At 42.4% G+C, this 136641-nt stretch overlaps 2 protein-coding genes across 15 annotated transcripts; both read left to right on the forward strand.

The window, feature by feature from the left end:
- The first annotated feature begins 14721 nt into the window (after positions 1 to 14721).
- On the forward strand, positions 14722 to 66112 carry CASP7 (caspase 7). Of its 13 annotated transcripts, none has more exons than XM_063782110.1 (8): positions 14741 to 14912; positions 32808 to 32917; positions 44393 to 44708; positions 56314 to 56450; positions 56934 to 57062; positions 60648 to 60823; positions 61507 to 61636; positions 64518 to 66112. In XM_063782110.1, the coding sequence occupies exons 3-8, from the start codon at positions 44602 to 44604 to the stop codon at positions 64745 to 64747; spliced, it is 909 nt and encodes a 302-aa protein (XP_063638180.1). In that variant the 5' UTR covers positions 14741 to 14912; positions 32808 to 32917; positions 44393 to 44601; the 3' UTR covers positions 64748 to 66112. The 13 variants fall into 13 exon arrangements, with proteins under 13 accessions (XP_016774869.2, XP_063638177.1, XP_063638180.1 ...); XM_016919373.4 differs by lacking the exons at positions 14741 to 14912; positions 44393 to 44708 and adding exons at positions 15193 to 15542; positions 27278 to 27384; XM_063782111.1 differs by lacking the exon at positions 14741 to 14912 and adding an exon at positions 15274 to 15974.
- A 41137-nt stretch (positions 66113 to 107249) lies between these two features.
- Positions 107250 to 121796, forward strand: PLEKHS1 (pleckstrin homology domain containing S1). 2 transcript variants are annotated; one of them, XM_054659911.1, is made up of 11 exons: positions 107250 to 107484; positions 107597 to 107703; positions 108334 to 108468; positions 109798 to 109873; positions 110762 to 110878; positions 112948 to 113067; positions 115201 to 115307; positions 115800 to 116009; positions 116740 to 116841; positions 118063 to 118198; positions 121546 to 121796. In XM_054659911.1, the coding sequence occupies exons 1-11, from the start codon at positions 107356 to 107358 to the stop codon at positions 121723 to 121725; spliced, it is 1419 nt and encodes a 472-aa protein (XP_054515886.1). In that variant the 5' UTR covers positions 107250 to 107355; the 3' UTR covers positions 121726 to 121796. The 2 variants fall into 2 exon arrangements, with proteins under 2 accessions (XP_054515886.1, XP_016774871.1); XM_016919382.4 differs by lacking the exon at positions 121546 to 121796 and adding an exon at positions 118349 to 118662 and having other exon boundaries at positions 115800 to 115967.
- Positions 121797 to 136641: the final 14845 nt, after the last annotated feature.

Here is a 136641-nt window from a genome sequence, read left to right on the forward strand (position 1 = left end):
GGGTGGAAGCTCCAATAATCACTGAAATGAGCTGTACCCCAGTCCGGAGGGCTGAGGAATCAGGAGGATTTCACTTAAAAAAGAAGCTTGCAACGTTCCTTCTCTGCCTAAGCTTGTGATTGCAATGTGTAGCCGTTACAACGGGTTGGTCACATTTGTGAACACAAGAATTACAAAATGCAAGATGCTAAACTGGATTTGTACCATCACTTCTGATTTATTAGACATCAGAAATTGCTAGGAGAAACAACCCCATAGAACTAGAAATGGGATAGTTTAAGGAACTAGAAGTAAACACTCATTTCTGGGGCAAGACAAACACAGACTTCACTGTGTAGTCGAGTCTTGGTTGGTTCACACCACCCTTCTCATGTTATGTATAGCCCCTCCTGCTCCTTGGCCTAAGCCCTCCCACTTGACGCAGGGATTACAGCAGGCCGTCCAAGCCAAGTCAGTGAGCACACCACATTCCTTTGGCCTTAGGAGTTGGTTCAGATAACATCAGTCTTAGCCTGGGTTCTCCAGAAAACAGAACCTGTGTCAAAGGCTTATATGCAAGGACTTTATTCCAAAGTATAATCCAGGGAGCAAGAGTTAGAAGGCAGGAAATGCAGGGCAGGGAACAGTTGGTATTAGGGTTGTTCTCAAGGGGGCCACCAGCTGGTATAAAGTGTATTGAATGGCTTGACCATCTTCCAAGGGGCCATATAAACAACCGCTACTCAGGAACATCTACCAGAGGAAGGAAGGGCCCTGTCTCCCATTGGTGAAAGGTTTGCCCCATTGGCCATTAATGTCCATGCTGTGTATGTACACAGGGAGTCCCATGGCATCTCGCACCTCAGTATCAACAGGAAAACACCAAGGGCAGCAGAAGGCCAAAGACACTGTCAGTTGTGCCCACATGAAGATGGCCAGAGCCCTCATAGAGACAGTGGCCACTACCGAGGCTGAGCCTGCTCAAGTAGGCAAAGGCCCTACGGAAGGTGAGGCTGAGTGAATCTAAAGCAGCCCTTCCAGGTGTCTGATGCACTGGGCTCTCAGCAGAGTCCTGGACTTGGGCTTGGTGGTGGTGAGCTGGAGCCTGATCTTGCAGAGCCTTGTGGAGCCTTGATCTGGGAACTTCGGCCCACACCACCCCACATTGCTCTGGCTTTTTTTAAGTCTTGACTCATAGGGAGCTTTTTGTTTCACATTAATGACTTTTATGTTCAGTATGTGGGCAAGTAGTTTCCTTTTGAAAGTTAAATGTAGTCCTCCTTATTTACCTCTTTTCAATTTCATCCTGTTGATGGTGGTCGCCTTGCTTTAGGCGGTTGAGGTCTTTTTGGACTTGGATTGAGTCATCCAGGATATGAGGTAATCCTTTCTAACTCTGCACCATTTCCAGGGCCCTCCAGGGCTGTGCATATGGACTGGTTTTGAAACTACAGAAAAATGATAAGAGATGTGAAATCAAGGGACAGCTGCTGACCCTTCATTCTGTCACTGTCACTCAGATTAGACGGAAGGTGTTCCTCCCATGCTGGGGGTTTGTTCCTGTTTTAATTTAGGTTGCCCCCCTCAGCAAGGACTTGGGCACAGGGAAGTTATTTGGGAGGTAGTCCCATGAGGCAGGAGTGAGGGTTTAAGGCAAATGAGCCAGGGAAAAGAGAAGAGTCAATAAAGAGCATATTCTAAACTAGATATTATACCACTGTGGGCAGCTGGAGCACAATCTTGCTGGAGACACTCTGAAGATTTGTGTAGAATGTGCCTCAGAATGGTCCCACTGAAGGATGGTGGCTGGGACACATCCACTCAACTCTCATCCCCCATTGGTTGAGGGCAACTGTCAGGGTCATTAACTCCCCTATACCTTTAGGGGAGACCTCTCTCCACAAGCTTAATGGACTTAGGCAGCTTGAAGAAAGCCCAGAGGCAGGGAAGTGGAGGGCCACTGCTGTGGGCGTGTAAGGAGGGCCTGGTGACATGCATGGAGATAACACTGGTGAGCGGAGGGGATGTGATACCAGGTACCCCCAGAGTGGGTCACTCAAGGAAACTGGCAGTGGACAGGGTAAGGGAAAGTACTTATATGAGATGCACCATGAACTCTCACTGTCCTGCTCTTCCAGGCCGATGGTGTCAACCCTGTTCCATCCGTCCACTCCTCTGCACTGTACAATGCTGCGTCGACACACTTGGGGTGGAGAATTCAGGAAGCAGGGCCTTGTCTTGAGCTCTCATGCTTTCTCAGGTCAGACCTGCCCTTGCCCACCACCCTCACCCCTAACCTTGGGGGCTTCCAAGTGCCCTGGGAGAAGTTATTGGGGGTATTCTCCTGGGGTAAAGTCCCAAGGGTCCTGGCTGATGAGGGGGTCAGCGACCTCAGACTGAAGTTCTTCTGTGGCAGTCATTAAGGCCTGAGCACTAGATGGTGGTGACCTTAATTAGGCAAGGAGCTCTTACCACCCTAGGGAAACCTAAATATTGGTGAGGTTACCTAATGCCCAAGCTTCATTCTGAGAGGTTGAGCAAGTGATTTGTTGGTTTATAGAAACTGTACTCTGTCCAGGAAAATTAGAGAAATTCTACATCTCCTCAAACTTAAATCTGGCTTGAAACCACCCTGGTTTAAAGTTATATATTAGTCAGGGTTCTTCAGAGGGACAGAACCAATAGGGGACATATACGTGTATATATATATGAGATTATTAGGGAGAATTGCTTCACACAATTACAAGGCAAAGTCCCATGATAGACCGCAAGTTGGGAAAAGGGAAAAGCTAGTAGTTTGGCTCAGTCCAAGTCTGAAAGCCCCAAAACCAGGGAAGCTGACAGTGCAGCCCTCAGTCTGAGCCCCTGGGAGGTCACTGGTACAAGTCCCAGAGTCCAAAGGCTGAAGAACCTGGAGTCTGATGTCCAAGGGCAGGAGGAGAAGAAGCCTAGTGTGCTGAAAAGCATGGGAAGAGAGAAAGAGGGAGAAGACTCAGTAGATAAGCTTATCCCCTTTCTTCCACCTGCTTTGTTCTAGCCAAGCTGGCAGCCTATTGGATGGTGCTGACCCACATTGAGGGTGGGTCTTCCTCTCTCAGACCATCAACTTAAATGTCAGTCTCCTCTGGCAGCACCCTCACAGACACATCCAGGAACAATGCTTCATCAGCCATCTAGGCATCCATCAATTCAATCAAGTTGACACCTAATATTAACCATCACAGTCATTGTTTGCTTTGAAGATGGGATTGTGTCATTTGGTGTAGGATAGGGACCCACAAACTTTTCTGTAAAAAGTCAGACTGTAAATATTTTAGGCTTTGCAGGCCATATACAGTCAATCTCTGTTGCATCATCTTTTTCTTATTCTTCTTTTTTTTACGACCCTTTAAAAATGTAAAAACCATTCTTAGCTTGTGAGCTGTACAAAAACAGACCACAGGTGACCTGCAGGCAGTAGTTTGCAATCACAGGGCATCAGGAGCAACCGTGTCTGATGCTCTTGGGGAGAGGGAGTGGAGAGGAAGGCAGAGGAAAGGATTATGAATCAGTTCAGCCCTATATGGCCTGGGCTTTGATTGCAGTAAAATCTTATTCAGGTGTGAATAATAATATTCAACTGCTGCAGTTACCTTTTCCTGGGCCAGGAGACAATGACACACCCTGTGGGTGGGGTGGAAGTTCCCCTCTGCATCAAGAAATGGATAGTCGGCCGGGCACAGTGGCTCATGCCTGTAATCTCAGCACTTTGGGAGGCCAAGGTGGGTGGATCACAAGGTCAGGAGATCAAGATCGAGACCATCCTGGCTGAAACAATGAAACCCTGTCTCTACTAAAAATACAAAAAATTAGCCGGGCGTGGTGGCAGGTGCCTGTAGTCCCAGCTACTCAGGAGGCTGAGGCAGAAGAATGGCGGGAACCCAGGAGGCAGACGTTGCAGTGAGCCGAGATCACGCCACTGCACTCCAGCCTGGGTGACAGAGCAAGACTCCATCTCCAAAAAAAAAAAAAAGAAAAAAAAAGAAAAAGAAATGGATAGTCACACTGCTGAAGGCAACAGAATCAGAAATGAGGCAGGCTTCAGTGGTATCCATCTGGGTCCACTCAGGAGAGAGAAACCATATAGTAAGCTGAATTAACACAGGCATCCCTCAGTATCCATGGGGGTATTGGTTCCAGGGCCCCTGAGGATACCAAAATCCATGCATGCTCAAGTTCCTTATATAAAATGGCATAGTATTTGTATATAACCTACATATAATCTCCCATATGCATTAAATCATCTCTAGATTACTTAAAGTACCTAATACAATGTAAATGCTATGTAAGTAGCTGTTACCCTGTATTTTTTTATTTATATCATTTGTATTATTGTATTGTTATTTTTTGCTTTTTTTTTTAAGTATATTTGATCTGCAGTTGGTTGAATCCTCAGATCCAGAACCTGGGGATATGGAGGCTCAACTGTATAACAAATTATAAACTGTAACAGTGAGTTGGAATATCAAGAGGTTGGCTAGTAAGAAGTAAAGAGAACTCTGAAAACTGTAGCAATAGCAGATATCCTTGCAAATAACATATGTGTTAGTTTGCTAGGGCTGCCATAACAAAGTGCCATAGGCTTGCTAGCTTAAACAACAGAAATTTATTTTCTCACAGTTCCAGGGGCTAGAAATCCAAGATCACGATATCAGCAGGGTTGATTTCTTCAGAGACCTCTCTCTGCTTGTAGATGGCCACTTCTCTCTGTATCCTCCCATGGTCTTCCCTCTGTATCTGTGTCCTTACTGCAACCAGTCAGACTGGTTGGGGGCTAAGTCTTCATGTGCATAGGGTGTAACTGAGTAACCAATGGGAAACCTCTAGAGGGTACTTTAGACCCCAGAAGATTTTGTAGCCAGTGCTCTTGAGCCACTTGCTCCAACCAGCTCCCACTCTGTGGAGTATACTTTCATTTCATAAATCTGTTCTTTTGTTGCTTCATTCTTTCATTCCTTTGTTTATGCATTTTGTCCAATTCTTTGTTCAAAACACCAAGACCCTGGACAATTCCTAGTCAAGACCCTCGACTGGTAACAGAGGCATTCTCTACAAAACCACCTGAAGCAGGTGCCAGGGGAAGCTGATGGCTGCTGTGTGTTCTGGCTACCAGCTACATTCCAAGAACCTGGTGCTGAGAAGCCATGTCCTCTGAAGGACCACACCAGACATGCCAGAACCAGGAAGCAAAACTCTTTCCATCTTATAATGAATCTCCAATGCCCTTTACCCACCAAGTACATGAGGCCACAGGCAAGGGAAAACTACTTAAAGGACCCAGTTCAATTTTCACAGAACAGACAAAAAGGGTGGATTTGAAGTTGTGAGGCAATCATTCAATAACATGTACAACATGAATTCCTTCTTCCAGGGAAGAAGGGAATTCCTCTTGGGCCCTGAGCTTCCTACTCTCTCCACCTGGCAAAAGCCTGCTGGGACCTCAGCAGGCCAGGGTTTGGGTTTGGCCTCTGGGTGGTGAGAATGGCATTTCTGTTAATCTTGCAATGTCCTTCATGGAGTCCTGTATAAAGTCATAGCCTGGCCTGAGCTATCCAGTGGAGAATTGGAGAAGCAATCACTGGTGGCACCCCTCAGGGGTGCTATGCCCAGCAGGGTGTGGATGGGGAATTCACCAGCAACCAGAGGGGAGGGGTGGAGGGAAGATTCGGAGGGGCTGGCCCAAGAGCACCTATGAGCCCCTTTGGAAACTATCCCAATAGGGGAAGCTGGGGGACTTTTCTGGAATAAGGGGGAAGGTTCATGCTATAATCATGTGAATATAGAAAGGAAACATAAAACAATGGCATGGTCCAAGGCTGGAGAGACAAAGGGGGTACATTTAGAAGAAAACATCATTTGGATCCAAAGTGTCAGTACAATTATTACAGAGGGAAAAGTTCACAATGGTTTCTTCCCTTCTGTATTTCCCTCTTGTTGATACTGTGATAATCCAGCCTTAGAGCAGTAACTTTGGAATTTCTTGTGCCAGCCCACAATAAGTATGAGGGGAACCCACCCCCAATATTTCAACATAGGTTCTTTCTATTTTCCCTAAGTGTCAGCTGGTCTGAGAAATAAAGAGAAAGAGTACAAAGAGGAATTTTACAGCTGGGCCGCCAGAGGTGACATCATATATCAGTAGGACCGTGATGCCCAACTGAGCCACAAAACCAGCAAGTTTTTATTAAGGATTTCAAAAGGGGAGGGGGTGTATGAACAGGGAGTAGGTCACATGCTTTAAGGGGCAAAAAGCAGAGCAAAAATCACATGCTTCTGAGGAAACAGGGCAAGGGCAAAATCAGAACTCCTGATAAGGGTGTATGTTCAGTGGTGTACGTATTGTCCTGATAAACATCTTAACAGAAAACAGGGTTTGAGAGCAGAGAACCGGTCTGACCTCAAATTTACCAAGGCTAGGGTTTCCCAATCCTAGTAGGCCTGAGGGTACTGCAGGAGACCAGGGCATATCTCAGTCCTTATCTCAACTGCATAGGACAGACACTCCCAGAGCAGCCATTTATGGACCTCCCTCCCCGCAAGGAATGCAATTCTTTTCCTAGGGTCTTAATATTAATATTCCTTGCTAGGAAAAGAATTTAGTGATATCTCTCCTACTTGCACATCCGTTTATAGGCTCTCTGCAAGAAGAAAAATATGGCTCTTTCTGTCTGATCCCGCAGGCAGTTACACCTTATGGTTGTCTTCCCTTGTTCCCTAAAATCACTGTTATTCTGTTCTTTTTCAAGGTGCACTGATTTCATATTGTTCAAACACACGTTTTACAATCAATTTGTACAGTTAACACAATCATCACAGTGGTCCTGAAGTGACGTATATCCTCAGTTTACGAAGATAACAGGATTAAGAGATTAAAATAAAGACAGGCATAAGAAATTATGAAAGTATTATTAGGGAAGTGATAAGTGTCCATGAAATCTTCACAATTTATGTTCCTCTGCCATGGCTCCAGCTGGTCCCTCCATTCGGGGTCCCTGACTTCCTGCAATGATAAGGAACTGAAAAAAGTTTCCTTTCAAACCACCTCTCCATTTGAGCCAGCTGTGAATTCTTGCATGCCAACACACTACATTTGCATGATATAATTTATGATACAGCATTCTTGTGGATGGAAAACTCATTTTTTAAAGGCAATTTGAGGTGGTGGAGCCAAGATGGCCGAATAGGAACAGCTCCAGTCTAGAGCTCCCAGCATGACTAATGCAGAAGACGGGTGATTTCTGCATTTCCAACTGAGGTACCGGGCTCATCTCATTGGGGAGTGTCGGAAAGTGGGTGCAGGACAGTGGATGCAGCTCACCCAGTGTGAGCCGAAGCAGGGCAAGGCATCACCTCACCCAGGAAGCGCAAGGGGTCAGGGAATTCCCTTTCCTAGTAAAAGAAAGGGGTGACAGACGGCACCTGGAAAATTGGGTCACTCCCACCCTAATACTGCACTTTTCCAACGGTCTTAGCTAACAGCACACCAGGAGATTATATCCTGCGCCTGGCTCAGAGGGTCCTACGCCCATGGAGCCTCGCTTATTGTTAGCACAGCAGTCTGAGATCAAACTGCAAGGTGGCAGTAAGGCTGGGGGAGGGGTGCCCGCCATTGCCCAGGCTTGCTTAAGTTAACAAAGCAGCCTGGAAGCTCGAACTGGGTGGAGCCCACCACAGCTCAAGGAGGCCTGCTTGCCTCTGTAGACTCCACCTCTGGGGGCAGGGAATAGCCAAATAAAACACAACAGAATCCCCTGCAGACTTACATGTCCCTGTCTGACAGCTTTGAAGAGAGTAGTGGTTCTTCCAGCACACAGCTGGAGATCTGAGAATGGACAGACTGCCTCCTCAAGTGGGTCCCTGACCCCCAAGTAGCCTAACTGGGAGGCACCCCCCAGTAGGGGCAGACTGACAACTCACACGGCCAGGTACTCCTCTGAGACAAAACTTCCAGAGGAACAATCAGGCAGCAACATTTGCTGCTCACCAATATCTGCTGTTCTGCAGCCTCTGCTGCTGATACCCAGGCAAACAGGGTCTGGAGTGGACCTCCAGCAAACTCCAACAGACATGCAGCTGAGGGTCCTGACTGTTAGAAGGAAAACTAACAAACAGAAAGGACATCCACACCAAAGCCCCATCTGTACGTCACCATCATCAAAGACCAAAGGTAGATAAAACCACAAAGATGGGGAAAAAACAGAACAAAAAAACTGGAAACTCTAAAAATCAGAGCACCTCTCCTCCTCCAAAGGAACGCAGCTCCTCACCAGCAACGGAACAAAGCTGGATGGAGAATGACTTTGACAAGTTGAGAGAAGAAGGCTTCAGATGATCAAACTACTCCAAGCTAAAGGAGGAAGTTCGAACCCAAGGCAAAGAAGTTAAAAACCTTGAAAAAAAATTCGACAAATGGCTAACTGGAATAAACAATGCAGAGAAGTCCTTAAAGGACCTGATGGAGCTGAAAACCACAGCACAAGAACTACGTGATGAATGCACAAACCTCAGGAGCCAATTCGATCAACTGGAGAAAGGGTATCAGTGATGGAAGATCAAATGAATGAAATGAAGTGAGAAGAGAAGTTTAGAGAAAAAAGAATAAAAAGAAACGAACAAAGCCTCCAAGAAATATGGGACTATGTGAAAAGACCAAATCTATGTCTGATTGGTGTACCTGAAAGTGACGGGGAGAATGGAACCAAGTTGGAAAACACTCTGCAGGATATTATCCAGGAGAACTTCCCCAATCTAGCAAGGCAGGCCAACATTCAAATTTGGGAAATACAGAGAACGCCACAAAGATACTCCTCAAGAAGAGCAACTCCAAGACACATAATTGTCAGATTCACCAAAGTTGAAATGAATGAAAAAATGTTAAGGGCAGCCAGAGAGAAAGGTCAGGTTACCCACAAAGGGAAGCCCATCAGACTAACAGCTGATCTCTCGGCAGAAACTCTGCAAGCCAGAAGAGAGTGGGGGCCAATATTCAACATTCTTAAAGAAAAGAATTTTCAACCCAGAATTTCATATCCAGCCAAACTAAGCTTCATAAGTGAAGGAGAAATAAAATCCTTTACAGACAAGCAAATGCTGAGAGATTTTGTCACCACCAGGCCTGCCCTAAAAGAGCTCCTGAAGGAAGCACTAAACATGGAAAGGAACAACCGGTACCAGCCACTGCAAAAACATGCCAAATTGTAAAGACCATCGAGGCTAGGAAGAAACTACATCAACTAACGAGCAAAATAACCAGCTAACATCATAATGGCAGGATCAAATTCACATATAACAATATTAACCTTAAATGTAAATGGGCTAAATGCTCCAATTAAAAGACACAGACTGGCAAATTGGACAAAGAGTCAAGACCCATCAGTGTGCTGTATTCAGGAAACCCATCTCACGTGCAGAGACACACATAGGCTCAAAATAAAGGGATGGAGGAAGATCTACCAAGCAAATGGAAAACAAAAAAAGGCAGGGGTTACAATCCTAGTCTCTGATAAAACAGACTTTAAACCAAGAAAGATTAAAAGAGACAAAGAAGGCCATTACATAATGGTAAAGGGATCAATTCAACAAGAGGAGCTAACTATCCTAAATATATATGCACCCAATATAGGAGCACCCAGATTCATAAAGCAAGTCCTTAGAGACCTACAAAGAGACTTAGACTCCCACACAATAATAATGGGAGACTTTAACACCCCACTGTCAATATTAGACAGATCAACGAGACAGAAAGTTAACAAGGATATCCAGGAATTGAACTCAGCTCTGCACCAAGCAGACCTAATAGATAGCTACAGAACTCTCCACCCCAAATCAACAGAATATACATTCTTCTCAGCACCACACCGCACTTATTCCAAAATTGACCACATAGTTGGAAGTAAAGCACTCCTCAGCAAATGTAAAAGAACAGAAATTACAACAAACTGTCTCTCAGACCACAGTGCAATCAAACTAGAATTCAGGATTAAGGAACTCACTCAAAACTGCTCAACTACATGGAAACTGAACAACCTGTGCCTGAACAACTACTGGGTACATAACGAAATGAAGGCAGAAATAAAGATGTTCTTTGAAACCAATGAGAACAAAGACACAACATACCAGAATCTCTGGGACACATTCAAAGCAGTGTGTAGAGGGAAATTTATAGCACTAAATGCCCACAAGAGAAAGCAGGGAAGATCCAAAATTGACACCCTAACATCACAATTAAAAGAACTAGAGAAGCAGGAGCAAACACATTCAAAAGCTAGCAGAAGGCAAGAAATAACTAAGATCAGAGCAGAACTGAAGGAAATAGAGACACAAAAAACCCTTCAAAAAATCAATGAATCCAGGAGCTGGTTTTTTGAAAAGATCGACAAAATTGATAGACCGCTAGCAAGACAAATAAAGAAGAAAAGAGAGAAGAATCAAATAGACACAATAAAAAATGATAATGGGGATATCACCACCGATCCCACAGAAATACAAACTACCATCAGAGAATACTATAAACACCTCTACGCAAATAAATTAGAAAATCCAGAAGAAATGGATAAATTCCTCAACACATACACCCTCCCAAGACTAAACCAGGAAGAAGTTGAATCTCTGAATAGACCAATAACAGGCTCTGAAATTGAGGCAATAATTAACAGCTTACCAACCAAAAAAAGTCCAGGACCAGATGGATTCACAGCCGAATTCTACCGGAGGTACAAGGAGGAGCTGGTACCATTCCTTGTAAAACTATTCCAATCAGTAGAAAAAGAGGGAATCCTCCCTAACTCATTTTATGAGGTCAGCATCATGCTGATACCAAAGCCTGGCAGAGACACACAAAAAAAGAGAATTTTAGACCAATATCTCTGATGAATATTGATGCAAAAATCCTCAATAAAATACTGGCAAACTGAATCCAGCATCACATCAAAAAGCTTATCCACCATGATCAAGTGGGCTTCATCCCTGGGATGCAAGGCTGGTTCAACATACGCAAATCAATAAACGTAATCCAGCATATAAACAGAACCAACGACAAAAACCGTGATTATTTCAATAGATGCAGAAAAGGCCTTTGACAAAATTCAACAACGCTTCATGCTAAAAACTCTCAATAAATTAGGTATTGATGGGACGTATCTCAAAATTATAAGAGCTATCTATGACAAACCCACAGCCAATATCATACTGAATGGGCAAAAACTGGAAGCATTCCCTTTGAAAACTGGCACAAGACAGGGATGCCCTCTCTCACCACTCCTATTCAACATAGTGTTGGAAGTTCTGGCCAGGGCAATCAGGCAGGAGAAGGAAATAAAGGGTATTCAATTAGGAAAAGAGGAAGTCAAATTGTCCCTGTTTGCAGATGACATGATTGTATATCTAGAAAACCCCATCGTCTCAGCCCAAAATCTCCTTAAGCTGATAGGCAATGTCAGCAAAGTCTCAGGATACAAAATCAATGTGCAAAAATCACAAGCATTCTTATACACCAATAACAGACAAACACAGAGCCAAACCATGAGTGAACTCCCATTCACAATTGCTTCAAAGAGAATAAAATACTTAGGAATCCAACTTACAAGGGACGTGGAGGACCTCTTCAAGGAGAACTGCCAACCACTGCTCAATCAAATAAAAGAGGATACAAACAAATGGAAGAACATTCCATGCTCATGGGTAGGAAGAATCAATATTGTGAAAATGGCCATACTGCCCAAGGTAATTTATAGATTCAATGCCATCCCCAGCAAGCTACCAATGACTTTCTTCACAGAATTGGAAAAAACTACTTTAAAGTTCATATGGAACCAAAAAAGAGCCTGCATTGCCAAGACAATCCTAAGCCAAAAGAACAAAGCTGAAGGCATCACGCTGCCTGACTTCAAACTATACTACAAGGCTACAGTAACCAAAACAGCATGGTACTGGTACCAAAACAGAGATATAGACCAATGGAACAGAACAGAGACCTCAGAAATAATGCCGCATATCTACAACCATCTGATCTTTGACAAACCTGACAAAAACAAGAAATGGGGAAACGATTCCCTATTTAATAAATGATGCTGGGAAAACTAGCTAGCCATATGTAGAAAGCTCAAGCTGGATCCCTTCCTTACACCTTATACAAAAATTAATTCAAGGTGGATAAAAGACTTAAATGTTAGACCTGAAACCATAAAAACCCTAGAAGAAAACCCAGGCAATACCATTCAGGACATAGGCATGGGCAAGGACTTCGTGTCTAAAACACCAAAAGAAATGGCAACAAAAGCCAAAATTGACAAATGGGATCTAATTAAACTAAAGAACTTCTGCACAGCAAAAGAAACTACCATCAGAGTGAACAGGCAACCTACAGAATGGGAGAAAATGTTTGCAATCTACTCATCTGACAAAGGCTAATATCCAGAATCTACAAAGAACTCAAACAAATTTACAAGAAAAAAACAACCCCATCAAAAAGTGGCTGAAGGATATGAACGGACACTTCTCAAAAGAAGACATTTATGCAGCCAAAAGACACATGAAAAAATGCTCATCATCACTGGCCATCAGAGAAATGCAAATCAAAACCACAATGAGATACCATCTCACACCAGTTAGAATGGCAATCATTAAAAAGTCAGGAAACAACAGGTGCTGGAGAGGATGTGGAGAAATAGGAACACTTTTACACTGGTGGTGGGACTGTAAACTAGTTCAACCATTGTGGAAGTCAGTGTGGCGATTCCTCAGGGATCTAGAACTAGAAATACCATTTGACCCAGCCATCCCATTACTGGGTATATACCCAAAGGATTATAAATCATGCTGCTATAAAGACACATGCACACGTATGTTTATTGCAGCACTATTCACAATAGCAAAGACTTGGAACCAAGCCAAATGTACAACAATGATAGACTGGATTAAGAAAATGTGGCACATATACACCATGGAATACTATGCAGCCGTAAAAAATGATGAGTTCATGTCCTTTGCAGGGACATGGATGAAGCTGGAAACCATCATTCTCAGCAAACTATCGCAAGGACAAAAAACCAAACACCGCATGTTCTCACTCATAGGTGGGAATTGAACAATGAGAACACATGGACAGAGGAAGGGGAACATCACACACCGGGGCCTGTTGTGGGGTGGGGGGAGGGGGGGGATAGCATTAGGAGATATACCTAATGTTAAATAACGAGTTAATGGGTGCAGCACACCAACATGGCACATGTATACATTTGTAACTAACCTGCACGTTGTGCTCATGTACCCTAAAACTTAAAGTATAATAAAAATTAAAATAAAATAAAGGCAATTTGATTCTACTTCTGCCACTAGCAAATCTGTGACGGGGGCAACTTCGCTAAGCCTCAGATTCTTTATAAAATGAACAGAGATTAGTTGTAAAAGCCTCTTTTAGCTCTAACACCGATTCACTACATTTCGGGAATAACCTGCAAGATCCTAGATTTACAAATTAGATAAATATAGGAACTTAATTGCTTTACTAATAGTATTCTTTGTTTCTCAGATGACTCACAATCGAATTTATTTTATTTTATTTTATTTTATTTTTTGAGACAGAGTCTCGCTCTGTCACCCAGGCTGGAGTGCAGTGGCGCGGTCTGGGCTCACTGCAAGCTCCGCCTCCTGGGTTCCCGCCATTCTCCTGCCTCAGCCTCCCGAGTAGCTGGGACTGCAGGCGCCCGCCACCACGCCTGGCTAATTTTTTGTATTTTCAGTAGGGACAGGGTTTCACCGTGTTAGCCAGGATGGTCTTGATTTTCTGACCTCGTGATACGCCCGCCTCGGCCTCCCAAAGTGCTGAGATTACAGAGGTAAGCCACCGCGCCTGGCCTCGAATTTCTTTACAGAACAAATTATCTTAGCGTCTAAATGGCTTACTTTACCTCCAACGTTTCGGGAACATTGGTATTAAAAAAAGACTAGGGCAGCCACATTAGAAATTGTGTCACTGCTGGTTAAAAATATTCAGGGATTCAGGATTTTCCCGTAAGTTAATCAATTATAATTATTCCCTTACACTTGCCAGGGGTCAGTCTTTTTTTTTCAAACCAAGGAAGCATCCTCACCTGGAGAGATTTGAGAGACAAATACTGAAGTCTCAGGCCCACGGGAAAGCAAGCAAACAAAAAGAGAAGATGGCGCTCTTGCCTGGTATCCGACCACTAAGCATGTACTCCATTCACGCAAGGATTTGGTGGTTCCTAAAAGTAAATACTGTGTCTCTGACATGAATAAAACTACAATTTCTTCTCAGATATTTTACACCTCAGTGTGATTGAGTTTAGTTGCTTCCCTGAGCCAGGGTGAAGAAAGACGTGTGTGTGTGTGTGTGTGTGTGTGTTGTGGGGTCAGGGTGAACTAGGTGCGTGTGTGTGTATGAATCCGTGTGTGTGGTGGGTTTCATGAACTAGAATCTGTGTGTTTGTGTGTGGGTGTGTTGTGGGGTCGGGGTGAACTTGAATCCGTGTGTGTGTGTTGTGGGGTCGGGGTAAACTGGAATGCGTGTGTGTGTGTGTTGTGGGGTCAGGGTGAACTGGAATCCGTGTGTCCGTGTGTGTGTGTGTGTGTGTGTGTGCGTATGCTGTGGGGTTGGGGTGAACTAGAATCCGTGGAAGTGCTCAGTCTGTCCCGTGTTTGACTGACTCCCGGCCGCATACCCAGTCCCTGACACACGGGGGCGCACAACAAACATTTCCCGAAAGATCCAGGAGCAGCATCTCCACCAGCAAGCTGGGCTGCTGGGTGGGTACTTCCTTCAAAGCTGAGGGAGCGTCCTACGCCCACGCGCGCAGGAGGGCGCCCCCGCAAAGCAACGTCTAGGAGACCACAGTGGATGCCACAGCGGGCCCGAAGCGGATCAGCCTTGTGGGGTACGCATGCACATGCAGGCGTGGAGTCCCCCGGGGGGAAGCCAGCAGTTCCAGCTGGGATCCAGGTTTCGCTAGGGGAGAGCCTCTGGCTATGGGAAAGGGGTCTCCGAGTTGATGCGAAGGCCCAGGTCGAGGTGTACACTGGGGGCGGGGAAGTGGAGGTGACCACACGAGCGCCCCATCACTGAGCGCCGCCGCGAAGTCTGCGCTCTTTGGATCACTTGGAGCGCGGCCAGTTTGGCAGATTTGATTTTTTTCCCGGAACAACCCGCGGCGGCTCGGCTGTTCCGGGAAACTGCAAACTTTGCTGTGCGCGTTCTCCCGCGCGCGGGCTCAACTTTGTAGAGCGAGGGGCCAACTTGGCAGAGCGCGCGGCCAGCTTTGCAGAGAGCGCCCTCCAGGGACTATGCGTGCGGGGGCACGGGTCGCTTTGGGCTCTTCCACCCCTGCCGAGCGCACTATCCCGAGCCAGGGGCGGCGCAAGCCCCGCCCTGCCCTTCCCAGGGCGGCTCCTCCCTCCGCGGCGCCGAGACTTTTAGTTTCGCTTTCGCTAAAGGGGCCCCAGACCCTTGCTGCGGAGCGACGGAGAGAGACTGTGCCAGCCCCAGCCGCCCTACCGCCGTGGGAACGGTAACTGCAGCCCCCACCTCGACCGGCGCCTCTCCAGCCCGCCGGCCGTGCGCGCCTTGCCTCCCTCCTTCCTGCCGGCTTCCTAGTTCCCCCCTGCGCCCCCAGCGTGGTCTAGGGGAGCCTGGTTGAGTGGGACTGAGTGGCCCCGACGGCCTGCGCTGAAACTTTGGGAAGAGGGCCCTTTCCGCTCTCTCCATCGCTTGCCTTGCTCAGCTTGTCCTCCCTTCCCTCCTAGCCGGGGGGCTGGGGGACACCTCGTACTATTCGAGATTTAGGAGAGGAGGGCTCGTGATCTGGCACAGCGGCTAACAGCGAGGGCACCTTTGCCTGCGTTCCGGTCCCCACCCCTTGCCTGCCGGCGGTGGGACCTGTTAAATGGGAACCACGGTGATCCCCGCTGACTGTTGGCGGGGATAGACAGAGTTGATTATGGTACGCGTTTCGCGGCAGTGGCTCTGTCAAGTCTGTGTACACTGGAGCTGAGCGTCCTTGCTGCAGGGCTCTTAGAGGGACCTTGAGGAGGTGGAAACCAGGCAGGAGACATTTAGACGTGTGGAGTGTTAGGCTCCAGGTGACAGCTTTGCGGTTTATGGAGCAGTAAAATTACTTGTGGGTGATTGTGGGTGTATCATTTCCAGATCTTTACTCTTGAACTTCTGGGCTCCTGGGCTAGTTGACGTGGCCCTCCCTGTTGTCTCAACTTACAGGCTATTTCCTCCTTTGGGTCTCACCGGCCTGACCTTCACCCTTGGTACCGCCATTGCCTAGATTCACAGTCCACCTTCTGCCACCTGTAAACTGTGTGGCTTTGGACAGGTTACTTAACGTCTCTGAAGAAGCTAAAGTTTCTGCAATAGCAAAGTAAAGGCCCTGGTCTAGCAGTGCCATGAGCCTTGGGTGACACAGCGGAGCGCTTGAGTGCCCAGCAGAGCCTCCCTTTCCCCCTCCCAGCTGCTAGAGGCAAGAGGGGGAGGTTTTCAGGTCTTCTCTGTGTGCCCTTTAGGAAGATTTTTATTTGGGCAAGAAGTGAGTCACAAATTGTATGATGTCACTTTTCAGGGGAAGCAGCTGCAGTCCATTTCCCCCTTCATGAAAGTAAAAAGTTCAGACAATAGCTGGGCAGTGACTTCTTACCCAGCTGTGTACCAGTTGCCCCAACATGTGGGCTCCTGTTCAACATGTTTAGAAATAATCACTACAGGAACTTTTTTTCAGTCTCTACAAAATCTTTTTAAAATATGGATGTGGTTTTTAAATATCAGCAAAGGTTGACAGTTGCATATTATCTTAGTCTCGTGGGCAGTGGTGATAATGGGAATATTTCTTGACTATTTAGATTGTGCCACCTAGCATTTTACATGCATTGTTTCATTCATCCTCCCAACCACCTGTGACATAGGTACTGTTGTTTTCCCATTTTACAGATGAGGAAACTGAGGCTTAGAGAGGTCGAGCACTTTTTCTGAGGTCCCATGGCTAATATGTGGAAGAACTGATTCAGCCCCAGATCTCAGGGTTCTCAACCACCCTCTTGGGTCTCCTTGGTTCTGCTGTTTGGACAGCAGTTTATTGAAGGGGCTGAAGGATTTGAAAATACATTTAAGTTAGGTTTATAAAGAAAAATGGATTTGGTGCCTGCCATGTACCTGACATTTTTCTATGATTAAAAAAATGATTAAGATGAGGTCTCAGTCTGCAAACAGTGACAATCTTGGTGGCTAATAGTAAGAATAAGAGTTACAGTGACTAACCAAGACTTACTATGTGCCTATCATTGTTAGTGCTTTGAGTGTCTCATGTATTAATTTATTTAAAGAGAAGTTAGACATATTTAACAGTGGGATAAGCAATCTCCCTCAAATGACTGCTCTTTGCAGCCTGGACCTTAAAAAGGGAACAGATATGAGAAAATAATGCCATGTGTACCCTCTCCGGACAGCTTGGCAGAACTGAGATAGGTCTGGATTTTCTTGGTGCACTGTGATGATGAAAGGAGGAAATAAGAGGTCAAAACCAGGTCTTGGTTTGACTGAAATGACGTGTCTGAGATCAGGCATCCCCACTTGGTTACCACCCTGGGCTATGATCGCTCTTTGGAGGTTCCAAAAATCAAGCCCAGTCTCATAGGAATAAGAAAATAACTAATTGTTTAGCTTTACAGATTTGAAAGAGCCAAGTCCCACCACTGCTGACATGGATTGTTAGAAGAGACACTTTCTGTCACTGCAGACAGTGTTCAGCATCAACCCAGAAGGATGCGGTAGGTTTCAGACAGAAGACCTAATGGCCTACTGTTTGGAGAGAAAGTTCCAGAAAGCGTCCCATCATTGAGCCACAGAAATCAGCCTGAATTTTACATCTCAGTAGCTAAGTCCAAAGCCCTCTCTTAGTGTCTGAGAAGGATGAGTTTAAGCTATACCCATCCTTTGGTGGAACATTTCAAATGTTTAATGAGTGCACAGTTCTCTCTGCCTGCGTCGCTCCCACCTACCCTCTCTGCTTCCCCCTTTTCAGTTCTCAGGTCAGACATTTCCTCCCCTGAGAAGTTTCCCTAATTTCTGTGAGGCTCTCGAGTTTCCCTGGTATGGCTACAGATTGTTCACCCTCAAGGCATACACCACAGTTGCATTTCAAACTAGACGCCATCCTTTTTTTCATGTCTGTTTCTCAACATGGCAGGACCAGGTCAATTTGCTCAAAAGTATATCCCTAATTCCTAACTTCTAGTAAATATCCATTGAATGAATGAAGAAGAGTCTCCAAAAGTCTCAGCAGTCCCAATAATATCAAAACAAAGGCTTGGCTTTCTTTGGAGCCATTTTGCTTAGGGTCTTCCCCTTTTTCAAAACCACTTTATTAAGGTATAGTTGAAATATAAAAAGCTAGGCATAGTTAATGCATGCATACCTACCAAGTTTGGAGATAAGCATAGATACACCCATGAAATCATCACCACCTCAACAAAGCTACCACCTCCTAAAGTTTCCTCCCACACCGTTTAATGCTATTATTACTATTATTTTTATTACTACTATTTTTTGAGGTGGAGTCTCAATGTGTCACCAGGCTGGAGTGCAGTGGCGCAATCTCGGCTAACTGCAACTTCTGCCTCCCGGGTTCAAGCGATTCCCCTGCCTCAGCCTCCCAAATAGCTGCGACTACAGGCGTGCGCCACCATGCCCAGCTAATTTTTGTATTTTTAGTAGAGATGGGGTTTCACCATGTTGGCCAGGATAGTCTCAATCTCTTGACCTTGTGATCCGCCTGCCTCAGCCTCCCAAAGTGCTGGGATCACAGGTGTGAGCCACCACGCCTGGCCAAAACTAGTATTTTTTGTGTGGCAAGAACATTCACCATAAGATCTACCCTTTTAGCAAATTGTAAGTATACCATATAGTATTGTTAGCTATGGGCACTATGCTATATAGGAGATCTCTAGAATTTATTCATCTTGCACAACTGAAACTGTGTACCCTTTGACTATCACTTCCCCATTTCTTCCTCGCTGCCCCCACCCCCAACCTCTGACAACCTCCATTCTATTCTCCACTTGTATGAGTTTGACTCTGTTAGATTCCATATAGATGTGAGATCATACAGTAATTGTCTTTCTGTGTCTGGCTTATCTCACTTAGCGTAATGCTCTCTAGGTCCATCCATCTTGTCACAGATGGCAGGATTTCCTTCTTTTTTTATGGCAGAATAATATTCCATTGTGTGTGTATACCACATATTCTTTATCTATTCATTCACTGATGGACATTTAGATTGTTTCCATAATGTTACAGTGAATGTGGGAGTGCAGGTATCTTTTTGAGATCCTGATTTCAGTTTCTCTAGATATATAGCCAGAAGTGAGATTATTGGATCATATGTGATTTCTAGTTTCAATTTTTTGAGAAACCTCTAGACAGTTTTCCATAATGGCTGTACCAATTTATATTCCCACCAACAGTATAGAAGAGTTCCCTTGTTTTCACATCCTTGCTAACACTTACCTTTATACACACACACATATATACATACACATACACATTATATATGCATATGTGTATGTGTATACACACACACACACACACATATAAAATAGCTATCCTAACAGTTGGGAGATGATATCTTATTGTGGTTTTGCTTTGCATTTCCCTGATGATTAGGAACATTGAGCACCTTTTCATATACCTGTTGCCCATTTGTATGTCTTTAGAGAAATGTCTATTTGGGTTCTTTGCCCATTTTTTTAATTAGTTTTTTTTTTTTTTTTTTTTTTTGCTATTCTGTTGTGTGAGTTCCTTGTGTATTTTGGATATTAACCCCTTTTCAGATATATGGTTTGTAAATATTTTCTCCCATTCCATAGGTTGCTTTTTCGTTTTTTGTATTGTTTCCTTGCTATGCAGAGCTTTTTAGTTTGGTGTAATCCCACTTGTTTATTTTTGCCTTTGTTGCCTGTGCATTAGCATCATATGCAAAAACTCATTGTCAAGACCAATGTCAAAGAGCTTTCTCCCTATGTTTTCTTCTAGCAGTTTTAAGGTCTCAGGTCTTATGTTGAAGTCTTTAATCCATTTTGAGTTGATTTTTTTGTATGGTGTGAAATAAGAGTCTAGTTTTATTCTTTTGCATGTGGATATCCAATTTTCCCAACACCATTTATTGAAGAGACTATCCTTTCCATATTGAATATTTTTGGCACCCTTGTCAAAAATTAGTTGACTGTAATGTGTGGGTTTATTTCCAGACTCTCTATTCTGTTCCGTTGCTCCATGTGTCTGCTTTATGCCAGTATCATACGGTTTTGATTACTATAGCTTTGTAATATAATTTGAAGTGAGGAAATGTGATGCCTCTAGCTTTGCTCTTGCTCAAGTTTGCTTTGGCTATTTAGGGTCTTTCGTAGCTACATATGAATTTTATAATTTTTTTATATGTCTGTGAAAATGCCATTGGAATTTAGATAGGGATTGCATTGAATCTGTTCAGTGATCAATTTGAGCAGCATGGACATTTTAACATATTAATTCTTACGATCTATGAACATGGAATATCTTTCCATTTATTTATGTCTAATTTCTTTCATCAGTGTTTTCTAGTTTTGTTGTTCTGGCTCAAAGAAGAGCAGTGTGTTGCTTAATTTCCACATATTTGTGAATTCTCTAATTTCTCTCCTGTTACTGATTTCTACTTTTATACCATTTGTGGTCAGAAAAGATACATGATATGACTTTAATCCTCCTAAATTAATTAAGACTTGTTTTGTAGCCTAGCATATGATCCATCTTGGAGAATGTTGTGTACACTTGAGAAGAATGTGTATTTTGCTGCTGTTGGATGAAATGTTGTATATATGTCTGTTAGGTCCATTTGGACTAGTGTTGTTCAAATCCACTGTTTCCTAATTGATTTTCCATTTGGATGAAATATCCATAGTTGCAAGTGAGGTTTTGAAGTCCCTTACTCTTATCTATTGCTATTTCTTTCTGTAGTTCTATTAATACTTGTTTTATATATTTAGGTGTGCTAATGTTGATGCATATATATTTACAGTTGTTATGTCTTTGGTAAATTGATATCTATAGTTACAATATAATGACCTTCTTTATCTCGAAAGTTTTTTACTTTAGTCTATTTTGTCTGATATAAGTATAGCCCCCCCTGCTCTCTTTTGGTTACCATTCATATGGATTATCTTTTTATATCCCTTCACTTTTAGCCTATGTGTGTCCTTAAATCTAAAGTGAGTCTCTTGTAAATATCATGTAGTTGGATCTTATTTTTTTACTCTATTTAGTCACTGTATGTATTTTGATTGGATAACTTAATCCATTTACATTTAAAGAAATTATTGATAGGTAAAGGGCTCACTGTTGCCATTTTGTGATTGTTTTCTGACTGTTTTATAGTTCATCTGTTTCTCTCTTCCTCTCTTGCTTCCCTCCCATGTGATTTGATCATTTTTTGTAGTGATATGCTTTGTTTCTTTTCTGTATATATTTTGCATATCTACTACAGGTTTTTGCTTTGTTATTACCATGAGGCTTACACAAAACATCTTATAACGTTCTATTCTAAGTTGATAACAACTTAGTCCATTTGGGATGCTATTACAAAATACCCTAAACTGGGTAGCTTATAAACAACAGAAATATATTTCTTGTAGTTCTGGAGGCTGGCATGTTGAAGATCAAAGTGCTAACAGCATCAGTGTATAGCGAAGTTTCATTTCCTTGTTCATTTATTATATCTTATCACATGGTAGATAGGGCAGGGCAGCTCTCTTTATATAAAAGTACTAATCCCATTTATGGAGCTTTACCCTTTTGACCTAATCATACCCCAAATGCCCCACCTCCTAATACCATGACATTGGTGAATAGAGTTCAATGTGTAAATTTTGGGGGGTACGTAAACATGCAGACCATAGCAACAACTTAACTTCACGCACATTCAAAAATTCTGCAGTTTTATTCTCTCCTTCCATGTTTTATGTTATTGATGTCACAGTTTACATTTCTTTATATTGTATATCTATTAACAACTATATAGCTATGGTTATTGAAGCTAGAGTTGTTTTTAATACTTTAGTCTTTTAACTTTAGTAGAGTTCAAAGTGATTTATGCACAACTAATACAGATGCTCCTCAACCTATGATGGGTTTACATCCCTATAAACCCAATGTAAGTTGAAAATATCATAAGCTAAAAATGCCTTTAATGCAACTAATCTATTGAATTTCAGAGCTTAGCCTAGCCTGTCTTAAACATGCTTATATCACATTAGCCTACAGCTGGGCATGAGAATCTAATACAAAGCTTATTTAATAATAAAGTGTTGAATATCTCATATAATTTATCAATACTGTACTAAAAGTAAAAACAGGATGGGTGTATGGTTACTTGAAGTATGGTTTCTACATGATGTGTTTTGCTTTTGCAGCATTGGAAAGACAAAAGATCTTAAGTAAAACCATTGTAAGTCAAAGACCACCTGTAAATTATTCGCATATTCTGGATTTGACTATACACTTACTTTTACCAGTGAGTTTAAAGAATGTCCTTTCATTTCAACCTGAAGTATTCCTTTTAGCATTTCTTGTAAGGCAGGTCTAGTAGTGATGGACACTGTCATTTTCATGTGTCTCAGAAAAGTATTTATCTTTTCTTCTGAAGGACAGCTTTGCTGGATATAATATTTGTGGTTGGCAGTTTCTTTCTTTTAGCACTTTGATTATATTATCCCACTCTTTCCAGGCCTGCAAGGTTTCTGGTGAGAAATCCACCAGATGGTCTTATGGACATTTCTTTGTATGTAATGAGGTGCTTTTCCGTGTGTGTGTGTGCATGTGTGTGTGTGTATGTACATGTACATACACACACATATATATCAATAGCTTTTGGAGTACAAGTAGATTTTGGTTACATGGATTAATTGTGTAGCGGTGAAGTCTGAGATTTTAGTGCACCTGTAACCCAAGTAGTGTACATTGCACCCAATATGTAGTTTTTAAAAATCCCACATCCTCCTCCCACTCTCCCCTCTTCTGAGTCTCCAGTATCCATTATACCAATCTGAATGCCTTTGCATGCTCATAGCTTAGCTTCCACTTACAAGTGAAAACACAGATATTTGGTTTTCCATTCCTGACTTACTTCACTTAGAATAATGGCCTCCAGCTCCATCCAAGTTACTACAAAGACATTATTGTAATGTCTCCATCTTCATTTCTTTCTTTCTTTCTTTCTTTCTTTCTTTCTTTTTGAGACAGAGTCCCGCTCTGTCACCCAGGCTGGAGTGCAGTGGCGCGATCTTGGCTCACTGCAACCTCCACCTCCCGGGTTCAAGCGATTCTCCTGCCTCAGCCTCCTGAGCTGGGACTACAGCCGTGTGCTACCATGCCTAGCTAATTTTTGTATTTTTAGTAGAGACAGGGTTTCACCATGTTGGCCAGGATGGTCTCAATCTCTTGACCTATGATCCACCCGCCTCAGCCTCCCAAAGTGCTGGGATTACGGGTGTGAGCCACTGTGCCTGGCCCTCCATCTTCATTTCTGATTTAGCTTATTTGAATGTTCTCTCTTCTTTTATTGGTAAATCTAGCTAATGGTTCCCTGAGTTTGTTTATCTTTTCAAGGAAGCAACTTTTTGTTTCATTGATCTTTTGCATTTTTTGTTTCAATTTCATTTATTCTGCCTTGATCTTTGTTATTTTCTTCTGCTAGCTTTGGGTTTGGTTTGTTCTTGCTTCTCTAGTTCCAGGAGGTGTGACTTTAGGTTGTCAATTTGTCATCTTTCAGACTTTTTGATGTAGATATTTAGCACCACAAACTTTCCTCTTAGCACTGCTTCTGTTGTATCCCAGAGGTTTTGATAACGTGTGTCACTGTTATCATTCGTTTTGAAGAATTTTCAAATTTCCATCTTGATTTCATTGTTAACCCAAAAATCAGTCAGGAGCAGACTGTTTAATTTCCTTGTTTTTATATAGTTTTGAGGGTTTCTTTTGGAGTCGATTTCTAGTTTGATTCTGGTGTAGTCTGAGAAGATACTTGATATGATTTTCATTTTTAAAAATTAATTGAGACTTATTTTGTGGCCTATCACATGGTCTGTCTTAGAGAATGTTCCATATGCTGATGAGAAGAATGTATATTCTGCAGTTCTTGGGTAGAATGTTCTATAATTATCCGTTAGGTCCATTTGTTCTGGAGTGTAGTTTAAATTCAGTGTTTCTGTGTTGACTTTCTGCCTCAGTGATCTGTCTAGTGCTGTCAGTGGAGTATTGAAGTTCTCCAATATCATTATGTTGCTGTCTATCTCTTGTCTTAGGTCTAGTGGTAATTGTTTTATGAATCTAGGAGCTTCAGAGTTATGTGCATATATATTTAGGGTTATAATATCTTCCTGTTGGGTCAATCCTTTTATCATACTTTCTTTGTCTTTTTGTTTGTAAACTGTTTTTCTTTAAAGTTTGTTTTATCTGATATAAGAGTAGCAACTTCTGCTTGCTTTCGGTTTCTATTTGTGTGGAGTATCTTTTTCCACCCCTTTACCTTGATTCTATAAGAATCCTTTGTATTAATTAGCTCAGCTTCTTGAAGACAGCAGACATTTGGTTTATGATTTTTTTTTTAATCCATTCTGCCAATCTGTATCTTTTAAGTGGAGCATTAGGCCATGTACATTCAACATTAATATTGAGGTGTGACCCAATCATCATGTTGATTGTTACCTGGATACTTTGTTTTTTTCATTGTGTTATTGTTTTATAAGCCCTGTGAGTTTTGTGTTTTTGAGAGGTTCTATTCTGTTGCATATTGACCTTTTATTTCAGCGTTTAGAATTCCTTTTAGCATTTCTTGTCGGGCTGATCTGGTACTGGCAAATTCCTTCAGCATGTGCTTGTCTGAGAAAGACTATATCCCCTTCATTTATGAAACTTAGTTTTGCTGTATACAACGTTTTTGGCTGAGAGTTATTCTGTTTAAGGAGGCTAAAAATAGGGCCCCAATCCTTTCTGGCTTATAAGGTTTCTGCTGAGAAGTCTACTGTTAGTCTGATAGCTTTTCCTTTGTAGGTTATCTGATACTTCTGTCTTACTGCTCTTAGAATTCTTTCCTTCATGTTGACATTAGTAATAGCCTGTTGACTGTATGCCTTGGAGATGTCCATTTTGCCGTGAATCTCCCCGAAGGGCTTTGACCTTCTTGTATTTGGATGTCTAAATCTCTGGCAAGGCTAGGGAAGTCTTCCTCAATTATTCCCTCAAATAAATTTTCCAAAATTTTTACTTTTTCTTCTCCCTCAGGAACACCAGTGATTCTTAGCTTTGGCCATTTTACATAATCTCATATTTCTTAGAGACTTTGTTCATTTCTTTTAGTTATTTTTTCTTTATTTTTGTCTGACTGGGTTTATTCAAAAGCCTTGTCTTCGAGCTCTGAAATTCTTTATTCTACTTGGTCTAGTCTGTTGTTAAAACTTTCCACTTGTTTTGTAACTCCCTAAATGTGTCTTTCATTTCTAGAAGTTCTGATTGTTTTTTTTTTCCTCTAAAGTATCTATCTCTTTAGAAAAATTTTCATTCATATCCTGAATTTTTAAAAAAAAACTTTCTTTATATTGGTTTTCACCTTTTTCTTGTATCTCCTTGGGTAACTTAATAATCAACCATTTGGATTCTTTATTTGGTATTTCCAAGATTTCATCTTAGTTTGGATCCATTGCTGGAAAGCTAATGTGATCTTTTGGGGGTGTTATAGAACCCTGTTTTGTCATATTGCCAGAATTATTTTTCTGGTTCCTTCTCATTTGGATAGACTGTTTCTTCTAATTATTTTTGAATTTATTTTTGATTCAACCGTTTCTTTCTAATTTCCTTTTTTCCACCTTATGGATGTGACTTCAATGATTATAGCTTATTGTAACCTAATTTGGCTCTGGGTGCTTTTGGCGGTGAAGACTGTATAAGTTCCTTGGTTATAGAGAGTCTTTGTATGATGGTTTTCTCAGATGTAGTAGCAATGTGCTTGGTGTGTGAGCAGGTTGACTGTCTCTTGTGGGGTTGGAATGGCAAAAGTCTCTGAAGCTCATCCCCAGTGGTGTGCACTTATTTATTTATTCATTTGTTCATTCATTCATTCATTCATTCCTCCAGTATTACTGGGTTGAACAGTTCAGGCTTCAAGTCAGTATGGGAGTTGTCCCTGGGTAAAAACTGGGTGTGCCTAAAACAGGTAGATAAATACAATACCTAATGGAGGGCAGAGGTACTAGCCTTGACGTAGGCGGCTGGAGAAGCTGTCAGTGAAAAACACTGAGGTCTTTTCAGGGGGAAGGAAGGGGCTACCCCAGCTCCCCTCCCAGGCCAGCAGGAGAAAAAACTGCCTCCCATTCACACTCCTGACCCAGTGTTCTGTCCATTCAAACCAGGCAGACACCACTTTCCAGCTGCAGAAATACTGATGTTCCATGTAGAAAGGGATTATAATTACCCCTCATGCAAGCCTGAACCTTGAGGGCACTTGTCCTATGAGGATGCAGTCACCCTGAAGTGTTCTAGAAAGGCTGTCTACAGATGCACCCATGCCACGCTCTTGTGGGAGAAGCCCAAGCTGTAGCTGCAGTGGTGGGTGAGGAGGAAAAGTCTCCTTCTCCAAGACCTGTCACAAGCACCAGGGCTGCCTGACTGTTGTAGTAGAGCCACAGGCTTTCCCTTCTGAGTTCAGCATTGCACCTGTGCCTCTGCTGAAAAAAACTTCCCACAAGCAGAAAGCTATGGGACTCAAGCTTTGCCATCTGGATTCTTTTGTCCCATGGGTTACTCCTTTGATGTGGTGCACTCCCCCTTCCCCTAGGAGTAGGAGCCCTGAGGGCCAGACTGTTGTGAATGCTGCTGCTTCTCTGGGTCTAGCCACCTAGTGGGGCTGCCACACTCCAGGAAAGTGCCGGGGAATGTCTGCAGGGGGTCCAGTGATGCGACCTGCCCTCAAATTTCCAGCAGTAGGTACCAGCATCTGTTCTGATGGGGGTGGCAGGGAAGTGACATAGACTCTGTGAGATTCCTTATAAATAGCCTTAGTGTGTTGGCTTTCTCACACACTAGCTATAGTAGGAATGAACTGGTCATGTGGACAGACTCAGGACCTACTGATTAGCTGGGGGTAATGCAGGCAGTGGTGACAGATGGGGTCATGCGTAAGTTTTCTCCTTCCTGGGTGCTATGTTATTCTGCCAGCAGATGCTGTAATGGACTGTGTTGGTTGGCCTCCAGGCAGGAAGTGGCACTTGGAAAAGAACACCAGCTGCGGTGGTAGCAGTGGGATTTGTGCTTCTTATGTTACCCAGGTGAGGTACTCTGGTGTCTCAGACAATGCGTGAGGCCATAGAGCTTCCCAAAGTTTCTGTCCTTTGTGTTAAGCTATGGAGTAGGGGGTAAAGGGGCAAAGCCAGGTGGGGGCTGGGTCACATAAGTACATGCTATGGCTCTCCATGTGTGGGCTCAAGCAGAGGCCCCAGTGGGGATAAGAGGGCAGTCCTCTTGCCGCAGGGGTAATGTTCCAGGGAGGAGCGCAACTGCCTGTGCTGCACAGAAAGTCCACACAGGGAGTGGGGAGTAGCAGGTGACAGTAAGCTCTGCCCAGTTCCCATGCACTTGGCAAGGTAGGTCTCACACCGGTAGTGTTCCACTAGTAGCAGCTAGCTAGGTTCCAGGCATTCTGCTCTCAGAACTCAAAACTGCCCCAGGCCATAAGCCTTCCCAGTTGAGACATACCATGGCTTTCAGGCCACGCCCCTTCTGGTCTGCCTGAGAAACAAAGGTACCCAGCTCTTGTGCTCGTGAGTATAACCCACTGCCCACTCACCCCTCCGTTCTGGCCAAGGGGGTTCATCGTCACTCGAGATTATATCACAAATGTCATTTGGGAACCTCTCTCAACCTATGACAGACTACTGAGTTAGCTGGAAGATGTCCACAAGGTCACCTGTGAGGTAGGACCTGGAATGACTTCCTTCTATCCCTGCTGGAGACCGAGAGCACATGCAATGCACATCCCAATGCTATTCCTTCTCATGTATTCCCCAGTGCTCACTAAATCAGCTTCAGTGCTGGGTAGGGTTAAGACCTTTCCCTGTGGCCTGGATTGCCAAGTTCTCCAGTGGGAATGTATGTCCCAGAGACAGTTTATCCCCCTCACACTCCAGGGACTTAGAATTTTCTACCTGGTTCACAGTATAGGCTGCAGCCCACCACTTCTTTCAAAGGCTCTATGGTTTCTTTCAGTTTTCCTATTAAGTTCCTGTGTTGCTTCTTGGAAAAAAATACACAGCATGAATCTCTACACATTATTTTATCTTCCCAAGTGAGAGAGGCATGCTAACAATGCCTCCAATCTGCCATCTTGGAAAAAAATCAGTTGCTTTTCTTTTGCTGCTTTCAAGATTTTCTCCTTATCTGTTTTGACTCTTACCAGTGATTGTAATGTGTCTCAGTGAAGACCTATTTATGCTCAATCTGTTTGGGGTTCTTTGGGCTTCATGAATCTAGATGTTCCTTTCCCTCTCCAGATTTGGGAAGTTTTCTGTCATAATTTCTTTAAATAAACTTTCTACCCTTTTCTCTTTGCTCCTTCTGAGACACCCATACTGCATATATTGGTTCACTTGATGGTGTCCAATAAGTTGCATAGGTTTCTTCACTCTTTTTCATTCCTTTTTCTTTTTGTTCCTCTGACTGATTAATTTCAAATGATCTGTTTTCAAGTTCACTGACTCTTTCTTCTGCTTGATCAAGTCTACTGTTGAAACTCTCAATTGAATTTTTTATTTCAGACATTGTATTCTTCAGCTCCATAATTTCTGTTTCGTTCATTTATTGGTTTTTATTTCTTTGTTGAACTTCTCATTTTGTTTATTTGTTGTTTTTCTGATTTCATTTATTTGTCTGTCTGCTCTCTTGTTCCTCACTGGGCTTTTTTAAGATGATTATTTTGGATTCTTTGTCAGGTAATTCATAGATCTCCATTTCTTTGGGATCAGCCACTGGAGCTTTATTTTGTTCCTTTGGTGGTATCATATTTCCTTGATTATTTGTGTTCTTTGAAGCCTCGCATTGTGTGTTCACACTTGAAGAAGCAGTCACCTCTTCCCGTCTTTATTGACTGGCTTTAGGAGAGAAAGACCTTTGCCAGTGAGCTTAGCTAGAGATTCTGGGGATCTCTCACACTTTTTCTCTAGATATACCTGCTCCACACCTCTTGTTCCCTCTTTGGGATTATATGTGTTCTCTCAGTCCTGCAAAGCCAGACCTTGTGCTAAAAGCCTCCTGTTTATTCCTTAGGGTAGTACCCTGAAATGTTCAAAGTTATATGTCTTCTGTCAATCCATCAAAGTTGAGCTGGCTGCTAATATCCCTACCTGCTGTTGAGATCCAAGCATTGTCTGTGGTTGTGTACAGACTGTTGTACACTGAGGTACATATCAGCTGGTTGAAGGGGTACATAGGCCAGTTGTCCTGCAGGGTTTATGGGAGGGACTTAGGGTAGCATCCATGAGCTGGGTAGCAGAATCTATAGCCAGCTTTTGATAACCATACACTATTTGCACTCCTGCTGCTGCTTCTCCTTGCTCCTGGCTGCCCCAGACGATTCAGCCATACTATTCCCCTCAGTGTTCTGGGTGGGATGAAACAGAAGTGGGTCTCCTAGACAACATCCTTTTGGGCTGGGAAAGCTGAGTGCTCACTTCACTCTCACTTCCCCCATGGGAGAATTGTGAGCTGGAGGGACCTCTCTTGGAACTGAGCTGTGCCACCTTAGGGGAGGGGTGATGTGGGTAAAGTGAGCTGCTCTTATTATACTCTTTGATGCATCCACTCTTCGATTTTTTGCTCCACCAGTGTGCTGAAACCTCTCAGTGGACTCCTGTGGCCTCACAAAAGTATTCTTGTCCATAGGTGTAGTTGCCAAAATCAGTATTTCTATATAAGAATGAAAACTGGAACCTCCTATTCCGCTATCACACTGACATTTCTTCTTTCTTTTAAAAATAGTGGTTATATTGTGTTGTCATCATATACCCTAGATTGAGCCTTTAAGATTAACTTTAGCAAAAGGGCCAACTTGATTAACACCACATATCAAAGTTAGTGTCTTTGTCTGGTGGATTTTTTTAAAACTTTGACTTACTAGTTTTGAAAATATGTGAGTGTGTATTGTGTTAATAACAGTCTATATTGGAAAGTAACTAAGTCTATGTAAAGGAGACAAGAGAGGCTATCAGGTATTTTCTGCATGTGTGGCCTTATGCTTATCTCCTCTGTGAGTTATCTCCATTTTTGAGAAACTTTGGGTTCTAATCTGAAAAATCTGCCTCCCAACCAGAAACACATTGGTGATGATGAAGGGAGGCCCATGATGTGTTGAGAAACAAGGTGACCATCTGACTTCCCATGGTCATTGTAGAGACCTGGCAGTAGGACTTTCCCTTCTTAGCTCCCTCCCCTCTTCCCAGTTCACCCTCAGATAAGCTGGAAGGTGACACCATAATGCCATTCGGAGTGCAAGGCCACTGGGTTGTCACTTTGCCTCCTTGGACACCTCCTTCTGAACTGCATTCCTTCTCCCCACCTCCAAAAGTTATTACTTGTGCTCAGCGGCACAAAATATTCTGTAAAGTAGATGCCTTCTTGTTTTCCAACTTAATGACAGCATCCCTGGGTGAGCCCTAACTGGAATACAGAACTGCACCTGACAACCGCGGCCTGCTCAGTGAAGTTGCTCAGGGATTATATCAGAGGCATTTGAACCAGAGCAACTCCATATTGAATAGGGGCTGGGTAAAATAAGACTGAGATCTACTGGGCTGCATTCCCAGGAGGTTAAGGCATTCTTAGTCACAGGATGAGGTAGGAGGTTAGCAGAAGATAGAGGTCATAAAGACCTTGTTGATAAAACAGGTTGCAGTAAAGAAGCCAGCCAAAACCCAGCAAAACCAAGATGGTGACAAGAGTGACCTCTGGTCACCCTCACTGCTCATTATACACTAATTATAAGCCATTAGCATGCTAAAAGACACTCCCCCCAGCACCATGACAGTTTGCAAATGCTATAGCAATGTCTGGAAGCTACGCTATATGGTCTAAAAAGGGGAACTTCCTTAGTTCCTGGAATTTCCCACCCCTTCCTTGGAAAACTTGTGAATAGTCCACCCCTTGTTTAGCATAGAATCAAGAAATAACTATGAGTATCCCTAGTCCAGCAGCCTAAGCTGCTGCTCTGCCTATGGAGTAGCCATTCTTTTATTCCTTTACCTTATTAATAAACTTGCTTTCACTTTACTCTATGGACTCACCCTTAATTCTTTCTTGCGCGAGGTCCAAACCCTCTTTTGGGGTCTGCATCAGGACCCTTTTCTAGTAACAGTTGGGACCAGGTAGAAATTGGAGTCTGAAGTTTCTCTTTATTCCTGAAAGTTGATCCCTGATCCCTTCATGGGGAGGAAAACGGGACTTGATTTAGGAGAAGTGATTCTAATACTGGCCAGGTGCAGTGGCTCACACCTGTAATCCCAGCACTTTGGGAGGCCAGAGTCTGAGACCAGCCTGGCCAACAGCCTGGCCCTGTCTCCACTAAAAATACCAAAAAAAATTAGCCAGACGTGGTGGTGGGCACCTGTAATCCCAGCTACTCGGGAGGCTGAGGCAGGAGAATCACTTGAACCTGGGAGGCGGAGGCTGCAGTGAGCGGAGATCACACCATTGCACTCCAGCCTGGGCAACAAGAGCAAAATTCCATCTCAAAGACAAAAAAAAAAAAATGATTCTAATACTGGCTCTGCCTTGGGCCAGCCACATCACCTTTAGCTAATTCTTTCCCCTTAGGGTGTGTGTTTCATCCAGCCTTCCATTCAGTTAAATATTTTAGTAAGCACCTTCTGTGTTCCAGCTACCTCTGCCATGATGAACTTATATTGTCTTATAGGAGCCAAACAGCAGAGTGCAAATAAACAAGCCACATACGAAGGCTATGCGGGAAATGAAGGCAGAGGGTGGGGGTGGAAAGGGCCAGGTAGTAAATATTTTTGGCTTTGTGGCCATCACTCAACTCTGCTCGTAGAGAGGAAACAGCCATAGGCAATACATAAATGAATGGACATGGCTGTTTTCTAGTACAACTCTATTTACTGAAACAAGTGTTGGGCCATAGTATGCTGATTCCCAGACTAGATCAGAAAGGGCCTTAAAATCCAAGGAGATGGCTTTAGATTTGTACTTCTAGTTAATGGGGATCTCTTGAAAATTCTCAAGCTGGAATGTAATTTGATGGAAATCTATTTTGTGTAGAACCGTGTAAAAGCATCTGACATAGAAAGAGAGCCTAATACCCCAGGTTGTCGCTGCTTTTGAATTGCGTATGAGCACTTTGTGACCTGCTAGGAATTTAGGGGGAAATTTTCATTGTTGTAAACCTTGACAGACCTTCCACTGTTTCTTGTATGCAGTGAACATACAACAAAATTGTGGTTACTGGATTAGAAGCTCCCTGAGGGCAAGGACTTTGTTTTCTTTGTTGCCATATATGTAGTCTCTGGGATGTAAGCATATTCACATATTTGAATGCATTAATGGGGCGGTAACCCTGAAGCTTAAATATGCAAAACTTCTCACCCCTAGGCGTAATGGAAAACTGTATCACCTAATGAGTGTCATTTAAAAATATCACAGTATCAGTGATGCCACTGACCTTGTGGCTTTTTTTGTCTCTTCCCAGATGGCAGATGATCAGGGCTGTATTGAAGAGCAGGGGGTTGAGGATTCAGCAAATGAAGATTCAGTGGATGCTAAGCCAGACCGGTCCTCGTTTGTACCGTCCCTCTTCAGGTAAGTTTGCTTAATCAGGGACCCTGGACCACGTCAGCCTGCCATGCCTCTGCCATCTCCACCCACCCATGGGGAGGGGGACATTCAGGGAAGGAGGTTCATGCTGAGCATGAGGTTTGCACAGGTTCTTGCTAGCTGTACGTAGCAACACTAGTGTCCTCACGTGCACCCTGTTGTCTGTGGGCCAAGCCCAGGAATGGACAAAAGCAACCACTGGGAGTCTCCTGCTCAGCGGCTGAGTGTCTGGTAGCAGTTCCTAGGTATCAGGGGCTGTTCTCATTAGAGGTGATTTGCAGGCACCTTCAGAACAGAGCCTGGGCTGCTGCTGCCAGGGGAACAAGTTTGACAACACAGAATCCAAGGGCTGAGGGACAGGAGGTTTTAGGGTGACTCACGCCCACCCTGTGTCTCCTGAGGCATTGCACTGATGGAAAGGAGATTGCATCCTGTTCATTAGTTCCTACCTTTCCATTTCTTGAGCTCACTTTTAAAATTCTAAATTTTGCATTTAATAATATAATAGCTTCATTGATTAAACTCTTGTATGCCTGCTTGGTATTATTGCATTTAGTCTACATAATTGCACATTTAGTTTTATTGTGATCACCATTTGTCAGGTAGGGAAACTGAGGTGCTGTGAGGTTGAATAGCTTGCCTTTTTGCTGATAGTTAGTAAATGGTAAAGCTAAGATGAGAAACTAAACAATGCCAGCACCACTCACTTAAAGATTCTGCTGTGTGCTTCCCATTTAAAAGTCGGGCTAGCTTGGTGCAGTGGCTTACACCTGTAATCTCAGCACTGTGAGAGGCCAAGGAGGGAGGATCGCTTGAGCCCAGGAGTTTGGGACCAGACTAGACAACACAGTGAGAGCCCCGTCTCTACAAAAAAAGATAAGAAAATTAGCTGGGTGTGGTGGCGCATGCTGGTAGTCTGGGTACTTGGGAAGCTGAGGCAGGAGGATCACTTGAGCCCAGGAGATCGAGGCTGCAGTGGGCCATGATTGCACCACTGCACTCCAGCCTGGGCAACAGAGTGAGACTCTGTCTCAAAAAAACAAGTTTGTTTTTTTTTTTAATAAAAAATAAAAGTAGGGCTGTAAGGACATGGAGGAACCCCAACCCTCCCTTAACCTTGATCATGGATGGACAGTGAGTGGAACTTCTTGAGAGACAGAAGGCAGCAGGAGTCAGACACATCACACTTCTTTGGATTCCCTAAGCCAAGTCCTACTGGGAAAGATAGAGAGAGGGATAAAGGCCGAGGTTAGGGAGTGCTCCCAGGCAGTACTCAGGAGGGGAAGAGCTGGTGGGGATGGGCAGCCAGGCTCCCAACACCCCAGAGCAGACCTTGGGCCATATCATCCAACATAGGACTTGGAAAAGTGGGAGAACCCCAACACTGTGGACCCAGATTCTGTTGTTTGCCAGATAGAGTCAAGAATATCCAATGAAATGACCAGAAAATACAGTTCTGACTCCTGGAACTTTCCAAAACCATGAGAAATCGGTGCAGGCCAACTTACTCCCCAAGGAAAGCCCCTTAGAGCAATGGTCTTCAAATGCCTTTGCTTATATGTGCTCAAAATAATATAAAGCTGTGTGTATATTTTAAGGTAACATACACATTTTTGTCAAGATAGTGGCAAAAAATGTAATAATATTTCACTCTTCCGAACCCTTTTTGAGTATCTGACTTCAGCAAGTTGTCTACAAGTGAAAGAAACGAGAATCATTTAATAATCATTTTGTAAGTCAGTTTAAGAACAGACTAATACACAGGACTCCAGCTCAGCAAAGCCTTTTGATGTACTTCCCAGAAATTATTAAAATAAATGGTGTGTTGTAAATACTGACATTTCAAAGTCGTTTCTTTAAATGTACCCAGTGGAATCTACATCCATAGTGATTTTATAACCACCTTTATCCATTAAAAGAATACATGAACAGCTCTCCTGTAACAGCTAGAACTTTTATATGTCTTTTTTCCCTTCAGACTTGGTTTTTTCATTCTCTTTTCCTCCACATTTTCTTCTGATGTAATAGATTTAGTTGCTTGAAAGTCTTATTGATCACACCACATCATATACCTATGTAACATATACACGTATGCATATGTGTATCCATATAAATTTTAAGACAGTTTTCTAGATATCATGAGTATTAAAAGAAAGTTCTCCTAGACTAAGTTACTGTTTCAGCTTTAATGAATTCACAATTGATCTGAAAAATAAATGTTAATATATCATTGATATTATTAAATTGTCATTCATCAAAATAATTATTAAATAGAAATTGCATTGAAGTTTCAACTTATAATGGAATGAAGGGGCTCTTAATAAGTTAGTTTCTAAAGAAATGGACAAATAATACTTATTGCTGGAATAAGAAAGAATTTGATATTACCTCTTTTTCCTATTTTTCATTTTTAGAGATAAGATGCACTGAGAAATCATGAATAAATACATGAGATGGTAGGAGTTTTGTTACAGTCATGTCACTTAATTCTTTGAATTCCTTCTGAGTTCTGGACCAAAAAATGACAACTTGATTAGGTCTTTCCTTAATTATGTTGGAAGAATTGGCAATTATCTAACTTACAAAAGGAATTATTATTCCGCCTTAAAGGTATTTAATTTTTTTAGTTTCTGGGAAGTACACCAAAAAACTTGTACCCAAACTTCTCAAACAGTTGTAAATTAAATTTGCTCTTCTTCTGTTTAGAGGCAGTCTGTTTAACTCAAAATGTTCCAGAAAAGATAATTAAGCATTAATAAACATTTGTCAGTATCCTTTTTTTGATAAAATGCTTTTAAACCATATGCTTTTTAAAATGTATTTTTGTCAAGACGTTGGAGCTGCTAATGCAGCTCATTCATGTATGAAAATTGTCTGCTCTATAATCTAATGGACAGAGCCAGTCCCTGTCAAACCAGTTAGCCATACCACACTTGTTTGCTGTCAGTAAAGGTCTGATACCATTTTTCAGTTCAATGAATATGTTATTAGGCATCCTTGTGACAGTCATCTTGTTTCTGAATTCTAAATTTTTATTCTTGGATAGATGAATGGATGGATGGGTAGAAGGGAAGAAGGATGAAAGGAAGAAAGAAAGGGTACCAAGCCCAGCCCCATGTTTACCTCCTGGAATCAGTGTTTGTTTTGTTCTCACAGGACTGATATGGTTTGGCTCTGTGTCCCCACCTAAATCTCGTCTTGAATTGTAATCACCATAATCCCTATGTGTTGAGGGAGAGACCCCGTGGGAGGTGACTGGATCATGGGGGTGGTTCCCCCATGCTGTTCTGGTGATAGTGAGTTCTCATGAGATCTGATGGTTTTATGTGTTTGACGGTTCCTCCTACACACACTCTGTCTCTCCTGCTGCCATGTAAGACATGTCTGCTCCCCCTTCCACCATGCTTCCCCAGCCATGTGGAACTGTGAGTCAATTAAACCTCTTTTCTTTATAAATTACCCAATCTCAGGTAGCATCTTCATAGCAGTTTGAGAACAGACCAATACATAGGACTCCAGCTCAATAATAAAAAATCTTTGGAAATAAGGGAACGAAAAAGGCAAAGACATTAAATAAGAACCATCATCACTTCCATTTCATTCTATTATATATATATTTTTTAACACATTTTTCAGTATATACAAGCATACTTTGTTTTACTGTGCTTTGCAGATACTGCTTTTCTTTTCTTTTCTTTTTTTTTTTTTTTTTTTTGAGACAGAGTCTCACTCTGTTGCCCAGGCTGGAGCGCAGTGGTGTGATCTTGGCTCACTGCAGCCTCCACCTCCCAGGTACAAGCGATTCTCCTGCCTCAGCCTCCCAAGTAGCCAGACTACAGGCGTATGCCACCACGCCTAGCTAATTTTTATATGTATTTTAGTAAAGACAGGATTTTGCCATGTTTCCCAGGCTGGTCTTGAACTCCTGACCTTAAGTGATCCACCCCCCGCTTGGCCTCCCAAAGTGCTGGGATTACAGGCATGAGCCACCACACCTGGCCCAGATATTGCATTTTTAATAAATGGAAGGTTTGTGGCAACCCTGCAAACCTATTGGCTCCATTTTTCCAACAGCATATGCTCACTTTGTATCTCTATGTTACATTTTGGTAATTCTCACAACATTTTAAGTTTTTTAATTAGTGTTATATCTGTTACTATGATCTGTGATCAGTAATCTTTTTTGTTGTCGTTGTTCAAATCCAGGATAATCTCTGTAAATGTGATGAGTGATCTTTGATGTTACTATTGTAATTGCTTTGGGGTGCCACAAAACACACCTGTATAAGACAGCCGACTTAAATGATAAATGTTAAGTGTGTTCTGACTGCTCCACCCACTGGCCATTCCTGTCTCTCTCCTTCTCCTTGGGCCTCCCTATTCCCTGAGGCAATATTGAAATTGGGCCAATTAATAACCCTACAATGGCCTCTAGGTGTCAATTGAAAGGAAGAGTGATATGTCTGTCACTTTAAATCAAAAGCTAGAAGTGATTCAACTTAGTGAAGGCATGTTGAAGCCAAGACAGGCTGAAAGCTAGGCCTCCTGTGCCAAACAGCCAAGTTGTGAATGCAAAGGAAAAGTTCTTGCAGGAAATTAAAAGTGCTATTCCAGTGAACACATGGATAATAACATTATTGCTAATTATTGCTGACTTGGAGAAAGTTTGAGTGGTCTGGATAGAAGATCAAACCAGCCCCAACTTTTTCTTAAGCTAAAGCCCAAGCCAGAGCAAGGCCCTAACTCTGCAGTTCTTTGAAGTCTGAGAGAGGTGAGAGAGGTGAGAAAGCTGGAAAAGAAAAGTTTGAAGCTAGCAATGGTTGATCCATGAGGTTTAAGGAAAGAAGCCTTCTCCATAAAATAGAAGTTCAACATGAAGCAGCAAGTGCTGATGTAGAAGCTACAGCAAATTATCCAGAAGATCTAGCTAAGATCATTGGTGAGAGTGGCTACACTGAACAACAGATTCTCAATGTAGACAAAGCAGCCTTCTACAGGAAGAAGATGCCATCTAAGATTGTCCTAGCTAGAGAAGAGAAGTCAATGCCTGGCTTCAGTGCTTTATAAGGATGCTTGACTCTCTTGTTAGGCAGACTGGTGACTTTAAGCCGAAGCCAATGCTCATTGACCAGTCTGAAAATCCTTAAGAATTATGCTAAATCTATACTCTTTCTGTGCCCTATAAATGGAAGAACAAAGCCTGGATGACACCTGTTTATAGCATGGTTTACTGGATATTTTAAGCACACTGTTGAGACCTACTGCTCATTAAAATAAGATTCCTTTCATTGACATTGCACCTGGTCACCCAGGAGCTCTGGTGAAGATGCAGAAGGAGATTAATGTTTTTATGCCTGCTAAAACATCCATTCTGCAGCTCATAGATCAAGGAGTAACTTCAACTTCCAAGTCTTATTGCTTAAGAAATAATGTCTTACTATTTGAGAAATATTATTTCAGAAATACATTTTATAAGGCTATAATTGCCATAAATAATGTTGGGAATAACATTATAGTTATAGTGTTACCGCTGATGGATCTGGGCAGTTAATTGAAAACCTTCTGGAAAGGATGCACCATTCTAGATGCCAGTAAGAATATTTGTGATTTATGGGAGGATGTCCGAACATTAATAGGAGTTTGGAAGAAGTTGATTCCAACCCTCATGGATGACTTTGATGGGTTCAAGACTTCCTTCAATGGAGGAAGTAACTGCAGATGTGCCAATCGTGGTGGAAATAGCAAGAGAACTAGAATTAGAAGTAGACCTGAAGATGTGGCTGAATTGCTGCAATCTTATGATAAAACTTGAACAGATAAGGAGTTTCTTCTTATGAATAAGCCAAGTAAGTGGTTTCTTGAGATGGAATCTACTGCTGGTGAATGTGCTGATACATTTTTGAAATATACATTTAGAATATTACATAAACTTAGTTGGTAAAGCAGCCACAGAGTTTGAGAGGATTGACATGAATTTTGTATGTGTTTTAACTCTTTTTTTGTTTGTTTTCTTTTAAACTTTTTCCTTTTTTTTTTTTTTTTAACGCACAGTTTTGTTGAGGGCTGACTTTCAATAGATCGCAGTGAGGATGCTGCTCTGCTACATACGAAACCCCAACCCAGAAGCAGGTCATCTTTGAATGGTTTAGTGCCAGGTTCGCCAGGAACATGCATTGCGTGACAGGCGAGGGGACAATCACCTTTCTGTTGACTTGAATTTTGAATGAAGTTGTACTGTGAATAAAATGCTATCAAACAGAATGGTATGCTACAGAGAAATTGTTCATAAAAGGAAGAATCATTTGATGCAGCGAACTTCATTGCTGTCTTATTTTAAGAAATTGTCACAGCCGCCCTAATTTTCGGCAACCACCACCAGATTAATCAGCAGGCATCAGTGGTGAGGCCAGACCCTCCACCAGCCCAACAATTACAACCCACTGAAGGCTCAAATGATTGTTAGCATTTTTTAGCAATAAAGTATGTTTTAATTAAGATATGTATTTTTTGGACATAATGCTGTTGCATATACTCAGACTGGAGTATAGTGTGAACATAACTTTTCTACCCATTGGGAAACCAAAAAAGTCAGGCGACTCCATTTATTGCAATATTTGCTTTCCTGTGGTGGTCTGAAACTGAGCCGACGGTATATCTGAGTTGTGCCTATATTTGAATTTGGAACAGCCCAGTGTGGTCCCACGTACCCCCATTACTAGTGACATACTTCCCCTTTATCAGACTCATGTATAAGTAAGAAGCCCCACCACAGTGCCTGATTCAAGGAGACTCACAGATACATCTTGTTTGTCTCTTTGTGGATGACCTGGAGGTTTCATCACCCTGTAAGTGAGGTTCAGGGTGGGTGAGAAAGTCTGCCCTTCTTTTACACAGTGGGAGATGGGAGAATGGGCAAGGGAAAAGTGGTATCTCTGACAGACCAGTTTTAGAAAAAAATACAAGTGGCAGTTGAGGACCTGGCCATTTATTCTTCCCTTAAGACTGTGCACCCCTGGGAAAGTTTTTGAGTACCTTGCTGGAAGACTTCTGCCTAAAAGACCTTTTATTTTGCAAAAATAGATGTGGTCTGTGGTATGTCCCCCCCACCCCTCAGCTTTAAGTTCTTTGGAAAGATAAATAAGCCTGGAGGGTCTACATTCTGGTCCACTCTACCTTTTTCATAGCATGACTGATGTTGATGTCATTAAAATAAACAGTAAGTATCCCGAGGTCCTCTCTGCAGTTTCAGGAGCACCATGTGACCCAATGACAGATTTGGGGTGCGATGCATGGGAGTGCCACTGGCTCCTCTGGATGTTCGTTGTAGCTGAAGGTGCTCCGCCCCCCCCCCCCCCCCCACACACACCCCTACAACCTTCCCTCCCATCCCATCCCACCCTATTCCAGCTCCCTTCTCTAAGGAGCTCAGAATCACTGTTAGGCAGTGGAGGAGGCAGTAGCATCTCTGACCTGACTCTAATCAAGGACCAGACTGCTCACCTGCCCTCCCCTGGAGACATGAAGGATCCTGGGTTGCAGAAAGAAATATCCCCTTCCCCAAAAAGCCAGGGTGGGACTCAGGTTTCAAATACTAACAGTTTCAAGCCCCTAGACTTGTCTTGGCCTTTTTTTGCCTCACAGCCACTAGATGGCAGGACAGCATCGTTTTATTTCCAGTCCATAGGCACTAAAAATCCAGCCTGTTCTTTAAAAAAATATTTAGTGATTTTGTAATTTTCTGATTATTGAAGAACATTTGGAAAACACAGAAAAGCACAAAAAAAATCCAAATATCTTAAAATTAGTAAAGCATTCAGGTTTTTAGTTATTTAGAGGAAATCACTGTGGGGCCAGTCCATATTCATTATGAACCACAGTTTATAGAACAGGGTCTAGGGTCCTCCTTGCACTTGAACAGGGTTCTGTCTTGATGTAAATATAACCCTATAGTCCTTGCCCTGGATATAAAGTCAAAGTTTTAACCAAATGCCTAGGCACAGCTACAGAAAATAATAACTAATTGCTGAATTGTAGGACATAGCCTTGGAGCTGTGGGAGGTTGAGGAGGGAAGGATAAGGAAGGACTGGAGGAGGAGCTGAAACTTGAGTTGTCAGGAAAAGCAGGGGGGGTATCAGGGGACCGGTGGAACCTCAGGGCCAGGGTGGAGATGATGGTCAGGCAAGGCCTCCGATGTGGCTTCTGCCTAGGAAAGTGGGCAAAATCTGCTGGACAGGGTGAGTTAGGTCTTAATAGCATAGGCCACAAGGAGCCATTGTAGGTCCAAGACCGAGCCCTGGCCAGCAGCCTAGAAGATGTTCTGTCCTAGGAACCTGAGAAATCAGAGGCTCCCTTCTGAGCTCTGCTCAAGGTCAGAATTCAAGAAAAGGAAAAAAAGGGGAAAACAGGTTTCCCACAGTCTCAGATTACCCCTGGGCCTCCGTGGAGTCTCGTGTGTCTCTGCTGAGGAGTTTGTTCACCCTTCTGGTTTCCCAGTGGAAGAGAGCAGGAGAAAAGATCTATTCTCAACATTTGCTAAACTCCCTATTTTCCAGGCACTGGCTCGGATCACACGGGTTTTACCCTCGGCATCATCTGTGTTTTCCAGCCTTTGCCCCCTGGAGGGTGGTTAATAAATGCCACTTGGTTATAATTCTCTCTCCTGGAGGCATCTTGGGCTTCTTCACCAGTGAGTGAAGATATGTAAACACATCCCTATAAAAAAATGTGTTATTTGTATAATTATAAGGAAGATTCAAGTGGCATGCTTTTTCATTTGGAGAGGGGTTAAAAAACTGTTTTAGAAGACGCAATGCTTTGGAATTAGAGACAAGAACAAAGAAGGCAGACCTTAATTCATTCCAAAGAATACGTTCCAAGTTAAGCAAAAATTGTGCCATGATGCCCATTGATTGAAAGGGGCCAGATCTGGGCCCACTAAAGAAAATATGAACATTGAAATTTATGCAGGGCATTTACTTTTCAATAAAGGGAGGATTCAAATTCAGCTTCCAGAAAATTGGATGCCTGTCTCCCAAATTTGTACATAGAGAATGATAAAGATTTAATGCTGTATTTGAAGCAGTGATGACACTATGTAAAATAATAGAAGTAGCAAAGTTGAGTCAGACAACCGGGGTTCAGATCCTGGCCCTTCCTCCCACTTACTATTTGAGGGACTATAGCAAGTCACATGACCTTCCTGTGCCTCAGCTTCCTTATCTGCATAATAGAGATATTGATCTCTGCCCACGGGATTGTTATGAGAATCAGAGTAACCGTCAGCTTCCTGAATTACCTGAATGTGCCTGCTGAGGAAGAAATCATAGAATCATGATTTTAACACTGGGAGAACTTACCTAATTCCCTTCATTATGATCAAGGAAAGGAAGACCAGAGAGGTGATACGTAGCCACCCAAGAGGACCAGGACCGAGACACAGGCCTAACTTGTCCAGTGCTTCCCCCCAGCGTCAGGTGGCACCCACGACTTTGGTGGCATCAGGCTGCTCATCCACATTAATCCACCCACAGAGTGCTTTTTTCCTTCCACCCAAGTGGGTCAGCAAATGTTCTTCATGTACACGGCTTCTTCTCTGCTTCACTTTGGCAGAGGGATGGTATAGGGACAGCTGTCCCAGCAGGGTGAGCAGTGGGCTTTCCAGTGGCGGAGGGATGGCATAGGGACAGCTGTCCCAGCAGGGCAAGCAGTGGGCTTTCCAGTGAAGAGGGCCAAGTGCACGTTTCAGGAGCAGCAAGCACAGGACACCAAAACGTGGGCAGAGGTCTAGAAACTGCAAAGCTGTAGCTTCTGCATGTGTGGGATACCTCCAGATGTTTTCAGTTATTGCTCTTCTAGAGGGGAAAAATTAAAGTGAAAAGGTAAGGTAAATCATCAGCTTTTCACAGTAATAGAAACCTAGAACACTATTAGCAGAGAAAAATTAAGCCTAGTAATAGAAAAGTACTATGAAAACATAACCAGTTGCTTCTCACATGAACATGTGGTCACAGACAGGAAATGTGAGTGTGGCATTGCATGTTTAACCCCTGAGCTGCTGGTTTTCTTTCTCTCAAGGATCTGTGATGATGAGAATTTTGTTTGTTTTGTTTTGAGACGGAGTCTCACTCTGTTGCCCAGGCTGGAGTGCAGTGGTGTGATCTCGCCTCCCTGCAACCTCCACCTCCCAGGTTCAAGCAATTCTCGTGCCTCAGCCTCCCGAGTAGCTGGGATTATAGGCACGTGCCACCACTCCTGGCTAATTTTTTTGTATTTTTAGTAGAGACAGGGTTTCACCATGTTGGCTAGACTGGTCTCAAACTCCTGACATCAGGTAATCTGCTTGCCTCAGCCTCCCAAAGTGCTGGGATTATGGGCATGAGCCAATGGTCAGTTTTAAGGGGAAAAAATAGGTGGAGTGATTAAGGACTGAAGTATGTTAGCTGTTCTAATGCTGGACCCTGCAGCCATAATACAGACCTGTTGTATCCTCCATTCAGTCTATTAGGCTATTTAAAGACAATTCAGCCTTTTATACCCCCTGGATGATTTGTTTTAAAGTCATTTGTCAATTTTTATTGTCAGGGACCCTACTGGTTTTGTTTTTTTGTTTTTGTTTTTTTTTAGGGGAAAGAGGGAAATGTGGAGGTTGGTATGTTTTGGGGAGGGGGATCTATTCTTCTCCTTAGCCTCTTTTAAACTGAGTTTGCTTCCCCATGTTTATATTTTTGCAACTGACTTTCAGAGAAAAAATGTATAGAGTGAATTTTCTCTCCTGTTCACAGACCTGAGGATGGCAGGTGATCGAGAGGCTTGTGCAGGGTAGCAGGTGTCATAACCTCATTGTATCAGCTTCACACCCTTTCTAGACTGTGGTCCTGAACCAAGAAATTGAGAGAAGTGTTGCTGAGCCGTTCACTTTATAAGTGTTGGGTTTTTATGTGTTCGCATTTTCCTTGTTGCATTTGGAGGGTTGAGATGGGGAAATACAGCAACTCCTGGATCGTTCACTTTATGCAAGATCATTGAAAAATGTTTGTATGCCTCATTTAAAAATGAAGGACTTTGGTATGCTTCCATGGTCTCCTATTATTTTTATTCACTTGAGTACCTTTAAAGGAAAAACATAACCTAATGAACTTGAACTCTTTAATTCACCACACACTCACTTCCTGTTTTTGTTGATTAACTTACATATAGTTTGACATGTTTTGCCGTCATGTGAGTGCTGTTTGCAGCCTGTTGTAGATTTGGCACTTCGGTGGGTTGACCATGTGTGATGCTCATCAACTTTAACTGTATGATGGTTTGTTCTGTTGATACTCTGTCTCTTGCTTAGCTATTCCCCTGTCGTTTCCAATTTTTCACTCTTAAAGTTTGTGCTCCTGGCTGCATGTTTATGGAAATTTTGTTTTCTTTTTTCCTTTGGACCCACGCTCACAGACAGTTGCTTTTTTCCACAGGAGCCATCCCAGGGTTGGGGGATGCTACAATGGGGAGCCGGGGCATTTCTGCCGGTCAGCAGAGAAGGGAGAGGCCAGTGTGACCTTCCCAGCCCGAGTTTGAATGGTCCTGTGGAAAACTCCAGCGTGCAGTTCACTGCTGATTCAGTCACAGGCCTTCAGGGCCAGGCGGCCTGTGCCAGTCTTCTATCCCCTGCTGAGCTCCGAGCATGTTGAGTTTTTATTATTACAGAGAAGAAGGAAACTCACTTCCTGTCGTCGCAGAGCACAGCCTAGTTCTGATGCAGAGGGGACTGTTTTCAGATGGAGACACTAGGTACTACTACCTGCACTCTTTCTTTTCTTCTCTGTCTTGCTCTGTGCCTTAATATGTTAGGACTGTGGGGATGCCCTCTGTTGAGATGTTGAGACCATGAATGAATCATCCCAAAAATATTTAGACAAAGTGGCTACGAAAACCAGAGCTCTAGTTCCGAATGAAACAGCTCTGGGGAAATGTGAGCCTGGTGGTGTGTTTGCTTTCATGCTGATGAATGTCTGCAGGCAGATAGAGCTACTGGGAATCCTATTCATGGTGATGCTTTAGAAAATTAATCGCAGTGGGCTTCTTGCATGCTTATATTCCTTTCCAAATATAGAAAGGCATAATTCACATTTTGAGTAGCCCAGGGGATCCATAAGAGGATAAAACCTGTATTTATCCACTCCAGTGATGGGGAAAATTACACTTGCACCCGGAGTGGATTGTAAAAATCCATTGTACTCTTTCTAAGGTTTTTCACTTCTTTGTAAAGTAGGCAGAATATTTTTATCCTATAATGTTTTCTGATACAAGTTGCTGTAGGCTCTTCAAGGAGGTCTTTTTATCTAAATAATCATGAGAGCTTGGTTATAATTTTTTGACTCTTGACTGTTGTAGTGAAAATGACTGAGTTGACCTCACACTGTGAAATTAGAAGTTGCAGGAAATGGCTCTCTACCTAAGAAGTTAGGACACTCTGGTTCCTTCCTGATAGTTGATGCTGGCATTATTTGTGTTCCTAGCAGAGATTTATGCTTATCTGAACACATCTGGAAATGAAGATAGTGGTACTTGCCCATATTGGCGAAGAAGCTCAGCATGAAGAGAGTTGGGATGGTTAGGAAGCACTGGGTTCAACCTGCTGTGTTAACTTTCCTTTGCATTTTAGTGTACACTTAAGTGCACTTAATAAGTCATTCTACCAAGATATTGTAGTGTGCTGTGATCTTGCTTGTCTGGCTCTAAGCATAGTGATTTAGTAGCCAGGTTTCCTTTTTTTAATCTGCAGTGAATTGTGGAACACAGAAGCTTTTAAGCGGATTTAGAACTTTCAATTCACTGCTCTGGTTTATCTTGGACTTTGCACTTAATGGCAGGTTCCAAAACAAGAATCCTATGTTTCTTCGCAAAGTAATCTTAGTAAAAGTCTTCCGAATATAAACAGGGCCAAAGTAAAGGTAGTTGCATCAGCAGTTAGCAAAGAGAGGAAAAAGAGGAGGATGGATAGAATGGGAAGTGACAAACTCTGGAGGAAAAACTACCCTGGCCAGTTTTATTTGCCTTGTCTTTCTTTGCCTCTCATCTGTACTTTGCAGAATCAGTGGGATAATGATTGTTAATTCAATTTGTAAAGCATAAGCCTATAAAAATATTCATACTTCTTCATGGTGACTTAAAAAATATCTGAAGTGGTTCCTCCACCGTTTGTGTCGTTCATCAGCTTCGGAAGAAAGACTCATACCCGTTGATCTGGACTTGAAAGAATCTCAGTGGCCTTTTCCTCCTGCCCCTCCTCTTGGCGGGGTACAGCAGTTCTCACATGCTTCAGCATCTTCTGCAGTGAGGTCCTAGGAACCTGGAGAAACAACAGCAGCCACTTTTAGAAAATCATGTCTTTGGGGATGATTGCCAGCTGAAGAAGTTTCTAATCTGGACCTTTGAAAGCATTTTATTTTCCTTCTTATTCCCTCCCTAGCTCCCACCCCTGGGAGAACCTGCTGGACTGAGCTATGGACTGTTGCCTTCTTTGTGCCATTGGCTAATTAATTAGCACAATCTCCTGGGAGCCCTTGAGGCCCTTTCTTCTGTCTAATAGCAGTTGTTTATCTGATATCTGCTCGACTCCAGCAGCTGATTTCCAAGCAGACAGTAACTCTTTTCTTCGCTGCTGGGACTGGGATCACAAAGCATGCCTCCTCTGACTGTGCTGAGAGTGAATTACTGCTCACACCTAGGCTGCCCTGGGGACTCTACACAGTTTGTTACAAAGGAAGGAGACTCTAAGGATGACACTGCCTGCTGGGGCATTTCCTGGAAGGATTTTTGTGGTGGCATTAAAGGAATTTCAGTTTAATGTTCAGCTCAGCTGTCATTGCTGGGAGACCTTGCAGGTTCCAAGGAGAGTTGTAAATTGCCCCCATGGCCCTAAACATACCCTCACTGCTGCAGAGGGGCACCTTCCAGAGGCCGTGCTTCCTGAGGTATGTCAGGTTCCATCTTCTGGCCAAGAGCCAAGGAGCCAAAAGGCTGTGCACAGCTGGAGAGGTGTTTGATACCGCAGAGCGAGCTGGTGTTCTCCGCCCCACACAGGAGTGTGAATCGGCACCACGCAGGAATGTGGGGCCAACATCTTCCATCAACTTCTCCGCTTCCACGGGCTGGGGAAGTAGGCGAGGGGCTTGAAACAAGATCAGAGACAGCAATGAAAGGTCAGAGCCAAGAGGACCTATGCAGTGGACAGACAGGCTTGTCATCGTGACCCTCAAGCTTCAGAGGGTCCGAGATGCCCAGACCCTCTGCTGCTGCCATTGATCTGCATGTTGCTTTTGTTCTGTGCTTAATGCTACTTATTGGAGATCGTCCCAGGAGAACGCCCACACCTGACCCGAGACTCATTCTGTAGGTCTAGAGCAAAGCATAGGAATCCGAATTTTAACAAAGTTGAGAAACTCTGGAATAGGAGACTTGGTGTTACACCTTGGAATGAATCCAGGCTCTATTCCTCTCTAGCTTTGTAATTTTGGGCAAGCTGATTTCATCCCTCTCTGTGAAATGGAGTTAATACCTCATAGAACTCTTGAAGATTAAATGAGATAATATATGTAAAGTGGTAAATGATCAAAAAATGATGTTTATTACAACTATTTATTATTGTTGTTATTGCTGACACAGGAGTAAGAAGTTTAAAAGGCTAGGCAGAGGGATAAAGTCACAGTGAAAAATAGAAAAACGGGGTGTCTAGGGAGCCCCCTCAATTAGCACAAAAAAGTATGAATCCAGTGATCTTCAAAATAAGCCAGATCTTGAAATCCATTTGTAGCAAGCAAGAGACTTTTAACTGTTAAATGGCAATTATTAGTTTAGTGTTTTAAATAACTTATTTGCATATAATAAAAAGTTACACAGAGTTCTTCCACTCTTGCCTACTGTCTGCTCCCAGCTCCCTGTAACACAGATAACCACGCTGAAAGATAGACATAATAATGAACCGGCGTCAGTGTCGGGAGTAAATACCCAAGATTCATTGTCTCACGGCCACGGAAAACTAAGACACAGACACACAAATACTGAGGTTCAGAGTGGAAGTTTAATAAGCAAAAGAAAGAGAAGAGCTCTCTCTACTGCAGAGAGAGGGGTCCAAGAGAAATGGATTGCTGGTTCCGCAGTGGAATGCAAGGAGTTTCATAGATGAGCTTGAGGAGGCAGTGGCTGATTTACATAGGGTGCAAAAGATTGGTTGAACCGGGTGTGTCATTTGCATAGGGCACCAAAAACTGTTTAGGGCTAGGTGTGTCATTTGCATAGGGCATGAAAAAGCTGGCCACCCCACACTCATCTTTTATTATGCAGCTGGTTCTCCACCTGGCCAGCGCCATGTTACCTGTTTCCTTACTGTACATGTGGTGGCAAAGAAAAGGGAAGAGTGGAGCCTCCATGTTAAACATACCTGGCCCTTAAGTAGCCCTTTTCTACTGGCATAGCTGCCGGTGTTCACCTGTGCAAGCTTCCAGCTTGCTTATCTATGTCTGCAGCTTGATTTTTCAGACTGCTCTTTGTTAAAAAAAAGAAATTATTTGGGGCCTGCTTTTTGTTAAAAGGGAAATTCTGTGGAGGACTCTTATACCCTTACTATCTGCCTAAATAATTTCTATCTCCTGTATCAATAACAGTAATAATCATGATGTTTATTTACCACTTACAACAGGACACACACTGTTCTAAATGCTTTGTGAAGATTAACTTGTTTACAGGCTCTGAGCAAATGCTGTTATTTTGTCCTTTTAACAAATGAGGAAGCACAAGCACAGAGAGATTAAGTAATTTGCCCACAGTCACACAGCTATGCAGTAGAATAGGGATTCAAATCCACGCAGCCCAGCCCCTGAATCCATGGATTTATCTACTGCACCATCCTTCAAGTGTCTCTTTATGCAGATACGAGCAAATCTAAACATATTTTCTTTTCTTCTGTTTTTTTTTCCCAAAAGGTAGCACACTGCTGCCATTGTTCTGAAATTTGGTTTTGTTCTGCACTTAACACGACTTATTGGAGATTGTCCCACATCAGAACATAAAGAGGTTCCTCATTCTTGTTTACTGTACTGTGTGATTTTGATTAAAGAACCCTCCCTTTATGATCCAACCTGGTTATTATGGGAGCGAGTGACTAATTGAATAAGCTTATGTCTGCCAGATAGCTCTTGTAATTGAAGTGTGCTATGAAGGTTCAACACTGGAAATGGGAGAGTCAGGGGAAATGAGGGAAGAAAACTTATTACTCCAAAAATGTTTCCAGGTAGTATTAGGTCTCCCACCTGAAAGAAATACTCAAGCAAGAGTTGTCCTGTGTTCCTGCAGAATCAGCAGGCAGGGGCTGCCCTAAATTAACTCCCTCTCAGAAATCTGTTCTCTTCCTATATGTGAGCTTTGAGCCTAATGAGGCTGTACCTAATGAGTGTCTCTGCAGCAGCCTTGCAACAAGAATTGGCAAAATGGAAGTGCGGGTACCAGTGTGCCTGCCCCTCCCTCACCTGCCCCTGACATGTCCTGCTGGTCACCAGGCAGGACGGCAGCTCTGTTTAGCTGATCACCTAAACAGAGGTGGCCCAGGGCCTCTGACTGTGGTGTTTCTTCAGCACAAAACGCTCTTCACTCATTCACAAAACACTGTTGAGCACCTGCTATGTGTCTGGCACTGTTGTAGAAGCTGGGGGAACTGCAGTGAAGTAGTCCAGGTCCTGCCCTCATAGAGTTTACACTCTAGCAGGAGAAAACATAGCTCTGTAATTTGAGGTCAGGTGATGAATTTAAAAATTAAAGCAGGGGCCAGTGTGGTGGCTTACGCCTGTAATCCCAGCACTTCGGGAGGCCGAGGTGGGCAGATTACCTGAGGTCAGGAGTTCGAGACCAACCTAGCCAACATGATGAAACCCCATCTCTACTAAAAAAATACAAAAAAAATTGCCCGGTTATGGTGGCGTGCACGTGTAATCCCAGCTACTCCTGAGGCTGAGGCAGGAGTGGGAAGGAAAAAGTGGATATAATAGGGGTAGTAACTCATGTAGGCCCTGTGGGCTGTGGTCAGGACCCTGGAGTTCCTTCCCAGCATATGGGAAAACCACTGGATGGCTCTGGGCAAGGAACTAATCTGACTGGATTTATATATATATATATATTTAAATACAGGGTCTCTGTTGCCGAGGCTGGAATGCAGTGGCGCGATCTCGGCTCACTGCAGCCTCTGCCTCCCAGGCTCAAGTGATCCTCCCACCTCAGCCTCCCAAGCAGCTGGGACTATAGGCGTGCACCACCACGCCTGGCTAAATTTATTTATTTATTTATTTATTTATTTGTTTGTTTGTTTGTTTGTATTTTTTGTGGAGACCAAGTTTCTCCCTGTCGAACTCCTGGACTCAAGTGATCTGCCCACACTGGCCTTGGAAAGTGTTGGGATTACAGGCACGAGCTACCGCACCTGGCCTTACCATTTTATTTAAAAGCTCACTTTGGAGAGAAGCCAGTTAGGAGGCAATGGTGGACAACAGGTCAGAAGATGATGTACCTTGAGCGTTCCAGGGCCTGAGGGAGCAAGCAGCATGATGCCCAATGAACTAGGGTTGTTGTGTGCAGAGACAAGAGACCCAGGGATAGTGGCCAGCTCCACCGGGTGGGAGCCATCGTGGGTGCCCTGGGTCCTGCCATGCCCTGTGATCCTCCGCAAGCAGGTCTGAACCGTGCAGGGGAGAGCTGCACCAGGACTGGGGCCGACAGGCCAGCAGGGACACCCTGAAGGCTTCGGAAACCCTGGAACAGAGTTTCACAGGGAGCCCTGGGAGGGCTTTAAGTGGTGATGGTGGAATCTGATTTTTTGTTGTTGTTGTTGTTGAGACAGTCTTGTTCTGTCACCCAGGCTGGAGTGCAATGGCATGATCTCGGCTTACTCAAACCTCCGCCTCCCGGGTTCAAGTGATTCTTCTGCCTCAGCCTCCTGAGTAGCTTGGGATTACAGGCACAAGCCACCACGCCCAGCTAATTTTTGTAGAGATGGGGTTTCACCACGTTGGCCAGGCTGGTCTTGAACTCCCTACCTCAGGTGATCTGCCCGCCTCAGCCTCCCAAAGTGCTGGGAATACAGACGTGAGCCACTGTGCCCAGCTTGATTTCTCTTTTTAAAGGAACGCTCAGGCTCACAGGAATCTTGGGTGAACGTTACCCACTCTCCTCTTCCATTCCCACATTTCTCTTATCCATTGGCTTTGTTCTGCCCAATCTTTGCCAGTCTGTCCTCTTGGCTCCTCAGGCCACATGGTAAAACATGGCGGCCACCAACTCTCATTTTAACCACCTTGACAGAATGACTCTTTTTCTTAATTTCAGTTCTCAAATTCCCAGGGAAGAGGGCTGATTGACCCAGCCTGGGGATCAGGTGCCCCCTGGACCAATCAGTGGTGGCTGCAAGGTCAAGGGGACAGGATGGCAAATCACTTTCTACCAATATGGTGGCTCTCACTGTAGCCTCAAAGGGAGAATGGGGATGAAAGGGATTTAATCCCCAGGGGAAAGAAGGTGCCTCAAAACATCACAGCTTAGGTGGAAGCCTAATCTCTTGGACTCTCATTCTTGCAGAATATATCTATAAGCAGTGGACTTTTAGTCCCTCTCCCCGCTTTTTTTCTGGTGCTTTCCTCCTGATGCCTTCTAGACAATCATTTGCACCTTTTCTTTGTCTGTCTCCAGTTACATGTTTTAATCATCGGGGTTTGCTTCCTCACAGTTAAGCTATGGATGGAGTTTTCCCAAGGCCAGCTCTTCTTAGGAGGATGAATTGAATTCATCCTCCTAAGAAGGGATTGAATTGATAGTCACTCACAAACACACATCTGTGGTCTGGGAAGATGTGGGTTGAACAAAAAGCTATTTTGGTTAGAAGGAAAAATTAATATTGACTGACTCAAATCCAGAAAGAGGAAGCAGATACCAAGTTCATTTTGAAAAATAAGAGTTCATTTTAGGGGCAGACTAGCTAAGCTCTTTTGCTTAGAAGGAGAAATTAATATTGGCGGACTCAAATCCAGAAGGAGGAAGCAGATATTAAGTTCATTTTGAGAAATAGGAGTTCAATTTAGGGGCAGGCTAGGTATCACCCTTTTGAGATATTTACCAGGAGTGAGGACCACATTTCATATTCAATTGTAAGGTACTTTTCATAACCATGGACAGTGTTTTCTTAAAGTGTTTCTCTTTCTTCCCCTGTTGTGTTCTTTTTATGTAACCAGTTAATTTTCCAAATTTTATTCTGATAGAACCAGAGTCCTTTTATTTTTTACATAACATATCTAATTCTGTTTTTCTCTTAAAGGATGCTTGCTAGTTTTGTTTTGCTCATCACTGAGGATGAGCTAATGACAGCTTTTAAAACATCCCAGCTTGTTTTTTACTTGGATATCATCATAGAGATCCATACCACAGAAGAAAAGAAGTAGGACTTTATCTCTGAAAGGATTTTAGTGCATAAACTGTGACTTCCAGCCTGCTAGACTTCATGCTAGTCTTAGGATCTTTGAATAGCCTTAAATTAGCTGCAGGACCCAGGAAGCTTGCTCTGAAATTCAGTTGACATGTTCAGAACCCTACTTTAGGCCAGACGCGGTAGCTCACACCTGTAATCCCAATACTTTGGGAGGGTGAGGCGGGTGGATCACCTGAGGTCAGGAGTTCAAGACCAGCCTTGGCAACATGGTGAAAACCTGTCTACTAAAAATACAAAAATTAGCCGGGCATGGTGGTGCACACCTGTAATCACAGCTACTCAGGAGGCCGAGGCATGAGAATCACTTGAACCTGGGAGGCGGAGGTTGCGGTGAGCCGAGATCGTGCCACTGCACTCCAGCCTGAGCGACAGAGAGAGACTCCATCTCAAAAATAGATAAATAAATAAAAACTCTACTTTACCTATTCAGTGTTCTTTTCTTTTATCCCATTCTGGCATTTTCTGAAGGGTTGCAGAGAGCACTGGTTGAAGCCTATCCTGAAGCTACCTTGGTAGAGGGGTTAATTGCACCAGGAGACCTAATTTCAGAAAGGTCACAGATTATATTCCACCCTCCACAAAAGTAACCTGGAAGATGAGTAAGTCCTGTCCTGAATTTTAGTATCAAAAACAGTGTTTGCTCAAAGAAAAAATAGTCTAGTAGAGAAACCACACCCTTTGGGGTCAGACCACCAGGAATCACATACCAACTCTGAACCTGAATTTTCTTATCTACACGAAGGCAGCATGGCTGTGAGAACATGCAGTTATTTTATAAAGCTCCTGGCCCATAGGTGGCAGGTATTAATAAGAAATAGCTACATAAATATACTTCTTCTGGACTTAGGTACTATTTTTGCATTGGTCACCTCTGCTTTTGAGGTCTCACTCAAGAAATCTTTGCCCAGACCTATGTCCTGGAGAGTTTCCCCAACATTTTCTTCTAGTATTTTCATAGTTTCAGGTCTTAGCTTTAAATCTTTCATCCATTTTGATTTAATTTTTGTATATGGCAAGAGTTAGGGGTCCAGTTTCATTCTTTTGCATATGGCTATCTAGTTTTCCCAGCACCATTTATTGAAGACATTGTCCTTACCCCAATGTATGCTCTTAGCCCCTTTGTTGAAAATGAGTTTACTGTAAATGCATAGATTCATTTCTGGATTTTCTCTTTTTTTTCCATTGGTCCATGTGTCTTGTTTTTATGCAAGTCCTATGCTGTTTTGGTTACTATAGCTTTGTAGTATAATCTGAAGTCAGGTAATGTGATTTCCCCAGTTTTGTTCCTTTTGCTCAGGATGGCTTTGGTTATTCTGGGTCTTTTGTGGTTTCATATAAATTTTAGAATTTTTTCTTCTATCTCTGAAGAACGTCATTGGTATTTTGATAGGGATTGCATGGAATCTGTAGATTGCTTTGAGCAGTATGGAGATTTTTAACAATTTTAATTCTTTGAATCCATGGCCAACTTGCTTGGATTTGGACTTGCTGTGCCCCCTCACAACCCTAAGCTAGTTACTTGCCCACCCCAAGCCTCCGCAGCTCATCCTTAAAGGGGGTTACGATGATATCTGCCTCCCTCTTTGAGTTGCTATCAGAATTCAGTGAGGACATGCAGATGAGAGTTTTAACAATATCTGGGCCCCTAGTAAGCACTGACAAATGTTAATTATTATTGTTACTTGTAAAATGGGCATGATTATCCCCCCTCTACCTACCTCTGAGGCACCTATCGAACACCAGAGATTTTGTGTGTTCGAAAGGCTGTGCACACATATTTTAAAAAGTACAGAGGACACTGTCAATAGCAGTCATTAACAGGGTGGCAATAAGGAAATCCTATTGCTGCCTGAATGGTGTGTCCTTGAACAGTGCAGAAACTCCCTTTGCTGATACATCTCCAAGGGGCAGGGGGTGGGGATACATCACAGGAAGTACCTGCTGCCACTGCACCTCCCATCTAATTTTGCGACAGTCATGAAATGCGTCACCTACTGCATGCAACTGACTGCGTCACATGAGAGGAAGTTGGTTTTCTGCAAAGGGTAACAACTCACGGATCAGGTCCCACGGGCGGGTGGACGCAGAGCTCCGACTAGCTGCAAGTCCAGCGCTCTTTTGTGCTGCTTCTTTGTGGAAGGAAATGTGAAGAAAACCCAGCGTCACCCTGTAAACCAGACAAAATACAAAACAGTGGAGAAGCCCAGAGAAGGCAAAACTGATTCCGGATATTTCTCTTTTAAAAGTAACATGGCATCATGGAAGAAATTTGGCCTTCCGCAAGTGCAGGATAAAGTCATGCTCAAGGGGAAGAACAGCAATGCAGCATCTGCGGCTTAGACACACAGAGTGCGTCTGTAATTTGGAGTAAGATAGAAGTGGGGGCGGAGAGGGGGAAGGCCATGCCCTTTCAGAGATTCTGAGAAACTCCAACCATAAAAGTCCATGACAACTCAAGGGCAGTACCCTTGACCCCATGTTTGTCAGGTAACAAGCTGGGTTTTGACTTTTATTTTGCTGCTTCTAACTCCGGCTGGGCGCCATGGGAGAAGGGCGGGCAGATCACTCTATTGAATACTCCAGGGGACAGTGTTGCAGACTGGGACCCGCCCATCACTAGCTGGGTGACCTGGGACAATCCCCGTCTCCCCATGGACCTCAGTTTCCGTATCTGTAAAATGAAGTGGATGCAATTCTATTCATTCATTTATATAACAAATATTTATTCAGCAACTTATATGCCGGGCATTGTTCTCCCTACTGGGGATTCAGTGATTTTCAGAACGGAGAAATGTCTCCCTCCTGGGGCTCACGTTGGCATAGATGGCTGGCAAGACAGCTTCCCACCCTCATTGGAAATGTGTCCCTCTGCCCGCTCCATGGTGCCTCATGCCCCACCACACTGCCTACCTGCTAGACTTTTGGCAAACTGGACCACCAGTTGTCTGGAGATTGGAAAGAGCCTACTTTTTTGTTGTAATCCTTCTGTTCCTTTTTCCCCCTTTTAATGTAAATGTTATTAAAACATAACATCCACATAGAAAGTGCACATACTGATAAATTTTCACCAACAGAAACACACATGTAACCAGCACCCACACCAAGAAACAAAATATGACTCACACTGAAGAAAGACCCCATGTCCCTCTGGTCTCTGATCTCCACCATAGGGAAAACCATCTCCAGATTTCTGATCCTAGGTATTAGTTTTGTTCTTTTTAACTTTGTCTTTGTATATACCCTTTTGTATGTCAGTTCTTTCACTCATTGTTATATTTGTGAGGTTTATTCACGTTGCTTCACATTGTGGTGGTTTGTTTATTCTCGTATAGTATTTCATTAGACGAACGTTCAACAATGTGTGCATTTGACTGTGAATGGACGTACATTTTCTGTTGGAGGCCATCGCTGAATGGTATTGCTGTGACGTGTGGACCTGTCTTAGTGAACGTGTTTGCTTTTCCCAGGGGAGTTGCTGTGGCATAGGTTATGTATACATTCCATTTCAGTACATTCTGCTGGTTTTCCACAATGGGTGTACAAAGTAGGTTCCCACCAGCAATGTTTGATAATCCAGGGAGCTGAACATTTTGCGTCTTCTATGCTGTAGCCATTCTGGTAAGTGTGTACTGGTATCACATGGTGATTTTAATTTGCATTTCTCTGGCATCTAATAAAATTTGCCAGGGGACCCTGTTCCACTTAAACATGACAATTAAACAGAGCCGTCTGTCCATGCCAGGTCTTTTCTTCAAGGATACTGCAGTTTTCTTAGGCATCCCCCGCTTTCACACTAGTAGTAAAATGAAGAGACGTTACTATACACACTTCTTCCACAGCCCCTGACTCTGGAACTTTATATTTCACCAGTAAGAAGAAGAAAAATGTCACCATGCGATCCATCAAGACCACCCGGGACCGAGTGCGTACATATCAGTACAACATGAATTTTGAAAAGCTGGGCAAATGCATCATAATAAACAACAAGAACTTTGATAAAGTGACAGGTGGGTGTGTGGGCATGGGCTCATCTTTCCGGTTCCCTATCATCTTCTCCTATTTGTATCAGACATTTATGGGAGAAATGCTGCACCTACTTACTGTGGCAGACAGCCCCTCTGAAGGCAAGGTTCCTGTATTCAGGGGAAAGGGTTATGCGGAAATCAAGAATGTTCGGTCTAAGGCCCCACCACGTGTATTAGCTGATGCGGGGCTTTGACCAAAGGGCTAAGAATCCAGGGGAACCTTGGCTTTGATGGGAGCTGAATGTTACCAGGAGGCTCACCTGTTGGCGCGCAGGCTGCACTGTTAGCCTCCCCTTTGAGTTTGCTTCAATTCATTTAAATTGTGGCCTTGGAAGGCATTGTATATACTTGGAGTGTTTCTGCTGCAGCTGGCACCAGTACATTTAGCGCCCGGCCCACTGGCGCCCGCATGTGGTATTCAGCCAGGGGATGCTCACCTGTGGATTCATTGCTTGATTCCCACAGGTATGGGTGTTCGAAACGGAACAGACAAAGATGCCGAGGCGCTCTTCAAGTGCTTCCGAAGCCTGGGTTTTGACGTGATTGTCTATAATGACTGCTCTTGTGCCAAGATGCAAGATCTGCTTAAAAAAGGTGAGTGCTGCCAGGAGTGGTGGCTCATGCCTGCAATCCCAGACCTTTGGGAGGCCAAGGTGGGAGGATCACTTGAACCCAGGAGTGCAAGACTAGCCTGGGCAAAATGGCAACACCCTATCTTGAAATTTTTTTTTTTTTTTTTTTTAAGTAGCCAGGCATGATGGCATGTGCCTGTAGTCCCAGCTACTTGAGAGGCTGAGGTGGAAGGATTGCTTGAGCCTAGGAGGTTAAGGGTGCAGTGAGCCATGATCACACCATTGCACTCCAGCCTGGGTGACAGAGTGAGGCCCTGTCACAAAAAAAGAAAAGTTGAGCCCTTACCACCCCTCCATCTGTCTTCTTCCTGTACCCAAGGGAGGCGATCCTCCCACCGTGGCCAGGCCCATCTCAGGAGGATGCCTGTGCAGGGCAGAGGAATTTCAGTGTGAGAAACCCCCCTCCCTCTTGACCAGTCCATACCTGTCCTGGAGTAGGCAGGTTTCCTTGAGGAGCCTTCAATCTCTTTGTAAAATGATGAAATCAGCTTAAAGTCCAGCAAAAGAAATAGATTATTTGTATACAGAATGGTCACAGTTTCAAAAGACTCATTCCTGGGAAGTAACAAATCTGTGTCATCCTTTCTAGAATGAAGTGTAAGTGTAAACTTTTCCCTTGTGGCAGATAGAGAATAATAATTCCATATACTTTAGAACTATGTTATTTTTTATGTAGCATGTTCACAAAATTATTTCATTAGATCTTTAACAGAAGCCCTGCAATGTTGGGCAACAGAATATTATGCTCATTTTATAAATATAGGGGTGGGCCACGTGTGGTGTCTCACACCTGTAATCCCGGCAGTTTGGGAGGCCAAGGCAGGAGGATTGCTTGAGGCCAGGAGTTCGAGACCAGCCTGGCCAACATGATGAAACCCCGTCTCTACTTAAAAATACAAAAATTAGCTAAGTGTGGCGACGCACACCTGTAATCACAGCTACTCGGGAGGCTGAGGCATGAGAATCACTTGAACCCGGGAACCCAGGAGGCAGAGGTTGCAGTGAGCCAAGATGGCACCACTGCACTGCAGCCTGGGTGACAGAGCAGGACTCTGTCTCAAAAAATAATAATAATAAAATAAAAAATAAAATAAAAGAAGGGGTGGAGCTTCAGAGAGGAGGAAAGATACACTGAAGGGTGCAGTTAGTAGGGGCAGAACCAAAACCCACGCTCTGGTCTTCTAACTCCAGGACAAATGCATTTCCTATTACACGACCCTCTCTAATGGATGCCACCTAAGGTATTCTGGCATTTAGGGCAAGTGTTTGGAAGTAACATCCTATCAATTCACTAGACACAGACCCACAGGAAGTAGATAGGAACAATCTAAATCACTGCTATTTTTCTTAACCTCACAGCTAAAACAAAAAAAGTCCCCACCATCTTTTTTTTTTTTTTTAAACTAGGCATTTTTCCTAATTTCCTCCAACTTTACTCTTACAAGCTGACCTTTTGTACCCTAGTAGGTTATGTCCTAGACCAGACTAGAAATCAGGAGTCTGAGATCTGGGTCTGGCCCAAGTTCTAACAGGCGACCCAGACAAGGCAACCACATCATCCTGATTTTTTTGCTTTCCTGAAAGGCAGATTATGATACCAGCTCCTGCTGTTTCTTGGGGATGGAGTGAGGAAGCTTGTGAGCCAAGAGGAATTTTGTGAGCGTGCTTCGAGAAGTATAATGGCCCAGATAGGCATATGAACTTGTCCCAATTGTAGTTTCTGTTTGGTTTTTGTTTGTTTGTTTTGTTTTGTTTGAGACGGAGTCTCACTCTGTCGCCCAGGCTGGAGTGCAGTGGTGCAATCTCGGCTCACTGCAACCTCCACCTCCCGGGTTCAAGCAATTCTCCTGCCTCAGCCTCCCAAGTAGCTGGCATTACAGATGCGTGCCACCATGCCTGGCTAATTTTTTTTTTTTTTTTTTTTAGTAGAGATGGGGTTTTACCATGCTGGCCAGGCTGGTCTCAAACTCATGACCTCATGATCTGCCTGCCTTGGCCTCCCAAAGTGCTGAGATTACAGGCGTGAGCCACTGCGCCCGGCCGTTTCTGTTCTTTTGAAAGGTGATTCATTCTGCCCAAGTCCAGAGCATGTCAGAATCAGAGAATTCTTGCTTATTGTCCTATCAAACTAGTAAAGCATTTATTTTTTCTGACTTTACATGCAGTCAGTTCCAGTGAAGACAAAACTCCCATTTTCTAACTGTCCTAATTTGTGTACTCTTAAAATAAGCTAAGAACTCCAACTTTCATCACCATCACCTTGTACCTCTACTGTCAAAACTAATACAAGAATCACTGGGGAGATAATGCAAAGTGTCTTGTTAATTCAAATGGGAGAGGCCACTCTTACTCTGCCTGGAACTGGTGAGGTAGCTGGACTTTGCAGTGTCCTGGGCTTGAAAAACGGCCCCAAGGCTCCAACGTGTTGTACCACCTTTGGGGAAGGTTATGAGACCTCTCCGAGATTCCATTTTTTTAAATCAGTGAAATAAAGATAAATGAGGCCTACTTCTAGTCTTGTAGGAATTAAAAATAACTCATGTAAAGTACCTAGATCAGTGTCTGCACATAGTATTTGCTCAAGAAATTCTAAATATTATTCCTCCCCCCTCATTAATCATAGAGAAGAAGAAAGGATATGTGTATTAGCTAGTTATAGGTTGGTGCAAAAGTAATTGCGGTTTTTGACATTAAAAGTAATGGTTAGTTAACCTATAGCTGGTTAGTTAGTATCATAGAACCTTTGGTGAGTTCTAGCCGGGCCAACTAGCTACATGGTTTATGATTCCTCTCCTCAGTATCCTAAATGGACAGCCAAGCTAGTATTTTTATTTATTTTTCTTTAATTTTGTTTAATTGTGGTAAAATATACATAACGTAAAATTACCATCATAACCATTTTTAAATGTATAGATCAGAATGACATTCTCATGGTTGTGTCACCATCACCACCATCCATCTCCAGGCTTTCTTTCATCTTCCGTAACTGAAACTTTATCTCCATTAAACACTAACTGGCTATTTCCCCTTCCCTCCAGCCCCTGGCAACCACCGTTCTATATTCTGTCTGTGATCTTGACTACTCAAGGTACCTCCTGAAAGTGGAATCATGCAATGCTTGCCCTTTAGTGACTGGCTTATTGCACTTAGTGTAATATTTTATTCTCTTTAACAAACACTTGCATGATGCTTATTATGTGGCGTGTTTTACAAATATTAACTCATTTAATGAGTTAATATTGATCTTCAATGTACAGATAAGGAAATCAAGGCACAAAATGGTTCAGTAACATTCCTGATGTCACAGAACTAGCCAACAGCAGGGCCACACACATCAGCCCCCATACACTGTACCTATCCCTCTCGCTTAACGTCTTAGATAAGTCTGATCCTTTGAAAGGAGCCCAGTCCCCAGCTCCTCCCCTCCCCTCCCTTGTAACCCTCTAATAGTCAGAGGCAGCTGCCAGGCTGCCTCTGGAAATGCTGCATCTGAGGCTCCCCAGAACTTAGACCTTAATTCTTCAATGTTCATATTATTTGCTTGCAGCTTCTGAAGAGGACCATACAAATGCCGCCTGCTTCGCCTGCATCCTCTTAAGCCATGGAGAAGAAAATGTAATTTACGGGAAAGATGGTGTCACACCAATAAAGGATTTGACAGCCCATTTTAGGGGGGATAGATGCAAAACCCTTTTAGAGAAACCCAAACTCTTCTTCATTCAGGTAATCTCTTTTCAATGCCAATACACTTGAAAATGGGAAAAGATTACAGAGTGACGGGGATGGCATCATTTTTACAAATCCAAATGCTGCTTCCATATTCAAATTAGGGTTTTATTTTTCTATCTCTGAATGGTTAGCATATGTGTTTCCACTGGATCACAAATTATGAAGGTTTCTTTTTTTTTTTTCTTTGAGATGGAATCTCGCTCTGTCACCCAGGCTGGAGTGCAGCGGCGTGATCTCGGAACACTGCAACCTCCACCTCCCAGGTTCAAGCAATACTCCTGCCTCAGCCTCCTGAGTAGCTGGGATTACAGGCACGCACCACCACGCCTGGCTAATTTTTGTATTTTTAGAAGAGAGGGGTTTCGCCGTGTTGGCCAGGCTGGTCTCAAACTCCTGGCGTCAAGTGATCCACCCACCTGAGGCTCCCAAAGTGCTGGGATTACAGGTGTGAGCCTCTACACCCAGCCACAAATTATGAAGGTTTCTTTAAGACATTGCAATACTTTTATTTGCTTTGCTTAGTAATTTGAAACACATTCATTCATTTATCTTTTCATCAAATTATCATTGAGCTCCTAAGTATGCCAGGCACAGTTCTAGGTATTAGGACACAGCAGTGAACAGCACGTACATTTCTGTTCCCAACTGCATAGAATGATGTCTGCTTTGATATTTAGGCTTGCCGAGGGACCGAGCTCGATGATGGCATCCAGGCCGACTCGGGGCCCATCAATGACACAGATGCTAATCCTCGATACAAGATCCCAGTGGAAGCTGACTTCCTCTTCGCCTATTCCACGGTTCCAGGTATCATGTCCGTTGTCTGCCAAGCATACTTCAGTCCATTCCATCATCAAAACACAGATTTGGGGACTGTATTCGTTTCCTCTTGCTGCAGTAATACATTACTACAAACACAGTGGCTTAAAATACACAAATGTATTATCTTGCAGTTCTGGAGGTCAGAATTCCAAAATAGGTTGGCAGGGCTACATTCCTTTTGGAGGCTCAAGGGAAAATCCATTTCCCAGCCTTTACGTGGCATGTTAGAACCACCTGCATTCCTTGGCTGTGGCCCCTTCCTTCATCTTCAAAGCCAGCAACTTTGCATCTCTCTGACTCTTCTGTCGTTTACCGTGCTGTCTTTCTGACCACAGCTGAGAAAGGACACCTGTGATTAGATGGGACCCACCTGGATGCTCCAGGATCATCTCCCCATGTCAATCCGATACCCTTAACCACATCTGCAAAATCCTTTCTTCCACATAAGGTTTCATGTTCATAGGTTCCAGGGTTAGGGCGTGGACATCTTTGGGCACCATTATTCTGCCTACCACAGAAATGCATTCACTTTTCTCTCCAGGAAAGCTGAATTCTCTCATTTGTTATTATTATTATTGTTTTAGTAGTTATAAGGACAAACATTTCTGTAGTACTTTGCAATATAGAGTGTCTTTCATGTGTTTTTTCTCATATACAGTAATACCGTAAGTATTTAGGAAAGGTGTTATTCCTGTCCTGATTTTACAGGTAAAATAAAAGAATTTTTAGTTTGGATGAATCTAAGTGATATGCCTAAGGTCAGGTAGAGATTTCAGTGCACAGTAGAGCTGTGAGTCAGCCAAGGTTCCTTTACACTGCAGCCTGTACACAGATACCAGAAAACGCCAGCAATGGGCAAGCCTACTCACTATTTACCAAGCACCACATTTGACTGAGTCTGTTCAATGAAAGTCCTTCCTTTGTTTTGGGTACAAACCAGCACTAAGTTAGAATTTTCCCAGCTGTAATAGTAGTTGTGTCAAGTATTTGGCACAAGGGTACTGGTTACAGTAAATAGGTTGATGTGTTTGGAAAACCAGCTCTGGCAGGATCTACAGATGGGATTTTGTGAGAGCGATAACTTCACAAGTTTTAAGGATGGCATAAGATAGAAAATAATTTGGTCTTTCTGCTCTTGAGAGGGAGGTGGTGTAATGGGGGCATATGTCTGTGTAAACAAACCCAGTGGTAGAGTTGTAGTTGCTCTGAGCAAGGAGGCAGTTGAGAAAAGCTATGTTAAAAAGGAGCTGCTGGGCCGGGCATGGTGGCTCACGCCTGTAATCCCAGCACTTTGGGAGGCCAGGGCGGGCGGGTCTCAAGGTCAGGAGATTGAGACCATCCTGGCTAACACAGTGAAACCCCGTCTCTACTAAAAATACAAAAAAAAAAAAAAAATAGCTGGGCATGGTGGTGGGCGCCTGTAATCCCAGCTACTCGGGAGGCTGAGGCAGGAGAATGGCATGAACTTGGGAGGCGGAGCTTGCAGTGAGCCAACATCGCACCACTGCACTCCAGCCTGGGCAACAGAGCAAGACTCCGTCTCAAAAAAAAAAAAAAAAAAAAAAAAAGGAGCTGCTATAACTGAGCCTAAAATTTCAAACAACATGGGTAAAAGAAGGATGGCTTGTCAGACGGAGTGCTGAGGGGCTGGATAGCCCAGTGCATTTGGTAAAACTCGGGGCTGGATCTCAGGGTATATCAGTCTTCTTGGGCTGCTATAGCAAAATACCTTAGACAAGGTGGCTTAAACAACAGACATTTATTTCTCTAGGTTATGGAGGCTGGGAAGTCCAAGATCAAGGTGCTGGCTAAGTTGCTTTCTGGTGAGGGCTCCCTTTCTAGCTCATAAATGGTCACCTTCTTGCTATAGCCTCATATGGCAGAGATTGAGAGCAAGACTGAGTGAGGTCTGTCGTGTCTCTTCTTATAAGGACACCAGTCCTCTTGGATCAGAGCCCTACCCTAGTGACCTCATTGGACCTTAATTACCTCCATAAAGACCCTGCCTCTAAACACAGTCACATTATGGGGTGCGGCTTCAATAAATGAATTTTGGGAAGACATAGTTCAGTCCATAGCAAGGGATATGACAGAGCATGGCCAGGGTCAAACCAGGACAGGTAGGCAAGTGGCCCTGTCATGGTGGAACCTGTGTGCTATGTCAAGCAGCCTGAACTTTACTCAGATAAAGTGGCACAAGGGAACGGTTTTAGGTTAGGGAGTTATAGGATGAGATTTGCCCTCCCAGGGCATCAGGCTCTCCTGGCCCTGCCCCTCAGACAATTGGGCATTCAGCTTTCTTGTGCCTCTAGATTTCTTCAGCAAGGTCCAACTCTACTCCTATGTATCCCAGCAGCAGGAACACATCTCAGAATTCCTTGAGGTTCTCTGCAAATTCCTTCTCTAGTAGGCTTGGATTAGGAAGTAGCACTGACCCCTAAAGGATAGTGAGGAGTTCCAGAGTTATGGAATAGACCTCCAGCATTTCCTTTGGAAGTCTGCACGTGCAGATCTGTCTCACACCCACGTATCTGATATTTATCAGGTGGGTACGTCCATCAAAACTGACACAAGAGAGTACCCTGGCAACATCCACCAATGCTGGCCCTTAGTGATGCTGTCTGTCATGGGATTTCCATGCTGAAATACTCAAAGCATTTTCTAGCATCTTCATGCCAGCCCTTAAATCTCAGATGTTTGCTCTCTGAGCACACCAGCATAATTCTCATTAATGACTTGTGTGCAGAGTAGAGTGAAATCGTTTCTGAAAAGCAGGTGTGAAAGTGCCATATACTCATTCTCATTGGTGAGTGGAGCAGCTGTCAGAATTAGCTGATTTGGTCGTCTCCTTTCTTTCCTGTTGAAGGCTATTACTCGTGGAGGAGCCCAGGAAGAGGCTCCTGGTTTGTGCAAGCCCTCTGCTCCATCCTGGAGGAGCATGGAAAAGACCTGGAAATCATGCAGATCCTCACCAGGGTGAATGACAGAGTTGCCAGGCACTTTGAGTCTCAGTCTGATGACCCACGCTTCCATGAGAAGAAGCAGATCCCCTGTGTGGTCTCCATGCTCACCAAGGAACTCTACTTCAGTCAATAGCCATATCAGGGGTACATTCTAGCTGAGACGCAATGGGTCACTCATTAATGAATCACATTTTTTTATGCTCTTGAAATATTCAGAAATTCTCCAGGATTTTAATTTCAGGAAAATGTATTGATTCAACAGGGAAGAAACTTTCTGGTGCTGTATTTTGTTCTCTGAATTTTCAGAGACTTTTTTAATAATGTTATTCATTTGGTGACTGTGTAACTTTCTCTTAAGATTAATTTTCTCTTTGTATGTCTGTTACCTTGTTATTAGACTTAATACATGCAACAGAAGTGACCTCTGGAGAAAGCTCATGGCTGTGTCCACTGCAATTGGTGGTAACAGTGGTAGAGTCATGTTTGCACTTGGCAAAAAGAATCCCAATGTTTGACAAAACACAGCCAAGGGGATATTTACTGCTCTTTATTGCAGAATGTGGGTATTGAGTGTGATTTGAATGATTTTTCATTGGCTTAGGGCAGATTTTCATGCAAAAGTTCTCATATGAGTTAGAGGAGAAAAAGCTTAATGATTCTGATATGTATCCATCAGGATCCAGTCTGGAAAACAGAAACCATTCTAGGTGTTTCAACAGAGGGAGTTTAATACAGGAAATTGACTTACATAGATGATAAAAGAGAAGCCAAACAGCAAGAAGCTGTTACCACACCCAGGGCTATGAGGATAATGGGAAGAGGTTTGGTTTCCTGTGTCCAGTAGTGGGATCATCCAGAGGAGCTGGAACCATGGTGGGGGCTGCCTAGTGGGAGTTAGGACCACCAATGGATTGTGGAAAATGGAGCCATGACAAGAACAAAGCCACTGACTGAGATGGAGTGAGCTGAGTCAGATAAGAGAATACCTTGGTCTCACCTATCCTGCCCTCACATCTTCCACCAGCACCTTACTGCCCAGGCCTACCTGGAAGCCACCTCACCAAGGACCTTGGAAGAGCAAGGGACAGTGAGGCAGGAGAAGAACAAGAAATGGATGTAAGCCTGGCCCATAATGTGAACATAAGTAATCACTAATGCTCAACAATTTATCCATTCAATCATTTATTCATTGGGTTGTCAGATAGTCTATGTATGTGTAAAACAATCTGTTTTGGCTTTATGTGCAAAATCTGTTATAGCTTTAAAATATATCTGGAACTTTTTAGATTATTCCAAGCCTTATTTTGAGTAAATATTTGTTACTTTTAGTTCTATAAGTGAGGAAGAGTTTATGGCAAAGATTTTTGGCACTTTGTTTTCAAGATGGTGTTATCTTTTGAATTCTTGATAAATGACTGTTTTTTTCTGCCTAATAGTAACTGGTTAAAAAACAAATGTTCATATTTATTGATTAAAAATGTGGTTGCTTAATTCCTAACCAGTCCAGTTTGCTTTCCTTTTGAAGTTATTTATGGCAATGGAGAAATGAGAAAAGAGAAAACAGGATAAGAATTGACCCTATTGGCTGGGCGCAGTGGCTCATGCCTGTAATCCCAGCGCTTTGGGAGGCCGAGGTGGGTGGATCATTTGAGGTCAGGAGTTCGAGACCAGCCTGGCCAACATGATGAAACCCCACTTCTACTAAAAATACAAAAAAATTAGCCAGGTGTGATGGTGGGCACCTGTAGTCCCAGCTGCTCAGGAGGCTGAGGCAGGATAATCGCTTGAACCCAGGAAGTGGAGGTTGCAGTGAGCCGAGATCGAGCCACTGCACTCCAGCCTAGGCAACAGAGTGAGACTCTGTCTCAAAAAAAAAAAAAAAGAAGATTTGACCCTATTGACTTGACCTCAACACATAATATATAATTTTTTTGAAGTTAGTACACTAGTAAGTAAATTATCACTTGGGAAGCCAGGACTCTTCACATAAAGGGTTAATCAATTTAGAAAGATGTTTGTGATGGGCTGCCATTTATTAATTTTGGCAATAAAATCAGATAACATAAAAGTATCTTCTTTCAAATAAGAAAACTAATTTTGGGTGCGTTTACTAGACTTGTCCTTGGTTTCCTGCCATCTAAAATATGCCAAATGTTCAAAATTGGAGATCATAACAAACATCTACACTACTATTCCCAGAATTCACAGGCTGTTCTTTGGAAAATAAGCTATCTAATAAAGGTCTCTATCACAGAAATCAAAGGGCCTAAGTGCATTGCAATTTGAAGTAAACACCATACAATCTACTTATTTGCCTTGTAACCTTCATTAAAGGGAAAGAAATGCTCCCAAGTGTCAGGATTAATTTTTCCTGAATTCTCTGGGAAGTTATACCTTACAGATAATGAATATTACCTTATATCCCTTAGACTTTTAATAAAGAGTCTTAGTCCTTGAATACTTCCATGGGCAGACACTTATTTATTGAGATCAGAAATCCGAGTTCAACTTGGGAATGTGTTCAGTGATACCACTTTCATTCTAAACTTTCCAGACTTTTTATATTCCGAAATTCTGAGGACAAGTTACCCTAAAGGAGAACTCGGTCCTGGTGAATATACATTCCCAATTCTCATCGTTGTTGAGAACCCCAGTTCCTCCTCACAGGAGTATCAGACAGGGCACTGCCCTTGTCCTATGGGAAGACAGTGCAGAGTACAGCATCCCCACTGGCTTTATGAGCTCAAAGCTGGATTTCTGTTTGGATTTTCATTTTCCTCAGGGTGCCATTAGGTTATTTAAATTTTTAGCTATTGGGTCAGGCACGGTGGCTCATGCCTGTAATCCTAGCACTTTGGGAGGCCAATGCGGGCAGATCACTTGAGGTCAGGAGTTTACAGGAGTTTAAGACCAGCCTGGCCAACATGGTGAAACCCCGTCTCTACTAAAAATACAAAAATTAGCCAGGCACCAGTGGTGGGCACCTGTAGTCCCAGCTACTCCGGAGGCTGAGACAGGAGAATGGCTTGAACCTGGGAGGCGGAGGTTGCAGTGAGCTGAGATCTTGTCACTGCACTCCAGCAACAAAGCAAGACTCCATCTCAAAAAATAAAAAAATAAACAAATGTATTTTTAAAATATATTAACTATTAATACATTCACAGACAGCTTTGGGCTCTGCCCTGGGCTTTTTCTCTGAGCAAATTTCCACAAGCTGTCATCAGCCCAATGTGTTTATGAACTGCTACAAATCGGTCTGAAAGTCCTGCGGTCACTGAATTTACATGATTTAAAACCTCGAGGAAACCAAGGCCTCTCTGTGAGAAAGAAAACAACATCCACCAAAATGTCCTAGACACTGGCTGACAAATCCCTTATTTTGCCCAGTCTTGCAGTGTGTCACCTGAAATCTTTTATTACCAGCTACTCTGGTGACCAAGGATTGATTGCCTTTGACTTCCTTAAAGCACACCATTTTTGCCAGCTTTTCATCTTTCAGGCCCTTTTCCAGAAAACATCTGGCCAGGTAAGAGGCTGTGTTGGTCATCAGTTTATAGCAAAAATTCTTCTGTGTTAATTAGCCACTGGAGAAATAGCAGCAGCCCAGGTATCCTAAAGAATTCTTCGAAGACATGCAGATCAGAAAGCTACTTTATACTGTTTGCTTGTAAATGTTTTAGTGTCTTGCAACATTGAGCGAGTGCCTGGACTGGCCACATCAGCATCCCCTGGGAGCTTGTCAGAAATACAGACTCTCAACCCCGCCCCAGACCTACTCAACGTGAATCTGCCATTTTAACCAGATTCCCAAGTGGTCCATGTGTACATTACAGTTTAGGAAGCTCTATTTTGAGGACAAGGACCACATGTATATATATATATATATATTTTTGGTCTCCCCTCTGCACTGAACATGGAGCTGATAGTACATGCCTACAAAGGATTAATAAAAATATTTTGGAGCTTTCATGGAAGACAGGTTTTCAAGCTCTCCTAACCTCTTTTAAAATTCCACGATACCCTTAAAGTACATAGTACACTTTTTACATTCTTTGCCCAGCTCCATGTTAAATAAGCCTTTGCTGAGTGGCATAAAAGGATTATTTATATGATCTCAAAGTGTCTGTGAATGTGAATTGCAGCCTTTAAAATGTTTTCATAAACATAATAGGATTAAAGGAGCCATTTCTTGAATGCTTTTTTTGGTGGCAGGACTGCTGAGCATTGAGGCTTCAGAGCTTTCTTTTCCACCTGTCCTATCCCTAGAGCCCAGTGGACACTGGGAGAATTATTATTTCTCCTTGACAGTGTGCCCTCAAGCCATAGGTCACCTTTTTGATAGACCTCAGGGCTTTGTTTTGGATCAGGTGGCAAATAATTCTTTTTGATTCATAAATCATTAACACAAACACACCAAGGACATATTTGGAAAGCCCAGCCACCACCACAGTACTGAGGTGGACATGGAAACTCCATTAACTTGTAGGTTCATGCATGAACGGCTCTCTAAAAGTACGCAACAAACATCAGAAAACACAAAAGTCAAATACGATGAGTTTGCTTCGGCATAACTGTTGGTTTTTATGGCACTATGAATATTTATGGCACTGCAGTTTTCTAACAAATATTTGTTGTAATCATTGAAAGCCAAACTGTCAAAGAATTTAAATTTGGAAGGCACATGGGGTTATGGCTGCAAATAAACGAGGCTGAGCATTTCTCGAGCTTTAAGTGTCTGACCCAAGTAAATAGTATAAGATTCGAGAAAGAGTTGGGAAAGAGGAAGGTGTACATGGTGAGATAGGTTTGGTCTCCATTGCTAGTTCTAGCTTCAGTTATTTTAAGTAGATCTCAATTAGTATAGCATCAAACGTTTTAGCAGAGGTGCTTTTAACCATTCATGTTTAAAAATTAGGCTCTGAGTCTGATCCAAGTTCTAATCCTAACTCTGTCATTTAACCATTTAATACTCACATAACCCACATAACCTTAGGCAGTCCTTCAGTTTCCTCATCTACATATGAAGATGGTAATGTGAAAATTAATGAGATAATGTACATGAAATGCTTAGAACAATGCCTGGCACAAAGTTGTAACCGAAAGAGGATCTGGCTGCTCACCACTTACAGAAAGAAGCCAAAATAGCAAGAACAAGGTGTGATCAAAGGAGAGTGAATTTTATTATCCAATGCCAACAAGGGGAAAAGGTCAGAATCCTTTCTGAAAATTGCCACCTTTTCAGTTTCTGGAGAGAGGGCAATGGTTTAAGAATAGAGGCTTGGAATACAGAGAGGGGGAGGGGCTCGGAGGTGCCAGGTGGCATGTTTCACTCCGATGGCTTATCTTAAATTATTGCTCCAACTGGCGAAGGGGCCAGCACCATCTTGGGCCCAACCAGGTTACAAATTAATTGCAGTCAATTGTGCAGTTAATGTCTCGCTAGGAGTGAACTCCGTCCTTGAAGTCATCTCCCGCTAGGGGGAGAGTTCCAGAGATGCCTCATCCATGTCAGGATTCGGCCCCTGAAGCTTCTAAGGAAATACATGACCAGATAAGTGAGCATGGTGTGAGCTTAACAAGAATCTAGGTAAATAACTGTGCATAGGCATGGGAGCATAAGGTGGAAAAGGAAAGGAAAAAAGTTCTTAAAACAGTTTGAAACTAAGCTGTTCAGTTACAAAGTAATCGACAAGTAGTAGATATCAAAGATGATGGTGATGAATGATGATGATGACGATGACATGAGGCTCATGGAGGGGCAAGAACGGAAGATGCCCCCCTGGATGCCTCACTTGCTCTTTCTGCCTCCACGTCTCTTCCTTGGTCATGCTCTTCAGTCTATGCTTTCAACCTGAGGTCTCCCAGAAGTGAAGGGATTAGATCAGCGACTGCTTTATTCAGCAAACATTCAGAGTCCTACTAGATGCCAGATGTCATATTAGGGACGGGGCTAGAAAGATGACCAAGAAAGGATGCTTATACCAAAGGAGGTGAACAAATCACTCTAGGGCTTAGTGGCTGTAACACAGTCATGTGTACATTACCCAGGAATACAGAGGGGGTGCATCCTGCCTGGGGATTCCAAGAGAGGTTCCAAAGGAACTGTTTTCATCATCTTCCATTCCAGCCTCCAAAAAAGGCTGAAGGGAAGGTGGTGGAGAGGAAATTAAGGTTAGCAGGTAGAAGATGGCCTGAGAATTCCTGGAAGATCGGTTTAGGAAGGAAATCACTATGTCCCACCGCATCCTCATTGCAAATCAATAGGTCTGGGGTGGAGACCAGGAATCTGCATGTTTAACCAACCTGCCTAGATATTCTGAGGCAGTTGGTCCTCAGACAACATGGATTATTCTGATACCAAAAGACTCCCTTGCAGATCTGCAGGAGTGGCAGCAGAGCCCAAATTAAACAGCTGGAAAAGATCACCCAGGGGCCAGCAGCGCATTGGCTGTTCGAAGACCTGGCTAGCCATCCTATCCTCAGATTGAATAGCAAAGGATTCAGGGCATAAATGAGTTCAGTACTGGAGCGTTCTTGTCCAGAAACTTCCAGAGGCTGCACAGGAATGCCAAGCCCTTGTTGGCGAGGCAGGTTTGAGGAAGACTGTGAAGTGTGAGGGAGGGGTGGATCAGCAGACAGCTTTCACTGAATGGGTCCAGGTGCACTGACTTCTCCAGCTGGTGTCAGCAGGCACACCTCTTTCTCTTCCTCTCGATTGCATCACTTAGGCAATCATTTCTAGACAAGATGGGCCACTCATGTATTCCCTCTCCTCCAGTGCCTCATAGGTGCCACAATGCAAAATGCTCCCCTTAACAACATTTTGAGGTTGACATTTTTAAAGGAACTTTTCTCTACAGCACCTTTTGTAATTAACTAGATTAATGTTAAGTAGGGAAGGAAACACAGAATTCTCAAGTGAATGTGGCTTTTAAAAATATATTAGGATATAGGACCCATTCTCAACCGCTTAGGAAAATCAGCTTTTGCAAATTATCTTTTCTGAAGCTTCCAGCTGCCTTAAGTGCTGACAGTTTTTAAGCACTGAGATGAAAGAGACAAATTCTTTTTCTTTTGTGTTACTAATTACAATTTTGCTTGGCATAATGTAGCCTGCTTTCCTCTTGAGACATTTGCCAGCATACATTAATTGCACAAATATTTACAGAGGGCTAAAGCACAGGAGAAGCTTATACCAAAAAAGATACTGAACACTTGGAAAAAAGCCTCTTTGACACATATTTGTGGCCAGCTACCCAGAATCATATAAACTATTTGCCCCTTAGCCTCAGCAAATGTGTTTAAAGAGCAAGTCCCTGGGTTGATTTAGTGTTGACTTTGCTGGCAATGACTGCTGAAATCTTTCTTCAAGAGCCTTGTGGTGACACTTTTTTTTTTTCAGGGTTAAAAATAAGGTTTCCAAGAATATGTATGCGTCTTATGGGTTGCTATATTGTCAACACTTTTTATCTCTCGAGCCACCCACATGGAATGGAAAAGGTTTATCCAATGATTGTTCCAAACCCCAGGAGTTGCAGAAAGCCAAATTGAGCAAGTCTGGAAAACTTGAATGGCTAAGCCACAAGGTCCTCAATACCATCTTCTTGTTTTCCTAGCATGCTAATTAAGAAAAAAAAGGCCCTGGTGTCAGATAGCCCCAGGTTCAAATCCCAACTTTGGCACTTCCAAGCTATATGACCTCGAGGAGTCTCTTAATCTCTCCAAACCTTTCTTCTTTCATCCTCAAATAGAATTAGTCCTATGTGAGTACCTAGGAAATAATACCTACCTCCACAGGTCTTGTGCCCACCTCACAGGGATGTTAGGTGGAGCCAGGGAAATAACACACAGAAATGGCTTTGCAAACTCCCCAAAAATCTAAAATCAAATAAGGAGACATTTCCTTTGTTGGGTGTTGTTATGAAAACTGAGACATCAAGCAAAAGTCAAGTAAATGTTGGGTTGTGTTTTTTAAACCAGCTTGATCTTATCAATAATTGAGGCCACAGAAAGGAGATTAGGATGAAGAAAAGAAAAAAGGACATGCAAATGATGCTGACATACAGAAGAGGTTCTTTCTGAGGATAACGGCTACCCATGCAGTAGAGAGGAAGAACGTCTTCCAAAAGCGGATGTAGTCAAGCTGCTGGAGATCATAGGCAGGAAAGAGAAGGGCATAAGACGCTGGCCTGAGCTTTAGAAGAGGACACATTTCATATGTAGAGTTGCCATATGAAATAGAAGATGCCCAGTTAAATTGGAATTTCAGCTAGAACAACCATTTTTTAATATATATATCCCAAAATATTGCACAAAATATACTAAAAACTTATTTGTTATCTAAAATTTCAATTTAAATGGGTGTCCGGTGTGGGTGGGTTTTTTGCTGTTTTTTGTTTTGAGGCAGTCTAGCTCTGCTGCCCAGGCTGAAGCGCTGTGGCACAATCTCGGCTCACTGCAACCTCCACCTCCCGGGTTCAAACGATTCTCCTGCCTCAGCCTGCCCGACTAGCTGAGATTACAGGCGTGCACCACCATGCCTGGCTAGGGTTATTTTTTGTTGTATTTCTTTGTTTGTTTTCCTAAGTTTGGCAGCCCTAGCCTAACTCTGTAGACCATTGCTCTAGCTCCATTGCCTCATCTTAACCCTGAATGCCCACCTCACAGTGATGTTGGGAGGAGCCAGGGAAATAACACACAAAAATGGCTTTGCAAACTCCCAAAAAAATCTAAAATCAAGTAAGGAGACATTTCCTTTGGTGGGTGTTCTTATGAAAACTGAGTCATCAAGCAAAAGGCAAGTCTTTGTGAATTTAGGAAGTACAGAAAATTTCAAGGAGTCTATGGAGTTTAGTTTTTGTTTTTTTGTTTTGTTTTGCTTTTGTTTTTGTTTTTGTTTTTGTTTTAGATAAAGTAGCCCAGCTCTGTAGCCCAGGCTGGAGTGCAATGGAGTGATTTTGGCTCACTGCAACCTCCACCTTCCGGATTCAAACGATTCTCCTGCCTCAGCCTCCCGAGTAGCTGGGATTACAGGCATGGGCCACCATGCCCGGCTAATTTTTGTAGTTTTAGTAGAGACGGGATTTCACCATGTTGGTCAGGCTGGTCTCGAACTCCTGACCTCAGGCGATCCACCAGCCTTGGCCTCCCAAAGTGCTGAGATTACAGGCATGAGTCACCATGTCCAACTAGTGGAGTTGATTCTTAAGAGGAGTTCTAAAGACTCTAATGAGAGGGACTAGATGTGATGACTGTCAACACCAGCAACACCTTAGAGTCACCTGGAGAGGTTTCCAATCTCAATGCCCAGGCAGCACCCCAGACCAACTAAATCAGGATCTCTCAGGCTGGCACCCGGGAAGCAGTGTTGTTAAACCTTTCCAGGCGATTCCCATTTGCAGCCAATCTTATCACCAGTGGTAGAATAGTCCCAAAAGGGTGAGTTGAACAGTTTAGAAACTTTAGAGCATAAGGAGAGTCCTAAGGGATAGCTACACCCTTTATGAGACTGGTTATAAGAGGGGGAAGAGGAAAGAAAAAACAAAACAAAAAGCAGGAGAGAATTTGCAAAAAATAGATATATTCTATCAGCTTTTTCAAAAATGTATGTTTTAAAACACTAAAATAAGTACCAAGGGCAAAAGAGCATGATCGTTTTAAAAACCAGGAAATTTGGGTATGTGCTAGAAATAGTTGATTAAGTAAGAATGCCAGGTAAGAATTTGCTATAATTAATCAACCAGCACTTAACAGTGTCCCACATACTCAACAGGGACAATGGTCCCTCTCATTTGAGAGCACAAAAAGATCCTTCAGTGATTGAAAGGGACTGTGTTGGAGGATTTGTACTTTCAATGAAATTACAGTTGGTTCACAATTTCTCTTCTAGCTTGACAGGACTTGTGGGAGCTGAAGACCAATTTCTCTTTCAGGCATAAAGATATAAGAGATGTGGGTGGCTCTGTAAAAATGCACAAATCCGTGTTCTAGGTAAACCACAGCTACGTGGGTAGTCACCACTTACCCTTAACTGTCCATGACATCCAAAAGGAAGTAATCATATGAATAACCATATGTGTGTGTGTGCGTGTGTTTCAATTAACAAATATTTATTGAACTATGTGCCAAGCACTGTTGTTGGCACTGAACAAAACAATCTTAGTCCTCGTAGGATTTATCTTTTAGTGGGGAAGACAGACAGTTCTAGAGAGAGTGACAGAGAGAGGAGTGTTATGAAGAAAGATAAAGTAGGAGAAGGAGCTCAGAAACGGTGACGTGGGAGAGAGGAGTCCATGTCAGACAGAGCGGCTGGGAAATGTCTCTTTGAGGAGAATACAGCTGGGCAGACACGGGAGTGGAGTGAGGGAGTGGACCACATGACTGTGTGTAAGAGCTTGGTTCTTGGTGGAGCAAGCAGTGAATGCAAAGGCCCTGGGGCAGCTACAACCTGGGCCTCTTTGAGAAGCATCAGAAAAGCCAGGGTTTGCTGGTGGGGATGTAAACTAGTACAGCTGCTATGGAAAACAGTGTGGAGATTCTTTAAAGAACTAAAAGTAGAACTACCATTTGATCCAGCAATCCCACTACTGGGTATCTACCCAGAGGAAAATAAGTTATTATTCGAAAAAGATACTTGTGCACACATGTTTATAGCAGCACAATTCACAACTGCAAAATCGTGGAACCAACCCAAATCCCCATCAATCAACAAGTGGATAAAGAAACTGTGATATATATATATATATATATATATGTGATGGAATACTACTCAGCTATAAAAAGGAATGAATTAACAGCATTTGCAGTGTCCTGGATGAGATTGGAGACTCTTATTCTAAGTGAAGTAACTCAGGAATGGAAAACCAAATATCATATGTTCTCACTGATATGTGGGAGCTAAGCTATGAGGACGCAAAGACACAAGAATGATACAGTGGACTTTGGGGACTAGGGGGGAAGAGTGGGAGGGGGATGAGGGATAAAAGACAACATACATGGTGCAGTGTGTACTGCTCAGCTGACGGATGCACCAGGATCTCACAAATCACCACTAATGAACTTATGTAACCAAATACCTCCTGTACCCCAATAACTTATGGAAAAATAAAATAATAATTTTTTAAAAGGCAGTATTGCAGAGCAGGGTGCTGGAAGCAGGGGCAAAAGGCAGGCAGGGCCAGATCAGTCAGGCTTTCAACTGTGGAAAGCACATTGGATTCCTTCTAATGAAACGGGAAACCACTGGAGGGATTGGAGCAGGGGAGTGACAGGATCTGATGTACAATTGTGAAAGACACTCTGGAGAATGGATTAGCAGGAGAATGAGTGGAGCAGGGAGCCAGGTGGGAGGCTGCTGCAGTCATGACCTAGGTGGAAATGATGGCAGGTGGAATGGGTCATGAGAAGGCATCCGATTTGGGCGTGGCCTTTTAAAAAAACCACTTTATTGAGGTATGATTGATATGCAAAAAGCTGTGCATATATAATATATACAACTCAGTGAGTTTGGGGATAAGTATACACCTACTGAGGAAGAGCCAGTAGGATTTGCTGACAAATTTGAGGTGGGAATGTGAGGAAAGGCTAGAAATCATTAGCTGGGTGTGGTGGCACAAGCCTGTAGTCCCAGCTACTTGTAAGGCTGAGGCATGAGAACCACTTGAACCCAGGAGGCGGAGGTTGCGGTGAGCCAAGCTCGAGCCACTGCACTCCAGCCTGGATGACAGAGCAAGACTCCATCTCAAAACAAAACAAAAACAGGCTGTAAATCCAGGATGACCTCAAGGCTTATGGCTTAAGCAGGTGGAAGACATGGGGCTGTTTCCTGAGATTGGGAACAGCTTTGATGCAAGAGGTAAGAATGACGAAAATCAAAGTTTGTTTTATGCAAGCTGTTTAAGATACCTGCTAGATATCTGTGGTAGACTCTTCCATTAACCCACCCAATATCCACTCTCTCTGTATTAGTTTCCAATTGCTACTGTAAGAGACTATCACAAATTTAGTGACTTAAAACAATACAAATTGATTCTCTTTGAGTTATTGAAGTCAGAAGTTTAAAATCAAGATGTCCGCATGGCTGGGTACAGTGGCTCACACCTGTAATCCCAGTATTTTGGGAGGCCAAAGCAGGAGGATAGCTTGAACTCAGGAGTTCAAGACCAGCCTGGGCAACATAGTGAAACCTTTTGTATTTCTAAAAAAAATACAAAAAGTAGCCAGGCATGGTGGCATGCACCTGTAGTCCCAGTTACTCGGGAGGCTCAGGTGGGAAGATGGCTTGAGCCCCAGAGGTTCAGGCTGCAGTGAGCCAAGATCATACCACAGCACTCCAGCCTGGACAATAGAGTGAGACCCTGTCTCAAAAAAAAAAAAAAAAAAAAAAGGCGGGGCACAGTGACTCATGCCTGTAATCCCAGCATTTTGGGGGGCCAAGGTGGGTGGATCGCCGGAGGTCAGAAGTTCAAGACCAGCCTGGCCAACATGATGAAACCCCGTCACTACTAAAAATACAAAAATTAGCTGGGCATGGTAGCGAGCACGTGTAATCCCAGCTACTCAGGAGGCTGAGGCATGAGAATTGCTTGACCTGGGAGGCAGAGGTTGCAGTGAGCCGAGATCACACCACTGCACTCCAGCCTGGGTGACAGAGCAAGACTTGTCTCAAAAAAAAAAAAAAAAAATCAAGATGTCCACAGAGCTGGTTCCTTCTGTAGGCTCTAGAAAAGAATACATTTTCCTTTCCTTTTCCAGTTTCTAGAACCTGCCCACATTCCTTGGCTCCTGGCTCCTTCTCCTACCTTCAGAGCCATCAGAGTAGCATTTCCCCCCACCCTCTGGCCTTCCCCCTCCCTCTTATAAGGACCCTTGTGATTATGCCGGGCCTGCCTTGAGGTTACAGGCATCCCCATTCTACCTGAACCAGTTTCATTTTCCCATCCCAAGATTCTAAGCTTCATTTGCAAAGTCTGTTTTGCCATGTAAGGCAACTGAGTTCAGAATAGCAATGTACTCAACTAAAATCATATTTTACACATCTATTCGCAAGTAGAGATGACAAGAGCACCTTCCCAAGAAGACTGTAGCAGATGCTGATGGTGGCTGCCCATATCTCCTCATACTAATCATGTCAGTGCACTGGCCTTTTCTCAACTGCCAGAATCCATGTGTTTTTGCCCCAAGGATTCCTCTGGTCCCTTGAGCCCACTTTGCTACATGTATGACAGGCTAGAAATGCCAATAAATTAATGTTCTCTGATGACTGGCACGGTTGGTATATAAATACCCCAGCTCCCTCCCCACTGGATAGAATAACACTGAGGCACGTGTTTTCCACCAGCTCCCAGAGTTTCCCAGTGCGATTCAACTCCTGTTACCCTCAGGGATAACATACCTGACATAAAAGCTTTCATCAGCTGGCTTCCCTTCTTGGTTGTAAAACAGGGAAAATAATATCCATACTGCCTGTCTGACAAGGTTTTTGTATGAGCAGAAGACGCTGTCCAAATGCTTGGTAAATGCTAAACTGTAGAATCAATTACAGTGGTGTTATTATGAAACTATGAGGTCTGTTAGGTACCTGAAGATCATCTGGTCAACCCCCATACCCTTAAGAAGAAGAAAGGGGACAGACTTGAGGTCTTCAGTGAGTTGAAGCAGAGCAGAAGCATAAACTCAGGGTCCTAATTCTTGGTCTCCTGGGCTTTAACTCCATCATGATGTTTATTATCAGATTCTCTCTTAAATGATTTTGATCTTCCTGAAACCTCTATTTACTCATATGAAACATGGAAAGAATTACCTGACACCCACATTGTCACTACATAAAGTATTTGGAGAGTCTTCAAACTCCGAGGGGAGCCCAGCCCCTCTCTTTACAGGTGGGACTCATGAACAAGTTCAGTTGTAAAGTACAGACACGAGGCCCTTCATTTATTGGACAAGCACTTATAATGTGTTTTCTCTATGTCAAACACTGCTCTAAGTTCTTTACAAGTATAAGTTCATTTAATTCTCATTACATCTCTATCAAGTATACTATCATTCTCATTTTATAGACAAGGAAACTGAGGCATAGAGAGGTTGAGTAGCTTCTCCAAATTACGGAACATAGCAATGGACCCAGGAAGTCTGACTCTATGCTAGTACATACTATGCTATATTGAATCACCTTCCTTTTTCTTATATTTTCTCTGCCTCCAAACTCCCTCCCCTCATCTTCACCCTTGGGCCAATTACCTAATGTCCAAATCATAATAGCTCTCAATCAAGATGTTTTACATTTCACAAAACAATTTAATGAAAACTGACTTAAACAGTTAGGACATTTTTAGTTTCCCATGAGAAAGTGCAGAGGAAGTATGGAATTCAAGCACAGTTTGGTCCAGAGTTTGCCAAGTCATCCTGACTGCTGCTCTGTATCTCTGTGACTTTCAGTTTTGCCCTTGTCCTGTGTCATCTTCATTGCAAGGCTAGCTTCCCTCAAGGAAGCAAAATGCTCTCCCATCCCCATGGCCCTGCCAAGAGAAAGAGAGGGATCCTTTGACCCAGTTTCCCTCTTAGGCTCCCTCTGCCTCTGAACCATGACTGGGCCGTTGCTGGGGTCAAGAGTGTGTCTGCTGTCCACGAGTTACATGGGTACCCAGGGCGATTGAGACGTGGAGGGGTGGGGGGCATTAAATGGAAACTGTTGGTCACACCAGCCTGTAGGACCCAGCCAAGACACCATCTTCTCCATGAGATCTCCCTCTGTCTCTTTCTCTTCCTGCTTTGGGAGAATGGCTCTCTTCTCTGAATCCCATGCTCTTGCTCTGCCTTGCCCTGACAGCCCTGGCCACTTAATATCCTCATATTATACTCCTTCTGGATTATCTCCACTTGCCCCTCCAGAGTCCCTCTCCACTCTCCTCCACCATTTGTTGCCGTGAGGGTCCTCAACAGATGGGCCATTTCTCTAGTTAACCTGCTCCAATCAGATTTTTGCTCCACACCACTCACCAAATGGTTCTCACCAAAGCCGCAATTGTCCTTACCCTACCAAATCCATCTCACCCTTCCTCTTGGCAGCATGTGAGGTGGCTGCCCCCCACCCACCCAAACCTTGTCTCTACTGCTAGACGCCACACACTCCTGGTTTTTCACATGCTCCTCTGAATGCTTCTTGTTAATCTCCTCTGCTGGCTTCTTCCCATCCTACCCCACCCCAGCCCCCCTGCTCCCTCCATGCTGTGCCATGGTCTGGACAAGTAACCATATATCTTGACTACAGCCACTACCCCTATAGTGTAGGTTTATCTCATGACTTCAGCTTTCATCAAAATTGGGTAACACTTCTCCCTCCTTTCATCCCTGCAAGCCTAGAGGAGGTGAAGTCTTCCCACTCTTGCTACACCACCATCCCACCACCATTTCTTGCTGCTCCTTTAACCCTGCCTCCACCTCTGCAGACAGACCCTGCAATAACTCTCTTCAATAAATCCTTTGAGCATGCTGTTTCCTGCTGGGACCCTGACTGACACATTATTTCTGTACAGATTTATCTGCCATATTAGTTTATAAGGTCCCTAAGAGCAAAGTCTATGTTTAATTCTTTTTTCAAAATTCCCAACTGTGCCTGTTATGCAAGTGGTACCAATAAATGCTGAAAGGAAATATTCTTTCTTATTAACTGCCTTCAACTTAAATAGAAGGTGAAAGGAATGAAAACGTTTTAAAAATATATACATCTCTTGGAACAATAAACGTTTAGAAGTTGAGTTCAGAAGAATAAAAAACTTTAGAAGAATAAAACACGATGCTAAGTGGGATGTGTGGTCTGATTTCATGGGCTTTACCTGATTCTTCAAATTCATGATTCATACAGAATCCATATGGAATATGTTCTTTCTTCTCCAGGTCCCAGAAATGAAATAGGGTTGCTTCTGTTATGATAGCAGTTGAAGTGCCAAAAAAAAAAAAAAAAAAAAAATTGGGCTGCTCCTAGATCCAGAGCAGCAGGGAAGCTCTATCACTGACCAACAGGAGTTCTAGAAAACATAGAGTTCCAGGGTTACACCACACCCTACAGATGTGATGGGCTGGTGGGAAAGAGGCCACTGCACAGGACCATCAATTTGGGGGTTTCCTTCCTACTCCACTTTTTCTTCAACTGCACTGCCACCCCTTCCTTACCAACACTGACCCTTTTGGCCCAGTGCCAAGCAAGTTGGAACTACTAAGATTCAGGGCCATAATGGGAAAGAAAGGAAAGAAAAAAGAGGAAGAACTCATCACCCCTCCCTCTGCCCCAGTGGTGGTCTCATTGGCTGACTCCCAGTCCGAAATCTTTGGGCCATCCTCTATCACCTGTATACATTCCCTAATCCCCAGAAACTGGACCCAGGTGTTCTCTTTAAATAAGGAAGATTCTGACTTCAATCTTCTGTGGATCTCGAAGTCCTCTTTTGGCATCTACATCTGCTTTTGCTCTAACAAATGAATCTAAATACAAAAATGGACACTGGTATGTGTGTGTATTGGGGGAAGCAGGTAGAGTTAATTACCTTTATTCCGTTTCTCATGTTTTTAAAATGTTTAGAGAACTTTAAAAGGACTTTGCTCCATCAACTGGACAACCATGTGGATGGCCAAACACTTTAGCCCCTCAGTTCCTTGACCTCCTCGTCACCAATGACCTTCTACGCTACATAGCTAAGCTACCTGCGCCTCGCAATTTCTCTATTTTAAGATCGATCAAACATATTCTCTCCAAGCACTACTTCCTATCCTTCAGTCAGCTTGTACCATCTGTCTTTGATGGCACATCTCACCAGGAATCACTACCCAGGATGCCCGTCCCCAAGAATCTCCTCCTATCTCCTTTATCTCTTTATCTCCTTAGTTATTTCCTCCTTATGACCCTCTGATTCCATGAGTCAACATTTTGAGCATTCTTCAGCAAGTATGCTAAACTCCCTTGCTGCCTTTTCCTTCTGTGGCATTTTCCTAGCAGAAATGCTAAGCTGAAATGAACCCCAGGCCCTGGCTCCCCCATGCCTGCTCCTGAACAGCTGAAGGCCACTGGAGGAAATCACACACCAGGAATCTTGCCAAATTTACGGTCACCAACCTCAATGGACCCACACTATTTCTAGCATTGAGAAATACTTGCAAAGTAAGAAAATACAGTATCTAAGGAAGGAACTCTGGGGACTCCAAAAAGTAAGGATTGCATGCTGGTAGAGAATGCAGCAAACAAAACAAAGAAATAGATCAGTATAGTGAGAACCAAGTGAGAGAGTAACTTGGAAGCAAAGAGAAGAGAAAATTTCAGCAAGGGTTGGCTCGCTGCCATTGCCTCTTCTGAGCAAAGTTCTTTGTGTCAGGCCTCTCCCTGGGTCAAAAGCCAGCCAATAGAGGGGCAGTCCTAGGGTAAGGTGCTCACCCTGATCCCATCAGTAGTTATTCTTGTGCAAAGTTCAACCCAGCTCATTTCCTTTTGCAGGCAGTTGAGAGAGTGGCAGTTTCAGCTGCTAATGGACACTGATCTCAGCAGACATATTGAAAGAACGAGGAAGGGTCCAGAATCTTGAGGTCTTGGAGAGGCTGAAGTGAAGAAATGTAAAGCATAGAAGGAAGGGAGATTGCAGTTGGAAAGTGGAGCACCACAGTCAAAGTTATCAAAGGTCATGCAAGAATGGGTAGTTCCAAGGTCCAGAGGGTAATCATAAGAATTGAACAGGGGAGGAGCCAAGATGGCCTAATAGGAACAGCTCCGGTCTACAGCTCCCAGCGTGAGCGACGCAGAAGACGGGTAATTTCTGCATTTCCATCTGAGGTACCGGGTTCATCTCACCAGGGGGTGCCAGACAGTGGGCGCAGGTCAGTGGGTGCGTGCACCGTGCGCGAGCTGAAGCAGGGCGAGGCATTGCCTCACTTGGGAAGCGCAAGGGGTCAGCGAGTTCCCTTTCTGAGTCAAAGAAAGGGGTGACGGACGGCACCTGGAAAATTGGGTCACTCCCACCCGAATACTGCGCTTTTCCGACGGGCTTAAAAAACGGCACACCACGAGATTATATCCCGCACCTGGCTCGGAGGGTCCTACGCCCACGGAGTCTCCCTGATTGCTAGCACAGCAGTCTGAGATCAAACTGCAAGGCGGCAGTGAGGCTGGGGGAGGGGCGCCCGCCATTGCCCAGGCTTGCTTAGGTAAACAAAGCAGCCGGGAAGCTCGAACTGGGTGGAGCCCACCACAGCTCAAGGAGGCCTGCCTGCCTCTGTAGGCTCCACCTCTGGGGGCAGGGCACAGACAAACAAAAAGACAGCAGTAACCTCTGCAGACTTAAATGTCCCTGTCTGACAGCTTTGAAGAGAGCAGTGGTTCTCCCAGCACGCAGCTGGAGATCTGAGAACGGGCAGAGTGCCTCCTCAAGTGGGTCCCTGACCCCTGACCCCCGGGCAGCCTAACTGGGAGGCAACCCCCAGCAGGGGCACACTGACACCTCACACGGCAGGGTATTCCAACAGACCTGCAGCTGAGGGTCCTCTCTGTTAGAAGGAAAACTAACAAACAGAAAGGACATCCACACCAAAAACCCATCTGTGCATCACCATCATCGAAGACCAAAAGTAGATAAAACCACAAAGATGGGGAAAAAACAGAACAGAAAAACTGGAAACTCTAAAAAGCAGAGCGCCTCTCCTCCTCCAAAGGAATGCAGTTCCTCACCAGCAACAGAACAAAGCTGGATGGAGAATGACTTTGACGAGCTGAGAGAAGAAGGCTTCAGATGATCAAATTACTCTGAGCTACAGGAGGACATTCAAACCAAAGGCAAAGAAGTTGAAAACTTTGAAAAAAAATTTAGAAGAATGTATAACTAGAATAACCAATACAGAGAAGTGCTTAAAGGAGCTGATGGAGCTGAAAACCAAGGCTCGAGAACTACGTGAAGAATGCAGAAGCCTCAGGAGCCGATGCGATCAACTGGAAGAAAGGGTATCAGCAATGGAAGATGAAATGAATGAAATGAAGTGAGAAGGGAAGTTTAGAGAATAAAGAATAAAAAGAAATGAGCAAAGCCTCCAAGAAATATGGGACTAAGTGAAGAGACCAAATCTACGTCTGATTGGTGTACCTGAAAGTGATGGGGAGAATGGAACCAAGTTGGAAAACACTCTGCAGGATATTATCCAGGAGAACTTCCCCAGTCTAGCAAGGCAGGCCAACGTTCAGATTCAGAAAATACAGAGAACGCCACAAAGATACTCCTCGAGAAGAGCAACTCCAAGACACATCATTGTCAGATTCACCAAAGTTGAAATGAAGGAAAAAATGTTAAGGGCGGCCAGAGAGAAAGGTCGGGTTACCCTCAAAGGGAAGCCCATCAGACTAACAGCGGATCTCTCGGCAGAAACCCTACAAGCCAGAAGAGAGTGGGGGCCAATATTCAACATTCTTAAAGAAAAGAATTTTCAACCCAGAATTTCATATCCACCAAACTAAGCTTCATAAGTGAAGGAGAAATAAAATCCTTTACAGACAAGCAAATGCTGAGAGATTTTGTCACCACCAGGCCTGCCTTACAAGAGCTCCTAAAGGAAGCACTAAACATGGAAAGGAACAACCGGTACCAGCCGCTGCAAAATCATGCCAAAATGTAAAGACCATCGAGACTACAAAGAAACTGCATCAACTAACGAGCAAAATAACCAGCTAACATCATAATGGCAGGATCAAATTCACACATAACAATATTAACTTTAAATGTAAATGGACTAAATGCTCCAATTAAAAGACACAGACTGGCAAACTGGATAAAGACTCAAGACCCATCAGCGTGCTGTATTCAGGAAACCCATCTCACGTGCAGAGACACACATAGGCTCAAAATAAAAGGATGGAGAAAGATCTACCAAGCCAATGGAAAACAAAAAAAGGCAGGGGTTGCAATCCTAGTCTCTGATAAAACAGACTTTAAACCAACAAAGATCAAAAGAGACAAAGAAGGCCATTACATAATGGTAAAGGGATCAATTCAACAAGAAGAGCTAACTATCCTAAATATATATGCACCCAATACAGGAGCACCAAGATTCATAAAGCAAGTCCTGAGTGACCTACAAAGAGACTTAGACTCCCACACATTAATAATGGGAGACTTTAACACCCCACTGTCAACATTAGACAGATCAACGAGACAGCAAGTCAACAAGGATACTCAGGAATTGAACTCAGCTCTGGACCAAGCGGACCTAATAGACATCTACAGAACTCTCCACCACAAATCAACATAATATACATTTTTTTCAGCACCACACCACACCTATTCCAAAATTGACCACATACTGGGAAGTAAAGCTCTCCTCAGCAAATGTAAAAGAACAGAAATTATAACAAACTATCTCTCAGACCACAGTGCAATCAAACTAGAACTCAGGATTAAGAATCTCACTCAAAACTGCTCAACTACATGGAAACTGAACAACCTGCTCCTGAATGACCACTGGGTACATAACGAAATGAAGGCAGAAATAAAGATGTTCTTTGAAACCAACGAGAACAAAGACACAACATACCAGAATCTCTGGGACACATTCAAAGCAGTGTGTAGAGGGAAATTTATAGCACTAAATGCCCACAAGAGAAAGCAGGAAAGATCCAAAATTGACACCCTAACATCACAATTAAAAGAACCAGAAAAGCAAGAGCAAACACATTCAAAAGCTAGCAGAAGGCAAGAAATAACTAAAATCAGAGCAGAACTGAAGGAAATAGAGACACAAAAAACCCTTCAAAAAATTAATGAATCCAGGAGCTGGTTTTTTGAAAGGATCAACAAAATTGATAGACCGCTAGCAAGACCAATAAAGAAAAAAAGAGAGAAGAATCAAATAGACGCAATAAAAAATGATAAAGGGGATATCACCACCGATCCCACAGAAATACAAACTACCATCAGAGAATACTACAAACACCTCTACGCAAATAAAATAGAAAATCTAGAAGAAATGGATAAATTCCTGGACACATACACTCTCCCAAGACTAAACCAGGAAGAAGTTGAATCTCTGAATAGACCAATAACAGGAGCTGAAATTGTGGCAATAATCAATAGCTTACCAACCAAAAAGAGTCCAGGACCAGATGGATTCACAGCCGAATTCTACCAGAGGTACAAGGAGGAGCTGGTACCATTCCTTCTGAAACTATTCCAATCAATAGAAAAAGAGGGAATCCTCCCTAACTCATTTTATGAGGCCAGCATCATTCTGATACCAAAGCCAGGAAGAGACACAACAAAAAAAGAGAATTTTAGACCAATATCCTTGATGAACATTGATGCAAAAATCCTCAATAAAATACTGGCAAACCGAATCCAGCAGCACATCAAAAAGCTTATCCACCATGATCAAGTGGGCTTCATCCCTGGGATGCAAGGCTGGTTCAATATACGCAAATCAATAAATGTAATCCAGCATATAAACAGAGCCAAAGACAAAAACCACATGATTATCTCAATAGATGCAGAAAAAGCCTTTGACAAAATTCAACAACCCTTCATGCTAAAAATTCTCAATAAATTAGGTATTGATGGGACGTATTTCAAAATAATAAGAGCTATCTATGACAAACCCACAGCCAATATCATACTGAATGGGCAAAAACTGGAAGCATTCCCTTTGAAAACTGGCACAAGACAGGGATGCCCTCTCTCACCACTCCTATTCAACATAGTGTTGGAAGTTCTGGCCAGGGCAATTAGGCAGGAGAAGGAAATAAAGGGTATTCAATTAGGAAAAGAGGAAGTCAAATTGTCCCTGTTTGCAGACGACATGATTGTATATCTAGAAAACCCCATTGTCTCAGCCCAAAATCTCCTTAAGCTGATAAGCAACTTCAGCAAACTCTCAGGATACAAAATCAACGTGCAAAAATCACAAGCATTCTTATACACCAACAACAGACAAACAGAGAGCCAAATCATGAGTGAACTCCCATTCACAATTGCTTCAAAGAGAATAAAATACCTAGGAATCCAACTTACAAGGGATGTGAAGGACCTCTTCAAGGAGAACTACAAACCACTGCTCAAGGAAATAAAAGAGGATACAAACAAATGGAAGAATATTCCGTGCTCATGGGTAGGAAGAATCAATATCGTGAAAATGGCCATACTGCCCAAGGTAATTTACAGATTCAATGCCATCCCCATCAAGCTACCAATGACTTTCTTCACAGAATTGGAAAAAACTACTTTAAAGTTCATATGGAACCAAAAAAGAGCCCGCATCACCAAGTCAATCCTAAGCCAAAAGAACAAAGCTGGAGGCATCACACTACCTGACTTCAAACTATACTACAAGGCTACAGTAACCAAAACAGCATGGTACTGGTACCAAAACAGAGATATAGATCAATGGAACAGAACAGAGCCCTCAGAAATAACACCGCATATCTACAACCATCTGATCTTTGACAAACCTGATAAAAACAACCAATGGGGAAAGGATTCCCTATTTAATAAATGGTGCTGGGAAAACTGGCTAGCCATATGTAGAAAGCTGAAACTGGATCCCTTCCTTACACCTTGTACAAAAATCAATTCAAGATGGATTAAAGACTTAAACGTTAGACCTAAAACCATAAAAACCCTGGAAGAAAACCTAGGCATTACCATTCAGGACATAGGCATGGGCAAGGACTTCATGTCTAAAACACCAAAAGCAATGGCAACAAAAGCCAAAATTGACAAATGGGATCTAATTAAACTAAAGAGCTTCTGCACAGCAAAAGAAACTACCATCAGAGTGAACAGGCAACCTACAAAATGGGAGAAAATTTTCACAACCTACTCATCTGACAAAGGGCTAACATCCAGAATCTACAATGAACTCAAACAAATTTACAAGAAAAAAACAAACAACCCCATCAAAAAGTGGGCGAAGGACATGAACAGACACTTCTCAAAAGAAGACATTTATGCAGCCAAAAAACACATGAAAAAATGCTCATCATCACTGGCCATCAGAGAAATGCAAATCAAAACCACAATGAGATACCATCTCACACCAGTTAAAATGGCAATCATTAAAAAGTCAGAAAACAACAGGTGCTGGAGAGGATGTGGAGAAATAGGAACACTTTTACACTGGTGGTGGAACTGTAAACTAGTTCAACCATTGTGGAAGTCAGTGTGGCGATTCCTCAGGGATCTAGAACTGGAAATACCATTTGACCCAGCCATCCCATTACTGGGTATATACCCAAAGGACTATAAATCATGCTGCTATAAAGACACATGCACACGTATGTTTATTGCGGCATTATTCACAATAGCAAAGACTTGGAACCAAGCCAAATGTCCAACAATGATAGACTGGATTAAGAAAATGTGGCACATATACACCATGGAATACTATGCAGCCATAAAAAATGATGAGTTCATGTCCTTTGTAGGGACATGGATGAAATTGGAAATCATCATTCTCAGTAAACTATCGCAAGAACAAAAAACCAAACACCGCATATTCTCACTCATAGGTGGGAATTGAACAATGAGATCACATGGACACAGGAAGGGGAATATTACACTCTGGTGACTGTTGTGGGGTGGGGGGAGGGGGGAGGGATAGCATCGGGAGATATACCTAATGCTAGATGACGAGTTAGTGGGTGCAGCGCACCAGCATGGCACATGTATACATATGTAACTAACCTGTACAATGTGCACATGTACCCTAAAACTTAAAGTATAATTAAAAAAACAAAACAAACAAAAATAATAATAATAATAAATAAATAAATAAAATTAAAAAAAGGAAGAATTGAACAATGAGAACCCTTGGACACAGGGTGGGGAACATCACACACCAGGGCCTGTCGTGGGGTGGGGGATGGGGGAAGGATAGCATTAGGAGATATACCTAATGTAAACGACGAGTTAACAGGTGCAGCACACCAACATGGCATATGTATACATATGTAACAAAACTGCACGTTGTGCACATGTACCCTAGAACTTAAAGTATAAAAAAATGAAATTAAATTTAAAAAGTGAGGTACAACAGTGAAGTAGGAGGGATTACCAATGGAGTATTAAAGTTAGTTTTCTCTGGATCTCCCTGGTCAAATTATGAGCTCTCAAAAAACACTAATCTTTCCATTTTTCTATTATCTATAACACCTGGCATATAGTAGGCACACCGTAAATAAATAAAGAATGGATAGGCATTTAAGCTAACTACTGGGGATACACTGGTCAGAAGAAACAGACACAGTACTAATGGATTATACAGTCTTGTGGAGGAAGAGACAGACATTAACCAAATAATCAGACAAATGCGTCTAAAATTACAAATGGCAAAATGTGTACTGAGGTTAACATTGCACCATGATAATGTGTCATAAAGAATCTGGCCTTGTCTAGGGGGAGAAGGAATCACTGAGAAGTGATGTTAGAGTGAGAGCTGAAGGATGTGTAGTAGTTAGCCAGTGGAAGAAACAGGAGAAGAGTGAGCCAGAGAGAGGGAGCAGCATGTACAAAGGCCAAGGTGCTTAGCGTGCAGAGACCAGGAGTAAGAGTTCTTGGAAACGATCTTGAGGGGAGGCAGGGGACGATGGAGGGAGAGAGGGATGATAATGTCTGTAACAGTCATGCTCCATCTTCTTGGCTAGCAGAACCCCAATTTTGTTCGGACAGCAAGGGAAATTATCATGATTGATACAAGCCAATGAAATCTCATTTCCTCTTGGCCAATGACTGGTCTTCTTGAGGTAACAGCTGGCCAATGCAATCAGATGTAAGAGAAAGTCTTATTCAGGCCTTGTAGGAGGAATTTTTCTCCCTGAAGTGAAAAGCACATAAGGAGAATGCTCATTTTCCCCCAACACTTCCCTGCTGCTTGAGATAGTGTGTTGTGGAAACATGATGCTTATGGCAGCCAACTTCTGACCATATGGAAAAGGCCAAGAAAATCAGAGACATAACCTTAGTTCTAACATCACTGAATCGTCAAAATAAGTCTGGAAATGCTTCACTCCAGACTTCTTGCATGATGTATGATAAATAAATTATAAGCCACTATTGTTGAGTTTTGGGGTTTTTTTTTTTTTAACAGCCAAAAGCAATCCTAACTATAGAGCAATTTCCAAAATCAGTCATGGAAGAGAACCATATAAAATTATACAAAATGCTTTATATCATCAGTTCCTTTCTCTTTACAAACATCAGATGATTCAGACTACTACCAAACAGATGATAGAAAATAGGTCTTGGTTTGATACCGTTTTTAATATAATCTAAAAGATACCTTTGTTATTACTTTGTTCTGTGTACAGCTTTCTCCTTGCTTTCCTTGAATTCTTTGTTCCAGAGAAGAGGTATAGTAAGGATGCTTTGAAGTGATGTCATTGATGTCACTCCTTTACCGGTGTCACTGACAAAGACACATTTACTATCCACATGGACAATGAGCATGCAGCATGGAGTGAAATGGCCTGCATGCTAATAAGCCCTTGACTTTGATTCAAAGGCATAATCATAATCAGAGATGAATGGGTACTTAGAGCTCTTTGGGGAAGGACAGTAATGGGATTATGAGGCCCAATATCTGGCAATCTATGCAATGTCACACAGTCAGAGTAGGCCGAGACCCGAGGCCAACTGATCTCAGCCCAGGACTCACATAGTGTAGCATATGAAAGAACACACACAGGCTTCGGAGTCAAGACAGACCAGTCTGATTTCTGTGGGTCACTTACTAGCTGCATGATCCTTAGCTAATTATTTAATCTCTCTAAATTTAAATTTCCTCCTTTAAAATTAGGATTAATAGATTTTATCCTGCAACAAGGTAGAATTAAATGAGATATTCTATGTAAAACAAAAATCCCCAATGAGTAGTAGGTATTGCCATGCCATATAAACTGTTCAGTTGTGTTTTGGTTAAGAGGCAGCAGAACTCAAGAGCATCTTCATGACAGGAAAGTGCAATTAACAAAGTCATGGAATAACTCATCTGATATTTCAGATGAACAGGCGATTGCTTTTTGTGACAGGTAATTGATACCTTGTTTACAAGTCATTGGAAACAACTTTTAAAAACCTATGCTTGTGTTTCATAGGTATGTTTGTTTTGCAAGTTTAGTATTTGGTGTCTGTGCCAGTTTCTGTTTGCTTTTCAGTTTATATTTCATGGGTTTATCTACAGTACAAATAGCTTTGTTAGGCTTCTTCCTCCAAAGAGTTTTGTAATACTATTGGAAAAATCATACAAAAAAGCCTAGAATAGGGTGGGTTGGATGGGTGGGTAGGTGGAGGGACAGACAGATGAACAGGTTGCTGATGGAAAGCCCATCTAACTGTTTCATCGGTATCCTTTCCAAAGGAACACAAGTCTTACAGTAATTTTCCCTCTTCCCCTTTTTGGTTAGGTCTCTATATTATAACAATGGGCTGTCTGGACTTTATAGTTCCCATGTAAGTGGAAATCAGCACAAGCTTTTTATGAACTACTTAGAGCTACAACTGGTATCTGATTAAAATTCTAATGTAAAGACATTAAGACTATCTCCAGAATTATCAAAAGTTAGCCCAAAAGAACATCCAGGAAATTGTTAGGTCTATCTCTGTCTTGTTATAAAGAAATACCTGAGATTTGATAATTTATAAAGAAAAGAGGTTTAATTGGCCCATGGTTCTGCAAGCTGTACAGGAAGCATAGTCCTGGCATCTCTCAGCTTCTGAGAAGACCTCAGGGGGCTTTCTTTTACTCATGGTGGAAGGTGAGGCGGGAGTAGCCATGTCACCTGGTGAGAGTGGGAGCAGTAGAGTTGGGGGAGATGCCACACACTTTTAAATAAAGACCTCAGTACAACTCACTATCTCAGACACAGAACCAAGCCATGAGGGATCCACCCCCAGGACCCAACACCTCCAGCCAGACTCCACCTCCATCACTGGGGATTACATCTCAACATGAGATTTGGAGAGGACATCCAAACTATATCAAATTTAAGAAACTGTTTTTCCTAAATCAAGCAAAACTGGTCCTGTGCAGGAAGCAAACAATATATCAATAATTTCTGTATGCCTGAAGTCCAGCTAGGTTTGCTAAATGAAGACACCAATAACATCTACCCTCCATAGGATGCAAAAGAGAAAAACAAAGAAATACCCTCTGTTGAATGCTAACTGTGGATAAAGCACTGTGCTAGATGCTTTTTATAAGTGAAATTTTACTTAACTTTAAAAAAAAATCCTGTGAAGTCAGTATTATCTGTTCCATTTTGCAGATGAGGAAACACTCAAAGAACTCCAGTTAACTTGCCAAGACCACACAATGGATCCATGGCAGAGCTGATTCCAGACCAGCTACCCTCGTGAGGATGAGGATTCAAATGATGTACTTTTACTTCTAAAGGCAGTAGAACAGGATAAAATTCATCATCACTTCTTCCTCTCCCCTAGAAATCTGTAATACACATGAAAATATACCTAAGACCCTTTGGTGGCTGGATACCACTCACCAGGTCTAAGAATGATGGTTTGCTCAATTGCCGTTGATGGCTGTGCAGGGGAACATGCCTAGCGCCACCCTGTTGATGACAACACTCTGTCATGGCTGAATGAGCAACTCTTCCTGGAAACCATTGGCATGTACAAGTGTATTAGAGAAGCCAGGCTTTTGTTTCCTCATCTGGTACAAAGGAACCCTTTCTACCCTTCCCAGGAAGACATTGGTTAAGATATGGCTGAGGGAGGCATAGGGATTTTTTTTCAATGGTAGTCACCACAGACGGTTGAGGGTAAATTGGCGTTGTTCTCAATAAGGGTTATTGTGACCATGGTCCAAAGTCTGGCAGGAATTTTTTTTTATTATTAATGTGTTTGCTTTCATTTTTGGTGCTAGGCAGCTGGGACACCAAGGAGAGTTCTGTGGCAAGCCACAAGTATGAAGGCCCAGAACTTCCCCTGAGGGCATAGCTTCCATTTCAATTTGGGGCAAGAATAAAATCTGCTCAAGGATATTAGTTTGGGAACTTCCTGGTGGTTCAGATTTCAAGCAGAGTTTGTGTTTAATCCTCACCCAGGCACCAAGGCTCAGAGTCAGCAGGAGTGAGTTCAGGAATCCTCGGGACAAGGCACTTTCCTGAGCACTGGACCAGTGACCTCTTGGCTTCCAGTAAGTACTGCTTGGTGTATCTGGTTTGGACTTCCAAGGCTGGGATGATCTAGAAGCTTTTTTGCAATTGAACAATTGCAAAATTGGAAATGGAAAATTTTGCAGATATGCAGTATTTCTGTTATGGGCACTTTCTTCATAAGCTTCCTAGGCTATACTATAGTCAGAGGGAAATAGGACTGACCTCTTGGTATACTGTATTCACCAAATCCAAAATAATGTTATAATAAATGGGTTAGGCAGTGACTGTGGGGAGATTCTCCTGAATGAGATCAAACAGCTGAATCAGAAAGGTTTTCTTTTTTGTTTGGGGGCAATGACAAGAAAAACAAGCAGAACTATGAAAAGACTTAATGCTACTTTCTTAGATAGGAGGAAAAGCAAAGTAGTTAAGGCCAGCTCTCAAGCTAGAATTCTGGTTCTGCTTCTTTTAATTACATGATCAAAGTCAAGTTGTTTAATCTCTCCAATAACCATTTCCTTGTCTGTAAATGGGCACTGTATCATTGTAAAAACAGTGCAAGCTTTAGAGTACGGTTATGAGGATAGGATGAGATTTTATATGTATATGTGAAATTATATGTATACATATACATAAAATCTTTCATATACATATTGCTTAGAAGTGCCTGGAATGTATTAAGTACTCAAAAAATGCTACCCATTATTAAACAACCATAGAATCATAGAATATCTGAGCTGGAAAGGACCTAACAACTAGCATTTATTGAGCTTCTATTATGTACTGAGGAGTGCTCATCAACAGGGTATCTCAAGTGATACTCCCAGCAATCTGATGAGGGTAGTAATAACCTTCATGTTACAGATGAAGAAATGGAGGTGTAGAGAAGTATTATAAAGTATCCAAGATCACATTCCTCTTAATTCATGGAGATGAAATTTAAACCCAGATGCCAGAGCTAACACTCTAAACCACCACACCCTACTGCCTTATCTGTCCTCTCATTTTATGGTGGGTGGGGAGATGAAGGAGGAATGGTTGCAGCACATGACTCTGGAGCCCTTTGCAGACACTGGAAGGACATAGATGTCCTCCAAAGCACACTTTGACATCCACAGGGCACAGGGAGGGCAAATGTTATTTGGGAGTGTCCATGAGCATGAATGTGGTGCTGTGTGGAGTTCTGCCAGGGGACCTAGGTCCAAGTCATCTCAGTCTTCTCTCAAATGCAGCTTTTCATTTGTAAAATGAGCTATCTCAGAATGAGGCCATTCTGAACACAAAAAAATAATGTATGCAAATGCATTTTATAAACTTTAAAGGCTTTAGAAATATTTTTAAAAATGATTTTTTGGCTTTTTGACAAACAGCAGCTCAAAAACAGCTTGCAGTAAACACTGCTTTAAAATATGTCACCCACAGCTAATCTGTCCTGCACAGTTCTCCGATTGGATTGTTGAGGGCCATCACTCATTAGGCTAACAGCTGCATAGGGGGCGTGGCCAAGTCCTATAAACATGGACGAAGGGAAAGGTGATGGGTTGAAAACCGCTTGTCCCCAGCTCTTCAGGCAGTGAAATCCTTGAAACTGGAAAGAACCTCATGGATTTGATACAAAATCTCAGGGATAATTTTTTAAATAGTATCCATGCATTTTGGGGAGTGGGCAAAGTTTTGAAGAGGTTACGTTCTCTTTCTCACACACAATTGCTCTTCCAGGAAACAACAGCCTTCAGCCTCAATAGCTTGGCATCTTTCCCAGGCATTATAGCTCATTGCACAGAGCTGTGTGCCCACTACAGCAGGCGAGGGCTAAGGGCACCAGTTCTTCAACATATGCCTTCAGATGCCCCAGAAAAGTTGTAATTTGTTCAAATGATCACTACTGTAATTATACAGGATACCTCAAGGGAGAAAATCTTTCCCTAGGGGCAGGGTAGGTATGATTCCAGGGTCCAGGAAAGCCATCCCACTGGTCTTCAAAGAGCTTCCAAATGCTCTGACAAACCACCAAAAGCATATCTTAGAACTTGTCTTAATCTTAGGATTTTCATCTCTGAACATATATATATATATATTTGTATTATATATTTTTTTTTATTTGAGATGGAGTCTTGCTCTATCACCCAGTTTGGAGTGCAGTAATGTGATCTCGGCTCACTACAACCTCTGCCTTCTGGGTTCATGTGATTCTTCTGCCTCAGCCTCCCAAGTAGCTGGGATTACAGGTGCCCGCCACCACGCTCGGCCAATTTTTGTATTTTTAGTAGAGATGGGGTTTTGCCATGTTGGCCAGGCTGGTCTGGAATTCCTGACCTCAAACAATCCGCCCACCTCAACCTCCCAAAGTACTGGGATTACAGGCGTGAGCCACTGCACCCAGCCTGAATATATGTATTTTTTCATCTCTGTATATGCATATACACACACGTAATTAAAGAATTGCTGTAAGTCATCTACATGTTAGGAAGGAAGAATGAGTTTATGTTGAAGAAAGGGAGAGGTCAGGAGGGTCAAGGGCCTCTGCTTCCTCCCCCATCTTACTTGGGGCTGCTTGGGCACCTCCCTTTTCAGGGCCTTCTATTTTGAGAGTCTTACTAACTTAAGGTAAAAGTTAGTCATACCAAATTTGTGGTTTCAAAGACCTCACTTGCCCTGCAGCCCTTCCCCTGAGGGAGTCCCTTCTCTGCATCCTGTGATGGTCATAGGATCGCCAGCAGCTGGCCAGGAAAGGATGCTGCCTCTCAGATTCAGTTTCTCCAGGTTATCCTCAGGAGTCTTGCTCTGTCGCCCAGGCTGGAGTGCAGTGGAGTGATCTTGGCTCACTGCAACCTCTGCCTCCCGGGTTCAAGCGACTCTCCTGCCTCAGCCTCCTGAGGGATTACAGGCGAGCGCTAGGATTACAGGTGCCCACCACCACACCCGGCTAATTTTTGTATTTTTAGTAGAGATGGGGTTTCACCATGTTGGTCAGGCTGGTCTCGAACTCCTGACCTCATGATCTACCCGCCTCAGCCTCCCAAAGTGCTGGGATTACAGGCATGAGCCACCGTGCCTGGCGGTCCTTGTTCTTAAGTTTCCCTGGAGAAAGCAAGCCCCTGGGTATGGAGAAAGGCTTATCTTGAGCTTCCTCTCAGCCAGTGATGCTTTCTCGGCTACGTTGGCTCCATGGCATCCTGCCCTTTGCCCTGTTCTTATCTATCCTTTGTGTTGCCATCCGCCAGCTCTCTTATCAAAGCAGTAAGAACAGAGAAAATCGCAGGAAGACAAGCTCCTTCAGTCTTCTCAACAACACCTCCGCAGAACCACCCACTGTGTGAGGACAAGCTGCTTAGATGTGTCCCCGTTACTGCAGCTACCGTCAGCCTCAGGGACAGGGAGGGAAATACTAAAGAAAGGATGGGAATGGGAGACTCATAACCCATCTCAGCAACATTCGTGAGCACAATCCTGATACTCAGTGACCAGCGGTGGCTGGTCAATGAAACACACGTAGAGTTGTTTGGGGACTAACACTAACCCTTCCTTTTGACAGGGGAGGACACACAGCCATCATGGAACCCAAACCTCAGAAGAGTCCAGGTACCCGAGGGGTATAATCACAGAAGAAGAAATCTTTTTATTGAAAATGCCCCACAGTTTCCTTCAAGCTAACCAGGATACAGAACTTGGTGGTTTTTGTGTATGTTGTTTTGTTTTGTTTTGTTTGAGACAGTCTTGCTCTGTTGCCTAGGCTGGAGTACAGTGGCACGATCTAAGCTCACTGCAACCTGCCAGCTCAAGTGACCCTCTAACCTCAGCCTCCCGAGTAGCTGGCACTACAGGCATATGCCACCATGCCTGCCTAATTTTCCTATTTTTAGTAGAGACGGGGTTTCTCCATGTTGGTCAGGCTGGTCTCAAACTCCCGGCCTAGGTGATTCCCCACCTCTCAGCCTCCCAAAGTGCTGAGATTACAGGCATAAGCCACCATGTCCAGCCCCAGAACCCAGGTGGGGATAATGGGTGGCATTCTGTGACAATGATTCTTGGTTTGGAGAATGTAGCAGGAACTGTTGGATTCAATTAATTATTGTGTAAGAGTTTACCTGTCTAGAAGTTTAGCATTTTCTGATTTTCATGAGCCAAATTTTCCATTCATTGCCCAAAGATGATGTTAATAGCAAACTATGGGCCAGCAAAGATTGGAGAACATTTTCTTAATTTTACATGAAACTCACACTTAGAGAAGTGCCTGCATTGTCACCAGGGCTTATTATGAGGGTAGCTCAATGTATGGTATCAAGTATCCTTGCTCTTATTCATACACTTCTTTGTAGATGAGTGGATAGAAAAGCTAAGTTTAGGATGAAGTCACTTAGAAGTTAAATTATCCAATTCAACTCAAAAATGTTTACAAAGCACCTATTACTAGTGAGTCTTTGTGCTTTATGTTGCAGGGGATATACAGATTAATAAATAAGAGTCATTGCCCTCAAAGAGTTTTAAAATGTTGTTGGTGGGAGGCTGAGGCAGGTGGATCACTTGAGATCAGGAGTTTGAGACCAGCTTGGCCAACATGGTGAAACCTCGTCTCTATTAAAAATACAAAAATTTGCTGGGCGTGGTGCGCCTGTAATCCCAGCTAATCAAGAGGCTGAGGCAGGAGAACTGCTTGAACCTGGGAGGCAGAGGTTGCAGAGAGCCGAGATCGCACCATTGCACTCCAGCCTGGGTAACAGAGCGAGACTCTGTCTCAAAAAAATAAAATAAATTCTTGTCAAGAACTTAAACACATGCAAGTCACTGTGCTGGGAAATTAAGATTAGGCTGTGATGGAAATCATGAAATAAGTACAAATGCTATGGAGTCTGAAGAAGAAAAAGCATGTAAGTAGTAATGAGAATCCAGAGAGGTTTTATAGGAAAGGCATTTGAGCTAGACCCTATAGGAGGAGTAGGGATTTTAAAGAAATCAGAAAAAAGAGCACATTCCAGCAGAAGGAATGGCATGACCAAAGCAATGAAATGGTATAGAAGCAGAATGTGTCAAAGCAGAATATACTTATAAGGTAGGAGAAGGGAAAATAGAGGATGAGGCTGCAGAAAGGTGTTGCCAAATTGTGCCAGACCTTGACCGCGTATGACAAGTAACTGTTGAAGCATTTTGAGCATGGAAGTTGCATGGTCAGATCCACATTTTAGATTGGTCTTTTTTTTTTTTTTTTTTTGAGACGGAGTCTCACTCTGTCGCCCAGGCTGGAGTGCAGTGGTGCGATCTCAACTCACTGCAACCTCTGCCTCCCAGGTTCAAGCAATTCTCTGCCTCAGCCTCCCGAGTAGCTAGGAGGTGCCTGCCACCATGCCTGGCTCATTTTTTTTTTTTGTATTTTTAGTAGATACAGGGTTTCACCATCGTGGCCAGGCTGGTCTTGAACGCCTGACCTCGTGATCCACCCGCCTTGGCCTCCCAAAGTGCTGGGATTACAGGCATGAGCACCGCACTGTTGGCTGATTGGCCATATTTTTAATAGCTTTATTGTAGTTTATCGTAATTGGCATACAATAAGCTATTATATATCTAAAGTGTACAATTTGATAGAAGTTTTGATATGAAACATATACAGGCACACCTCAGAGATATTTCAAGTTTGTTTCCATGCCAATACAACCAAGCAAATATCACAATAAAGCTAGTCACATGAATTTATTGGATTCCATAAAAGCTACGCATACACTATACTGTAGTCGAGTGTGTAATAGCATTATGTCTAAGTAAATAATTTGCATACCTTAATTAAAGATATTTTATTGCTAAGATTTGCTAACAATTATCTGAGCCTTCAGTGAGTCACAATCTTTTTGCTGGCAGAGGGTCTTGCCTCGATGTTGATGGCTGCTGAGTAATCAGGCAGGTTGTTGCTGAAGATGCGCTGGTTGTGGCAATTTCTTAAAATAAGACAACAATGAAGTTGACCACATCGATTGATTGTACTTTCATGAAAAATTTCTCTGTAGCAAGTGGTGCTGTTTGATAACATTTTATCCACAGTGGAACTTCTTTCAAAATTGAAATCAATCCTCTCAAACCCTGACACTGATTTATCAACTAAGTTTATGTAATATTTTAAATCCTTTATTGTGATTTCAAAAATAAACAGCATGTTCACCAGCTGTAGATTCCATCTCAAGAAAACACTTTCTTTTCATATCCCGTAAGAAGCAGCTCCTCATCTGTTGAAGTTTGATCATGAGATTGCAGCAATTCAGTCACATCTTCAGGGTTCACTTCTAATTCTAGTTCTCTTGTTATTTTCACCACATCTGCAGTGACTTCCTCCACTGAAGGAAGTTTTGAACCCCTCAAAGTCATCGAGGAGTATTGGAATCCACTTCCTCCAGACTCCTGTTGATGTTGATATTTTGACCTCCTTCTAGGAATCATGAATATTTTTATGACATCTAGAATGGTGAATCCTTTCCAGAAGGTTTTCAGTTAACTTTGCCCAGATCCATCAGAGGAATCACGATCTATAACAACTATAGCCTTATGAAATGTATTTCTTAAATAATAAGACTTAAAAGTTGAAATTACTCCTTGATCTAGGGGCTACAGAATAGATGTTGTGTTAGCAGGCATGTAAACAGCATTAGTCTCCTTGTACATCTCCATCAGAGCTCTTGGGTGACCAGGTGTATTGTCAATGATCAGTCATATTTTGAAAGGAATCCTTTTTTTTCTAAGTAGCAGGTCTCTGCAGTGGGCTTCTAGAAATATTCATTAAACCATGTTATAAACAGATATGCTGTCACCCAGGCTTTGTTGTTGCACTGATAGAGCACAAGTAGAGTAGATTTAGTATAATTCTTAAGGGCCTTAGGATTTTCTAGCTTTTAATTGAAAGTGAGAGACATGTAACTCACCTTTCACTTGACACTTGCCTTCACTTAGAGGCCATTGTAAAGTTATTAATTGGCCTAATTTCAATATTGTTGAGTCTCATTGAATAGGGAGGTCCAAGGAGAGGAGAGAGATGGGGGAATAGCCAGTCAGTGGAGCAATCAGAACACACACAACATTTTTGAAGTTCACCATCTTATATGGGCACCATTCATACTGTCCCAAAACAATTACTCAAAGATCACTCATTGCTGGTCACTCTAATAGATATAATGATGATGAAAATGTTTGAGATATTGCAAGAATTACCAAAATGTGACACAGAGACACTAAGTAAGCATATGCTCTTGAAAAAATGGTCCCAGTAGACTTGCTCAGTGCAGGGTTGCCATAAATCTTCAATTTGTAAATTTAAAAAAAGCAATATATGCAAAGCACAATAAAGTGAAGTGCAACAAAATGAGGTCTGCCTGTATTTGATATGTGTGACACCTGGGAAATCATCAAGATTTCCCAGTAAATCTGCACTTTGGAAGGCTGAGGTGGGCAGATCACTTGAGGTCAGGAGTTCGAGACCAGCCTGGCCAACATGGTGAAGCCCCATCTCTACTAAAAATACAAATATTAGCCAGGTGTGATGGCCGGCACCTGTAATCCCAGCTACTCAGGAGGCTGAGGCAAGGGAGTCACCTGAACTGGGAGGCAGAGGTTGCAGTGAGCCAAGATCAAACCACTGCACTCCAGCCTGGGTAATAGTAAACATACTCATCACTCTTGATGTTTTCTTGTGCCTGTTTGTAATCCTTTTCTGCACACCCAATCCCAGTCCCCATTGTTCTGTTTTCTCTCACTCTAAGTTTGTTTGTATTTATTAGAGTTTAACATAAATGGAATCATACAGCATACACCCTTTTGTCTGACTTTTTTCACTCAGCATAATTTTTTAAAAATATATCCCTGGTATTGAGTGCACCAATAGTGCAAAAATAGTTCATTTTTTTGATGAGTAGTATTCCATTATATGGATGTACTACAATTTGTTGATTCATTCACCTGTTGAATATCCAGGTTGCTTCCAGTCTTCGCCTATTATAAAGCTAATAAGAACATTTGTGCATTAATTTTTGTAAAATCATATATTTCTTTATTTTACCTAGAATCAAAATGGCTGGGTCATATGGTTGGAGTATGCTTACTTTTCATTCAAATTTGTTAGATTTTTTTTAAAGCTTTATTGAGGTATAATTGACATACAGTAGGCTGACATGTTTAAAGTCTACAATTTAATAAGTTTTGGCAAATGTACACAGCCATAAAATTATCACCTAAATCAAGATAATAAGCATATTCATCAACCTCACAAGTTTTCTTGGTCCCCTGCCTCCCACTCTTCCATGCAGTCATACTTCCCCAGACAACCCCTGATCTGCTTTCTATCCCTATGTGTTAGTTTGTATAGAACTTTATATAATCATGCAGTATGAACACTTTCTGTCTGACATCTTTTTCACTCAGCATAATTATCTTGAGATTTACCCATGTCGTTGCATCTGTCAATAGTTTGTTTCTTTTTATTCCCATATAGTACTCCATTGTATAGATGTATCACAATGTGTTAATCCTTTCACCTGTTGATGAACATCAGGGTTGCTTCCAGTCTTTGGCTATTACAAATAAAGCTGCTATCAACATTCATGACCAGCTTTTGTATTTGTATATTCCTTTACTTAAGAGTAGAATGGGCCAGGTGTGGTGGCTCACGCCTATAATCCCAGCACTTTGGGAGGCCAAGGCAGTAGGATTGCTTGAGCACATGAGTTCCAGACCAACCTGGGCTACATCTCAAAAAAAAAAGAAAAAAGTTATAGCCATCCTAGTGAGCATGAAGTGGTTTCTTATTTTAATTTTGATCTACATTTCCTTAATGACTAAATGTATTGCACAGCTTTTCTTGTGCTTATTGGCTATTTGCTTATTTTCTTTAGAAGAATGTCTGTTCAAGTTCTTTGTTCACTTTTTAGTTGAGTTGTTTGTCTTTTTGTGTTGCATTGTAAGAGTTCTTTATATATTCTGGATAGTAGGCCCTGGTCAGATATATGATTTTTGAATATTTTATCCCATTCTGTAGGTAGTCTTTTCACTTTCTTAATAATATCCTTTGATGCACAAAAGTTTTTAATTTTGATGAAGTCTAGTTTATCTTTTTTGTTTGTTGCTTGTGCTTTTGGTATCATATCTAAGAATACATTGTCAAATCCAAGATTATAAAAATTTACACCTATGTTTTCTACTAAAAGTTTTATGGTTTTAGCTCTCATGTTAAGGTCATTTATTTGAGTTAACTTCATTATTTGGGATGACATAGGGGTCCAAATTCATTCTTTTGCATGTGAATACTCAGTTGGCCCAGCACCATTTATTGAAAAGACTGTTCTCTCCCCATTGAATGGCCGTGACCACTAATGTATGGGTTTGTTTCTGGACTCTGAATTCTATTCCATTGGCCTATGTGTCTTATCTGTCCTTATACCAAAACGACACTCTTGATTATTGTAGCTTTGTAGTAAGTTTTGAAATTGGGAAGTGTGTGTACTCTTTGTTCTTCTTGAAGATTATTTTGGATATTCAGGGCCCCTTGGTATTTTTGATGATTTTGAGGATTAGCTTTTCTAGTTTTACAAGAAAAAAAATGCCATTGGGATTTTAATAGAGATTGCATTGAATTTATAGATTGCTTTAGGTAGTATTTATATCTTAACAGTATTAAGTCTTTCAATTCATAAATATGGAATGTTTTCCCATTAATTTATGTCTTCTTTAATTTATTTCAGCAATTTTTCTAGTTTGCAGTGTACCAGTCTTTTTATCTGCCTAGTTAAATGTATCCCTAGGTACTTTATTCTTTTGGATGCTATTGTAAATGGAACTGTTTTCATAATTTTATTTTTGGATTATTTATTGCTGGTTTATAGAAATATAGCTAATTTTTGTCTGTTGTTCTTGAATACTGCTGAATTTATTAGCTCTAGTAGTTTTTGGGGATTCTTTGGGATTTTTAACATATGAGATTATGTCACTTGCAAATAGAAATGATTTTATTTCATTCTTTTCCATTTGGATGTTTTATTTATTTTTACTTATTTTGGATGCATTTTTTAATGTTTTAAATAAGTTTGCTAAGAGTTTTCAATCAAGAAGAGTAATGCTAGCCTCATAGAATGAGTTGAGAAATATTCCCTTCTCTTCAATTTTTTTGGGAGGCTTTGTGTAGAATTGATTATTTCTTGCTTACATGTTTGATCAAAGAGAACAGTACAGCCACTTGGGCCTATATGAAGAATTTTAAACTACAACTCCAATTTCTTTAATAACTATAGGAGGCTATTCAGGTTATCTATTTCTTCTTCAGTGACCTTTGTTGGTGTAGTTCAAGGAATTTTTCAGTTTACCTAAGTTGCCAAATTTATTGGAATAAAGTTGTCTATAATATTTCTTTATTATCCTTTTAATATCAGTAGACTCTGTAGATATGTCCCCTCTCTCCTCCTAATATTGGCAAATTGTGTTTTCTCTCCAGTTTTTCTGGTCTATCTGCCTAGGTAGAGGTTTGTTAACTTAATCTTTTTAATGGATTAACTTTGGTTTCATTGGTTGTCTCTGTTGTTTTTCTGTGTTCTCTTTCATTGAATTCCACTTTTATCTTTATCATCTCCCTTCCTCTATTGACTTTAGATTTGTTCCTTTTTTTTTTCAGTTTAGTTTCCTGAAACGTTTCAGGTGGAAGCTGAGGTAATTAATTTGAGACTTTTGTTCTTTTCAAACATGGCCATTTCTAACATAGCCATTAAAAAATTTTTCCCTAAGTACTGCTTTAGTGGCATCCACAAATTCTGATACCTTGTGTTTTAATTTTCATCCAGTTCAAAAAACTTTCTAATTTATTTTTGGGATTTTTTAAATTTAGAGATTATTTATTTCAGGATCTTTTAAGAGGTCTGTTATTGATTTATAATTTGATTTCATAGTGCTCTGAAAACGTGATTTATATGATTTGAATGCTTTTTAATTTATTGAGACTTGTTTTATGGCCCAGAATACATCTATATTAATAAATGTTGCATGTGCCCTTGAGAAGAATGTATACTCTATTGTCATTGAGTGGAATGTTCTATAAATATCAATCAGTTAAAGTTGGTTGGTAGTGTTGTTCAAGCCTACTGTATTCTTGCTGATTTTCTACAAAATTGAAGAGAAGGGAATATTTCTCTACTCATTCTATGAGGCCAGCATTACTCTTCTTGATTGAAAACTCTTAGCAAACTTACTATTTAAAACATTAAAAATGCATCCAAAATTTAAAAAATCAATTTTAGCACTATTTGTTCTATCAGTTCTTGAGAGAGGGATATTGAAATCTCTATAATTGCGGATGTGTCCATTTATTCATGCAGTTCTATCAGTTTTTGCTTCATGTATTTTGAAGCTATGTTATAAGGGCATATATGTTTAAATTTTTATGTCCTCTTAGGATTAATTCATCCCTTTATTATGAAATGATATTCTTTGTCCTTGGTAATATTATTTGCTTTAAAATCTACATTGATGTTAATATAGGCACTCCAGCTTTCTTTGACTAGCGTTGGCATAGCATATCTTTTTTTCCAGTTATTTCCTTGTAACCCACTTGTATCTTCATCTTTAAAGTGTGTTTCTCACAGGCAGCATAGAGTTGAGTCTTGCTTTTTTATCCAATCTGGTCATCTCTGTTTTTTAATTGAGGTGTTTAGACCATTTACGTTTAACATAATTACTGATATAGTCAGGTTTAAATGTATCATATTATTATTTATTTTCTGTTTGTCCTATTTGTTGTTTGTTCTCCCTTTCCCCCTTTTCTGCCTTCTTTTGGAATAATGGAATTTTTTATGAATCCATTTTATCTCCTTTGTTGGCTTATTAGTCATTACTTTCTGTTTTGTTATTTTAGTGATTGCTTTAGGGTTTATACACATCACAGTCTAACTTCAAGTGATAGTATACCAATTCACATATAATAAAAGAACTTTACAAAAGCGTATTTCCATTTTTCCCTATTGGCCTTTATGCTACTGTTGGAATGCATTTTACTTGTACATATGTTATAATCTGCACAATACATTGTCTTTATTTTTGTTCAAACAGTTAATGTTTTAATGTTTTCAATAATAAGAAAATAATTTCATACATTTATCCCAGTAGTTACCATTTCGGTGCTTTCAATTTGTTTAAATTCAGATTTTTATGTTATCATTTCCCTTCTTCCTGGACTTCCCTTCACATTTTTTATACTGCAAGCCTCCTAATGATGAATTATTTCAGCCTTTATATATCTAAAGTCGTTAAATTGCCTTCATTTTTAAAAGACATTTTTGCTGAATATAGAATTTTGAATGAGAGTATTTTTTCAGTACTTTAAATATGGTTTGCTTGTTTGTTTGTTTGTTTTGAGATGGAGTCTCACTCTATCGCCCAGGCTGGAGTGCAGTGGCGCTATCTCGGCCCACTGCAACCTCTGCCTCCCAGGTTCAAGCCATTCTCCTGCCTCAGCCTCCCAAGTAGCTGGGACTACAGGCTTGCACCACCATGTCCAGCTAATTTTTGTATTTTTGTAGAGACAGGGTTTCACCATGTTGGGCAAGCTGGTCTCAAACCCCTGATCTCAGGAAATCCACCACCTCAGCCTCCCAAAGTGCTGGGATTACAGTTGTGAGCCACCACACCCAACCCTTAAATATATTGTTTTACTTTTTCTTGCTTGCATTTTTTTTCTGATGAGAAATCAATATCTCTGTTTCTTGTCTTTTTTCTGTATGCAATAGGTCTTTTCTTCCTCTGGCTACTTTTAAGATTTGTTTTCTTTATTGCTGGTTTTGAACAATTGAGTTATGACATGCCTTGGTATACTTTTCTTTGTGTATCTTGTGCCGAGATTCATTGAACTGCTTGGATCTCTGGGATTATAGTTTTAGGTTTATAAAATTGTTAGCATTATTACTTCAGATATTTTTTATTTCTCCCTCTCTCACTTCAGGGACTTCTATTACTTATATACTAGGCTACTTGAAATTGTCCACAGTGTACTGGTGCTCTTTCTGAGTTTTAAATTATGTTCTAACTCTTTGTTTATGTTGTTAGTTACAGTTGCCATGCCTTTAAGTGCACTAATCTTTTCTTGTACAATATTTAATCTGCTCTTACTCCCATCCAGTGTTGTTGCTGTTTTTTTGAGACATTGTAGTTTTCATCTTTAAAATTTCACTTTGGGTCTTCTTTATATCTTTTATATCTCTCCCTAACTTCTTGAAAATATAGTGATAATAACTGCTTTAATTACTTTCTCTGCCAATTCTAACATCTGTGTCAGTTCTAGGCCTGTTTTGATTGATTGACTTTCTTCTCATTATTGATCATGTTTTCCTTCCTCTTTGTATGCCTGGTAAACTTTGATCGACTGCCAAACATCGCAAATTTTACCTTGTTGGTTCCTGAATATCTTTGTATTCCTATGAATCTTGAGCTTTGTTCTGGGATACAGTTAAATTTTTTGGAAACAACTTTCTTCTAAGTCTTTCATGATTTTTTAGGTGGGTTTGGAGCAGTGCTCAGTGTAGAGCTAGTAATTAGTGTAGAGCTAATTATTCCTCACACTGAGGCAAGACATTCCTGAGTACTCTACCCAATGCCCTGTAAATTATAAGTTTTTCCAGTCTGGCTGGAGGTAACAAGCACTTTTTCTGAATCTCCGATGTATTTTAATGGTTCTTTCTCTGGCCTCAGGTAGTTTCAGCACACACATGTGTTAATCGACACTCTTGAATACTTGAGGGAGACAGTATATATTGCCCTTTGGCTTAGCAGACAAAAGCAAAACCACTCACTATTGAAAACGGGGTGGCAGAAGTGATTAAATAAAGAAGTTTCTAAAATGTTAACTGCTTCTCTATAAGTGATGAAATTATAGGCAGTTTTAATATTTTCTATATTTTCTAAAATGTCTACAATAAATATGTATCATATTCACGATTTAGAAAAACCCAATGTTGTTAAACACAGTGTTGTTATTTTTGTTTTCATTTTGGGTTTGTTTTTGTTTTTGTTTTAGCTTGGATTTGCTTTCACATCCAGGCTATAGGTTTAGTTTGTACTCAGTTTTGGAAAGGGCAGTCTTTACTAAAAAATTAGAGCTTCTTTATTAAGTGAAAACAGACTTAAGATTTGGTAATACAGTATTTGGTAATAGCTGGGGCTATTAGGATAGTATCCAGTAATTCTGGGGAGGTGGCTGTGTTTACCTGCACTCCTTTTCCAACTTCTGCAGCAACTCTACCTGTCCCCCTTCCCCAGATAGTTTTTGCCACTTCATTTTTAATAGCAGGTGCTTTTGCTCTTGTTTGCTAAGCCAAAGGGCAATGCAGAATTATCATGCTTCTGCAATGGAAATACAGCCAAATCTTTGCTCACACGTAGAGAGCCAACGACATACTCTAGAAACAGAAAGCCAGACAGGTGTGAGCTGAATTAACATGGTTTCAAATGTTGTTTGAATGAAGGTCTCAGCTGTGGAGGAATAAGAATCATACATTTGGTCCTTTGTTTTCTTGGGTTATTATAGGTGTCCTTTTCCATAACTACTGAATAATCTGAAGGTCTTTCCAGAGATAAACAGTGTTTTCCAATTCAGGCAGTTCTTTTCAGAAATGTATGAGGAACAAACTGAGTTCTGTTCACTTTTATTAGGCAAACAATTTACATTTTCTTATGAAAATGAAGTCTGCAAACAAGATTACTTTATTAAATCACCACCTTCTCAGCTGTTCTCCTCTGTGGTAAGTATTTGCTGTGATTTAACAAGCCTCCCACCAGCCTCATGAGCATTTTTAAAAATCATTTCTTTTCCTCTGAGATTTAACTAAGACATAAAATCTTTTTATTTTTCAGACCTCTTGGAAAAAGCGGTTTTTCATCCTGTCAAAGGCTGGGGAAAAGAGCTTTAGCCTTTCCTATTATAAAGACCATCATCACCGAGGTTCCATTGAAATTGATCAGTGTGTATCCAAGCAGGAAAACTTTTATAACAACAAATACTATAAAGTCAAACAGTAACAAGTTGCATGCAAATTGAAATTTACATAATTGACCAAAGGAACCTGCTTCAAGCTGATTATACTATTTGTGACTGAATAGGAGCTAAAATAGTGAGCACTTTGAGTTAAAAGATAGTTGAATATTTGTTTCATATTGTATGTCATACTTGATAAGTCTTTAATTAACAGGCATTCAGTTAAGGAGTTTGATTCACATAACTTGTGGATGAGAGGGAGCAGATGAAATTGTCATTTTATAAAGTCAAGATAGAGTTTTAAAAAATATTTAGATCAGCTTTTTTTGGTCTTCTCTTTAATAAATTGTGCACCCCAAAATTGAAAAACATAATTTGTGGAATCAAGAATCCAATTAAAATAGAAATTTTTGAATCTTAGGCTAAACAAAATAATTTCAATTAATTAACCAGATCAAAAAATCCAAACTTATCTTCTAAAATTATTGGACAATCTTGGAAACATGGATCCAGCACATCTGAAGTTTTATTCCATTTGAATCCCAATATAAAATATTAGTCAGTTTTCTATTTCTGTATTTACCTTGGTTTAATACTTTGTGTCTATATCTAATAGAAATTCCAGTGTAGAAGTTGGCATAAGTAACCAGGAAAAGATGCAATCTGTGCAGAAGATGTTTAAATGCCACCCTGATGAGGTCATGTCCATCAGAACCACTAACAGGGAATACTTCCTCATTGGCCATGACAGGTGAGAGAAGATAACACAGAATGTCTACTGCATGCAAAACAAAAACAAACCAAAAAACAAAACATTTTATACCAATAAACATGTTCTGAACCCACGCTACAAACCTCAAATGCCATCTTGGCAATCTTAGTTATTTTTTAAAATATCTTGAAAAGTTACTGAGCTAGTTTCCTAGGGCTGTCGTAACAAAGAACCTCATCCTGGATAACTCTGAACACAGAAATTTATTGTCTCACTGTTCCAGGGGCTAGGAGTCCGAAATCAAGGTATGGGTAGAGCCATGCTCTCTCTGAAGACTCCAAGGAAAGATCTGTTCCAGGGGCCTCTCCTAACTATTGGTAGTTCCCTTGGCTTGAGGCAACATAACTCCAGTCTTCACATGGTGTTCTCCCTGTGTGCATAGCTCTGTGTCCAAATTTCCCCTTTTTATAAGAACATCAGTAATATTGGATTTGGAGCCCTCTCTATTCCAGTATGACCTCATCTTGACCAATTACATCTGCAACGACCCTCTTTCCAAATAAGGTCACATTCTGAAGTATTGGGATATGGAACTGAAACATACAAATTCATTGTATTTTTGCGGGGAGGGTACATTTCAACCAATAACAGTCACCATCACCCCAGAAGCATTCCATGTAAAAGAACCCAATACAAAAACATCTACACAAGCTACATATATTAGGGAGGAACTAGGCTTGCCCCCAAAGTAGTCTGCAGTTTTTAAGAGGGGCTTCTGGTCCTAGCAAAGGTGCCTAGTGGACTCTTCATGGATGATTATCTGCTTGAGGGAGAGGCAAAGCTGGTGTGGGAGAGACTGTGCAGAGGAGGCGGACAATGCCAAAGCCAACATATGAAAAATCCTGATCTGTTTCAGATTGACCAAAGCTTCCTTTTAAGTTGTCCTGTGAGTCCATAGAAAAGATGTGATTATACAAATTCATTCAAGCACATTCTTCATCAACACATGCACTCCCTAAGGGAAGGCCCACCTGCATAGTTACACAAAAATGGCACTGACAGGTTAGGGGGCTTGCTTGAGAACACAAAGAAAATCAGTGTCAAAGCCGAAAGCCCCAAACCCTGTGACTACTACTATTATTTTCTACTTTTCTTCCCTTTCTCTGAGCTTTCCTTGCAGAGGTGGCTGAGCATTAATTCTAGTGTGCAAATGTGGAGGTGGCGAGGCCATTTAGCTACTTAGGAAAAATTCTTATTTCGCTGGTACCTGCTCTCACCACCATTCTAACATTCATAAAAGAATCCTTCTCTGGTTCAAAAGGCACTGTTGTTGCCACATGCCAACTGAAAGTTTATTCCTATCAACAGGGAGAAGATTAAAGACTGGGTCTCCTTCATGTCATCATTTTGCCAGGATATAAAAGCAACACAGCAGAACACAGAGGTGACTCCATATCACTAATAAAATAACAGGGCACCTGAACACAACCCTCTTTCAATAGAAAACAATGGTAGCTTTCCTTTGCCTCCTTAGTAACTGGCTTTAATACAAGGAATAAATAAGTGAGAAAATGTACATCCTTATTACTTTTTATGATTAACGAAAAAAATTCTTTTGTGTTTTGTGAGAGAGCTAAAGTACAGACACTTCAGATTTTTATTATTGTGTTAGAGGGAAGAAAAGTTAACTGTGACATTTTTAAGTAGTAGCTAGAATATAGTATTTTCCATCATTGTTATTCAAGGTGCATGACAAGCTCCCTTTTGAATAAGTCTAGGGCAGTTTCTATAAAAATGTTTTACATGTATCTTGCATTTTTAATATCATGTATCTTTCATGTACATGCTTAGCAGTTTTAAGTTTTAAACTTATTTCAAAAGGGCCTCTGCTAATGTTCCTTTCTCAGGGCAGACCTTTATAGATGGAACTTTGGTCCCTAGGTATCTTTTTTTGACATGTTTTCTAGGTTGTTCCATGCTTACAGCAAAAGCCAAAGAGAAGGAGAAATCAAGGCATGTCTTCAAGTAGACTGAAGTGATTAGAGCAAAGGGAACTGGGGTGGAGGGTGTCAGAAAGAGACACAGTTGAGGAGACAAGTTGAGGAAAACGCTGGTCATCTCTGAGGGTCAGGCTAAATGTCCTCAAGGGTTTGGAAACAGGAGAGAGACAAGTTTGGCTCTTGTCTTGGTGAAATAATGCTGGCAGGCCAGCGGCATGAATGTTAGATCGCTATGGGAAAAGACGGGAGGCAAGGAGCCCGGTAGAGAGGCTGCCGTTTCATTCCAGACAGAGATCAACTGTGCCCTGACTGATTCCTTTTTTTGTGAGCAGGAGGAACTCTCATTGGGTAATAAAAGAACCCTCTTCTACTCCAGCCTTCTCCTTGGCCCTTCCAGCACATCAGAGGCTGTTGGCTCCAGCTCACCAAGAAATGGTCTCCAAGACAAGGTAATGGGGCTCACTTCTTTCTCAGGACACCACACCTGGGAGTCAGCTAATGCCTAAAAATCTTACCAATTAGCAATTGAATTTAACCATGCCCACCTTCCTCAAAGCCCGATGCACTATAAGAAAGATTCTTAGCCCTGATGTTTATCCCATACCACAGATGAGCCTCACTGAGGGCCTGCCCTGAATACCTCTCAGTGTATTCATTCATTTTAGATGCTCTTGATATGCTTTGGGTATGCTAGGGTAAGACCCCTTTGCTAAACCAAAACCTAGCTGGCAACTTGCTTCCTTTCTTTCACGCAGAGGGCACAGATCCCTCTGCCAAAAGATTTCCCAGACACTACCTGATTTCTGCCCATTCTGTCTGTACTCCTCAGGCAAAGGCTGAGTTTCTTGTTAATCTCTTCCCTTTACCCTGATCAATCTCACTTCTCATTCATTATAGCTGTCTATCACTTCTTCCTCATTTCTAATGAAATCCATTTGAAGACATAAAATATAATGTACCTGCCTCTTGAAAGCGACTTGTAATTGGACCTTCAGCTTTCTTGGATTTGCAATGTTCCCAACTTGGGATATTAGTCATAAACATGCCGAGTGGTTTTGTTCTCTGGCACGGATACTATTTTGTCTCTTAGAGACTTATCCATTGACTTTACCCTGTCCATGTATACCAAGCACATCTAATGAGTCCTAGTCCCTTGTTTTATCTAGTTGGTAGCTCTCCAACTATTTTGAAAGCTTTTTGTAGCATATCAAATTCACCATGCCAAACACCTCACCTCAGTTCTTCATTTAGTGAGTAGAAACGGTGGTATGCAGCAGTTAGGAAGCTTCACCCTTGTCTGTAAGTGCCTCTTGCTTTTCACTCATGATATCTCCCTCCCCCTAGAGATAACATTATTGGTCACTTTGCCTTTTCACACTATAGATCCAGTGATTTTTAAACCAGCTCGAGTTAACAGTACTGTTTGCCTTGCTGGGTGGTGTTGTTGTTGGTTAAATTAAGCGGGCTGCCTTTACCCCCAACTCAGCATGATCCAGCTCCATGAGCTTGGAACTTAAAACGTGGACAGAACTTAAACACACCTGTATTTTAAAACTTGACTTTTTTTCTAGAGAACATTCAGGGTCTTTTCCAAACCCCCTGCTCTGAGGCATTGTTCTTGGAATTTTTCTGCCATGCAAAGAAGCTACTTTAGTAGAATATTCTGTATCTATGGGGAAGGGGAGGCAATAGTGGTTGAATCTAGATCACCTGGAAACCCATAATTCATACTATCATGTGATCAACACAACCAAATTCCATTGCTGTGGAAACAATAGAAGTGTGTGAACAGAACACAAAAGAAAAATATGGAGCAGGAACAGGAAAGGTGCAACGCCTTGATTCTGGGTTAATTACATTCTTAGATGGCACTGGATGATTACAGGAAAAAGATGAGGGTAGCAACTCCAGAGCTTAGTGACTTAGAATGCTACCCACAGGGCTGGTCATGGTGGCTCATGCTTGTAATCTCAGCACTTTGGGAGGCTGAGGCGGGTGGATCACAAGGTCAGGAGTTTGAGACCAGCCTGGCCAATATGGTGAAACCCCATCTCTACTAAAAAATATACAAAAATTAGCTATGTATGGTGGTGTGCGCCTGTATTCCCAGCTACTCAGGAGGCTGAGGCAGGAGAATCACTTGAACCCAGGAGGTGGAGGTTGCTGTGAGCCGAGATCGCGCCACTGCACTCCAGCCTGGGGGACAGAGTGAGACTCCGTCTCAAAAAAAAAAAAAAAAAAAAAGAATACCACCCACAGGAGAAAACCACTTGTTGTGAGTGACTGTTCCAAACGGTAGAGAAAAAAAGCCTGAGTGATGTGCTTATATGTTTTCATCCTCAGTGGTGACCCAGACTCAAGAGGCAAGTTCAAGTTGTGTGAGCTTCTGGATGTAATCTTGGAAGACCCTCTGGTCTTTTTTAACCCAACTAATTTATTACGGCTTTTCTAGAATGCATGTGATTTAATTCTATCTCTTGCAAAGAAAAAGCAAAGCATTTTTATCTCTTTTCTTCAGCATTTAATGGAACAAAGTTCTCCAGGATTTAGGCAAACTCACCTACAAGATTTATCAGAAGCCACTCAAGATGTGAAGGAAGAGAATCATTATCTTACTCCTCGAAGTGTTCTTTTAGAGGTAACCCCTTCTTGTCCATTCATCATTTGTTTCTTTAACAAATATTTACTGAAACCCTGCCATGCACTTTTCGTGCAATATTAGGCTATGGTCAGTGGGAACACAGAAGTAAATCAAATACAGATGACGTGCTCATGGTGCTGACACTTGACTAGGAGACAGCTGTAATACAAGACAGAGGGTTCTATGCTGAAGAGAGATGCTTATAAAATACCAGGGGTGCATGAGCTATGGGAGGAGGAGATGACTTTCAAAGAAAAGATCAGGAAGATTTCAGGGACGAGATGACATTAGACCATACATGATGAGTAAAATTTGGATGTGGGGGATTGCCTTGAGGAGTCTTTCTGCATTCTTAGCAGAAAGAATAATATGAGCCAAGGTCCTTGGGTGATCAGTTGTGTGCTGTGTATCGATCAGTCTATTGATCAGTAGGAAGCCCTTACTGAATGCCTTCTGAGCACTAGTCACTGTACTGTACTGGGCATGGTGGCTAAAGTAATGAGCCTGACATCACCCTGCTGTCAGAGTGCAGAGTCTTGTCAGTTACCACAGGATAACGCTGCACAAAAGACGTGGTCCGTATGCTCTGGAAGCAATAGAAAAAGAACAGATTTTCTCTATCAGAGTCGAGGAAGGCTTCTGGGATGAAGTGCCATTTGATACATGTATGGGGAATAGTTCAGTGAGGCTGCAACCTAGAGTGCGTGAAAGGCATAGTGGGAGATAAACAGTAGAAAAGAGCCAGCCCATGATGGGTCTTGAATGCCAAGTTGACTTCATTCTGTAGACAGCATAGGGGAAGCGATGGCTTCTGAGTTGGGAAATCTCAAAACCTGAATTATCCTCCATTAGTATTAACTGAGCAGCTATATCTGCCATGGACTATAGAGAGAAGAGAATGGAAGTGAGAGATAGGAAGACAGAATGGAGGGTGAGAATGCTGCGTCATTTCCCAAACTGGGGGTTTTCCGTAAGATGGTGACGTATGTTTATATAAAAGAAACATTCTGGGGTCAAATAAGTTCCGGAAACACCCAGTTAAAATAAGTTAAACAAGCTTCTTAGCAGAATTCTCAGAGCATTTAGTATGCAGTGGTGCATTGTAAATAGTCAAGTCAGATACAACACATGGCATTTCCCAAGCTCCTTTGAGCACAGAGTTCTTCTTTCACCAAAATATTTTCATATTTGTGTTTCCTGGGATGCAATCTTTTATGATAGTTCAGCCAACCAATCAGATGTGTACTGAGCATCAGTTATAGGCCTGGCCTTTGCTAGGTACTTTATGATAAGTAAAGTCTAGTAAAGCAGACAAAACAGCTAAAAAGACCAAAGATAAATAAATAAATAAGTAAAAAAACTATGCAATGGAAATTGAGAGAAAGGAGAGCTCTGCCGTAGCTGAGGTGATCAGAGTGGGCTGTGGGACTTCAGCCAGGCCTGAACATGATTTCAGTAGGCCGAAAGGAAAGATGGCACTCGAGGTGAAGAAGACAGCATGAACATGGCGATGGAACAGAACCATTTGCAGGGGGCCAATGGGAAGACTGGCTTGACTGGAAGGAAGGTTTCCATCATGGGTTAACGGTGAACTTAGGTAGGCCTTAGAGTTTTTGAGCAATCATTGCCACAAGTGACTCTCTTTGTTCTAAGGGGGCTATGGAGAGCTTCCTAAGGGCAGTATTTTTCTAGAACATTGTAATGGCCCTGGAGCCACTTGGGCTGCCTGTGAGCATAGTAACCTGAGACCAGCTTCACATTGTGTCAGAGTCTTTGTCCCAGCCAAGTGCCATGATTCTATAGTAGAACTGATTGGGGAAATGCTTTCATGTCATTAAGTGCCTAATGGTGAAACAGAAAGATAAACAGCAATTTAGTTCAATAGAAATAACACTTGTATCCGGAGCATGAGGGATCCAGGAGAAGAAAATTGACTTTGAGTCCTCCAGAAGCTTTGCTGGTTCAGTCTCGCGGAGGTAAGGTTGGTTGATATTTCTCAAATGAGAACCACGTTCATCCACTGGAAACCGTACCTCTATATCAGAGCCCAGAGCTGTTAATACTAGAAATAAGAAGGTACCTGACTTATCGGTAAACTGGGATTCTTACATCTATTCCTCTTATCTGCAGTTGGATAATATCATTGCTTCCAGTGATTCTGGTGAATCCATTGAAACTGATGGTCCAGACCAGGTCTCTGGAAGAATCGAGTGTCATTATGAGCCAATGGAATCCTAGTAAGTCAAAATGCCGTTTCAAAATTTGATGTTTGCTCATCTGCTGTTAAGGAACAATGATTGTCAGTTCATTTCAATAGTTGACAAACTGATGCCAAACATTATCAGAGACCAGTTTCCACATATTATTCAGTCGTCTCAACACACAAAAAATGAGGGAGTCATGTCTCTTCCCACAGAAAACCACCGATGACATCCTCAGGACCTTTTCCGTCTCCTGAGGAAGTTATCTTCTACTTTGCATTTATGTCTCTCATACTCTCACTTCTGTCCTCCAAACACTGTAAAGGGTAATTTTGATTCCATATCTATTTTTAGAAGGAAAGTTTGTTGAATTTGATGCTAGCTGTGGCTGTGATTCTGATAGTTGGACATACGTCAAGACCTTGCTAGTCTTCACATGGCTGTTAGCTACTTAAATCTGACACACGCAGGGGAACACTGTAAAAACACATGCTAAAATAGGGCTTGTTTTAACTTCTTATGCTCTAGTTTTTTCAAAGAGACATCCCATGAGTCTGTGGATAGCAGCAAAGAGGAACACCAGACCCTTCCAGAGACCCAGGATGGGGACCTCCACCTGCAAGAACAAGGCTCAGGAATTGATTGGTGTCTTTCCCCTGCCGATGTGGAAGCACAGACCACAAATGACCAAAAGGGGTCGGCCTCACTAACTGTTGTGCAATTGTCTATATTAATCAAGTAAAGCTCTAATTTCTAAAACTTGATGGACCCTAAGAGCAAGGCAGCCTCCCTCCCACTTTTTTTTTTTAACTTAGAATTTAAATTTTAAAGCTGTTCCTAAAAATCTCCAAGTCAGCCAAAAACTTGACCATCTTCTCCCTGTCATTGATGTTGTGGCCAAGGAGAGGGGATGATAGATCTTAAGTAAAGCAGTTCCTGGGGCGGGGGGTGGCATTTTCAGCTATTTTTAAAAATTCCCCCTTGGCTACTCTTTCAGGTCCCAGGACTTGGGATCCACACCAATCTGAGTAGCATGTCACTCAGTTTTCCCATGAGTGTAATTATGGACATGCAAGTTGCATGAGACTTAGTTATAGACCAGGAGGGGGTTATTTAGGCTTTAAGTTTTACCAAGAGCATTTGGTACGATTGATGTAATTTTAAATCTTTTCCATGCCTTCTTCTATGAAATCATTTCCAGCAGAGAAATATGCAGACCGGCCTGATGTGGACAGTTACATAACCAGTTTAGTCCATTTTTCCCTCTGTTCCCATAGCCTACCATCCACTACCACATCCCAAGAGGATTTTTCAGTAACTTAAATTTATATTATTCTCCAAATGTTTTGGACAACCTTTACCTGGACAATATCATCTCAGAAATAGAGGCCAAAAGTCTACTCAGAAAGTACAGTTGAAAGCCAAGGTCAGTTGCCTGATGTGACTTTTACAAATGTCTTGTTCATAGTAATATCCCTGATGAAAGCCAAGTGGAGAAACTGAACGTTTTCCTTTCTCCTCCTGATGTCATCAACTATCTTGCTCTCACAGAAGCCGCAGGACGGATATGGTAGGTTGGAGATTTGACTGTTGTGGATTATAAATGGGGCTGGAAGCTTTGAAGAGAACAATTACATCTTGAAACAGTGTATTTGGCAACACTGACTAGGGTTGGGGTGGGGGAGCTTGGACTGTTGACTGGCTGTTGTTACAAAAAAATCTTTGATTGAGGCAGAAATCAGGGTCTTGTTGTGCAGAAAAGTCAGCCTGGAGGTAAGCAGGGGGAATAACAGGACCCAAAAGTTCAGGAAGCAGCCATTTCTGACTCCTCCAAGGGAGGAAGAATGGGCTGGGATAGTATTTGATGAATGAGTGAAATTAGTGAAGTCAACAAGAATCAGAGGCCTAAAAGAAGAAAGCATATCAGCTTCTAAGACTTCCAGACACAAGGTTAAAAAAAACAAAAAACAAAAACTGCTAGTCACAGACACAGACACAAAAGACTGTGTGGCAGAGAATTTTCTTAAAGCAATCACTGTCTATTTGATATGGCATTTTTTTAAAAAGACTTTGTAATTTATTTTGATGGAAGATTTCATCTTCATAAGGGAAGAAAACTCTTTAATGTAAACACTACACATTAATTGTCTTATAAGTTCTAAGAAGGGAGGAACCACACCTTCCATTTTTTTTAAATAGTCCACAATCCAAGGCTCAATACACACTTGACTGAAACTGTGGACTCCTCCATAACTGAGCTGCTACATTCCTTAATTCATTTATTTGTTCATTATATATTCATTGTATAATCATTACACCCTCACTTCCAACAAACGCTGAGCACTCTTTCTTTACTTGGAACCATGGGGTTTTAAAAATTAAAAAACAAAACAAACAAAAAGGTGACATCATACTTCTGGGGTCATGTAACCTGGTAAGAAAAAGACAGCCACAAAAACAAGTAAATGTAAAATGCATTTTATTTAAAAATGTAACAAATCAGGTACTCACACAATGTAATAGAAGTCCAGGGGTAGGGGAGATGAATTATAGCAGAGGAATGGGATGTAGGATTTCATGGGCCTTTGTAAGGGTGGTATAATTTGAGCTGGGCTTTGGAGGAAGGGTTAGGCTCCTATTGTAGTGACAGAGGAAACAATATTCTAAACAGAAGGAGACAGTCTACTTCAGAGGTGGTGCCACGTGACCTAGAATCAGGAGACCCTGCGTGCCCTGCCCTCCTGGCCAGCTGAGCCTCACACTGGTGTTGGATGTTGTATTCCCACTGCAGTGTGTCTCAGTGGGAAGGCCCCCCACGTTTGGGATGCATATTTTTCCACGGAGATCATCTTCTGGCAGTGAATGACCTCAAACCCCAGAGCCTGGAGGAGGTCTCCCTGTTTCTCACCCGGTCCATCCAGAAGGAGGTGAGTCGTACTGACCAGCCCTGAACAGGGCAAATTAGTACCAGAAGGAAAAAGATCAGGGTCTTAGAGGGAGTCTGAGAAGTACCCTGAATACAAATAAGGTTCCTCATTCTTCCACCATCAAGTGCAAATAACAGAATGTGCTTTCAGGACTCTTTCAGGATTCTTTCATATCAAGTAGCATTTGGAGAAGGCACTGGGCTAAGAGACAGAGCACCTGGGTTCAGGACCTCAGATCGGCATGATGTAGCAAAAAGAGCTTGCATGGAATCAGACTGGTGCAGGGATTCCAAAACAGCTCCTTCAACCAATTTGTGCCTCAGTTTTCTTTTCTGTAAAATTATGACTAATGATGGTGCTGGTTGTTGGATAATTAAATGAGGTAATATGTGTAACGTGCTTACAAAGGTGACTGGCACATATTAGGTGCTCAATAAAGCTACTAGTTACTTTTACTTCTACTACAACTGACCATGGAATGTTATTCAAGCCCATTTTTTAAAGCCTCAGTTTCCTTATCTCAGAAATCATCACAGCCCTAACTTCCTCACAGAATATTGCAAGAATTAAACATAATATGTGGTGCTGGGCGCTTACACCTGTAATCCCAGCACTTCGGAAGGCCAAGGCAGGAGAATCAATTGAGCCCAGGAATTCAAGGTTACAGTGTGCTATGATGGCACCACTGCACTCCAGCCTGGAAGACAGAGCGAGACCCTGTCTCAAAGGAAAAACAACAACAGACCACCCCTAATATTATATAGGTATGCACTAAGTATGTTGTTTTTTCAAGGACTAGCTATTGTCCTGCATATCACTGCAGTCTTCATGTGTTAATTCCTTCCCTGGTCTACTTTTCTTTCTAACTAGCCCTGTGACCTTAGGAAATTCACTGCCTTCTCTGGGCTTCAGCTTATTCTCACTAAAGTGAGAGGTTGGTTTTCAAACTGTGCTTCTTGCATCCCCAGGATGGAGGTGAAAGGAGAGGAGAGGAAGGAGAGAGTATGCTGGGTCTTCAACTGGAGAAGCTTACATTTATCTTTTATCTTTTATGAAAAAAAGATTAGTTCAAAATATTGGACTTTCCTGTTAGCTTTCCTTAAAAAACAGTTCTTTGGCTTCAAATTTCTGAAAACCATTGTATTAGATGATTTCCAAATTTCTTCCAGCTCTGGGAATTTTGTGATTGTGTAGCATATCTATATTAAGAACACATCTTATCTCTTCTGCACTACGTAATAATCCCATTGGTCACACAAATTGTGCCATCCCTATTACTCATTACCCTAAATGAGTAATCCCAGTGAGGATAAGTGAATGAGTTGTCTAAGATACATAACTAGTTAGTGGCAGGGCAAGTACACATTCGTTCACTTTCTTTTTTTTTTTTTTTTTTTTTGAGACGGGGTCTCGCTCTTTCCCCCAGGCTGGAGTGCAGTGGCGCAAACTCGGCTCACTGCAAGCTCCGCCTGCCGGGTTCACACCATTCTCCTGCCTCAGCCTCCTGAGTAGCTGGGACTATAGGCGCCGGCCACTACGCCCAGCTAATTTTTTGTATTTTTAGTAGAAACGGGGTTTCACCGTGGTCTCAATCTCCTGACCTCGTGATCCGCCCACCTTGGCCTCCCAAAGTGCTGGGATTACAGGCGAGAGCCACTGCGCCCGGCCCATTCACTATTTATTGAGCATCTGCTGGGTGCTGTATACTGTGCTAAATTCAAGAGCTACAAAAATGGCCTCAGCCTGAGCTGAAGCTCACAGATTAGTGGATGAAGCAGGCATGTGATGTGCTACTTGCTATACAGTGTGTGCCCTGAGATGTGAACACAGGGCCATAGGATCACAGAGGTAGAATGGAGTAAATCTACATGAAGGAGGCCAGGAAGGTGTCTCAAAGAAAGTGGTGTTTGGCTTGGGTTTTGAAGACTGGATAGGAGACTGCATGGTGGAAAAGAAGTAGATTTCAGGGCCCTAGTCCAACAATCTGGTAACTATAGTACATTTTCTCTGCCAAAGATCCACACTGGGCTGGGTGTGGTGGCTCACACCTGTAACCCCAGCACTTTGGGAGGCTGAGGTGGGCAGATCACGAGGTCAGGAATTCGAGACCAGCCTGGCCAATATAGTGAAACCCTGTCTGTATTAAAAATACAAAAAATTAGCTGGGCATGGTGGCGGGTGCCTGTTATCCCAGCTACTGGGGAGGCTGAGGCAGGAGAATCGCTTGAACCCAGGAGGCGAAGGTTGCAGTGAGCCGAGATTGCACCATTGCACTCCAGCCCTGGGAACAGTGTGAGACTCTGTCTCAAAAAAAAAAAAAAAAAAAAAAAGGATCCACATACACTGGGGCCAAGTGGTCAATATAAGCTTCTGAACTCTTCTGAAAGTTACCAAACACTATTCTGACCCAAAGATCCAGGCATTAATTCAGAAGCCAAGAAAAGGGCTTTTCCCTGTGAGCAGATCTAGGAACTGTGCCTGGGTGTTGCTGACTGCAGTTTATCCTAACTGCCTTTCTAGACTGTGGAGTCAGTGCATTTCTCTTGTGCTCGTTCTGCCTTCCCTTTCTAATTGATAACAGCCCCTACATGCTATTGAGAAATATGCAGTATTCATCTTCATGATTATCTGGAAGATAGAAAATTCCCTTACTTTCCCACTGCCTCCATTCCTGATTTCTTTGTGTTGATGGGTATCCACTGCTCTTTTAAAATTCAAACACACAGTCCCTGGAAGGAAAAAGAATATTGGAAAAGGGAGATATGGAACCAAAGGAAGAACAGCCATTGGCCCTTGATGTTTTAAAGTGCCTGAGCCAATCCCATTTACTCTCCTTCCTGTTATGCTACAGATGAGGGAAGTGGAGGTTGGGGTGGGGATGGGGCAGGGATTGGGAGGGGAGAGAACTGAGATTTTCAAGGGAAGGGGAGAAGGTGTGTGCAGGGGAAGGACATGATAGGTTGCAGGAGAAACTGATCAAGTTTAAGTTTCCTCTGAATCTTGTCTGGGGGAGTCCTGTCTGGTGGTTTCATTTTGATTCACTTGTTTCAAGAGGCCTTTTTAATTCTTGGTGCAATTGGACCCCTTACAGCACCATCAATGCTACCTGGATCCTTCCTTAAAAGCTCAGCTTCCTTTTCAGGCCATGGATGCCAGAAAATAAAAATCCACCTTCCACCTAACTAGCCAAGTAAGTCATCCCTGTCTATTTCTGGCCCAGATATTACAGTTCACTGCAGGACTTTCTTCAAAACCAGCTCCCAAGGGTATGGATGAGGACAGATTGGGAAGCAACAATCTTAAAGATAATCTTTAGCCATTTAACTTTCTTCTTTCTTGTGTTTTAGAAATTAAAGCTTACCATCGGCAGGATCCCAAATTCAGAGACATTCCATGCTGCATCCTGTACGTGTCCCTCAAAATGCCAAAGTGCTGCACCTTCTCAGCTGGATAAGCCTAGACTGAACAGGGCTCCCAAGAGGAGTCCGGCCATTAAAAAGAGCCAGCAGAAAGGAGCCAGGGAGTAACGCACCCCAGACCCATGGCAGCAGAACCAGGATGGAGCTGGGACTGTCCAGCTCTGCCCCCTGCTGCTGCCATGTGATAGGAGACAGTCGGCACCCCCCTCTGAATTTCTGCATCTGCATCTTAACAATGGGGATGACTATCCCCTCTCTGGTTATTGTATCAGAGATGTTAAGAGGGTCATGTGGCATGATTGGAGAACCTGGGGGAATTGGAAGGCCTTATTATCTCAGCTATTGTCCCAAACACCACAGACACAGATTGGGTCAGTCCTTCAAGTAATACATGCTGTGTTCTGTGAGGATGTGGTCCACACAAGTCCTTCTTTGTTAAGGGACATACAGTTGCAAATACTCACTGCAAGAAGGCAAGATTCCCAAGGGAGATGTGATACCTGATCAGGCTTCCCAGACACCTCCTTCCCAAACACCTCCTTCTCAACACCTCCTTCCCCAACACCTCCTTCCCAACACCTCCTTCCCAAACCCCTCCTTCCCCAACATCTCCTTCCCCAACACCTCCTTCCCAAACACCTCCTTCCCAACACCTCCTTCCCCAACACCTCCTTCCCAAACACCTCCTTCCCAAATACCTCCTTCCCAAATACCTCCTTCCCAAACACCTCCTTCCCAAACACCTCCTTCCCCAACACCTCCCTCCCAAACACCTCTTTCCCAAACACCTCCTTCCCAACACCTCCTTCCCAGACACCTCCTTCCCAACACCGCCTTCCCAACACCTCCTTCCCAAACCCCTCTTTCCCAAACACATCCTTCCCCAACACCTCCTTCCCAACACCTCCTTCCCCCTTCCCCAACACCTCCTTCCCAAACATCCCCTTCCCAAACACCTGCCTCTCTTCAACCCCACAGGCCAGAGTGCTGAGACAGAGTGGCCTTTTGGATTCAATAAGTATCTTGTTCTCTTAAAGACTCAGCAATGATTTTAGAAGTCGCAGCAGTTTTACATCACATGCAGCCAAGATCAGCTTGCTCTACAAGCAATAACAGAACTACTTAGCACTTCAAGGTTGAAAGTTCTTCATTAATGGATCCATTGACTAATTGATCCTGGAAGGCCAAAGGAATAAAATTCTTTTTTATAAATAGGAAAACAAAGGCAGAGAGCTAAAGCACTAATCAAATCGGGGGGTGTTAGAGCAAAAACAGGTTTCAGAAAGAGTATTTTACCACGCTTCACATGGAAAAAATCGAGCCCCGGAGCGATGAAAGGCATATTTTCTTTGTTTCTCCAAGTTTCATAACCGTTCAGTTGCAGAACCAAGAATCTAAAACCAGCTCTGGGAAACAAATGTCCAGATGCCAGCCTCATATTTGAACTTGGATTTGAAAATACCTTCAGCACTTAGAAGAGACATTCAAATACATTTCATTTCCTGTTATCCAGATTGTTCGGAAAGTATTAAAAATTTTTCATTTACATGCTGATATGGTTTGGATCTGTGTCCCTAACAAATCCCATGTCGAGTTGTGGTCCCCAGTGTTGGAGATGGAGCCTGGTGGGAGGCAGCTGGATCATGAGATCATGGGGGTGGATTTCTCATGAATGATTTAGCATCATCCCCTTGGTGCTATTCTCGTGATAGTAAGTTCTCGTGAGATCTGGTTGTTTAAAAGTGTGCAGCACCTCTCCGCTCACTCTCTTCCTCCTGCTCCTGCCGTGTAAGATGCCTGCTCCATCTGCCACAAGTGAAAGCTTCCTGAGGTCTCCCCAGAAGCAGATGCTGCCACGCTTCCTGTATAGCCTGCAGAACTGTGGACCAATTAAACCTCTTTTCTTATAAATTACCCGGTCTTGGGGATTTCTTTATTTAATGTGAGAACGCATGCCCTTTTGGATCTACTGTTTCTACTTTTATAAATTTATCCTACAGAAATACACAAATACACAAAGATACATGTAAAAAAAGTAGTTTACTGCAGTACTATTTGTAATAATAAAAAATCAGGCTGGACGTGGTGGCTCATGCCTATAATTCCAACACTTTGGGAGGCCGGGACAGGTGGATCACCTGAGGTCTGGAGCTTAAGAACAACCTGACCAACATGGAGAAACCCTGTCTCTACTAAAAATACAAAACTAGCTGGGCATTGTGGCACATGCCTGCAATCCCAGCTACTTGAGAGGCTGGGGCAGGAGAATCACTAGAACCTGGAGGCAGAAGTTGCAGTGAGCCAAGATCATGCCATTGCACTCCAGCCTGGGCAACAAGAGGAAAACCCAGTCTCAAAAAAAAAAAAAAAAATCATTTGGGTATTGCTTAATTCTGATTTCATATCATTGAACACTGTAGATATTAAAATGTTCAGCAGGCACAGTTCTGTAAAATTGTTTGTGATACATTAAGAATGAAAGAATCAAGTTGTATAATAAGGATAACATCATCCCACTTTTGTGCAAATAAATGTTTGGTGTTTGTGTGTATGTATATGTGTATATTAAATTTCTTCAACCCTTACTAGAGTGAGAGGTCCGTACCTCCCAGGGCTACTGTGAGGTTTCCTTATAAGTACATTGCCTGATCAGGAGTAAACACTCCACAGGTGTTCTTTGTCCCACTGTTGCTCTATGTGCTTTTTTAAAAAATTAAAACTTAGAATCAAATTTTTAGTAAAGAGTTATCTCTGAGAAATACGATCAGGGTTGGCCATGGGAAGAGAGGCATTTCTGTAATGTTTGAATACTTTTTTTTGCAATGTGCATATGTCACTTTTATAATACAAAAATACAAGTGTGGGAATATATATATATAAATATATATGCACTTTTTTTTCTTTTAAAACAGAGTCTCGTTCTGTCATCCAGGTTGGAGTGCAGTGGTGTGATCTCGGCTTACTGCAACATCCGCCTCCCAGGTTCAAGCGATTCTCCTACTTCAGTCTCCCAAGTAGCTGGGATTACAGGCACCCGCCACCACACCTGGCTAATTTTTTTGTACTTTTAGTAGAGACTGGGTTTGGCCATGTTGGCCAGGCTGGTCTTGAACTCCTGACCTCAGGTGATTCGCCCGCCTCAGCGCCCCCCCCAAGTGCTGGGATTAGGCATGAGCCACCGTGCTCGGCCACATGTACATATTTTTTAAACTTTCAGAAATGAGAAGCCAAGCCACTACAATGAAAGAAATAAAAAAAAAAACCTCCAGGTAAAACCACCTGGCAACAAACAGTGTGGGTGGATACATGGCTTTGAAGCCCAAAGATCCTTCCCTGGGCCTGCTCAGAGGCCACACTAGCAGGCCAATAAATGCTAAATGGAGGCTGGTGGACAAACCTTACCCACCAGTCTTTCCACCCCCTCAATGAGGCAAAGAATAGCGGGAGGCCTCAGGAGTTGAATCACTGACGTGGCTCAAGGAAGTACCGGGCCCAGAACACAGAACTCCTGGCTCCCAATCCCATGCTCTTCCCAGCCCAGCACGGGGAGATCAGCCAGCCTACCCTTGGCCCTCTCTTAATCCCAAAACTTTCCTCCAACATCAGGGCCAGCTGGGGTCCTTGTTATGAGGATCCTGCTCTGGGGGCTTCTCTCACATGAGGAGTTTGTTCTCAAGGAAAATCTCAGGGCAGATTCCAAGGCTTCCCCACCTGAAAGATTCTGATTCCGCAGATCCAGTGTGGGGCCGTGGAATCTGCATTCTAACAGCCACCTTCCCTGAAGGGGATCTGACTGCAGGTGGAACAGGGAACATACACTGGGGAGCATTGTGCCTGGGGTCCTGTGGAGAGGCACGCGAGTCCTCCCAAGAGGCTGCAGAATGTGGACGACGCACACGGGCATTATTGAGGGGAGAAGGCCCACAGTTTCCAATAGTTCCGAAAGACGTTAATGGCTGTCACCCCCTCCCCACCTGCAAAAAGGCTTGATTCCTGAAGGGAGAAGCCTGGCTTTCACTCCTTGCTATCTGTTACTTAGGGAAGGGTACAACCAGTGCCTGGAGGAACTGGGCACTGCCACATGCTGTTGTGCAGTTGAGGTGGAGAGAGGAGCCCACAGCTTTGGCTTCAGCAAAGCCACTTCTGCCCGCCGCTCTTCAGGGCCCGGGTTCACTCCTCTATGCCCCTTCTTTCCCAGGCCTGGGGACCACACTTCCCCAGGGGTCCACCAAGGCTCTTTCTCCTGAAAATGGGAGTGGCCCCAAGGGAAGCTCATGACCAAACTGGCCCCAAAGCCCAGTCATCAAGCCATTTGTCTCAGACCTCAGCTTTTAGAGCCCTCTTCTGCTGCACGGCTAAGAAAAGAAAGGTATAGGACAGGCTGCTGGGAGATGCAGACAGTTCCCAGGCTGAGGCTAGAAAAACACTTGTGCCATATATATATATTTCTGCCAGAGCTAAGAGGGTGGGACAGACCCTCCTGACACACTGCCCACCACAGTCACGTCCACACCCACCCTCAGTGCCTTCTGCCACCTGTGATATTTCCCCTTCCAGAACTGCCCTTGATATTTGTCCCGACCTGGTTCTAGGTGGGTGAATGTGGGGCTGGGGACTACAAAGTGATTGGCTCAGCTGTCCTGCCAGGATGGCCCTGTCTGGCAGATTTCTGGAGGAAAGGAGGTCATGAGAATGGACTGGAGCAATTCTTGGCCATCACATCCTCGGCTCAAATCTGGTGCAGCCCTTCAGTCTTGCTGGAGAAGAAACCAGAGCCCAGACATGTGGAGATATTGGCCCGGGCTTCCCCAGCTCCATGCCATGCCTCCACCTCCCAGGCCAACACCTTCCCTGCACTCACACTTCTCAGCAGGGCATCTGGAGCTACCACCTCTCCGGCCTGCTCTCCCTTCCAAATGCTTGCCGTATGCCTGCAGAACAGGCCACAGAGGGAGTCTATATGTTTCCACTTTGTTCTCTTGGCTGAGGATGCAAACCCTTCAGAGTGAAATCTTAAAAGCAGCTGGTAAGATATGGAATGAATGCAGAGGGCCAAATACATGCATCCTTACTTGAAGCTGTCAACATGTGAGTGTAGATTCCAGCAAGGCATTCTTCTCTACCTAGAGAATGAGCCACTGTACATTCAATATATGTACCTAAGTGTGTGTGTGTCTGTGTATATTGAGGGGGAGTGGAGAGGACAGGTGGAGAATCACAATCATTCTTTAATAAGGTAAGATGGTGGCGCACCACGATCCCCCCACCTCCATCCCATTTCTCTCCAGAGCTTGTGCCAAGTGACTTTCCCTTGAGATGATAAGAGGAATTTAAAGTATCATAAACAGGCCCAAAGGGAGAGGATGTTCAGATTCAGCTGGATTAACTCAGAGTTCTTCAGTGAAGTTGAACTTTGTGGATATGCAAGATATGTGTTTTACTGAAAAAGCTCTTTAAAATGTCTGAGTTAATGAAGTCTTTGTCTAATGATCAAGAATCTGGTAGGACTTAGGGGCCGTTCTCCATATCAACTCTGGTTAGATGGTTCTAGAAAATGAAGGGAGGTTTAAGGGGCCCCCTTGCAGTCACAGCACTGGGCTCTGGAGCTGTGCTGCCTCATATGACAGCCACTAGTTTCATGGGGCCATTTAACTGTAACTAATGCAAATTAAATAAAATTTAAAATTCAGTTTCTCAGTTGCACTAGCCATATTTGAAGCATTCAATAACCCTGTATGGCAATTTGGTACTGTATTAGATGGCACAGATGTGAAATATTTTCATCATCACAGAAACTTCTAGAGGCCAGCACTGATCCAGAGTATTAAGCCCCCAAGAGGAGAACAATTCACATCTTTCTTATTCACCACCATATTCCTAGCATATAAATATAGGGCATGGCACATAACAAGTACTCAATAAGTATATGTTAAAAGAAGGAATGTTGTGTTAAATATAATTCACAAACCTTGTTCATAAATTGGTATTTATTAATTGCATCTGACCCCAGCACCCCCCCCCCCCACAAAAAATGTTATCAGAGTCATTCCAATGTGAGGCTAATAACTACTTTTTGGTCTGGGGTCAGATGCAATTAATTGAAAATCAAGCTATGGGCTTTTTTTTTTTTTTTTTTTTTTTTTTTTGAGACAGCGTCTTGTTCCTCTCACCCAGGCTGGAGTGCAGTGGCAGGATCTTGGCTCACTGCAGCCTTGATTTCCCAGACTCAAGCGATCCTCTCACCTCAACCTCCTGAGTAGCTGAAACTATAGGCAAACACCACTGCACCTGGCTAATTTTGTGTGGGTGTTTTTTTGTAGAGATGAGGTCTCACTACGTTGCAGGTTGGTCTCGAGCTCCTGAGCTCAAGTGATTTGCCTGCCTCAGCTTCCCAAAGTGTTGGGATTCCAGGCATGAACCACCATGCCGGGCCTTTTTAATGTAAGCTAGTTTTTCAACAATTAAGAGATTTCTAAGGTTCCTATGCAGCAGTTAATAGGCTTGGTGCTGTTAGGGGACGTAAAAGCAATAGAAGATCTAAAACTTTCTTTAAAAGAGCTTACTACACAGTGAGGAAGAGAAAAATTGAGCATACCATGATCTTTTGTTTACCTGATATGATTTGAGATGGCACTATTCTGTAAGTTGAATTTTTAGCTTATATGAATCATAATCTTTCTAAAATTTCTTAACACGTTCCTGTATTCTTAAACTCCTCCCACTCAGGGACATGGTTATGGGCATTCTAAGTATCTACCACACTCTAAATATTTCCTAAGGAGTACTGAGCTGCGGGGGACTATTCTCCCCTATGCCAATTGATCCTAGACTGCTTTGTTTATGCTGTGGGCTGCAAAAGCAGAGGATGCAGCTTGTTCTAACCATACACACTAGGAATCAATAGGCTTTGAGTGTGGGTCCAAGAGATTTTATGAGTAAGGATGTCGGTTCTTAATCCAGGGGTTCTGTGACACTGATTTGGAGTTCTCAGTTGCCTTGGTGCTAGTGGTGGTGGTGGCGGTGGAGGTATTGCCATTTGCTTGCCTCTTGGCTCTCAAGTATGTTCTGGATAGGTGAGACCACCAGAAAAATAATTAGAGGCAGAGTAAAATTACTCTCCAAGAAAAATCAGAGGACAATGAACTATCAAACTACACGGTGATAGCAGGGTTCAGAAAGGAAGGAGATCGTGATGGAACAGAATGCCAACCATGACTAACATGCAGAGAGTGCCTTCTATCTGCCAGGCAATATTCAAACACTCTACTGACTCCTATAAAAGCCCTGTGGGCCAGGTGCAGTGGCTCACATCTGTAATCCCAGCACTTTGGGAGGCCGAGGCAGGCAGATCACTTGAGGTCAGGAGTTCAAGACCAGCCTGGCCAATATGGAGAAACCCTGTCTCTACAAAAATACAAAAATTAGCTGGGCGTTGTGGCAGGCGTCTGTAATCCCAGCTGCTCGGGAGGCTGAGGCAGGAGAATCACTTGAGCTTGAACTCGGGATGTGGAGGTTGCGGTGAGCCGAGATAGTGCCACTACGCTCCAGCCTGGGCGAGAGAGCGAGACCCTCTCTCAAAACAAAAACAAAACAAAAAAAAGCCCTGCGAGACCAGGACTCTTACCGTCCCCGGGTTTCGGATGGGGAGACAAAGCACAGAGAAGATACATCACTTGCTCAGGGCTATGGCTAGTACCAGACAGAGCCAGAACTCAGACCAGAAAGACTGGCTTTGGAGACCACAGGCATCCTGAAAGAGGAGCTGAAACTGAGCTCTAGAAGAGAATAATCCAGCAAGGGACGGCGGTGCCGACAGGATCAGACATGGAGCTCACTTTCCAAAAGTAAAAACAGGGAACATGTTGGAATGACTCATAGAATGACTCAGCGTTTTTATACATCTCTCATTTCAGTAACACGCATTCATCTTTGGGCCTATTGCCCAGAAGAATCACAAAAGTGGTTCCTTTTGTGGTTCCAGGAGCCAGGGGAATTCTGTGGCAGCTTCTGTTATGACTAGTAAACGCGTTTCATAACCCTCCTTTGAGTTGGCCATCTGGCTCTATATTATACTCAAGTTAATACAAAACTAATGCATACTTCTAGTGACAAAGGCATTAGGCTAGTCCTCTGGACAGGAGATAATAAAGAATCCTTGGCTTTGTAGACCTCGTCATCAAGTGAAAGTAATAAAAACATACACATAGATACCTACAAGGCAAATATGATTATCGTAAATCCTTTGTTAAAGTCACAACTCAATGTTACAAACACAAAAGGCTTAAAGACTAATTCTATCTAGTTGGTTTGGAAAAAGCTTCAAGGGAGGGATATATTTGGGGTGCAGAGATGTAGTGGGAGGAATTTCATGTCTTGAAGAATGAATAGGATTCACTTAATATTCTAGAACAGGTCAAACCCCCAGGGCACAGCCACCAGAATGTAACTGGAGGGCCAAAGAAGTTCTCGAGGGTCCTGTAGAACTCCCTAATCCCTGTCGGCTGTCACTGTCATCACTTTTCCAGCATCTTCTGGGTTCAGGGGACTGTCAGGCACTGGTGATATTAACAGGAATAAAATATCTTCCCTCAGGGAGGTGATAGCCTAATTAAGGATACAGGTGTGAAAATTGTTTAGGGGTAAAAAGTTCCCTTGTAGAATGAAAATATATGTCCACACATAAATGTGTGTATGAATGTTCATAGTAGCATTATTCATAACAGCCAAAAAGTGAAAATGTCCATTAACTGAGGAATAGATAAATAAAATGTGATGTATTCATGGAATAAATAATATGGGATATTATTTAGTCATAAAAAAGAGGCCGGGCATGGTGGCTCATGCCTGTAATCCCAGCATTTTGGGAGGCCAAGGCGGATGAATCTCCTGAGCTCAGGAGTTTGAGACAAGCCTGGGCAATATGGCAAAATCCCGTCTCTATCAAAAATATAAAAAATTAGCTGGACATGGTGGCACACACCTGTGGTCCCAGCTACTCAGGAGGCTGAGGTGGAAGGATCACTTGAGTCTTGGGAGGCAGAGGTTACAGTGAGCCGAGATAGTGCCACTGCATTCCAACCTGAGTGACAGAATGAGACTCTGTCTCAAGAAAAAAAACAAACAAACAAGAATGAAGTACTGATACATGCTACAACATGGATGAAACTTGAAGACATCATGCTAAGTGAAAGAAGCCAGACATAAAAGGTCACATATTGCATGATTCTGTTTATATACAATGTCTAGCATAGACAAATCCATAGAGACAAAAAGTAGATTACTGGTTGCCAGAGAATGGGGGAAGGGAGAATGAAGTGATTGTTAATGGGTTTCTTTTTGGGGTGATTAAAATATTCTGAAATTGGGCCGTGTGCGGTGGCTCATGCTTGTTATCCCAGCACTTTGGGAGGCCAAGGCGGGGGGATCACGAGGTCAGGAGTTTGAGACCAGCCTGGCCAACACAGTGAAACCCCATCTCTACTAAAAATACAAAAATTAGTTGGGTGTGGTGGTGGGCACCTGTAATCACAGCTACTTGGGAGGCTGAGGCAGGAGAATCGCTTGAACCTGGGAGGCGGAGGTTGCAGTGAGCTGAGATTGCACCACTGCACTCCAGTCTGGGTGACAGAGCTAGACTCCATCTCAAAAAAAAAAAAAAATCTGAAATTGGAGAGCGAGGTTGATTGTACAACTACATGAATACACTTAAAACCACTGAATTGTACTCTTTAAGAAGGTGAATGTTATGGTATGTAAATTTATATGGCATATATAAAAAATACAAAAGAAAATTTCCCTCTTGGACTCTAAACCGGGATAGGGAAGTTTTATATTAAGGCATCTTTCAATGTTGGAAATGGGCTTCATTTATAGTTCATACAGAAAAAAGGCAGGAGTCACTTTCCCGTGGAGTAATTAAGCAGCCTTTTCTAAAACAGTACTTCATGTGAATCTCCTAAGAGTTTCCCCGCAGAAGAAACAGTTGACTACCTGCTCAATGAGAATCTTTAACTCCTTTATAGGTAATAATTACTATAATCATCAAATCTTAAAATAAAATTACCCCCAACAACCAGGGGTTCCACTTGAAGATCCGTTTATACTAAAGTGTAAATGACTATATGCATCTTAACAGAGCAAAAAGATGGCAAGAAAGGACAAGAGGGCACTCAGTGCCCAGAAGAGCAGGATGTGCGAAGCTAGATTTCAGAGAAAGTGGAAAGATACCAGTAAAGCACCCAAGACAAATGGCATATTTCTCAACTTATCAATAGCTAAGTAGCTATTGACAGTGGCTAAAGTAGCTAGAAATTACACTTTCTCCCCTAAAGCCTTCTTTTGGAAGTTGATAAGAAAACATAATTGCTATTTTTGCATATTTGGGACTGGCAGGATTTTGCTGCGCTCCAAAGAAAGGTAACCCCTTGATCAAATGTTTTGTTTTGGGGTTTCTTGGTGCGTGTGTGTGTATGTGTGTTTTCCTTATATGCTAATCCAACCCTGATTTCTCATAGGCTGTCTTGCAATCCCATTATCTTGCCAGGCAAAATCACATAAAATTTAACACTGTAGAAGAGATGGTCTTCAAAAGTCTAAATAATGACCAAATCATAAGGCCTAGCTAGGAGACGAGAAGCTCTAACTGCGAGCTAAGTGGAGGAGGCGTGGGCTTAAACTCAAGAAGAGGGATATTTAGGAAGAAATTAGTCTTGAGCGATTACAGATTGCTAGCAAGATGTTGCCAGCACAAGTCAGCCTAGATGCTATAATGTACCTTTTCCTTAATTAATATCTTAAACTTTTGAAGTGAGTGAAACTGCAAAGGGCTCTGCCAAGATTCCTCCCAGTTTACATAAGCCAAACTTGAGCTGGGTTGTGGATTTATTAGGCAGTGCTGTGAACACGTTTAATGCAGTCTTTATTTATTGAGCTATATAAATAGACTTGATACTAGTGTCGCCATCAATTCAGGAAGGATGCTTCCCTTCACATGGTCTCATGGTGGCTGTTAGGCATTTGCATGCTATTCATGATCATCAGAGCATTTTCACCTCTGCAACCCTCCTTTCCCCTGCTATCCCTCCTTCCCAATTCGCTAGATTTTGAGAATATAGATTACCCAGATCATTAAAACAATATCAGGATTGCCTTATTAACTCTCTGTGATCTAGGAATTGAAGAGAAAAGAAGCGTGAAGCATATTGCAGTGCTCTGAATGATTTTAATAAAGTATGTATTTACTTGGTAAACATTCAACCCACAGGGTCTAGCTCAGATGTCATGCTTCTCAACAGCTCTCTTTGCTTCTCCTTCCTGGACCTAATTGATTGTCCCATCTGTATTTCCACATCACTTTGTATCCATTCCCTCTGCAGCATGCAAATCTATTGAGGTTATTTGTAAATATATCTGTTATTCCACACAAATCCATGGATTCTTTGAGGACAAAACCACACCTTGGTCATGTTTATATTTAATAGTCTTTAAAAATAAAATTTAAAAACCACAAGAGTCTTTAAGAGTGCTTGAAATAATAACAATTGCATGTCAAATTGAAGTGAAATATGAGGTAACCATCTCACAATGCAAAGCCTTCCACAAAGTGCAGCTGCAATGCCCACGGGTACCCCAAGTCTCTAGTTGCTTTTGCTTATGTAGATGAGTTCTTAGAGCTGTATAGTTCAGAGACTCTAGGGATAATAGAATTCTAACATTTGTCACTAGCAAAAGCCCTCCACTTTGCCCTTGAGTCATTAAACCAAGAATTTATTCAGTGCTGCTTAATATAGGTTTGGAATGTAGATGCTATAAAAGGTATCTTCTTTATTCCTGAAGATGCAGAAAGAAATGGGCCAGTTGCGGTGGCTCACATCTGTAATCCCAGCACTTCAGGGTGGGTGGGTCACTTGAGGTCAAGAGTTTGAAACCAGCCTGGCCAATATGGTGAAACCCTGTCTCTACTAAAAATACAGAAATTAGTCAGGCTGTTGGTGCACACCTATAGTCCCAGCTACTCAGGAGGCTGAGGCAGGAGGATCACTTGAAGACTGCAGTGAGCCGAGATTATGCCACTGTACTCCAGCCTGGGTGACAGAGAAAGACTCGGTCTGAAAACAAACAAAATGAATGAAAGGGATCTGATTTTTGGAACATCTACTCAACAATGTGAGGTGCTGTGCTAGGACTTTATAAACATTATTCCATTTAATCTCCTCAACAACTCTGCAAGGTAAGTACTGTCAACATCATTTTTCAGATCAGAGAGGTTAAATAACTGTGTTGGGGTGATGGATTCTCACTCAGGTTGGCCTCCCTTCAAGGCCCACTGTATAAGGCACAGTCTTTAGAGTCCTACTGATGTACCACTGAGTTTGACCTTTAGCCTGGAAAATTCACTTCACCTTTCTAGATCACAATTACTGCATCAGTAAAATGGAAATTTTTTTTGACAAATGGTAATGTAATCTTTTAAGAAACCCATGAAACCCTAAGGCCTATCATTCTAAATCCATTCAAGGAAATATGAATAATTAGCATGAACTAAGTATTGTGAAACAGAAGAGAGAATGTATTTAGGTGCCTAACCCACCATATAAACCATAAGTGATGCAAGAATTCAGAGAAAGAGAACATGCATACAAGCTATTGTACTCAAAGAAGGCTCCCTGAAACAAGCAGGTCTTAAATTGGGACTTAAAGGATGAATGACTTTTGGAAAGACAAGTAGATTGAGCATAGGGAGAAAAATGACTTAAAATGAACATAATAGTGAAGAGACACTGCACATAAAAATAATGAAAACTACCATCTGTTGAGTGATTACAGCAGGAAGTGAGCCAAGCCCTCTGTAAGCATTGTTTCACTTAATCCTCCCAATAATTTTTATAAGGTTAGGTGTTGGATTATTCCCATTTTACTGATGGGGAAACTAAAGATCAGAGAGGTCATACAGTTATTAAGTTGTAGAACTAAGATCTAACTCCACATTCTTGTCTAACTAGGAAAGACAGTCCATGTTGGAGAGAGGTTATGGAGAGGAATATGGAAGTCCAGATGGTTTCTACAGTCACTGGGATTTATCAGTCTATGTGAACTAATTTTCCCCACAAAATGTTAACAGATGCAACATCTCACCCAGATTCCTAAAACTTGCCCTACCCTTTGATGGAAAAACAAATCCCACTCATTTGTCTTGACTTTCTCTGGGCATCACTGAAGCATTTCATTTTTGCCAATGTCAATAGACGTCATGTTTTGTTTGTCATATCTTGATGTCAACACAAAATCAAGGTGGTTTCCAGTACCTACTTTTCTTCCCACTTGAAAATTATCCTTTCTTCTCCTTTTTAAAGTTAATATCCAAAAACCTTTTAACTTAATAACTTGTCTATTATTTCATGTTGAGAGAACAATAATGACAGGCTGGCTGGTCAACAAATCAGCAGATTTATTTCCTTAATTTCATCTGACAGATGGCAGCCACATGACATACTTTCCAGAGACACATTTCCCAAAAATTCTTCAGAGGAAGATAGTTATTTGAGGTCTTTGTTTTGCAGTCAAAATTTATTTTAATCCCATTATGCTTAAAAAAGTGTTCCACATTTGATTATTGTTATAATCTTAGACTCATTCTCTTGTGTGCCTATTGATATTTGTCTCTTTCTATCTTTCTCTCAGGATTTTTAATCCTTTGTTCATTTCTTTGAGCCCTTAAACAAATACAACTCTTTCTGCATGATATTGTATCAGAGAATGTCTAGGCTAGAAGCTTGGGTTCTATCATATTGTCAGTCCTTGTGCCCCAAGCAGTTCAAGAATTTAAAGCTAGACCTCTAATATAGAAATGACATGATCTAAAAAAGTCACTTCCCTCATTGTCCTTCACAAAATAAAGCAATCAAATCCTGTGACTATGTGACTTCAGGGTTCTGGAAGTGATCTGGCTTCAAAGTAAGCCAACATTGGTTATTGTCTTTTAGGTTGAGAAAGAACTACTTTTCTGATCACCACCATGGCTTGAATCATCCACACCTGCTTCTGTTCATCTATAATGGCAGTCAGTCTACTTGTCACCCAGCTTCTCAGTATAAATGCTGTGCCTTCAAGGTCGGGGTCCCCAGCAGTTAGTGGGAGTTTCTGCCTCGAGTGCATGGTACGAGGGAATCACTTAAAGACTCAGGGACCATCAGGGGAAGCTGCTACTGTTAAACGCTCTGTTGATTTTCTTGGGATGCCAATTATTAAAGACTAAATGAATATTTAGGAAAAACGTATGTCTTTTCAGATGGGAAAATTCTGGATCTCATCACTCTAGATAAGAAAATTGCCACTTGGAAAGGAAGCAAAGTGTATAGAAAGTTAGCATTCAAAAACACTGCAGTGACTTTAAAGAATGTGGACTGATAGGACAGGGGAAGGTGTAGTGAGGAGGTGGAAAGTGCATTCACTGTACCCACTCCTTGAGTGCCCAACTGCCCCTGGTGCCATCCTATGAAAATTCAGCCATGAAGTCTCCCCTGCTGTATGACATGAGCCCTGCTTAGGTGGGGGCAGCACAGGGCAAACTTAGCCAGTGTCAACCTACCTGACTCTCATATCAAAATGCTTATTAACCACAGTATCTTAATACAACATAAATCCACTGTAAAACCACATGGGAAAGTATGCAGCTAGCACTTCCTAAGAAAATGACAGGCAGGTAGAGAGGAATTGTGCAGCATTTCCCATATGTTAACTGATTTTCATTTCAGGTCTGGAAATAAAACCAAACATAATCATTGTGGCAGGACTGAATAACAATATGTCTATGTGTTCAGCGCTTATGTCGTTCCTTTCCCAGAATAAAATTTGCCAAGAAAAATAGAAAGCTATGCTTAAAACGTAAGTTGCCTATTCCAACGCAACTCTGTAAGTATGCATTGAATACCCCCTATGCACAAGACACCCTGAAGACATAAAGACACATTAAATATAACCCCTCTTTCTATTGCCATCTCTGGCATTGCAAACTGTCAAGGTGAG

This window comes from Pan troglodytes, chromosome 8, assembly GCF_028858775.2.
Source record: "Pan troglodytes isolate AG18354 chromosome 8, NHGRI_mPanTro3-v2.0_pri, whole genome shotgun sequence".
Taxonomy (NCBI): domain Eukaryota; kingdom Metazoa; phylum Chordata; class Mammalia; order Primates; family Hominidae; genus Pan; species Pan troglodytes.

What these genes read in the sequence shown, in the direction of transcription:
- CASP7 (XM_016919372.4), top strand. Translation starts at nt 15,319, where the DNA reads ATGCGTGCGGGGGCACGGGTCGCTTTGGGCTCTTCCACCCCTGCCGAG. An exon ending in CCAAACTCTTCTTCATTCAG is followed by an intron (nt 60,824 to 61,506) that starts GTAATCTCTTTT and finishes TTTGATATTTAG; the next exon opens with GCTTGCCGAGGGACCGAGCT. An exon ending in CGCCTATTCCACGGTTCCAG is followed by an intron (nt 61,637 to 64,517) that starts GTATCATGTCCG and finishes TTCCTGTTGAAG; the next exon opens with GCTATTACTCGTGGAGGAGC.
- PLEKHS1 (XM_016919382.4), top strand. Translation starts at nt 107,356, where the DNA reads ATGTATGAGGAACAAACTGAGTTCTGTTCACTTTTATTAGGCAAACAA. An exon ending in CAACACAGCAGAACACAGAG is followed by an intron (nt 109,874 to 110,761) that starts GTGACTCCATAT and finishes TTTTGTGAGCAG; the next exon opens with GAGGAACTCTCATTGGGTAA. An exon ending in TATGAGCCAATGGAATCCTA is followed by an intron (nt 115,308 to 115,799) that starts GTAAGTCAAAAT and finishes CTTATGCTCTAG; the next exon opens with TTTTTTCAAAGAGACATCCC.